The sequence below is a fragment of the Apus apus genome, chromosome 25 (assembly GCF_020740795.1).
Source record: "Apus apus isolate bApuApu2 chromosome 25, bApuApu2.pri.cur, whole genome shotgun sequence".
NCBI lineage: Eukaryota > Metazoa > Chordata > Aves > Apodiformes > Apodidae > Apus > Apus apus.
Genome location: NC_067306.1, coordinates 3,815,943 through 3,953,920, shown reverse-complemented (window position 1 = coordinate 3,953,920; position 137,978 = coordinate 3,815,943). Strand labels below are relative to the sequence as shown.

Genomic DNA, 137,978 nt, shown 5'->3' with positions numbered 1-137,978 from the left:
CTGGGAATCTACCAGGATGAGGAATTGTGTGCAGGTGCCTTAAGCCCACTGCAGAAGCCCAGTAACCCCACAGGGACACTTTGTGTGGTTTGGCATGTGTGCTCACCAACTGCTTCACTCTGCAGACCTTCTTCTGGTGGTCCACACGACCTGGAAATGTAGATTTAGACCTTATGGTCAGGGAAGAGGTAGAGCATGACTAGAGGATCAGTAAGACAATGAGAAGTTGGGCTCTTGCTCCAAAGGGACATGTGGAAAGCCTTCCCTCTTTTAATGGGCTTCTGAGCAAGCTCCATCTGTCTCAGCAGGTGCCCAGCTCTGCTTTCTGGGGCATTACATTGCTCCTCCACCTCACGTATACATGACCCTACTGTGGTTGACTCTTCTCCTTTCCTCTGGAAGACTCCACAGCCCAAAAGGAACAAAGACCCCCAGGCCCCACTCCTGGATTTGGCCTCTAAGGACACGTGGCAAGTCAGTGGCTACGTGGGATGCAGAACCTTGTTTCCCCTCTGGAAACAGCAGGAGCCCTCAGCACAAACACCAGCTCCCACAGCCCCTAGAAGGCAGGTAGGGACAGCTGAGAGGATTTGACCAGCTCCTTCATTGAGGGCATCACTGCAGGTCAGAGTTAAGGTGATTTTTGATACTTCCTTTGGATTAGCAGCTTTTTCGGTGCCTTGCTTCATTGCTAACCCTGGAAGGTTTCTTCCATCATCTCTCAGTTGTCTCTCACTGGGGTGGGTTGGCAAGAGGGCCCAAACACCAGCTGAAAGCAGGACCTGGATGGGAGTTCTGGGAGAGCATCTGAGCTGTCCTCTGAGAGCACAGCAACCTGGAGGTGCAGATACACCCAAGGACAACTCCTCAGTGTGTGCAGAGCTGGGTCATCCTGGGTTATTTGCAGCTCACCTGCTGTGCTGAGCTGGGTGTGCTCCCACCCTGGGAGCAGCCTGCACTCAGGTGCAAAGAGCTCCATGGCCACAGCACTCCCTCCACGGCCACAGCACTCCCTCCATGGCCACAGCACTCCCTCCAGCAGCAGGGACCAAAAACCCCTTCCCCTTTACTGTGTGAAACTACTTCTGCATCTGCCAGCAGGTCAGCCAGTCCTGGGTGCTGAGAACACTGCCCGGGTACAGTCACAAACTGTAAAAATCAGAGCCCTGCCTGTTCCACCATCTCACTGACACCAGTGGGACACTTCCAAGCTTTGCATCCCAAATTCTGCCCCTGCTGCCATGTTGGCTTCATGGTAGAGATAACAGGTCAGTGGAAGCAACTAGTGACAGGGCTGAACTAGTCCTGCTCTGCAGCAGGTTCAGTCCACCCTGGGGGAACCTTCAGGAAGGTGCTGAGCAAATATTAATTAGAAAATATATTCTAATCTTATTCCTCCTTCTGGAAAAGGCAGAGAGCTCTTCTTCCAGATCTACACTCAAGTTGATCAGATCATCAGCTGCTCCAGTATCCACAATTACTTTCCCACTACAGAAGTGGACCCAGCAGGAATATTGTTGGTGCAACAAAAACTCAAATGATTTCCATCTCACTCCCACAGACAGAGCTGTAATTCCATCACAGAACAAAAGCCAGGAGGCCTCCTCCTCTCACATAATTGAGTTTTGACAGCTCATCAGGATCAGAAGAGCTGGAGATTCTAACTCCAGGCTGAAATCCTGCTTTGCAAGAGGCACTTGGTGCATCTTCATGAATCTTTGCCTCAGTATTGTGAGATATTTCACCCAAACCTGAAAATATGCAGCTCCTGATGAATCTATGTGCTGGTGGTAACTGATAACTGTGAAAAACCTGTGGTAGTTTCTGCTTGATATCTCTAATTAGAGTTCAATTGGAAGGTGAGATGATTATCTCTGGAACTAGGATTGAAATACCTGAACTACAGTGGAGAAAGGAAATGAAGACAACACCAAATTCTTTTGAAACAAGTTCTTTTGCTCCTGAATATTCGCCAGTTTTCAAAAAAAACCTACAGAAACCTCAAGGACTCTAACAATCTAACACTTGAAAAAAAAAGGCTGTTGTGTAGAAAAAAAGAGAGAAAAGCATGCTTTTTGTGGGGTTGGACTCATTTCTTATCTGTCTGGGTTCTTTTCTTCCCTCAGCAAAGCGTGAACCAAGAAATGACCAGTTTATTTCACAGGATAGCTCAGGAAAAAAAGAAGGAAGAACATGCTTTTCCTGGTACAAAACTCTACCAGAAGCTGCAAGCTTGGGCTCCAAAACACAAACAGACCAACACATTTTGGAACATGCACACTTTGGCACAACCCACACAGCCCTTCCCCTGCCCCATGGTCCAAGACCTGCTCCATGTCATGCATTTTTCTTTCCCTTTACTTTGTTTTTCTTTTCTTTTTGCAGTTATTTGCCTTTTTTTTTCCCCTTTTCTTCTTTTTTTTTCCTTCTTCTTCTTTCTTTTTTCTTTTTAGCCCTAAATCCCAGGTAGCAGTATCCAAGGTAACAGCAGAAGAGAGTCCAGATCTGCACATTATCAATGTTTCTGCAAGTTTCATGCAAAACTTAAGCCATTTCTGCATGCAACACGATGCTGGTCATTGATGGTGCTTGGTAGAGCTCTGGGGAGGTTTCCCCGTTCACCACAACAGAGTTTGTTGACTGGGAAACTCAGCTCTGTTTTCTCATGGACACAGACACATTAAAAGAACCTTCCCCCCCTTTCTACTCCCCCTCCAGCTGCCCCAAACACACGGGAATCTCCATCTCAGCACCAACTCCAGAGAGTTCACTTGCCTACAAATGGGCTTCAGTAAAGTCCCATGATCGCAGCTCCCACATCCTTAGAAGGTCTTCGGTCCTTCACCAGGAAATTAATCATGCTCTCCGACTTGATGAGCAAGTTGCAGCCCAAAAAGAAGACACCAAACATGACAGTCAAGGAGAGGACACAGAGGACAGCGATCTGCACCACCCGGGTGATGTAAAGGCTCCTCTCATCGGGCTCCAGGACGGAGGAGCCGCCGTCGGTCGCCAGCACCGAGCTGGTCCCGTTGCAGCAGGTCATGAGCATCCCCAAGCCCTGGGTCCTGTTGGGGTAAGCTCCCTGCTCCAGGAGAGTCTGGTTAAAAAAGGAGCCGTTCATGGTCTACCCCAAAGCTCTGGGAAAAGCAAGGAGAACGTTTGCTGTCCCCCTTGCCCACCCGTGAAGTGCCAGGGCTCAGTGCCACGGGGTGGGCTCTGAGTCACCTCCTGCTTCTCTTCTCCTCACAACGACTTGGATGGAGGAGAAACTTCCTCGAGGCTGCGAGCAGGTGGGAGGCCAAGTGGGGATGGTTCACTCCCGTATCCCTCCGGGCACGGGCAGCCTTAGCATAAGCCCCCAGAGCAGCAAAAAGAGAGAGAGAGGAAAGGCGAAGGGGTCGAGGAGGAGAGGAGGGCAGGCGAGGACATCCCCATCCTCCTGCCCTCCGGCTGCCCCGGGGCACAGGGGTCGGTGCTGCCCCTTCCCGGGGGGTTCTCCCGCAGGAGGGAGAGCTGGTTCCTGCCGGCTGGGAGCTCCACAAATGCAAGTTCCAAGCTAAAGTCTTCACCGTGTTCAAAGGGGAAAAGAAGGAAAAAAAAAAAAAAATCCAAACCAGCAACTCCACCCCCTTGCAGCCTCCCCCCCCCAGGACCGCCTTCCTCCCCCTTCACGTTCACCCAGGCTTCCCACCCCTTCCCCAGCCTGTGTAGCCCCCTCTGCCCCACCACGGGGACCCACACCCACCCCCCTGCCACCCCCGGATGGTCCCTAAGGCCCTGCGGAGCAGCACCTGAACTCACCCTTCCTCTCAGCCCCCCCCAGCCCGCTCCTGAAACCAGCCCAGGTGGGCGCTGGAGCAGTGGCAGGTCCCTGTCCCGCCCCCTCAGGCTCCTTGGTCCCCAGGTCACTGCTGCTCTCCCCGGTCCGCCTTGCTGTTCTGTGCCACCCACTCCTGAGAGCAGCGCTGGCCCAATCCAGCCCCGTCCACCCCCAGCTCTGCTCAGTGATGCTTGTCCTGTGCCTCCGGATCAGAGCTAGATCCACCCCCTCTCTGATTCCGTCTCTTCCCCGGGCTGGGTGTTCCCCCCCCCCTCCCCAGCACCTTTCCCTCCCTCTTCTCCCCCTCCAGCCCCTTTAGCCCCTTGCAGGGGGAGCACCTCGGTGCTGCACCCTGCTCCCTGCTCCACACCCTCTTCCCTGCCCTGTTCCCAGCTCCAGTTCCTACAGCAGCATCCCTGCTGCTCCCAGCGCTGGAGCATCACAGACCCTCTCCCTCAGGCCCCTCAGCCCCAACCCCGGCAATCCCAGGGGAATTTTCATCATCCCTCCCCCTTCCTTGTCTGCCTGAGCTCCCGCGGTGAAAACAGGATTCGGGGGCGTCCGGGTGTGTCTGGATTAATCCCAACCCTACCTGTCCCAGGATCTGGAACAGCCCAACATGCCTGGAAACGTGTCTGGATGGCACAGAACAGCAGGTTACCCCCAAGCCACCATGTGGGGATTTCTGGTCCTGATTTATCTGTGTACATCTTGGCTCGCCTGCTTTGCCCAGCCCCCAGCAGGGAATTTTAATAAACCTAAATGAGAATTGATCACTTGCAGCTCCAGGCAGGAGCGTGGGGCTGGCTGAGGGTGGGGAGGCTTGGGAGTCAGTGTCAATTCTTTTTCCTTTCAGGCAGCTGGGACCTGTGTCCCTGTTCTGCTGCTGTGCCTTTAGAGGCTCAAGAAACTGGTTGGTTTGGGTTTTAACTTGTTGCTTTTTCCTCCTTGTTTTGCAGATGGCTGCCCGGTCTGGGAGGGCAGTTGGCAGCAGGAGCGCTGGCAGGAGGGATGGATGCAGAAAGCCCCGATGGAACAAGAGCGTCTGTTCGTGTTTAACCTGAGGACCAGGAAAAAAAAAATCCCCATGGGAACCAGAGCAACCCCGGTGCCCCAGCCCGAGTGGGAGCTCCTCTCCCCGGCTCGCTCCCAGACTGAAGGAGTTTCTGCTCCCTCTGGTGGCTCCAGCTCCAGCCTCTCCTCTCCCCCCCAACACGAGCAGGGATGTGGGCAGCTCCAGCCGTCGCTCCCGGGTCCCAACCTGCCCTGGTGGGGCAGCCAGAGCCCTGGGGCCACTCGGGTCTCAGACACGCCTGCCTGCTCCTTGTCTGAGGTTTCAACACCCAGAGCATCTCGGCATCTGCTGCACAGTGCCTGGAGTTAACAGCACAGCCACGTTCTCAAGACAAGCAGCACCTTCTTGCAGTCAGCAGGGAAACTGAGTCCAAATGTGCTTCCTTTTTTACCATCACTAGGTTAAAACTGGAAGAGGGGAGATTGAGGTGAGACATGAGGAGGAAATTCTTTGCTGTGAGGGTGGTGAGAGCCTGGCCCAGGTTGCCCAGGGAAGCTGTGGCTGCCCCATCCCTGGCAGTGTTGAAGGGCAGGTTGGATGGGGCTTGGAGCAGCCTGGGCTGGTGGGAGGTGTCCCTGCCCATGCAGGGGGTTGGATCTAGATGCTCTTGAAGGTCCCTTCCAACCCAAACCATTCTATGATTCCACGATTTTGTGAGTTTTTTCCTTCTTCTTCAGAGTTTTTGCACCATGCTGGAAACAAGGGCTGGAGTTTCCCAGCTGATGCTGGGCAGGGCGTTTCAGGACACCCAGGGCTGTGTGTCCGTTTGGAGCCTGCAGCCCTTGCTGGCTTGGGCAACCAAAACTTGGCAGGATGAGTCCCTTGGCAAGGAGGACCCGTGAGATCGAGGGCAGGTCGGGTCTGGGGTGTGCAGAGCACCCTGGGGCTCTCACCTTTCTCTCTGCAGAAACTCAGACAAATTCATCTTCCCTTCCACGAAGCATCAGACGTGCTCACAGGGGGACACTGCCCCACACAGGGACAGGCTGTGGGTGTCCCACCCAGGACAGGGAAAGGCCACACAGGCAGCATTTCCAGGCAGGACACGAGGAGGAAAAGCAGGAATTTGGATGCCATAAAAACAGCTAATGGGCTCTGCATGGAGAGATGGCTCCAGAATCTGGAGAAGGGTGAGACCTAGCCCCCCCCAAAAGGAGTTCTGGGGGTTGTATTGATGTCCCAGCCGAGGTGCAGCCCTTTTTTGACACTGTCGGAGGGTCGATGGGCTTCTGGTCCCCTTTCCCAAATCCTCATTAAGAAGTGCTGGGGAGGGACTTCGGATCCCAGGTGGAAAACACTTCCCGGCTGAGCGGAGCCCTCGCAGCCATGGGAGGGCAGCAGGACCTCGCGGGGATGGTGGGGCTGAGCAGGGATGGAAAGGGGCACCCACACTTGTTCTTTTAAAGCCAGGGAAAGTCCTCGGTTCCTGAAGGCAGAGTCCCCATCTCCGCCTCACCTTTCGTTGAGACCCACATGGCTCTGGGGCAGGTATCCCTCTCTCTCCCGGCGAGGGGCTGTGGGTCTTGTACAGCACCTTGCACATCACCCTGCAGCTTCTGGCACCTCCAGGCTGCGGGTGCAGCTCTCAGCACCCCCTCGGGCTTGTTTTCCACTGCCTGGCGTTTCTGCCTGTTGGACCATCCTGAGCCAGGGTTGTGTCATTCCTGTCCCCAACCCCTGTCACCTGGTGGGAGGGAGCAGCCCAGGGCTCCAGGGAAACAGCCCTCCTCTTCCTTTTGTCCCCAGCCTGTACTGAATGCCTCAGTTTCCCCATCTCCAAGAAGGACCTTGGCAATGCAGGGGACCCAGAGGTTTATTGAACCCCCTCAGGAGGCACCCACAGGCAGCTCCAGCATTTCAGCAGGGACAATTCCTGTGCAGATCCAACTCCGTGTACTTGCCCAGTACAGCAGCAATTTCTGGGGACACAAAGGGGACAAAAACAATACAAGTGAGAAGAATATCAGGTCCAGATGACCTGGCCCAAAGCTGAACTTCCCTCCCTTTGTGATACCCAGGGTTAGACCCAAACTGCTGGTTTCACCAGGTCCAACTCTCGACTTGGTCTCCCCCAGCTCCGTTGCATCAGACATTCCCGTTTGCACCAGCACCCTGGGGAGCTCAGAACCCCCACTTTCACGTCATGTATTTGCTGCAATCCCCTTTAAATCCTGCCGCTCAGAAACAGCTCAGAGCGGGCTGAAGCCTTCCAAGCAAGAGTTAATAAAAACCAGGGAGCGAGCGAGATTTTGTAAGGAATTAAACCCCGGCGAAAGAGCCTATGGGAAAGAGCCTTTTAGCAGCCCCGGGGCTGTGGGTCACTGTGCTCACTGCCAGGGTTTATTAGGTCCTTGTCTGGGCTGCGAGAGGGAAAAAGCCCCCGAGGAGCTGCAGGCAGAGCCGGGGGGGGACACTCCCTGAGTCCAACCCGCTGACGAGCCAGCGCGGTTTCCTCCGGCCGGCCCCGCTCGTGTCATACACCCAGACTCATGATTCATCTCCTGGACTGCTCAGAACCTCCGGCCGGCCCAGAGCTCCTCTCCATCGCTCACGGCGGGGCCGGTCCCAGCAGCTCCCCAGGCTCGGGGCTCGGGGGAGAAGATGGGAACCCTCGGCTTGGCTCTCGGGATCCTCACGCTCTGCTCTGCTGCTGCCTGGGGTAGGTTTCCCCCCCCGTAGCATCGTCCCTTGCTTAAAGGCGGGTCACCGGGGATCGCTGCCTGGTATTTCCGAAAATCCCAGGACTTTCTGCCTTCCCAGGGTCTGCGATTCCCCGGGAAAACCGCTGGGAGGGGGGAGCTGATCCCACACACAAAGCACAGCTCAGGCTGCTGAGGGTTTCTCCAAGATGTGGTGGGGTCAGGACACGGGTTGGGGCGTGATCCTCACCGGGTGCGGCAAGTTCTTATTTCCTACCTACGCTGTGTTTGGCTCCGGGGACTGGTTTGTAATGGAAGGACTGGGGTGTGACTTCTGGGCTCCGTCCTTCAGAAACAGAAAACACTCTGGGGGGAATTTTCAGGGCAGGTTGTCACTTTATCCGTGTCATTTTCAGGGCACAGAGTGTGTTTCTGTCATCATTACCATCCTGTGCTATATTTTTTTTTTTCTTTCTCATGCTCTTTCGGTGCTTTTCTGTAAAAAAAAAAAACAACACCCTTTGATTTCTGGCATCAGGTGATTTCAGGACAAATAGAATTTGTGTTTTTTTAAAAAATTCCAGTGTCTGAAACATGGAGAAACAGCCCAGAAAAGTGTTCTCTCCTCCCCAGGTGCGTTTCCCGGGCTCAAAGTAAAATCCAGCAACCGCAAAATGGTTCCGTGTTTTCAGCTCCTGGTTTATAAATCGGTCCCATTGTTTTTCGAGGTCAGGGAGTTTGGGGCAACATTGTTCTGTCTAAAGAATCCCAGACTTTGGTGAATTCCCAGGAACAGCCTGAGGCTCCAATCTGCTGCGGGAGAGACCTGGCGTTAGGGCAGGATACGGGATAATCCCTGGAAGAGTTTGGAGTTGATAGAGATGCAGTTTTGGGGCTGTGCAGGTATTTTTTTCTGGTCCTGTGAGTTGCTGCTTGTACATTTTGGGACATCCCTTCTCAGGGAAGATACTGTCAGACAGGAAAAGACACAGAGAAGACAAACCCCAGGACGGGTTGGGCAGGAGAGGAGCCAAAAAAAAAAAGCCCAAATCCTTATCACTGAGTCAAGCAGAAAGGCCAGAGATGATGTACGAGTGGTTTGTGTCTTTCTCAAGTTTTCTAAAATATCTCCATCAGGTTTCCTCTCTGCACATTCTTGCTCAAATTGGCAGAGGGGGAACAAACAAAAGCTTGTGGCTGGTTCCCACAGCACAGCGAGGAGGTTGCTTGGAGGGCAGATGAGGGGCTGAGTAATTTTCTCCAGCCAGGGAAGGGTGATGCTGAGCCCCAGGCATCTGGGGTTGTTCGAGAGCCTGGGTTTCAGGGGCTGGGGTTGTGTTCTTTTTTTCAAGCCCGAGTCTTTAGGATCAGATCGTTGTATGAGATCAGCTGCTTTCCTAGGAAGAAAATGCAGCTCTTGTGCTTCGGTTTATTAGTTTTTATGGCTGGAAAAACAAACCCCCAAGAAGGAAAAGGGGAAAAAAAAAACAAAACTAAAAGGGGTGGGCGGGGGAAGAAAACCAACCAACCAAACCTAAAGAAACTTAAAAACCGCAGAATTCATGAGTTTAGGCTGTGCTGGGATCTTCTTAATCTGCTGAGAGCCAGGCAGTGTCCTAAGCCCGGGAAGGGTCACAGCCTGAAAGGCTCCAACATCACCCCCAGGTCCCCCCTTCCCAACTCCCTCCCCCCCAACACCCCGCCCCGGGTCGTGGAAACGCCGAACTAGGGACATTTGGCCGCAGGGAAGGGTGAGGCTGCTGCTCAGGGCAGGAGAAGTTGGGAGGGTGATAACTGCCCTCAGCTAAGCACCGCAGGCTGCCCTGGGGATTTCAGCCCCTTTCCAGGGGAAAGAGACCGTCCTGCTCCATCCAGCCCCAAGTTTAATGCAGCAAAGGTTCCGTACGGTGCTGGAGGTCAGGGAAGGGTCCCTCGTCCCTGGGGAGTCCTGCTACACCAAGACATGTCCCCCAAGGACAGTGCCCTGACTTCCAGCACCGTGCGGAGCCTTTCTTTGCTGCCCCAGAGCTCAGGTTTCATGGCCAACTGGAGGCAACCAGGGGCTCTGCCAGCAGACAGGAGCTTGGAAATCCTCCACATGGTGTTTCCGTGCAGCCGGGTCTCGCTGAGACCAGGGTCAACACGGCAGAGGGGAAACTGAGGCAGGGAGTGGCTGAGGGACTTGGCTCAAGTCACAGGGGAAACCTGTTTGTGTTAGGATTTGGACCAGTGCATCTCACATCCCGGATACTGGTGTGAGCCCTGAGTCCCGTTCCCTGGCTGGGAGTGTGGCTGGAGCACCCGTGGGTGGCAGGGACCCTTGTCAGCCCTGCACATCCCCAGCAAGTGGGTGCTGGGGCAGTGCTGGGTCACTAAACCATCCTACAAGAAGCTAAAACCCATCCCGAGGGAGCAAAGCCTGCACCAGTCTCAAACTGGAGTCTGGGCCAGGAGTGTTGCTGGTGACACTGGGTGCTGTAGCCCTGCCCCAGCTGGGACTGGGCTCGGGAGCAGGACACGGCACCCCCAGGCAGGGACATGAGAGCAGAGAGCACTGGCAGTGCTGGCACGGGGCAGGTGACAGCCTGGCACTGCTGTCCCCAGCCCTGGCTGAGGGGCCGTTGTCCTGCTCTGGTCTCAAAGCCTTGGTGCTCCTCAGGGACCTGCTGTTTGGGCACGTGGCCCAGGGGTTGGCAGCTCTGGGAGTTTAATCCCAAGCAGCTTGAGCTGGCAGGGCCATCCCAGGCCCCCAGGGCTGCCAGGCTGATGCCTCCTCCCCTGCTGTCCTGCAGGGCTGAGCTGCTGCCTCTGCCCCCGCCGTGGCTCCAGCTGCACAGCCCCAAGCCAAGGCACGTGTCCCAGGGCTGGGCTGCAGCCACCACCTTGGCAAGGCCGAGGGATTTCACACGGACACTGCAGGGGCAGGGGGGAGAAGCAGGAGCCAGCACTGGCAGTGCTGCTGCTTTCTGAGAGCCCTTTGCCTCCCCCCTGCCAAGCCCCGTCCACCCCCAGGTCCAGGATTGCTGCTCACACGTTGCTACGTGTCCTTGGGGCAGGAAGCACCAGGGATCAACCTGTGGCTCTTTTTGGGTGAAGCTCAATTTAAAATCTTCCCCATCCTCACCTGCTGCGGATGGTGTTTGGAGAGAGCTCTGGGAGCAGAAGCCACCCCAAAGCTGGTGCTCAGCTTGTAGATTTGTCCCCCTGCACAGGCCGAGCAGGGAGGGTGGGTGGCAGAGGTCTGGTGGGGCCATGGTGACCTGGGGCACGTCCCCAAGCACCTGCTGGCCTTTGGGACAGCCCGAGTGGGTCCAGCTCAGCCTGGGACACCAGCTTGAACAGACATGCACACCCACGACATGGGGCACAGACACACACACCTGTGCACACTCACACTCCCAGCCCATGTGCCAGCAGGCACGAGCACATGGTGCCATCGCTGTGGTCCTGCCCAGGGACCCGATGACACCCCTCCTCAGTTTCCTCTTTCTGCTTTGTGTTGCAGAAGAACGTTGCTCTGCCTGTGGCTGCTGGGAAGAGCCCTGGGCAGGGACAAGGGGGACACGGGGCAAAGGGGACATCCCAGCGCCTGCTGCTCCATCTCAGCATCCCCTGGGCTGCCCAGGCTGCAGGCACCTGGCTGCAGTCTGCCTCAGGGAATGCTAAAACTCTGCCCCAGGAGGGAGGAAGAGCTGAGGGTGACACCACCGTGCCACGTCCCCAGCTGCTCACCCCGTTGTGGCCCCAGGGAGCTGCAGGGTGCTGGTGCTGCCTCTGCTGAGGAGCCTCCCGGTCACTGCTGCTGCCCTGGGGCCCCTGCAGGCATCTGGGGGCTCCTTAAATGCCCCACAAAGACCTGCTGGCCTCTGACCTTCACGACTGGTGCCAGTGTGTGTCTCCCAAAGTCCCCACTTCCACCCACAGAGCCCAACCTTTGCCCGGGGCATTGGTGCAAACCCTCACCCACACGTTCCCGGCCTCGTGTCCTTTCCCTCCCCTCCTTTCCCTGGGTTTGAACCCAAGCCAAGACCAGCTGCTGGGTTTAGCACCTACACAAGAAGGCACCAACCACCCTGGGGTGGGGGGAAGAGGCAGCAGTTCCCCAGCTGCTGGCAGGGCTGTGGGTCCCACTCTGCACCCCTGGGGATTCACCCCTTTCCCTTCCCTGCTCCCCCCAAATGTCTGCAGGGAAGCACAAGGGGAGATGTGTCCCCCTGCCAGCAGTGGGGGCTTCACTCCAACCCACGTGTGACCTTGCAGGGATGGAGGGGATCCTTTAAGGAGCTGGCAGGTGGGAAATGATGCTCAGCACCGGCAGGATGAAGCCCAGCTGGTACTGAGCTGGGGAGGTGGTTATAAAAGGGGCCAGGAGGCAGCAGCTGGGGTTTGGGGATGGAAAAGGGGGTGAAGCAGAGCCCTGGTGGGATGGGAATCTGCAGCTGAGCACTGAGACTTCAGCACACGTGTGGATTTGGGGCTCTGCAGCTTGTGACCACTCTCTGCTCTGCTGTTTCAGGGGGTAACATCTGCACCACCCGTGGGGTGAGCTCCTGCAAGCAGTGCCTGGCTGTCAGCCCCCTCTGTGCCTGGTGCTCCTCAGAGGTAAGAGCTGGGGGGGTCCAAGCAGGGCTGAAGCACCTCCCCAAGCAAGAGAGGGGACATGTAGGAAGGGACAAACCTTTGGGCTGTGGGCTGGTCCCTGTGTTAGAGCCACAAACTTGGTCTCCGTGTGTTCCCACTGTGTCTAAACACATTTCTTGGTGGCTTCTGGCTCTGACCACAGCTCCAGGCTCACATCGTGGGCTCAGGCTGCCTGTTCCTCCTTGCCCTGCTCCAGAAATCTGCCCCTTGTCTGGGTGTGCTGGGGAGAGACATGACTGGGAAATGCTGCTGCTTCCACTGGGAATTCATTTGCTCTCTCAAAAATGTGTACATTGGAAAACTCGGTTTCTTTTTGGTTTGATTCTTGGAAACTCTTTGTAAAGCTCTGGCTAAAGGAGCTTAATTGCTGGAAGGGCTGGGAAGGGAAAGGAGCCTGGGGGGAGGAAGAAAAAAGTGCTGATTAGGCATTAGGATTTGGGTTTAAAAGCCCTTTTTTTTGTTGTTTCATTGGAATAAGCAGGAAGAGAAGGTACCTGGGTTGGGGTTACTGAGCAAAAGAGGGTGTGAGAGCTGAGCTGTGGCTCCAAAATCCCCCTGTTTGGGTGGGTGAGAGCCCAGAAGATCTGCCAAAGATCTCCCTCCAAAAATGCTGCCCGGGGGGTTAGTCCAGCAGGGAGGTCAGAGAAGGGAATTTCCCAACGAGATGGGAAGGGAGCCCTGGGGCAGAGGGGGAGGGAACCTCCTCCAGGGCTTTCCTTGCTCTTGGCTTCTCCATCCGTGAGATCCCACCTCCTCCAGCTGCTGCTTGTGGTGCCCACCGGGATAAAAAAAAAAACCCAATCCAAGCTGGAAGCCGCTGGTTCCTGTGCCTGCGTGGCCTGATGCTTTGGGGTCAGCGTGTACCTGGAGGAGATGCCTCCTGGTGCTGAGCCCGTTGGATCCCGCCAGGATCTGGCTTTTTTTGGGGGGGGGGTGGTGGAGAAAGCTGCTCCCGCAGGGAACGGCTGGAGCCGGGGGCAGCATGAGGGGCTCCCCTCTCCAAGGGGGAACGGTTGGCTCAGCTCGCTCCTTCCCAGCCGCCTTCCTGGGCTGCGATAGGGTTGGGATTTCTTATTTCCTCCCGCCCCCCAAACACCAACATCAGCAAAGGTTTCCAAACAAGGCAACGTTCTCAGGGCAGCGGGGGACCCGGCCCCCCCAGCAGCCCCTGGAGAGCCGGGCTGGGCGAGCTCTGCTCCAACATCTGGACCCCATTGCCTTCATTTAGCTAATGAGGGGGCTTTTTTTCTGTGGCTTTGCTTAATTTCCCTGGGGTGGGGGAGGTCCCTGATGCCGCCGCACCCCCTCCCCCCCCCCCTTTTTTTTTTTTTAAAGGGACAGAGCCCTTCCTCGAGCTCCTGCTCCTGCTTTTTCCCTTCCCAAGGAGCCAGGGTTATCAGTCATCCCTGCTCCATCCTGCAAGGAAGGATTTCCTTGTGGTTTCGTGTGATCACTGACCCCACTGAGCGCTGACGTGGAGGAGGATTGAGTTTTATTTAGTTTGGGGTTTATTTAAGGTTTAGTTTTGAGTTTAATTTAGTTTTTGAGGAAAACGTGACCAGTCTTACCAACAAACAGACACGTTCATCCACTCATCTGTTCCTTTTGGAAGAGTCAGCCAAGCCTTAGCTCTTAAGTCATGGCTCTAAAATCACTTTGGAGCACCCTGGGCTGGTGGGAGGTGTCCCTGCCCATGCAGGGGGTTGGATCTAGGTGATCTTTAAGGTCCCTTCCCACCCAACCCCTTCTGTGATTCTTGTGGCAGATCCTCCAGGATCTCACCCACCCAAAATGTGACCTGCTTTGGTTCCCTTGGAGGAAAAGTGAAGACAAGGCAGAGCTAGCAGCTGATTTAGAGAAGCTGCTGGGAAGTTCTAGGTTAATCTGTGGAGGCATCTGTGCTTTGGGTCATCCCAGGAGCTCTCCGGGAGAGAAGCTGGTGGTGTATGTGGTTGTTTGTGAGACAAAACAGATGCCCTGGGGATGTGTGACTTCCCACAGTCTCCTGCCCAGCAGTGAGGGAGCTGGGGGTTGGAGCTGGCTCTGCCATCACCCAGCATGACCCTGTCCTTGCTTCCAGGGTTTGGAGGCAGAGGGTAAACTCCTCAGGTTTCCCATCCCAGAGGGAGCTGGAGAAGATGCTGAGCCAAACCCACCCTCCCCGCAGAGGGACAGAGGTGGCCAAGGGGAGGTGGGGCTGGGGAGTGGCTGGTAGAGGAGGTGGGACCACGTGTAACCCCCTCCTCCCAGCATCTCCACGCTGAGGAGCTGATGGCATCAGGGCTGGGCTGTGGGGAAGGGGGTTTCTGGGTGTGTGCCCACGGGTGAGGTCCCTGTGCTTGTCACTAGCACCTCTGGGACACTACCTGGGGTCTGTCCAACTCCCTGAGCCTGCAAGTCCACAGGGACTGGCAGGGGGGGAACAGACTGGGGGGCTGTTGGACCTCGTGGCCAAATGCCCCATTGGTGCCCCCCAGGAACATTTTTCCTTGGCCTTTTGCAGTAGTTTTGTTGCTTGGGAGGGTGCTGAGCACCCTGAGTCAGTCGTGGTGTTCAGGGCTCCAGGGAAAGGGGAACAACGTGGTCCTGGGGTTAAATAGCTTCTCCATAGGAGTCTTGATGTAGGTGTGAAGCTGGTAGCCCTGTGAGGTGCTACATGGTCTTTGAGGTGCTGGGAGCTCCTCAGGACCTCCAGGTACCACCCAAGAGCCCAGCACCACAGTGAAAACCCTGCCTGCCCAGCCTGCTTTTCCCCCACGTGCCTTTCCAGTCACTTACTTGTCACTTCTCTATGATTCTGTGATTTCCCCACCTGGGATGGGAAGGTACATGATGATGGATCAGCCCTGGAGTGACCCAGGCACATCTGGGGTGAGTGAGTGAGTGCAAGGAGCTAATTTAGGAGATGACTTGACATCTCCACCCCCTGCAGGCTGTCTGGGCAGGGTCAGGGTGGGAGGCCATGGGGGAGGAACACGCCTGCTGATGTATTTTCTGGCTGTCACTTGGCCACCATTTCCAGAGGGCTGCAGGCCAACCAGAGACCTCCTGACACTGTCTGTGTTTTATTGCTTGCGTAAAACACACCAACTCATTCCTGGGTTTGGCCAGACTGAGCCCAGGGGAGATGATATCCTGGGTGGGGAACATCTCCAGTGCTGGGAGGCTGTGGTGCTGGGATCCAGCTTCCCAGGAGCAGGGAAGAAGTTGAATCAGCCCCACCAGGATTTGTGTCACCCCTTCCCCTTTGCTGCAGGGAAAGGCTGTGCTGGTCATCTGCTGCTGACTTTGAATGCAGGAAGATTTGGGCTGTGGGAGGGAGATGGAGAAACCCTTTGGAGAGGAGGGTGGTTGCTGCCTGGCTGGGAACGTGCAGCAGGAGATCTTGGCAGTGTTGGACTGGGAAAGAAATTCTTTCCATATTTATCTTCGTGAGAAAGTGGAGCCCTGGGAGCCCTCCTGAACGTGTGTGATAAGGACAAGGAGCTTTCTAGGAAAGGAGGGATGGGGCTGGAGCCCCACCATGACTCCACACTTTGTGCTTCCTGCCCCTGATGGGTCCTTGGCAGCTTCTGCAGCCCCCGGGGCCTTTTTGCTCCTTCACTCCTTTTTTGGTTCTCCTTTCCCTGCCCAGCTCCATCTGGCAGGAAGCTGGAGGGCTGGAGATAAGGCTGCTCCCTTCTCCAGCAGGAACCCAGCACCTCCCCACACGAGGGGCTCACCCACTGCAGGGCTGCTCCCTGCTGGCAGGGAGACTCCTGAGGGCACGTGCCAAGAAACTGGGGGGGTGGGGGGGAGGCAGCTCCACTTTTGCCAGAGTTGAGAAGATGATTTTAAAAGTCTCAGACTCTGCCCCTCACCCCCAGCTGCCCTGGTCACATCCTGCCTTGTCCTCATCAAGTCATCCCACAGAGACAGGCTTCCCTTTGAGCTCTGCCAACCCCAAACCTGAGGGTCCAGCTGCTTGGGGTCAGGAGGGGTTTGGCAGGGACAGGGGCTCTGTGGGGAGAGGAGCCCTCTCTCCTCCTGGCAGTCATAGAATCCCAGGCTGGTTTGGGTTGGAAGGGACCTCCAAGATCATCCAGTCCCACCCCCTGCATGGGCAGGGACACCTCCCACCAGCCCAGGCTGCTCCAAGCCCCATCCAACCTGCCCTTCAACACTGCCAGGGATGGGGCAGCCACAGCTTCCCTGGGCAGCCTGGGCCAGGCTCTCACCACCTTCACAGGGAAGAATTTCCTCCTCATGTCTCACCTCAATCTCCCCTCTTCCAGTTTTCATCCATCCCCCTCATCCCATCCCTCCCTGCCCTTGTCCCAAGCCCCTCCCCAGCTTTCCTGGAGCCCCTTCAGGCACTGGAAGGTGCTCTCAGGTCTCCCTGGAGTCTTCTCTTCCCCAGGCTGAACACCCCAATTCTCCCAGCCTGGTCCCAGAGCAGAGCTGCTCCAGCCCTTGGATCCCATTCCCAGGGGAACTGGCCCCTGACTTTATCCCTTTCTGGTAGGACTGGGCACAGTCGTTCCCTCGCTGCGACCTTCATGCCAACCTCCTGCAGAAGGGCTGTGGGCAGGACAAGATTGAGTTCCCCACCAGCACCGTGACTATCCAGCAGGACCAGCCCCTCAGCAACAAGGGCTCAGGAGGCTCCAGCACCACCCAGATGAGGCCCCAGAGAATAGAGCTGAACCTGAGGCCGGGTAAGAGCCCCCAGGTGCTGTGGGGAGGGTAAACACTGGGAGTGACCCAAAGGGCTCAAGCCATGAGTGGGTCATCACTTGTCCTGGCTGGCCAAGGCTGACTCGTGTCCTTTTCCAGGCCTGGAGTGCACCAAACCATCCAGGAACATCCCTGAAAGGGATTCCTTCAGTGCAGTCTCTTGGCTCCATCCTGTGGTCCCCCAAGGGGCAGGATGGGATGTGATTTCAATCCCTCACGGGCTTATTTCAAGCTGTTGAGAGCTCAGCCTGTGCTCCGAATGCTCTGGTGGCAGCTGGATCATGTCTGAGGAGCTGTGGAGGAGCTGGCAGGGTTGGGCTCCCAACAGGTCCTCATTCCAGCTGGGCAGGCTGGAGCCAATTCACTGTTGTGGTCATTTGCCAGCATAGGGGAGCTTCAAGCAACGCCAGGCAGGAGGCAAAGCTAACAAACCTCACTGGCCAAGGTCACCAAACCAGTCTGGGGGAGGTGGAGGGACTGGTGCTCTCACCATGCTCTGCCCCATGCCTGGCCCACCCTGGCCACCCACTCAGGGATGGTGACTCCAAGCTCAGCAGGAACAATTTTGGTTCCTGGGGCACATTGAAGCCCTGGGGCCGGGTATGGGAAGGTGATAGCACGTGGGGTGCTGTGCAGATCCCTGGGCCTGGCCAAGAGGAGACCTGACCCATCTGCAGGATGGCAGCCTGAAGTGTCTCCACGCAATGGGGACATGGAGCTGCTAAGTGGCCCTTGCTCAGTTTAGGTGTTTCTGGCCTGAGGCAGGTGGGTGTGGAGGCAGCTGCTCTGGAGAGGAACAGGGTGCAGTGCCATGTGTCCATGGAAGCAGCAGAAGAAAACCCCAGCTTGATATCATCTCTGCCAACCAAGGGAGGCTTGGCACAAGCCACCTGCCACGATGAATCAAGGATGATCAATGAACTCATGAATCAAGACCAAATGCTGAAGGACACAAGCAGGACAGGTCACAGCCCATGTCCCACTAGCTCAGAGTCCTCATGGTTTTAGCTCAACAAGGAGCAGCAGATGCTCTCTGAGCCAAACTGTGACCACTGACTACTTGGTGGTGCCCCAGCAGCTGGAGGGAGGATGGAGCTCTTGGGGCTCTTGTAGCTTTTGAAACTTCCTCCACTCTGAAAGTCAGAAAGTGTCGTGCAGATCTAGGAGGCAATCTGAGCAAAATAACAACTGAAGCTCAGCTCAAGCTTTTTCTTTCCCCCTCCACCTCTGAGGTGTCCTGAGAAGGTTGCAGCTGTGCCCCAGCTTCTGTTTCAAAGAAGTTTCTTCAAAGAACAGGAAGAAAAAGAACCTTTGTCCCTTTATAAAAGGCAGAAAGAAAAGGTCAACTTGAAGTGTTCTCTTTTGGTTTTTTTCTGAGTTCAAATATCATCGAAACTGGCCTCTTCCCCAGGAGGTCCTTGCTAAGGAGGTTTTTGTTTCAATGGAAAATGTTTCACCAGAAATCTCCCAGAAGATGCTGGGAGGAGCCAGGAAGAGAGGGAAGGAACAGGGATGGGGGGGCCCTGGGAGATGTTTGGAGCCCTTGGGAGCTTGGAGAAGCCTGAAGCAGCTTTGCAGCCCCTGGTAACCCCTGTAGGACCTGCTGCCCACACACTGGGTGTTCTGCTCGCTCCATCCAGCATGTGTTGGTCGTGCAGGACAGCTTGGGAGGGTCAGCTCTGGGCAGGAGAACCTGCTCATGTCCTGGTAATGACGGGTTTGGAGAACAGGAGCCATGGTTGCCACCTGCAAGGGGTGCACAGCAGTTCTGCCATGCCTAAGGGCTTTGCTCCTTTGTGTCTGTTTAACTCCCAGCAGCTTTAAACCATCTCCTTGGGTTCCTGCTGACCCCACAGGTTGAGTTTCTCCCTGGTCCCACCAGGAGCCCCCTTTGCTCCTCCCAGGAGAGGAGGGTCTCTCACTCCCCTGCCCTGTCACCCTGCAGATGACTCCCAGATCTTTCACATCCAAGTGCGTCAAGTGGAAGACTACCCCGTGGACATCTACTACCTGATGGACCTGTCCAACTCCATGAAGGATGATCTGAGGAACATCCAGCACCTGGGCACCAGGCTGGCCAGCGAGATGCGCAAGCTGACCAGCAACCTGCGCATCGGCTTCGGGGCCTTTGTGGACAAGCCCATCTCCCCCTACATGTACATCTCTCCTCCAGAAGCCCTCAAGAACCCTTGCTATGAGTAAGTCCCAGCCTGGGGGGGTCCTGTGAGGGCCAGAAGTTAATGGGACCTCACTGGGCCATGGCTGGAAATCCATGGCAATGGGTTTCAGCGGAGTCGAGGGGCTGATTTTGGACCTTGCTGAGCTGCACGTTCTGCTGGCACAGGGAGGAGGAGCAGGTCAAGGTTTTGAAGTATCAGTTGTCACTGAAAACCTCTTAAGGAACCAATTTTCCACCATTTTTTTGGGGGGGATGTTGAGGTTCAAAGAAAGTGACCCCTAAAAATCCCAGCGGGATGGACTCTGGGAGCTGACCTGAGCCCAGCATCTCTGCAGCACCTCCTGCCGTGTCCTTGGGCTCCTGGGGGGTTGGGACACAGAATCACCAAGGCTGGAAAAGACCCTTAAGATCATCAAGTCCAACCTATGACCTGACACCACCACATCAGCCAGACCATGGCACTAAGTGCCACCTCCAGGGATGGTGCCTCCACCCCTTCCCTGGGCAGCCCATCCCAATGTCTGATCTCCCTCTCCATGAGGAAGTGCTTCCTGATGTCCAACCTAAACCTCCCCTGGAGCAGCTTCAGGCCAGGCCCTTTTGTCTCATTGTTAATTGCCTGGGTAAAGAGCCCAGCCCCACCTGAGCACAACACCTCTTCGGGGAGTTGAAGGGAGTGAGAAGGTTCCCCCCTGAGTCTCCTCCAGCCCAAACAACCCCAGCTCCCTCAGCCCATCCCTATAAGATCGTCCCCCCAGCACATCCCAGATAGGACCACGGGATGGGGGTGGGAGCTGAAGAGCCCTGTGAGCCTGGTGCCCTCCCTGCTCTCCTCCTGCAGGACTGGGGAAACCTGCCTGCCCATGTTTGGCTACAAGCACGTCCTGGCGCTGACGGACGAGGTGACGCGCTTCAACGAGGAGGTGCAGAAACAAAGTGTGTCCCGGAACCGCGACGCGCCCGAGGGCGGCTTTGATGCCATCATCCAGGCCACCGTGTGCCACGTGAGGGGCCAGAGGGCCTGGCTGGGGTTGGGAGAGGGTCGTGGAGGCTGGGTCCTGGGATGGGGTGGGCAGAGAACACCCAGCCCCAGCAGGGCAGGACTGTAAGCTCTACGGAGCTCAGGTTTGGAGCGGGGGGAACATCTGACATGGACATCTCTAGGCCAATAGCCAAGGTCCTGGAAGGAGAGAGGAGCAGAGCTGGTGCTTGGGGACTGAGGATGGTCCCATGCCAGCCCAGAAGGGACATCTTCTCCTGTGCCTGCACCTTGGTTTTGCTGGAGATGGGAGAGGTTGCATCCCTCAGTCATTAGCCACCTTGATTAACACTCCAGCAAATTAAAACCTATCTTGGGCTACAAGCAGCCCATGCCCACCTGCCAGGTGCCATGTCCCACCACCCCACCCCTCCCCAACACCTCCCTGGGAAAGCCATGGCCCTCAGCTCCCTCTGCAGTGGCAGGCTGGTCCCTCTGGCCAGGCAGGGCTGGCAGTAAAGGCAGCAATGGGGTGGTGGCACCTGGGGCTGCCCTCAGAGCAGGTTGCCACGTTCCTATGAGCTCCCTGTCACTGCAGGAGAAAATTGGATGGAGGAACGATGCTTCCCACCTGCTGGTCTTCACCACGGATGCCAAGACCCACATTGCCCTGGATGGCAGGCTGGCTGGCATCGTGCAGCCCAATGATGCCCAGTGCCACATTGATGAGGACAATTTCTACTCCGCCTCCACCACGCTGGTAAATCCTGACCCATGTGTGGGGCTGTGGAGCCCAGAGCTCCTGTTCAGGGTTCCCATGGGATGGGAAAGGTGGTCCAGCCCTGGCTGGAGGGCATGATGGGGTTGGGGGTACATGTTGCTAGGGTACAGCCTCTCCTCTTCCCCAGGACTATCCCTCTTTGGGCCTGATGACTGAGAAGCTCTCACAGAAGAACATCAACTTGATCTTTGCTGTGACAGATACAGTTGTTGGGCTCTACCAGGTAACAGTTGCTGTGAAAAGCCACTTTCCTGGGGGCTTGGTGGGTCCTGAGGAGCATCCTTTGCAGCTGGCCATGGGTGGCCAGGCATAGCTTCATGGCCTCCTGTCCTATCAAAGCTCCCAGATGTTTGGACAGGGTTTGGCACACTCACCCATCATAGACTATGCTTTTGGTATTTCTCCAGAACTACAGTGAGCTGATCCCAGGCACGACTGTGGGCACCTTGTCTGCAGACTCCAGCAATGTCCTGCAGCTCATCGTGGACTCCTACGGGGTGAGTGTGCAGCCTGCTGGCCCCACAGCAGCACTTCCCCTCCCAACACAGCCACTGCTTCACGCTGCAAGCAGCTCCTCTGGCAGCTCCCCCAGCCCTGAGCATCCTCCTCCCTGGACCAGCTGCCAACACCTGCCTCCACCCAGTGTGCAGGGACCCCGGGGAGAGGGAGATCACTGGGGCCACCACCTGCCCCATCCCATCCTTGAGGGCATTTCCCCACAGGGAGCCACGTAGCTGAGCCCTGAGGAAGACTCAGGGCACTTGGCTCCTTTCCCCTGAAGGTGGGAGCATGGCTGCGATGGTCACGCAAGGGGAGGACCTCCCTGGGACTGAGCCTTGGCCAGCCTGTGCTGTCTTCTTCATGGCTCCTCTCTCCTCTCGCAGAAAATCCGCTCCAAGGTGGAGCTGGAGGTGCGTGACCTCCCCGAAGAGCTGTCCCTGGCCTTCAATGCCACCTGCCTCAACGACGAGGTCATCCCTGGGCTCAAGTCTTGTGTGGGGCTCAAGATCGGGGACACGGTGAGGATCCTGGTCCTGGGCTTGGCTGTTCTGCCCCTTCAGCAGTGATGCCAGCTCAGCTGATGCTCTCCACCAAGCACCATCTGCTTGTCCCACCCCCTCCCTGTAATCTCTGCAGGGAAGAGAGGGGTCCAGCTGGGTGGAAGATGCTCTTTTTGAGTCTGGATGCAACCTCTGGGGTCCTCTAGGTCACATTTAGCCTGGCAGGCAGGTGCCCTGACAGTGCTGGGACAGCTTTGGAAAGCCCAGAGAGACCTGGTGGGTCAAACTCTGGGCTCCTTAAGCTTGAGCATGGACTGGAGGAGGTACCCCAGGTACCCCAAACCCCCAACCTCAAGTTGGTACCCCAAGTACCACCCCAGCCTCACTCCTCCACCCTTCCCAGGTGAGCTTCAGCGTGGAGGCCAAGGTGAGGGGCTGCCCCCAGGAGAGGCAGAAATCCTTCACCATCAAACCCGTGGGCTTCAAGGACAGCCTGACCGTGGTGGTGAACTTCGACTGCGACTGCTCCTGCCAGAGCCAAGCCCAGGCCAACAGCTCGTCCTGCAGCCAGGGCCGAGGGACGCTGGAGTGCGGCGTGTGCCGCTGCCACCCGGGCCGCCTGGGCCAGCACTGCGAGTGCTCGGAGGAGGAGTTTAGCCCCTCGCAGCAGGACAACTGCAGCCCCCGGCCCGGCCAGCCCCCCTGCAGCCAGCGCGGGGACTGTCTCTGCGGGCAGTGCGTGTGTCACAGCAGCGACTTCGGGAAGGTGAGCGGCAAGTTCTGCGAGTGCGACGATTTCTCCTGCGTCCGCTTCAAGGGTCGGATGTGCTCGGGTGAGTGCTGGGCATGGGGAGGGGCAGCTGAGGGTCCTGCTGCCCCAGCTCCGGGCTGGGACACCAGCTGCTACAAGGGGGGGAGAAGAGAAGGCTCCAGGGAGACCTTAGAGCAGCTTCCAGTGCCTGAAGGGGCTCCAGGAAAGCTGGGGAGGGGCTTGGGACAAGGGCAGGAGGGATGGGATGAGGGGGATGGATGAAAACTGGAAGAGGGAGATTGAGGTGAGACATGAGGAGGAAATTCTTCCCTGTGAGGGGGGTGAGACCCTGGCCCAGGTTGCCCAGGGAAGCTGTGGCTGCCCCATCCCTGGCAGTGTTGAAGGGCAGGTTGGATGGGGCTTGGAGCAGCCTGGGCTGGTGGGAGGTGTCCCTGCCCATGCAGGGGAGTTGGATCTAGATGATCTTTAAGGTCCCTCCCAACCCAAACCTCTCTATGATTCTGTGATGATTCTACTTTGAGTTTGTCCCATGTGTTGTCCCCACCTCTGGCTTGCTCAGCTGTGGCTCTCCCTGGACCTGAGGTGATCCCTGAAGTGATGCTGGGGCAATTATTTCCTTTCAGGCAGCTGGTATTGCCTGCTCTGCCCAGGAGTGTGATGGGCTCTGAGGGTTTAGAGCAGACCCCAGCCCCTGCTTAGGCTCAGGAGTCCTGTTGGGGTGGCTGGTGGGCATCCAGGGAAGCAGATCTGGAGGGTCCAGGGCCAGGAACTGGGTTGGACCCAGCTTGAATTGCAGCCCCTGACACATCAGAGGTATTGCTCTGCAGAAGAGAAACCCTGGGGTGGAGGGAGAGGTGTGGGGAGGGGTAATTCTCATCCCCCACCCAGCTCTTGAAGACTTGGCAAGATCACTGGAGAAGAAAATCCTCCCCCCTTGCTGGCCTTACAGCATCTTCCCTCCTGAATATTCATCTTTTCCATGTGCTACCAGACCCCTCTTCTCCAGCCCCAGCTGCTCTCAGCACTGGGGAGAGAGGACCAGGGCAGGAGCCCCTCTCTCCAAAACACCCATCAGTTCCATGGGACCTGATGGCCCAAGGGCCTCTTGCCCATCAGAAAACTCCATCTAGGGTGTCTGCCACCCACATCTACTCTGAGTGCTGGAGGGCTGAATAAACCCTGATGCTCTGGCCCATCTCCTGGTTTTTCAGGGGATGTGGAGAGGTGGTAGTGCCTGAGATTGGGGTGTGGAGCTGGCACGTCCCCTCCAGGAGCAGATCATCCCAAAAGTGATTCAGGTGGAGGAGGGGTATGAAAGAGTGGGAGCCACTCCCATGCTATCCCCAGCTTCCCTCCATGAGCCCAGGTGAGGTGGCTGCTGACACAGTGTCAAAAAAGCCACCTCTTTCCTGCTGTGAGCCCCAAAATCCCAAGAAGAACATCAATAGCCAAAGCTGATCCCACTCTGCAGGAGCCCAGAGTGGGTGAGATGAAACCTGCTGGCCAGATGACCTTCAGTCCCTGCTCCCTGACATCCTAAATAGAGTTTTTGGGAACCCCTCTCCCCCAGCCCAGTTTCATGGCTCCTGGCAGCACCAGTCTGCTGGTAACAGAGGTGTCATGGCTGGGGCTTTCCACCACCCTGAACTGCTGGTGCCCTCAGTGTCCCCAGGAGCTGGGTGTCCCTGTTCCCTCTGCCTGTTAGCACAAGGGCTGCCAGGGCAGGAGAAGGGCAATGATGAAACTTTGCCCCCAGCCTGGGCAAGAGTTGTTGATTAACCCACCCTGTCTGGTCCCGTTGGCATCGGTCCCGTCCCATTGAGCCACTTCTCCCTGTCTGCTCCCAGGCCTTGTCACCATTTTCCTGTGACTCAGCCCCCCCAGTTCCTCATGAACTGGTTACACGTTGATTTCTCACGTTGGTGCCTCCAGGCTGTGGGGAGGACAGTGCCTGGGCTGATTCCCACCAGGAGCAGCATTCCCCAGGTGCTCCAGGCTCGGGATGGGTCGGCACGTGCTGGCTCTGAGGAGCTTCCACCACTCACTGTGTCTTGTCTTGGAGCTTGAAATCAAACCACAATCCAAATAGCTCTGGGCTCTGGCAGGCTCTGAGCACATCTGTCTTGTCTGTCTGATTCAACTGGTCTAGGTGAGCACGTTGGGCTTTTCCCAGCAGCCAGCTTCCCCTGCCTGGTCCAGGGCTGGGAAACAAGTGGGATTTGGGGGGGGGGGGTGACCAAATGTCTTGACTCAATCTGGAATTAGAAGCCAAAGTCAAAGCTTGACTAGCTCAGAGTTGGCTCTGAGCATCTCCAGCTGCTGCTGCCAGCCTGCCCGAGCTGGGGCAGCTCAGCCTCAGATTTGGCAGATTTCTCCTGTTTGGGTGGAATAAGAGGAGTGCTGGGGACATGGCAAAGGCTGAGGTCTGGTGTGAGCTGCTGGGTCCCAACCCAAGGACAGCAGAACGAGCTTGTCCTGGGGGGCTGCTCTGCCTTGCTGTGCCCACAGAGGCGGAGCTGCTCCTCTGGGTACCTGGTTATCCCGTGTGGCTGATCCCTAGCGGGATCTGTGGGGACACCTGAGGGTCCTGATGCCCTCTGGCTTGTCCCCAGGCCATGGGCGGTGCAGCTGTGGGGACTGTCTGTGTGACTCAGACTGGACAGGTGACAACTGCAACTGCACCACCAGAACAGATGCCTGCCTGGCCAGCAACGGGCTGGTGTGCAGCGGGCACGGCTCCTGCCTCTGCGGCCGCTGCGACTGCACCCAGCCCGGAGCCTACGGGGACACCTGCGAGAAGTGTCCCACCTGCCAGGACGCCTGCACCATCAAAAAGTGAGAGACACAGCTGGGATGGCTGCTATCCCACTGGGGAGCCGGTGGGGAGCTGGGATGGGCTGTATCCCACTGGCAAACTGGTGGGGAGCTGGGATGGGTGGTATCCCACTGGGGAACTGGTGGGGAGCTGGGATGGGTGGTATCCCACTGGTGAACTGGTGGGGAGCTGGGATGGGTGGTATCCCACTGGGGAACTGGTGGGAAGCTGGGATGGGTGGTATCCCACTGGCGAACTGGTGGGGAGCTGGGATGGGTGGTATCCCACTGGGGAACTGGTGGGGAGCTGGGATGGGTGGTATCCCACTGGGGAACTGGTGGGGAGCTGGGATGGGTTGCATCCCACTGGTGAACTGTTGGGGAGCTGGGATGGGTGGTATCCCACTGGGGAACTGGTGGGAAGCTGGGATGGGTGGTATCCCACTGGGGAACTGGTGGGGAGCTGGGATGGGTGGTATCCCACTGGGGAACTGGTGGGGAGCTGGGATGGGTGGTATCCCACTGGGGAACTGGTGGGGAGCTGGGATGGGTGGTATCCCACTGGGGAACTGGTGGGGAGCTGGGATGGGTTGCATCCCACTAGGAAACTGGTGGGGAGCTGGGCTGGGTCTTATCCCACTGGGGAGCCAGCAGAGGGCTGGGATGCTTTGTATCCCATTAGGGAGCTAGCAGAGGGCTGGGATGGGTCTTATCCCGTCAGGAAGCCCAGCAGAGAGCTGGGATGGATCATATCCCACGGGGGAGCTGGGATGGGTCACATCCCAGCAGGGAACCGGCAGCAGGACTTCTCACCAGCTGCAGCCCCTTTGGGTTGGGATTGCAGCAATTTCCCCAGCCCGGGGCTGCAAGGGATGACAATCCCCCGGGGAAGAGCGTGGAGGGGCTTTCCAGAACCTCCCTCCTCTTCCTCAGGGAGTGCGTGGAGTGCAAGAAGTTCGAGCGGGGGGCGCTGGTGAAGCAACAAACCTGCAGCCGCGTGTGCCGCGACGAGATCGAGACGGTGCAGGAGCTGGGTGAGAGGAGACTCAAACCCCTGCCCCCCGGCCTGGAGACCCAGGGGGCTGGGTACCCCACCCGCTGCCCCTCTGCTGGGCATCCCCCCCCCCAGCACGGGGGGCTCTGAGCCTCTGTTCCTGGCAGGTGACCGGGGCAAGGACGCCGTGAACTGCACCTACAAGGACGAGAACGACTGCGTGGTGAGGTTCCAGTACCACGAGGACTCCAGCGGCAAGTCCATCCTCTATGTCATCGAGGAGCCAGGTAGGACCCTGCTGCCCCAGGCGGGGGCTGGGCAGGGTGCTGAGTGCTGCCGCGCTGGGTTTCCCTGCTGAACAGGGGGATTTTCTGCTGAACAGGGGGATTTTGTGCCCTTTTTGTAGCTCCCTCCACTGCCAGGCTCGGGGGGGGGCAGGTTGGGGAGGGGCTGGGAGGGGTTACAGAGCTGCTTTGTTCCCTGCTCTGTGCCACCCAGCTCTGACTTCCCGCCCGTCTCACATTTCCCCACCACTCTGCTCCTGTTGTTTCACCCTCTCGCTTGAGCCAAGGACAGGAGTGGGGGGGACTCAACCTTCCCACCCCCCTGATCCTGCTCCCAACCCCACAGATGGGCTTTTTCTGGAGAAGCAGCCAGGAGCTGCTCCTGTTTGCAACACCCCCCCCAACCCCAGCTATGCTACAGCTGCTCCTCAGGGCTGGGACACAGCAGTTCCCCCCCCCACAGAGAATCCTGGAGGAGCCCCCCAGGATCTCCTGCAACCTTGAGGTCTAAGGGGGGGCCTCTGAGCTGAGCCAGGGGCTGTGTGGGCACAGGCTCTTCCAAAGCAGGGCCATGAAGGCAGCTGCCAGCTCCCCTCACAGCTGCCTGCCATCAGCAGGGCTGCAGCCCACCCTCTGCACCCCTGCACCCCAAGGGATGAGGCAGGAGAAGGGGGAGAGGGGGACGTGGGCTGCAGGGCCCCAGGCAGTGTGTGTGTGGGAGCAGGGTGGGTGCTGGGCTTCACACCTCATCTCACCACCCTGGTTTGCTAGCCCAGGGTTGATACACAGCAGGAGAGTGAGGATGGTGTGGGGCACCAGGCAGGCTGGTGGTTTGGGGGTGAACTTCCACCAGCCCAAGGAGCTGGTCCCTGGTGTCAATCCCCTACCATGCACGGGACCTGTGATGCCCCTAACCTGGACTACTTCAGGCTTGGGTGTAGAAAGGACCTCAAGGATCTCAGGATATGTGCCCTATGGATGGGATCCTCCTTTACAGAGCCTGCTCTGCTCAAGGGTGGAGGCTCCTACTCCCAAAAAGGGGAGGATGAAGCTCTCCTGAGACCAGAGGAGCTCCATGTGCCAATGACCAAGCAGCCCCAGAGCTCTGGGGATGCTGAGCCCTCTCCCCAGCCGTGCCTTCCTCCCTCCCACAGACTGCCCAAAGGGGCCAGACGTCCTGGTGGTCCTGCTCTCGGTGACAGGTGCCATCCTGCTGATTGGCCTGGCTGCCCTGCTCATCTGGAAGCTCCTCATCACCATCCACGACCGACGGGAGTTCGCCCGCTTCGAGGAGGAGAAGGCCAGGGCCAAGTGGGACATGGTGAGGGACAGTGGGTGGGGGGAGGAGGGTGTTGTCAGGAGTCCCTGAATCCCACAGCCCCTGGATTGGGTGGATCCAGAGCCCAGTGCTCCCAGCACAAGAGCCCAGTTGCTGTCTCTGGTCCCAGGGCACGGTCCTTAGGGACCAGCTTGCCCCATTCCTCTGGGAAGCATGGCACAGTGTCACTGGCAGGACTTCAGGTGACCCTGCCAGCCTGGACACTGTGGTTCCAGGGGCAGTGTACATGCCATAGCAGATGTCCCAGCTGCTTTTCCCACCTCCAGCATATCCTGAGCACTTGGCACCAGCGTGACCCCCTTACTCACTGCCCACACCAGCGTTTCCATCTCGTGAGTGAGGTGGAAGGTCCCTCCTGCCATGGGATGCTGGAAGGGCTGAGGCATCCGGAGCACAAGGGAGGGGGCTGGGATGGCACAGGAGGGGAGGGGTGGGGTGGAACTGGGTGGATCTTCCAGGAGGCCTCTCTGCTCCTGAGCTTTCCCCTCCTTTGCAGCAGCTTGTCCCTGCTCCCCCCTTATGGGGAGTCACTAAACTGCAAAGCCCTGAGGGGAGACACGGATCCACCACTCAGCGGTGCCTCAGTTTCCCTGGCTGTACAGTAGAAGAAATGCTGCTGCCAAAGCACAAAGTGATGATGCTCTTTTTTCCCTTCTTCTTCTTCTTCCAGGGCAACAACCCTCTATATAAAGAGGCCACATCAACCTTCACCAACATCACGTACCGCGGGAACATGTGAGGACGCTGCACCCAGCGCCGGCTGTGGGACCAGCCACGGATCTCTGGGACCTTCTGGAGCCTGGTTTACAGACAAGCTTGTGTGTGTCTGTGTGTGTGAGCGTGTCTGTGTGTAATTTAACAACCCCTCGACTGCCTCCCAAGCCCTGTTGTCTGTCACCCCCACTGTAACTGCAGGGATGTGCTTTCCACGACAAACCTCTGGTCCTTACCTCGGCGGGTCACCTGGCAGGAGCTGGTGGCCCCTCCATACACTGAACATGTAGAAATGAGGCTGTCTCTGCCTGGAGAGTCTGTGAACTGTTAGGTGCTCATTGGGCCAAGAGGATTTGGGGAGCTTGCTGCTCTGACAAGCTGTGCTCTCCTCCGTGGTCTCTGCTGGTGAAGCTCTGCCCACCCGGATGGTCCCCTTGTGCACTGGACAGATGTGGTGTCCCAGGGGACAGGAGCCATCGTGGGGGTTGAGGACACCACTTGAGCAGCCCAACAGCCCCCCCCCCCCCCCCTCCTTCTTGTAGCCACACGTTTCTGGTGCTGCTGTGGCCCAGGATGGTGAAAAACAACCACCCCAGCATCACCGTCCCCTCCACCTGTGCTCAGTTTGCTCCACCAGTCAACTCCACGTAGCATTGGCTGTGCTGGTCCCAGCTGCAGCCTGGCTCAGCCCCGGGGGTGGTGCTGAGCTCCCTGTGACCTCCCCACCCTGTCCCCACGCTGCCAAGCCCAGGGATGTGCAGGCAGCAGCCTGGGGAGGGTGGTGATGCCTGTTATCCCTTCAGCCTGGTCACCTCTCTCCCTTTCCTGTGCCTTTTGGGCTGTGTAATTGCACCACACTCGGTTTTCTGTGTAGCTCAGGGTTCCAGAAGAGCAGGCAGGGTTCAGGCCACATCCTGCTGCCTGGGGCTGCCTATCACTTGTGGTTTATCCTGTGGGGAGAACAAAGGAATGTCCCAGTAGCAGAGTCGGGCTGTGACAGTGCTGCTGCCTGCTGGCACCAAAAAGCAGCAGAGACCTTGTGCCTGGTGTGGGGCTGGGCCCGAGGCCCCCAGCAGCAGGTTGGCTGAGCTGGTGGTGGCTTTATGTCCCTGTTCCCTGGCTGGGATGTCCCCAGGAGCTTGGGGACAGGGGCTGGTGCTGGGGTGGGAGCTGGGGCTGAGCCCCAGAGCAGGGGCTGGGTGGGCAGCAGCAGCAATAATTCACACCATGGAAATAACAAGAAATAAAATTTCAAACCTCAAATTACTAAAGGGGTCAGTGTCCATGCCAGTGGTTTGTGCCCAGGATTCCTGCTCCGTGAGCAGCCCCTGGGATCCCATGGGATTTGGGGGGCTGGGAGGGGTTGAGGGATGGGGAGCCAGTGCAATTAGGGCTGTGGGTGCCCCCTCCCCACCCCCACCATGGGGGTCTCTGCTGTTCTTGGTGCCCTCCTGGGGTGGGTGACGCCTGGGGGCACAGGGCAGGGTGCAGGCTGGTGGCCCTGCCAGCCACCTCGCTTCACTGCAAGTGGGGGGGGGGGGAAATGCCAGCAGACCCCCCATCCTGCCCCACGGGGCCCTGCGAGCCCTCCGGGCTGTTGGAGAAGCCCCCGGAGGAGGGGGAGCTGGGCTAGGACCCTCCATGGGGGCAGCTGGGCAGGGGGTGAAGGCGCTAAACCTGGGAGCAGGGTCCTACCTGTGCCCACCCCCCCCCCCCAGCTCCGAGCACCCAGCCCGGGCACCCGCAGGGCTGCGGGGACACCCAGTGGCCACCCTTAAAGCAGCATTTCGGGATGACAGAAAGTGCCGGGGAATAAAAAAAAACAAAACAAAAACAAACCCTATTTGCCCGGTTCTCCCAGCCCCCCGTTCCCGGAGCCACGGGGTGTCCCCGGGGCAGCACCCGGTGCCCCCAGCTGGGGAGGGCGGGGGTCGGGGTGGGTGTTGAGAGCACCCAAAAGGGCTTTGGGGTCGGGATCAGCCGGGTTCAGCCCCAGGAGGAGCATTTCGGCTGCAGGGTTGGCAGAGAGGAAAGCAAAGGGGTGCCCGGGGCAGAGCCTGGCTGTGAGGAGGAGGAGGAGGAGGAGGGGGAAGGAGGAGGAGCCCCCCCCCCGAGTGGCTGGGGAGGGAGCTGAGGGCGCGGGGGGTTCGGGGGATCCAGCTGCTCCCACCCTGCAGCCGCGCTCGGCTTGGGCAGCTGCTCCTGCCGCAGCTCCTGCTGCCACAGGGCAGGGCTGGCAGCCCAGGGCTCACGGCAGCCATTCCAAACCCCCCCGGGGAACCCCCCACCCCACCCCCGGGAACCCGCCCCACGCTCCCGGGGAGCCCAGGGGTCCTTCCCCTGGGACGCATCCAGCCCGCGCTGGGGCTGGTCCTGCCCGGGGCTGTGGGCAGGGCACAGGGACCCACCAGCAGCCACCGCTGCCCTCAAGCCGTGGATGTTGCTCTGGGCCTTGGAGATCCCGCCCTGGATCCCACTGGATCCTGTCCCAGCTTGCTGGAGGTGAGGAGCTGAGGCTGGGAACGGCAGCTGGGACAGAGGGATGGGTGCTGGGCAGGGTCACCCCACACGTGTCCATCTCTTCCCTTGGTAGGAAGAGCATGTCCAGGCTGTGCTGGGATCTGTACAGCGAGGAGGGAGAAGAGCAGGATGTGCTGGAGCTGGAAGGTAACCCTGCTCCTCCCCAGCCCCTTTGCTCCTCTGAAATCCTCTGCCCCACCTCGGTGGTTGCAGCCAGCTGGAGAAGCCAGAGGGATGTCCCGTGTGTGGTGGGGGCCAAAGGGCTCCTCATCCCACTGAGCTGTGGGGTGAGCAAGACCCCTGGTCAGCCCAGGTCACTGCCCCGTGGTGCCAGTGGGCTCAGGGGCTGGTGGGCTCAGGCTCAGGGGTTTGTGGGATCAGGCTCAGGGGCTGGTGGGATCAGACTCAGGGGCTGGTGGGCTCAGGCTCAGGGGCTGGTGGGCTCAGGCTCGGGGTTGGTGGGATCAGGCTCAGGGGTTGGTGAGATCAGGCTCAGGGGCTGGTGGGCTCAGGCTCAGGGGCTGGTGGGCTCAGGCTCAGGGGTTGGTGGGCTCAGACTCATGACCAGCAGGAGCTGCTGAGAGTCTGGAGCGTGGGGTTGTTTTTCTCCCCAACAAATCAGGCTGTGCTGACTGGGGGAAAGGAGTGTGAGCAGCCGGGGGTCCCTGCTGGGGCAGGAGATGCAGGTGGTGGTTGTTCCCAGCTCCCCGGGAGAAGCCATTTCGGAGTGTTGGTAACTCCAGCCCTGCTGAACCTGCACCCCTGGGGCTGCTGGTGCTGGGCACCGCTAGATGGGGGTGTCCCTGCACGCTCCTCAGCGCTGCTCACCTCGCTGGGCTGATTTCTGCTCCTCCCCCGCTGCAGACCGGGATCCCCAAAGGAAATTTCCCCCCTGGAAGTTTCCAGAGAGTGAGGACGCCCCGCAGCCCACCCCACAGACAGGGTCCTGCAGCAGCACTTGGAGCCGGGGACGTTTTGAGTGCTCTGCTCTGGAGCCAGGCTGGGAGAGTTGGGGTGTTCAGCCTGGAGAAGAGAAGGCTCCAGGGAGACCTGAGAGCACCTTCCAGTGCCTGAAGGGGCTCCAGGAAAGCTGGGGAGGGGCTTGGGACAAGGGCAGGGAGGGATGGGATGAGGGGGATGGATGAAAACTGGGAGAGGAAGATTGAGGTGAGACATGAGGAGGAAATTCTTTGCTGTGAGGGTGGTGAGAGCCTGGAACAGGTTGCCCAGGGAAGCTGTGGCTGCCCCATCCCTGGCAGTGTTGAAGGGCAGGTTGGATGGGGCTTGGAGCAGCCTGGGCTGGTGGGAGGTGTCCCTGCCCATGCAGGGGGTGGGACTGGATGGTCTCTAAGGTCCCTTCCCACCCAAACCTCCCTGATCCCGGGGCCCCGCGTGCAGCGATGTCCGGACGCCACCGAGAGCGGGGAAACGCTGCACAGCGGCGGCCGGGCCCTCCCCTCCGCCCCGCGGTGTGAAATGCCGAAGAAAAGCCCCAAAAAAAGGCGATTTTAAAGCCACTTCCCAGCGATTTTCCAGCCGCTTTCGCAGCCGCCGCTCCCGGCCCCGCCCCCCCCCACGTGACCGCCCGGCCCCACGTGACCGCCCCGCCGCGGTTCTCTCTCCGGTCCGCGCCCCGGGCGGGCGCTTCCGGTTCCGCCCAGCCCGTCATGGCGGCGCCCGGGCGGCCGTTCGGCGGGCGGCTCCTCAGCGACCCCGCCCGCCTCTTCCAGCACAACGCCTGGTGAGGCCGGGCCCTGCCTCCTCCTCCTCCCTCCCCCTCCCTCCTCCTCCTCCCTCCCCCTCCCTCCTCGCCCCGCCGGTGCCCGCTCCGCGCCCCCCCGGGGCCTCCCGCGGGGCTTTTATTTGGGGGGGGTGGGGGGGGGGGTTTGGCCGAGCTGGGCTCGTCCCCGCCGGTCACCTGTGGCTGAAGGGTTCTCTCAGGGGGCTCCGGGTGGCCGCGGGGGGAGCCCCGCGCTGCCCAGGGCCCGGCTCCGTTCCCCCCGCGCTGCCCCCGGGGCCCGTGAAGCGCCCACCCGGGAGAGGGGGGGGTGGGAGGCTGGGAGGGCCCTGCCCTGTGGGGCTGGTGCTCGGGGGTGTTTGCCCCCGGGGGGTCCTGGGCCTTCTCCAGCTGCTCCCGAAGCCGTTGGGCTTCCTCAGGCTCCCTTGGTGTTTCAGGAGAGTGTGGTTCGCCTTGTAGCAGTCGTTTGGGTTGCTGTGGTGAACAAACTGGCCTGAGCGACTTGAATTCGTTCTTCCCCATCTGTGTCCGTGAGGGGAACTAATGGGGAAACTGGGCAGAGATGGTGTCACCCCCTGGTGCCCCAGGGTGTGAGCTGGGGCAGGTGGTCGCTTGGAGCAGGAGGGCTTGGGTTGGAAAAAGCTGCTGTTTATTTCAAGGTAAGTCAAGCAGCCAGATTCTCAGCTTTGCTGGGAACTGTTGTTGCAGTAAATGTCCCCAGTGTTGGTCTCAGGCTGCTCTGCCCTGGTGAGAACTGTGCCTGTTGAACTTGTGATCAAGTCCTATGTGCATGTATCAGCTTGTCATTCCTTTTGGGAGCACATCAAAGGTCTCTAACAGGAGCATTTTCCTCGACAGCATTTTCCTCCAAACACTTGTAATCATCTGGGTTTTCTCAGACATTGAAGTCTTTGTTTTGTGAATTAATATTACCAGAACGATCCCTCCTGAGGCCAGAGCTGTGCTGCTTGCTCCTTGTATTCTGCCTTTCACTCCCTTGTTTTAATGAAAAAAAGGCCAAGTCAATCACTTTAATGACTACACAACTACCTGTGCACCTTTAAGTTATTAATACTTCATGCTTGAAAGCTTCCTGCATGTTTTTCTCATCATTGGATTTAATATTAACAGAAGCCTTCACCTTCCAAGTGACCCTACTGCCTTTTTTTTTGGTTTTAATTTGAGAAAGCAAATGTAATTTTCCAGGCCAGCTGAATCAGAGGGTCTGTGTTGATGAACCTGCTTGAGTGAGAGCCCAGAAACACCTGCCTGTGCCATCACCTGAGCAGGAACAAGGGCTTCTCCCTGCCTGGGGGTGGGATGGCAGCTCCTCCAGGAGGCCTCTTGGTGCTGAGCACCCTCGTGGCTGCTGCAGGAAGGACTAATTTCCTTCCAACTTGGCTGAGCATCCAACAGGGAACAGGAGAAGGGGACAGAGTTGGTGGCTGTTGTGCTGCTGCTGAGCTAGAAGCAGAGATGGTGACAAAGCTCAGCAGCTTGCAGGGCTGCCTGGCCCTTGCTTTTCTCTCTGCTTGCCCTGCTGGGCTCAGCTGAGGAGCTCATCTTCTTTTTCACAACAGGGATCACGTGGAATGGTCAGAAGAGCAGGAAGCCAGTGCCAGGAGTAAAGTTGAAGACAACAGTTCCCAGCTGCTGCCACCAGACAAACAAGGTACTTTGGGGGTGTCCTCCCATGGGAACTCTTGCCTTGTGCCTGCAAAGTGTGGCCAGAGCTACTTGTGCTCAGCATTTATCCCTCCTTTCTCCCCTCTCCTGAATCATTCAATATCCATTAGCTGGTTGTTGATAAAGAGAAATGGAGGAATCTCTCTGTTCTTCATTTACTTCTCTCTGAATTTTCCACCTTCTCCAGAGGCTCATCCTACTGGAACAGGAATGGTCTGAGCTGGGAGGAGTCATCTTGGGTTGAGCTGCTTTGTTCGTGTCATGAGAGAGCTGGGGGTGTTCAGCCTGGAGAAGAGAAGGCTCCAGGGAGACCTTAGAGCACCTTCCAGTGCCTGAAGGGGCTCCAGGAAAGCTGGGGAGGGGCTTGGGACAAGGGCAGGGAGGGATGGGATGAGGGGGATGGATGAAAACTGGAAGAGGGAGATTGAGGTGAGACATGAAGGAGGAAATTCTTTGCTGTGAGGGTGGTGAGAGCCTGGCCCAGGTTGCCCAGGGAAGCTGTGGCTGCCCCATCCCTGGCAGTGTTGAAGGGCAGGTTGGATGGGGCTTGGAGCAGCCTGGGCTGGTGGGAGGTGTCCCTGCCCATGCAGGGGGTGGGACTGGATGATCTTTAAGGTCCTTTCCAACCCAAACCAGTCTGACATTCTATGATTTTGCACAACCAAAATGCAGAGCTTGCCTGGATCTGAATCAAGCTCCACAGCCAAATGACACAGTTGAAGCTGTTCTGAGCTGGTTAAAAATGGATCTTTCCTCCACACCAGTTGGATACCATCCCCTAGATGATGGTGAAATGGCTCCTGCTCTTTGGGGTGATAAGAGACTTGTTTGATGATGATCTTGTCATGCCCTGCTGAGCTCTAGGAAGGATCTGCTCCTTTTGTTCAGATGAAATTGAGTGTGTCATCTGTAAGGCAACACTGAACACTACTGGAGCTATTGAGACACTTCCCTTAGAGCTTCCAGTTGTGCTCACAATAGGAAATTCAATTATCCCAAAGAGCAACCCTCCTAATTTCTTGGATTCCCAGAAGTATCCAGCAGTTTCTATTGTCATGCCCATTGTGTCGAGTTGGTTTTCAAATCTGGTTAACATTAAAGGATGCTGCCTGTCATGCTTTGAGGACCTATATGCAACTAGGAAATTGTGGAGCAATTTGCTGCTGGAGCAGTTTGTCAGGTCTTCCTGATGGATTTCCCAGCCTGAACAATGGAGCCCAGTCAAATTTTGATGGTTCCTATTCAGTGGGAAGCGTGTGGAGACAATGGGATGGCTGAAACATAGGGAAGCCAGCCCAGCCAAATGTGCCTGAAGGGTCTAGTATTTTGAGAATCAGTCCTGTCCAAGGAGGAGAACAAAGACAGGCTGTTGGTCATGATGGCTGGATTATTCTGTGGACTTCTTGGGGCTGTCAGAATTTGTTCTGAAGAAGGAGAGAAGTTCTGTGGGATAATGTCGAAGATGTTTTTCTTGGCTGGGAGCAAAGAAGAGTTGCTTGGGTTCTTTTTGAGGCTCCATAATTAGCCCCCATGCAATTCAGGGGGGTTCTCTGGGGGTCTCTTTTTATTTCTCAACAGTTTCTTTTTTTCTTTGCCCTTCTTCTGCAGTGGGAAAGGGTGAGTATGGGCTTGGCTGTGGGGGTGTCCTGAGCAAGATAAGCAGAGAAATTGAGAGTCCTGCTCAAAAATAAACCTCTGGAGGAATCTGGCTTGAATGCTGGTGTCTCCCTGAGCTAATACTACAAACAGGACCTTGAAGCAAGTACTAGGTGAACTTTTCTGGCAGAGGTTGTCCAGGAAAACAGACTGAAAAATGTAATGTGGTCATTTTTTTTCTTGCTTTAAATCTCTTTCTTGCATGAATTTGTCAGCCAGCCCTTGATTTCTTGCAGTTCTATGGTTACTGAATCTTTATTCCAGTGCTTGGAAAACACTAGGTGAGCTTTAAATAAAGCTTCCACTTGTGTGGGTTGGAGTGTAACAGCTATTCAGGAGCATCCAACAGGATTTCACAGGAATTGAACACAGGAAAAACACAATATCTTGTTCAGCTTTCTACCGTGGCAAAAATGGGGGGAACCCAAGGTGGCTGGGCTGGAATTTTACCCCCCAGCACCTCAGGTGAGCATCCCAGTACAGTCAGGCTGTCATGGGACTGTTAGGGAACAGCAGGAATCAGGACTTGATGTTCTTGTGAGGTGAAAGAGCATCTCCAGCCCCTTGCAAACCCTGCTAGAACATGGAAGAAGTGACAGCTGAGATAGGAGAGCACCAGGGTATGAATCAGTAACACTTCCTCCTCTGACACGAGCAGCCATGGAGTTAGTTCTCTTGTGCAAATAATCAACTGCTCTGGCCCTGCTGACTTTCAGCTGTGATCACGGGCACAAATTTGCTGCTCCAGTCTGGTATCACACATAATTTCTTTCAGCTTGGGGTTTAAGGACAAGGCTGCTTCAAAGGAGAAAACCCTTGTAGTTGAGGTAAAGAGGTTTTTTTTATATATAGCTCTTTGTGCTTCAGAGATAGATCCTCCTAAAAATAGAGAGATGACTGACTTCTCATCCTTTGTTAGGGACAGTTTTGGGGCTGTTTGGCTGAGGCTCTGCATTTTTCCAGGTGTGCCTGGTTCATTTTCCTCTCTCCCTTCAGGTATCTTCTAAACACTCAAATGCTTTTCAGAAAGGCTAATAAATAGACTGCAGTTCAGATAATATTCATCTCCAATTTTAAGATGCCTGCTTTTCTTTTTTAATTAACCCTGCTCTTAGTAGAGGTTGAAGAGAGGTTTATCCACTCTCTTATACACTCATGATCATTAATTGTGGGAGAGTCATTTGCACCCAGTAATGCAGTGATTGCTGTGCAAAGGAGGAGCTGGATGTGACTGAATTTGGGATCTCTGGCCATGGATGTTGATGCCTCCAGGTGATGACAAGCACATCATTACCTCTTCTTTCCCAGGACAGGGAACTCATCACATGGATGAGAATTCAGGAAGCCAGCGAGATTCCTAACTTCCCATGGAAAAAAATAGTTCCCCATGAACTGTATTTAAGCTGAAATCTGTGAAGGTGTTTGGAAATAACTCTGAGGGTGAATCCAGTTTCCTGAGGTCGTGGCTTTATACCAGTTCTTCCAGCTCCCATCTTGCTACTGGGATGTATCCTGCTGTGAAAATCCCAGTGCTGCTAAAGTGAATGTTTATCATCCTTTGTCCACCTGATCTCTCCACTATTACTTCAGTGACACTGATTCATTCTGTTGATATTCCCCTCTTCTGTTTTAATTTCCCAAATGTGTGATGCTCTTTAAGATGCACAGAACTATGGAAAACAAGAACTCCAGCAACATTTGTGTAAAACATGGAATGTTGCACAGATGCTGGCTGAGCTTTCTGCCAGGCCTGCCTGCTGGCCTCGTGTTTCTGTTGCTCCACCTGAAAAAAAGATAAAAACAGGGGTAGCCTGTTGGACAGGAGCTCTTCAGCTCCAGGGAGCTGTCACACAGTTCCTTAGAGGTTGTAAGTGCTTGACACTTTGTGTCAGGAGGCTCCAAAAGGATTGTTCCAGTGAAGTGAACAAGTCAGTGTTAGAGATGGAAGTAAAACCTGGATTTCTTCATTCCAGTCTCCTTCAATCTGTTGCCAACTGCCTTGAACTCCTACCAGGAGTCAGTTTTCTCTTCTACCTCTTTTCCCTTTTTCAGTCCTGACAAAGAGGCTGTGAGGAGGCAGGCTGAGTGTTTCTGGGGGATGACACAAGGGGATTTTCCAGCCCTACCCTTCCCCAAGCAGGTCCCTGGAGGGGTTTGTGCAGTGATCCCTCCCTGAACTGTCTGAGACCTTCTCCCGTGGCTGCTGGTGACCTTTGTCTTTGTGTTCACAGAGGAATATGAGGTGAATGCTAAGAGGTACTGGGATGACTTTTATAAAATCCATGAAAATGGCTTCTTCAAGGACAGGCACTGGCTGTTCACTGAATTTCCTGAGCTGGCTCCAAACAGCAACCTGGGGCAAAATGGGAATTCTGTGCGTGAATTTAGGAACAAAGAAGGATCCAACGATGGAGGGCTTGGAAGCTGTGAAAATGGACACTGCTCGTTGGAAAGCAGGGCAGAGAATGAGTTAAACCTGGTGAAGAGCACAGCTGAGATGTGCACAGAGGAGCTGGTTCCACAGCAGTGCAGGGAGCTGAAGGAAAGGGATGGAGATTACCCGGGATCGTCAGCATCTTACCGGATATTGGAGGTAATGGCTGTGAAACTGTCACACACCAACCAGTCCCTTGTACCAGTGTTAGTGTGACTGGGGCATAAAAATATGTCTCACTGGCAAACAGCAAGTGAATGGGATGGTTGCCTGAAGTCAGTGAAATGCAGGAGGGCAGCTTGGAGCTGGGGTCAGTCTGTTGGGATTCTTTTGGTCCAGACTGTGAACTGGCAGAGCACAAGGACCATGAGAAGTTTCTGTGTTTAAAAAGACAAACTGTTACTATCAGTTGTTGAAACAAGCATTTCAAAGTCATCTTTTGAAGAGGCTGAGCCTTGTCTGCAGAAGGCTTTCCCTTGTCATTTTTGTTTTGCATGTTTTGGTGTTTCTTGTTTGCCTCGGGAGGTGTGAAACACAACCATGAAACAGACGCTGTTTGATTTTATTCCTGGTGGCCCATGGAATAACAGGGAATCTCAGGCTGATCCAGAGTTTGTCCCAGAAAAGGCTGTAGGGTTTGTAAATATTAGACTTCTGACCTTTAGCTCTGCCAACTCTAGTTTGCTCACTGTGGATATCACTGATTTTGTGAAATGCTTCATGTTCTGTTGAAGTTCTGCCCTTCCAGGGAGAGTCAAGATGAACTGTCCTTTGGGTTATTTTTCTCTTACTTAATCTGAGGCTTCAAGACTTCCTCAGACTTGGATGTTCTTGGGTCGTTGTGGCTTTCCTGCCTCACCTGAGCACTTTCAGTATGATCTGTGTGGCTTTCCTGCCTCACCTGAGCACTTCCAGTAAGATCTGTCACTTGGAGCCACCAGTGGTGTTTTTTGCTGGGTCTGTTTCAATGCTACAGATCCTTTAAACCCCCAGAGGCACATTCCTAAAGCACGTTGTGTGAGCTATCTTCAGGTGGGAACAAGCAGAAGGAATAATAAGGCAGGATCATAGTTGTGACTTGAGGAAGAGCCATCTAGTGAAGGGAACTCTGAAACAGCAGGGTGTGATTATAGTGAAGCAAACTTCTTGCTCTGGTGGAAGTGAAGGCAACTGTTCCAAGGCCAGTGACTCACACTGGTTGTTACACTTGGGATTCCAGCCACAACAGTTTTCAAAAGAGTAACAATATATATAGGATTTCTTGGAGAACTGGCTTGGAGGTTTCCCAGAAATGCTTATATAGAAGCCTGCCCCTCAGAGCTGAACATAATCACATCTTGCAGTGAGATTTGCAGGTGGTCACTGCTGGGCTCAGTTGTCACTCCTGAGCTGCTCTTTGTTCTGTGGCTGTAGAAGGAGGATCTGAAATCAGGTGCCTGGGATGTGCTGCAGAAGTGACTTTCACTAAGTGTTATGTGCTGTGTCTGTGCAGGTTGGCTGTGGTGCTGGAAATACAGTCTTCCCAATCTTACAAACCAACAAGTAAGTAGTTTTCAGTCAGTTTTTACCTGCATGATGTACCAGCCTCTGGAAAACAGTTGGGAAAGGGCTGCCTGTGTTTTTAGTTTAGGGCATCTCAGAGCAAGGCCAGATGCACATGGTACCTTTGGTGCCTGCGACTTCAGATGATTGTGTTTTGAGGTTGGAAATCTTTGGTCTTAGAATGCAACCATCAGAAGATGATGTGGGTGTTTACATGTCTCATCCTGAAAGCATTTTCATGCAGGCCTTACTTAGTGTCTCTGCTTTTCCAGGAGGGAAAGTGAGGAGTCAGTTCCTGTGAGATAACTGAGGCAGAAAGGAGCAACACGCTCAACCAGACTTTGCATGATTGACAGAGAAAGACTAAAGCCCAGGATTTCTGGCTCTGTGTCTCTGAGACACTTCTTAATTCCTGTGGAGCACCTTGATAGAAATGGTGATGGTTTCTTTTATCTATTTCAGTGACCCAGGCCTTTTTGTTTATTGCTGTGATTTTTCTACAACCGCCGTGGATCTTGTCCAGGTAAACACCATGAGGACTTGGGAAGGTAGGAAGCACCTGGTGCCAATTGAACATTCACCCCAAGTATGTCACAGCTGCCACCAGCAGCCTAGCTGGGTTGGCAGCTCACTTTTTTTAGCTAGCCCTGATGCTGCCCCTTGTTCTGGTATATTAGGAGAATGAGCCATCAAAAATTGTAGGAATAGGGGAGGTTGGAGTTCTCAAAATGTCACTCAGGCAGCAGGCAAGTCAGCCAGGTTTGCTTTCCCCTGTGGCTGGCAGAGCTTTGCTAAATCCAGTGCTCTTTCAGCTGAGTAACTGCTAAACCTTGAAAACATTCAGGATATTTTTTAACAGGAACTGGAGCTGGTTTTGGTTTGTGTGTGTGTGTGTGTGTTGCTGCAGTTCTGGGAAGGTGGGCTGATTGTTTCTGCACAGGCAGCTGAGGAGGGATGCTGCTGTCTGGGGAGCAGGAGGCTGGGATTTAGTCAAAGGACTAACACTGCCAACAAGTTTCAGGTCAGAACTGAAATGGGAATATAGGAAATATCAAATGTAACCAGCCACGATGAGATGGGGAGCCCAGCAGCAGAGGCCAAGTTGCCACTTGTCAGAGGTCACAGGGCAGTCTGCAGCAGCAGCTGGAGAAAAACACACCATTTCTTGCAGAAGTCTAAATGGGATTTCTAAAAATGTAACTTCAGGCAGCCAGGATTCATCATGTCCAGATAAAACTGAGACCAGGGGCTGCTGCTAATGCTCTGATTTCTCTCCCCTCCACTACAGACCAATGCAGAGTATGATCCCTCTCGTTGCTTTGTGTTTGTCCATGACCTGTGCAACGACCAGAGTCCTTTCCCAATGCCAGCCCAGAGTCTTGACGTGGTCATTCTTATCTTTGTCCTCTCAGCTATTCTCCCAGAGAAGTAAGTTTCAATAATTCCTTCTGCTCACAGAAGATAATGCCTATAGAGCTGCAGGTCCCCTCAGATCAAGGAAAATTCACGTTTGTCTGGTCCAGTTTTCCATTCAGCCAGTGACAGTTGCAGGTACTTTCTGTTCAACCTGTGGCACAGGGTGGGTGTGACTTGGAAGTGGCAAGGGATGGTGTCTTGCTGCCATCACAGTCACTCCCCTGCTCTGAACCTCAGCCACACTCAGCACCCCTTTGTGGAAAACATGCTGCTGGATTGGAAGGCTCAAGAGCAAGATGAATTTCTCAGGGGAGGTGAAGGAAGGGAGGGGACAGGTCCAGAACACAGATGTGATCTTGGTGTGAACTACACTGGTCTCTTTTTTTTGGTTCCCTTTGGTTTTATTTCACAGCATTTTCCTTCAAGTTCACTTCTTAGTTGTTTTACAGGAACCAGCTGAGACACTTTTGTAATTAATAAGAGAGAGCAGCTCATCCCTGCTGTGTGACAGGCTAAGTTATCACTGTAGGAAGCAAAGCAGAATCAGGGAGTGTCAGAAACAAAGAGGCCAAATAAAACCAACCCACCCATGTCTGAAAGTCCTGCTATTTGGGGGCTCTTTGAGTGACACTGAAGCATCTGTAAAACTTTATACCTTCCTTTTGAAAAGCAGGCTAAGGAATTTTGCAGAATGTTGACTGCTTTTTGGTCTCCTCCTCAGGATGCAAGGCATTGTGGACAGACTGAGTTGCCTCCTGAAGCCAGGAGGGATGATTTTGTTACGGGATTACGGCCGATATGATCTGGCCCAGCTCAGGTTTAAGAAAGGTATTTGATTTTGGAGCCTGGGGAACCTTGCCAGATCACTCCCAGCTGATGCTTCTCTGGAGCAGTGTCTGCCCTGCTGGGGAGGCAGCTTGTGTGTACTGGGAGCAGTGCCTCTTGGGGGATGGCAGTTGTTGATTTTTTTAAATCATAGCTGGTAACTGTTGAAATTCCTCTTGTCCTCAGGTCAATGTCTCTCTGATAACTTCTATGTGAGAGGTGATGGCACCAGAGTCTACTTCTTCACACAAGGTAGGAGGCTAGAAGACGTCCCCCTGACTCCCCTCACCTCTTTTTGTTCATGTGCCCTCAAGTTTTGCCACTAGCTCTTTCCAGCCTGTCTTTCTGGGAGCGGTGTGAAATGTTGAGTGTGTCCCAATTGCATGAGGACCTGGAGCATCTTTACTAGACCAGGCTGCTCAAAGCCTTGGCTTTATGTTGAGGTTTAGATTGGATTTTAGGAAGAATTTCTTCCCCAAAGGGTTGACAAGCTGCCTAGGGCAGTGGTGGAGTCCTCATCTGTGGAGGGATTTCCAAGCCATGTAGATGTGGTGCTGAGGGACATGGGTTAGTGGTGGCCTTGGCAGGGCTGGATTAACAGTTGGACTGGGTGATCTTCAAGGTCTTTTCCAACCTATATGATTCTATGATTGGTGAATTCCTTATAAAATCCTTTTAGAGAAAGAGTGTGTTGGCTAGACTGGAAGGGTGGGATTGGAGGAGCTCTCCTTGAATCTTATTGCCTGCAGCAGATGCAGTGAGATGGACACCACTTGAAGGAATTTCTCTTCACTTTACTGCTCTCCCATGAGGAAATGGGAAGGGTGTGGTTCAGCCTAGAGCTGAGGCAGCCTCTCCAGTTCTGCTGCTGCTTGGTGTTCCCCCTGGGTTGTGTTCTCCTGCTTGTCACCAGTTGCACCATCAGCCACCACGGGCCCCTCTGCACGGGCACTTTTGCAGCAGTGCCACAACTGCAACCAGCTGGTCCCTTCCCCACTACACAAGCCTTGTTTGTCACAACAAAATGAATGTTTCAGGCGTGTTTGGCAAACGCTTCAGGATGGGAAACATCTGATAAAAGGGCACAAGCTGGGACCTGTTAGCCCTTTTCTGCAGAAACTCCACACAAATCACAGGCTCTCCCAGGCTGCAGCTGAACAAGCTCCCTGCTGCTCAGCAGGACTGACTCTGGCTTTGCCCAGGGCCAGAGTGCTGCAGCTCTGTGGTACTTATTTGCTTGGTCAGAAGTACCTGCCAGTCCAAGTGTTGCAGCCTCCAGGGCTCTTGGTGCTTTGATTGGGCCCCAACAGGGTGTGGTTCCTTCAGGATTTTTTTCCCCAAACTTGACCTTAATGAATCCCATTCCCCTCCAGCCTATACAGCACAAATCTCATTGCCACCATTTGAAAGCCTGGGTCTGATCCCATTCTTTGCTCTTGCAGACTCTGAAATTCCTCTGGAGAGAGAGGAAGGGAGGAGGGATGGATCTGTCCCTACTCGCCAGAAGATGCTCCTTTAATTGGTTACTAGAGGCAATACCCATGTCTGAAGCTGCAGCTGTTTTCTCTTTGTTGAGTCTCTAATTCTAGTTGTCCTCCAAGGAATTCCTTCCTCCCTTGGTAGAAGGTGAACTCCAGGGAAACTAGAGAAACTGTGATCTCAGTCCCCCCACAATGCAGTAGTTACATCCCTTTGGATCTTTATGTTTCCCTGCCAGAGGGAGATGGTGAATTCCCTCCAGCCCAGCTTTGAACATCATTTGTAATAATGGAATGGTTTGGGTTGGAAGGGACCTTAAAGATCATCTAGATCCAGCCCCCTGCATGGGCAGGGACACCTCCCACCAGCCCAGGCTGCTCCAAGCCCCATCCAACCTGCCCTTCAACACTGCCAGGGATGGGGCAGCCACAGCTTCCCTGGGCAACCTGGGCCAGGCTCTCACCCCCCTCACAGGGAAGAATTTCCTCCTCATGTCTCACCTCAATCTCCCTCTCCCAGTTTTCATCCATCCCCCTCATCCCATCCCTCCCTGCCCTTGTCCCAAGCCCCTCCCCAGCTTTCCTGGAGCCCCTTCAGGCACTGGAAGGGCCACTATACCCTGAGTGTGAGCAGGGCTCAGTTAAATGAAAGCTCTGTCATCCTCAGTCTCCTTCTCATTGCTTCCAGATGAACTGGATGATCTCTTCACAAGAGCTGGGCTGCAGAAGATCCAGAATCTGGTAGATCGGCGCCTGCAGGTGAACCGGGGGAAGCAGGTGACCATGTACAGGGTGTGGATCCAGTGCAAGTACCGCAAGCCCGAGGCCCCGCAGCTCTGAGGAGGGGAAAAGGGCACGTGCTTTGGATGCCGGGTCCTCCTCCCAGCCCCGTGCACTGTCTCCTCCTGCTGGGGAGACTGCATTCCTGTCCTACGGAGCTCAGCCCACACAGGACCTCCCTCAGTGCCTTTTACAGTGCCTAGCACCGTTTCAGGAGGGTTTTGTGAAGGACAAATGTTCTGAGACCAAGCAGTAATTTAGGTGACTTGCTCATGGGCTGAGTTTTTTAAATTTTGTATGGTTTTAAGATAAGAAATGGCTGTGCTGTCTTCCAGCAGCTGAGCAAGCTGAGTAGTGAGTATACTCTGGATTTCCACATGAAACAGGAGAGCTTCAGCCTTCCCTCTGTGGTGTACACTTGTCTTGGGAACAGAAACCAAGCAACTGATAAATCTGTTCTTCTTTGCAACTGGTCACTAGGCCTAACATGGATCCCTTCACCAGCTTATCCCCTGCAGCTGCCTTCTGCTCATTCAGGTTTGTGCAAATCCACAAGTTAAAATACATTGCTCAAGGATGTGACTGGAGAACGTGCTGGTTTCCCTCGGCCAGCTCCTCCATGGATGCCTCATGTGGAGATACCCTGTGGAGAAAGCAGATGCTGCTGCCTCACCCTCACTGGCCACAAGAGTGTTCATCTAAGGAGCTAGCACACTATAGCCCAGGTGCTCTCAATTCATATTGAACAGGGTTCAAGCTGTCAAAGATTTGGGGTTGATGCCAGTTTTGGGGGCACCTCCAGAGTGCAGAGAATCCCACGCAGCTGGTGGGGTCAGAGTTTACAAAGAGTTACCTGCTTTATCTGCTTGGAAAGTGAGAACTGTCCCTGCTGGCTGCAGCTCCCAAGCTGCACTGCCCTGCCTGTCCTGTGCTAACCCCCAGTTCAACAAGACACCTGGTTTTGGTAAGAAATCTAAAGAATCTCTGCCACTTCTGTTTAATTTCTGAGAGGGAGCCAACACTGCAGCTTTCTGAAGGTATTTCCCCACCTTTGACAGCAAATATCTTATCTCATCTTGATTTCTTTTCTTATTTTCAGGGTGTGGTGCAACAGGTATTGGAATAAATGTTGTGGTCATGCTTTTTAGTGCTGGTTTGGTTCATCTAAATCAGGCTGCCACAGAAACTCACATGCTGCTGTGGGTCTGATTGGAAGGAGTTGGGCCACTGTTGGGTACCTACAGGTTTTTTTCCTCTGCTGTTATGAGGCTTACTAGTGGCTGCTCTCATCTCTCAAGAAGGGAAAGCCTTGCCTAGTATCTTGTCTCATGGAACAACAAGGTCTGTTTTATGTGCAGTGCTGGATGAAGAGCAGGTCCTGCTGCACCAAGCATGTCTATTTTGTTAACTAGACACTTAGTTGCCTAAGAATAACTGTCAGAGAGAGACATGTAGGTTATGAAATAACTGCAGTCTTGAAACAGGGGAGAAAGGGTAAAAAGATGAGGAAACATCAGTGCTGCCTGTGGAGAGTTTGAAGGAGTCCTGGGGAGTCAAACCAGGAGCACCCTGGTTTGTGACATGAGGGAAGGGGCTGGAGCAACACTCTGCTGGGCTTGTTGCAGCATGATCCCTTCCTGACTTCCACATCTGTGTCACCCCACGGGTATGTCTGCTGTCCAGAGGCTTCTGGGGCAGGATGTTTCAGCCCTTCTTCTGGAAGGGTGACCCAGCAAATCCATTCACACCTCAAAGGCTGCAGTGCTGGGATGGGAATGGAAATGCACCATTGCTTTTTCTATTTATCCTGCTCTTCCAGATAATGTTGTAAGGGGATCACACAACTGGGAAGAGAAGTCATAGAATCATGGAATGGTTTGGGTTGGAAGGGACCTTATGGATCATCTAGATCCAGCCCCTGCATGGGCAGGGACACCTCCCAGCAGCCCAGGCTGCTCCAAGCCCCATCCAACCTGCCCTTCAACACTGCCAGGGATGGGGCAGCCACAGCTTCCCTGGGCAACCTGGGCCAGGCTCTCACCAACCTCACAGGGAAGAATTTCCTCCTCATGTCTCACTTCAATCTTCCCTTTGTGGTACTGTATTTTCTAAAGGGCTAAGAGACTTCCCAGCACCTGCCCAGGACACAGGAGGTGAGGTGTCTTTCTGAGCATGTTTGACTCCTGCCAGGCACAATCCTGACTCAGCCCAGGAGCTGTGCAGCTGCTGGGATGTTTTCATGCTAAGCCTGCAAAGTCTGGTTCCCTGGTTAGGTTGGCACCTCGGGCAAGGTCTAGGCAAAACACAGCTCAAGGCCTCTGGGAGCTGCACAAGCTCATGTCTCCTCATCTTACCCAGTCCGAGTCAGGCTTAGCAAAAGAAGTCCTGGGAGTGCTCAGCATGACTCGTGTAACCAGCTCCAGTGAAAAGACCTCCCATGTGTTGCTGGTGCCTTAGGCAATTCCCTTGGGGTCCTTTGCCTCTTGGTCCCTGAAGGGAGACCTCCTCCTGGGGTAGCTTTATCTCCCTGCAAGAAAAATTACTGACTGGGGTAAACAAGCAGCATAATTAGTGTGAATTAAAGTCATTTGAAAAAGGCCTTATTAATCATCCAAAAGCTTGTAAGCAGTGCAGGAAAATATGTTTTTAATTACAAACATGATTTATTTCAAGTTGATGGGCTCCCCTTTAAATTTCAACTCCTGAATGGGAGAAAATGAAGGCTAGTGATTTATTTGTTTCTCCTTTCAAGGCTACATCCCAATTGCCTGCCTGGTTTTGACTTGGGCTTCATGCAGAAACTTCCAGCCCTGTGAGCCTGCAGCCACTGAAGTGGCTCTTTGCCTTTCTCACTGCTCCTTATTCTGCTGGGGTGTTTCAGCAGTCACACCACGAGCCATGCTGGGCAGACATGCTTTTGTTTCCAGTCCTGTTGGTGATGTTCAGAGAGCAACAAGTTAATGGCCTTGAACTGAGCCAGGCCTCCTACAGACAGAGACTGTCTGAGCTTCCTTCCTTCATCCCTGCCTGCTCCTCTTCCCTCTGGAGCTGCTGCTCTCCTGTGACTCCTGGCCTTGCCTCCCACACAGCTCTGCTCAGCTGCCTTGGTCCTGACTTGCAGAAGCTTCTGCCATTCCCAGCTCAGTCCTGCTGAGCAGGCTGGGTTGCACAGTGGCTTTCCAGCACGTTCAGAGGAAATCTCTGAGCTCCCCTTTGCCATATTGAAAAGCCAGGTGAAATTTTCTTGTCCTTTTTAGCAGTGTAACATTAGCTTTAAAGCCATTCCTAACCTATCTGCTCTGGTTTTGTTCCCAGCATTCCAGTCCTGTGGTCTGTGGCTTCCAGGCAATGCCAACGTAGCTTGTTGAGCCTCCCAAGCAGAAGAGATGATTTCATAGCTCTGCCCCTCTGGAGCCAGACATTGTTACACTTTGGAAAGTCTGGGCCTGGCTTTTGCCAGAGGATGGTGGATTTCCTTGGAGGTTCGTGGGTTGTTTTGGCTGGAAGGGAGCTTTATCATCACCTATTCTGACCCTCTGCATAACCCTTTCACCTAGGGCTTATGGCACCAAGCCTGTGACTTGGGCAGAGCCACAACTAGGCCTTCAGAAGGGCTTTTGACCCAGCCAGGATGTTCCAGCCCTCCCATCATCTCCGTGGCCTCCTTTGGACCCTCTCTAGGAGCTCCATGTCCTTCCTGTGTTGGAGGCTCCAGAATTGGACCCAGTTCTCCAGGTGGGGTCTCAGCAGAGTGGAGTAGAGGGGGACAATTCCCTCCCTGGCCCTGCTGGTCACTCTGCTGGTGACACAGCCCAGGACACAGGTGGTTTCTGGGCTCTAGCCCATGGTGCCAGCTCCTGTTGAGCTTCTTCTCCACCATCACCCCCAAGTCCTTTTCCCCTGGACTATTTTTGATCCATTCTCCACCCAACAATTTAGAGAGAGAATTGGCTGAGGCTACTATTTCTAGCACGAGGTGCAGTGCTGGGTTCCCCTCATCTGGGGAGCACCACCTGGGCAGGTACACTCTGCTGCAGCCTTTAATTACACACCCATGTGGTATTTTTTTTTTTTTCCACGTTCAGTGCCAAGGGTGGATGTGAAGAGGTCAACCAAGGTTGCATGGAAAACTAAATCTGGCTTTTCTTCAACTTCAAGTGACTCCTTCCCTACTGAGACAAGCCTTGTGATGAAGGCTGGTGTGTATTTACAGACACACAGAGGCTGAACATACAGAAAACCTGTGTGCAGTGACTCTGGCTTCACAATAGGATGTTGATTTCGTTTTTCCTCTTGCACAAATCTCAGAGCACTTTGTTTAATTGAGGTTTTCCAAAGCCCTGTCAGATAGGGGGTTATTATGCCCATTTTATGCAGGAGGAAGAGAAGCAGGGGGCAGATCCTGCCGAGGGTGAAACTCTCTTGTGTTGCAGGAAGCAGGGGAAGGATTTTCTGGCACAGAAAAGAGAATCACCTTGTTTCAGGTGTGTGCAGAAGGAAGAACCATGGGGTTTTTGCCAGTGCCACGTGCTTGGGGGACATTGGGCACGGGCACAGTGGTGTTCATTTCCTACCTGGGAGTTTTGGTTCCCCTTGACAGGTCCATGATCCCCCAGGCTGCATCCTTGGGCAGGCAGGACATGGTTCCCTGGGACCAGGGCACCACTTTGAGGCTGTGCTTGGCTTGCATGGCTGGAAGCTGATGGAGCTGGATGCTTTCCTACTGGGTTTGGGTATCAAAGCCTCCCTAATGGGATACCTGAAGGTGTAGACAGAGGGAGGGGCAGGAACAACTTCCAAGATAAACTCCATTGTGTGGGAGGGCCGAGGCTCTCTGGAAGGCCTCAGGAAGGAGTCATGTTATCTTGGAGTAGCTGAGATACCAACTTTCTGCCAGCCTAGTGAAAATGAGGAGACCCTTTTGTTGTTCCAAGCCAGGGAAGGGCTGCGCTGGGAGTCCTGACCTTGCTGGCTGCTGAACCCACACCAGGGTAAGACGTGTTGGATGCCCCTTCACTTCCAACTCATCCCTCCTTAGGTACGAGGGGATCTGCTCCTCAGACAAGGGTTGGCCTTTTGTGGATGTGATGCCTAGAGATGAGATCATCCCCCAGTGCTAAAACCTTAAGAAACCTCTCGAGCACTGAACCATTTTGTTGTTTTGTGTCTGTGGGTTGGTTTTGTTGTCTCATTTGCTGTAAAATGTTGGGATTTGAGATCCCATTTTAAAGGCTCAAGCTATTTGATGCTCTTCTCAGGTCTCCAGCTCCTGGAGTCCTGCTACCACAGAGGAGTCTCAGCTTTCTTCTTGATGTACGTGTTACATTATGTCAATGATGTCATTTCTAGACCTCATGGCAGTACAGAAATGCTAGGGGGAAATGTAGTTGGATCATTTTTACAAGCCTGGGAAGCAGAAAGTCACCAAAAACATATTCAAAAGATCAGGAGCTTGACTTAGCGTGCTTTAGCTTTTCAAAATTCGAGACAAAAATAACTTGTTAGATGCCATGTTAAAATATCTATAAAATCTTACCAAATTTTGGTCAAATCTGACATGGTTTGACAGTGTAGCTGTGGTGCAGAAGCTGGGAGGAAGGGGTTTGTGAGCTGGCAGGGCCCTTGGCCACAAGGTCTGTCTTCCCAAAGCTCCCCCAAAAGATTCTGAAGGGGCCCCCTGAAACCACAAGTGAGAAGAGAAACCCCAACCATTTTAGCAAGTGCTGAGGAAGAGGGGCAAGTCACAAGAGGAGGATGGTGCAACCTCAGCTGAGAGGGTTGGTTATCAGAAGTCAGCACCCGCTGCTCCAGCCTGACTCAGCAGAGCCCAGCCCTTCAGCCATGGGTCCTACATCAGGGGTGGCTGTTAGAAACCATTCATGCCTGCTGGAATGTCTTCCAGGAAGCTGTTACCAAGGTGGGCATCAGGTCCTGCCAGGGGAAGGAGGAGCCAGGTCGTTGATCTGCCTGATTTTGGTGCTGATGACAGCAAGGAGAGCACCGTTGGGGAATTACAACCCTGTGGTCTCCTCTGGTATCCCTGTGGGAAGAAGATGGTGATGTGATCCCTGGCGATGTGCTGAAGAGGAGGAGAAGCCTCAGCACCAGAAAAGTGACAGCAAAGCCACCCCCAAAACACAAAGGTGGGGGGAAGAGTGCCCGGGATTCAGTGTTGCAGCACCTGATCCCTGCCTGGTGCTCTGGAAGGGGGGGCTGCTCCCCTGGAGGCACCTCTGGGGGTGGTGGTTGAGGTCCAGGGCAGCAGAGGGGAAGATGGTCCCTTCATGGGGTGCAGCCCCTGCCAGATCTTCTCCTCCCTCCACCCCAAGTCCAACCAAAACTGAACTTTATACCTCCCTGACCCACGGGAACTGCAAATGGTCCTAATTAGTGCTCCCTTGAATGGCTGGGATTCCCTTGAGCAGCTGATGGAACATTTACTCCTCCATTATTTTTTTCCCTTGAAAAACCAAACAAACATACAACGAGCACAAAAAAAAACCCCAACAAACCCAACCGAACCCGCACCACGCGCACCCTAAACGCGATTTACTCCTTTCTTTTACGAATTCCTGCCGCTGGTTGTGCTGAAAATGTGGCTCAGGCAGCGGGAGCTGAACCTGGAGTGGCTCTTGGACCCCCAACAACCCCAGCCGAAAGCAGAGGAAGGAGCCTGCGGAACCGGCGGCGCTGCCAGGGCCGGTTGCGACGCCGAGGGAGCAAAACACGCCGGGCGCGAAGTCGGAGCAATGATCCCGTTTTGAACTAACACAACTTCCCCCCCACCAGCCCCTCCGCGCCCGGCCCGGCTGCCGGGATCCAGCTCGGCATTCCCTGCCAGTGCCCCTCGATATTCCCTGCCCCATGTCCCTCGGCATTCCCTGCCCCATGTCCCTCGGCATTCCCTGCCAGCGCCCCTCGGCATTCCCTGCTAGTGCCCCTCGGCATTCCCAGCCCCACGTCCCTCGGCATTCCCTGCCAATGTTCCTCGGCATTCCCAGCCCCATGTCCCCCCCATTCTCAGCCCGATATCCCTCACATTCCCAGCCCCATGTCCCTCGCCATTCCCAGCCCGATATCCCCCACATTCCCAGCCCCATGTCCCTCGCCATTCCCAGCCCCATGTCCCCCCCATTCCCAGCCCGATATCCCCCACATTCCCAGCCCCATGTCCCCCCCATTCCCAGCCCGATATCCCCCACACTCCCAGCCCGATATCCCCCCCATTCTCAGCCCGATATCCCCCCCATTCCCAGCCCGATATCCCCCACATTCCCAGCCCGATATCCCCCCCATTCCCAGCCCCTCGGGCCGGCGCACCCCTGCGAGGGGAAGCCCGGCTCCCGGCTCCAGCCCGCGCCTGCCTCCCCCCGGCCGGGCCCGGCCACTTCCTTGCCCAACAAACCTCTTCAAACCCCTCGCTCCCCGTTTTCTCCTTCCCCCCGCGTTTGTTTTCCAGGGAAGCTGCTTCACCCCAAGGCCGGGCGGGTTGCAGAGGGGTCCCCATGATGAGGGGGGTGGGCAGGGACGGTGATGGGGGGGGGGGGGTCGGGGGGTCAGGGTGTCCTTGCCCCCCCATATCCCTTCGGGGGGTGAGGGTGGTTTTGGGGAGCAAAGCGGCTCCTGCCCGTGGGAGATGGAGACTGGAAAGGGAAGGATGTGGGGGTGCATAGACACCGCCCCCAAACCTTTCTGACCTGCCCCAGACATCTTGACCCCATGGTCCTTCCTCACCTTGTGCCCCCCCAAACCTGCCCTGACCCCCCAAACCTTTCTGACCCCCCTCCCCAGGCATCCTGACCCCATGGACCATCATCACCTTCTGCCCCCCCAAACCTCACCTGCCCCCCCCAACCTTTCTGACCCCCCCCTGGGCATCCTGACCCCATGGTCCTTCCTCACCTTGTGCCCCCCCAGACCTGCCCTGCCCCCCAAAACCTTTCTGACCCGCCCCAGACATCCTGACCCCATGGTCCTTCCTCACCTTGTGCCCCCCCAGACCTGCCCTGCCCCCCCAAGCCCTTGTGACCCCCCCGGGCATCCTGACCCCACGGTCCATCCTCACCTTCTGCCCCCCCAAACCTGCCCTGAGTCTCCCCAAATGTCCACACATCAAGGCTGCATCTCATCACACCTCATGCTCTGCCCCCCCCAAACCTTTCTGACCCCCCTCCCCAGGCATCCTGACCCCATGGACCATCCTCACCTTCTGCCCCCCCAAACCTGCCCTATCCCCCCAAACCTTTCTGACCCCCCTCCCCAGGCATCCTGACCCCATGGTCCATCATCACCTTCTGCACCCCCAAACCCCACCTGCCCCCCCAAACCTTTCTGACCCCCCTCCCCAGGCATCCTGACCCCATGGACCTTCCTCACCTTCTGCCCCCCCAAACCTGCCCTATCCCCCCAAACCTGCCCTGACCCCCCCTGGGCATGCTGACCCCATGGTCCATCATCACCTTCTGCACCCCCAAACCCCACCTGCTCCCCCCAACCTTTCTGACCCCCCCCGGGCATCCTGACCCCATGGTCCTTCCTCACCTTGTGCCCCCCCAGACCTGCCCTGCCCCCCCAAACCTTTCTGACCCCCCCTGGGCATCCTGACCCCATGGACCATCCTCACCTTCTGCCCCCCCAAACCTTCCTGACCCCCCAAGCCCTTGTGACCCCCCCGGGCATCCTGACCCCACGCTCCTTCCTCACCTTCTGCCCCCCCAGCCCCTATTGACCCCCCATGTACCTGCCCCCCCCCCACCTCCAGCCCCTCCCTCCGCCCCATCCCAGGCCCCGCCCCTTTCCCCAGACCCCGCCCCTTTCTGACCCCCCCCCCCCCTTTCCTGACCTGCCCTCCCCGCCCCTCCTCCCCCCCCCCGCCCCCCCCCCCCGCCCTTTCTCTCCCCGCCGTGCAAATCTCGCGAGACTCGGCGCGTTTTCACTAGTGTGTGTGCACCAATCGATCCGGGCCGGGCCGGGCCCAGCGCCGCGGGGAGGGGGCGAGCACCGGGCCCCGCACCGGCCCCGCCACCTGCCCGCGCCCCGCCAGGCCCCGCCGCCCCCCTCCGCTTCCCCCCTCCTACCCCCACCTGCCCGGCCCTTCCCTCGGGCCTTTGTCCTCCGCGCGCCCCGGCCGGGCGAGGTTTCTTAGGCGAGCCCGGGGATCCGCGGCCTAGCCCTCCTCCTTTCCCTCCCTTCCACACCCGCCCCGGCTCCCTCCCCGCCCCGCAGCCGGCGAGGGGCGAATCCCCCCCCCCCCCAAAACCTCCCCCCCCAACCTCCGCCGCCGCCCTCCCCTCCGCCCTTCTCCCCCGCCTGGAGCCCGGTGCCCGCAGCGGCGGCGGCTCTTGGCTCACGAGAGGCCGCGGAGCCGCCCCTGGCCTCCCCCTCCCGCCCGTGCCGCCGCCGCCGCCGCCGCAGCAGGTTCCCTCCCTCCCTCCTCCTCCTCCTCCTCCTCCTCCTCCTGCTCCTCCTGCCCCCGGCGGCGGCGGGATCCGAGCGGTGTCCGGGGAGCGCTCGGCCCGGGCAGGAGGGGAGAGGAGCGGCCCGGGGCGGCGGCAGGAGCAGCAGCGCCAGGTGAGAGAGCGGCGGGGGAACCGCGGGGACCCCCCCCCCCAGACACACACACACCCCCCCCCACCTTGTGCCTCCCTCCCGAGCGGCGGGGCCCGAGGCCGCCCTGGGGGGCAGCGGGGCCGGGGGGGCAGCCGGGCGGCCCCCCCCCCTTCTTCCACCCCGGGAGGAGAGCGCTGGGGCTGTTAAACCCTTCCCCGGGCGCTGGGGCGGCGGGGCCGGGCCGGGGTCACGGCGGAAGGGCCCGCGGCCTGTGCCCCGAGGCGGCGGGAGCGAGGCCTGGGCCTCGGGTGTTCGCCCGGCCGGGGCGCCGCGCAGGCCCCGCGGGCTCGCAGAGCAGGCCCGGCCCGGCGTGGAAGGGAGGGGAGGGGGGTAAGAACGGGGAGAAGGGATCGCGGAACCCCCCCCCCGCCCCCAGACCGGCTAGGGGAGGTGAAAGGGGGTGGGTACGGCCTGTGAATCCCCGGGCTGGGAGTTGAGGCGGTGCTGCCCGGGGTGCCGGGGAAGGAGGAGGAGGAGGAGGAGGAGGCAGGCCGAGGCGGTGCAGCAGCGGGGGCAAGGCTGCTCACTCACCGGCCGGGTTTGAAACGCTTGCTTCTGTTTCCCGAGTAAGGGAGAGAGGTGTTGGGGGGAAAAAACAAACCCAAAATCACCCTGTCAAGGAGTCAGGGAGGGTGGGGAGGGAATGGCATCCCCAGCTGGGAGGGATGGAGGGGGGCCCGGGGCAGTCCCCAAGCCCCGGGGGGGAGCTCGGCCCTGCGGAGGGGGTGGATATAAAGGCTCGGGAACTTGTGGCAGTCCCTTTTCCTGGACCCACATCCCGGTGTTGGGGATGCAGTTCCCTCCCGGATGGCCCCTGGAATGGAGGAGAGACCTGAGAGTGTTTTAACACCTTCGCCTTCACGGCTCGTCTGTCATTTTCCTCCGTGCACAGATTTCCTGTTTTGAAAACTAGGCTGATAGCTTTGTTGGGATTTTAAAGCCCAGAGAAGAAAGAGGTTTCTCTGATAGCTGCAGTTAGTATCCCGTTCGTTTTTAAGCCTGGTGACTGATCTGGGAGAGCAGTTGTAAATGCCCCCAGATGGATTCACTTTGCCCCCTGTGACTTAGATCTGCAGCGTTTGGAGGAAATGGCAGGGACAAAATGGACAGTTCATAACAGGAACAATTGTACCCTGCCTATTCTAGAGGGCACTTGCTGCCCTTCAAGAACTTTCCTCATCACATATGCTCTTTATACAGCAAATCTTTATCTTCAGTCTCTCTCTTTCCCCCCTCCCCCCCCCCACCTTAGTCCAGAAAATGAAACTGGAACAGACATTTCTGGAAATGAACTTGATTGGTGCAGTTGGGAAGATGTGATTCACAGTTATAATGAACGTTGAAATTTGTCCCATTTTTTTTTTTTTTTTCACAGTTCAGGATTCAAACGGTGTATTTCCTGATTATTATTTTTTTTTAACCTGTTTACACAACTGTACTTTTTGTTGTGTTTTTTTTTTAACCCTTCAAATAAGAACATCTGTTATGTTGGGTTGCCAGGAAGTACATCCAGGGTATAGAACCTCAGATATTTCTCTTACACCAGAGTTATCTGATGCTTTACTCAACAGAGCAAAAGGTTTAAACAAGCATCATTTTCTTCTTACAATCCTTGGGAGAACCAAAACTGTTGTCAGTGAAATCTGCAGTTTGGGGAGATACAGTATTTCCAAGATTGGCCAAAAATAAATGATGGGGTAAAGAATGTTGCTGCTTTTTTTTTGTGTTGTTTGTTTTTCCCCTCCTGGTGATGCAGCACAGATGAAAAGCTCTGAAGCTTTTAGTCATAACACTCTGGTCCCATGTTTTCATTTTAATAAAGCATCCAGTGGGAGAATGTGACATAATTGGTTTCTTGGATTTAGAGCTCTTGAAATGGCTGGTACAACAGATAGAAGAGGAAACTTTCCAGCAGGGTTATGGCTTAAATGCAGTCATCTGGTGGCAAAGTCATGTTATCACTGCATGGGAATCTTGCATTTCTCTTGGCAATAAAATGGTTTCTACGTGGTTCTGCTGCAGAACAGGCACTTTTGAGGCCTGTTGGTGGCATGGAATGTTAAATCTCCCCCTGCATTGCATAATCTGAGTGTTGTTCTCCCATAGCAGCAGAAATGATGGAAGAATTGCATAGCCTGGACCCACGAAGGCAGGAGCTACTGGAGGCCAGGTTCACTGGAGTTGGGGTTGCTAAGGTGAGTGTGAGTACCTCTGGTACAACAGGCATGACTGGTGATCCATCCTTGTGCTGCACTCTGTGTTTTGATTTCTCCATTGATGGTTTTGCATTGCTAGTGTTTTGTATCACTCCTCGTGTCTTGACTGCTCATTTGCTTTTGAAGTATGTTTAAGAGGAATGAAAATGGGATCTCTATCAGCAGCTGTTCTGCTGCTCAGAAGGTCTTGGGTTCTAATTAAGATCTTGGAAGTTGCTCCATCTTAAGGCAGCTTCTGCACCTTAAAATCACCCACGACAGCTTTGTCTTTGCAAGGGGAAATCTCATCCGTTTCTTCCTTTCTCCGAGCATGCATTGGAGAACTAAATTTGGCCACTTGTTAGATACAGTTTCAAGCTCACTGTGTTTGATACAACATGTAACCAGCCTTAATATATTCAGGAATTTGGTCGTTTCTTGTGGGTGTAACCTGCTAAAATTGTCTACTCGGTGCCACAGAACACACACACAAAGTTATTTGCAGGTGAGCTCTCTTGTATCTGTGATCCACAACCTGCTAGTAAAATCCCATCTTTGTCCTCACACACAACTTAATAACTGTCCAGTAGCTGCTTTTCAGGAGAGAGGCACCTACATAACAACATTGTGTGGTTGCTTGATACACTAGCATTAAACTCTTTAGTTCTCCAGATGTTGTTGGTAGTGTTAATAGATGGTGTCTCTGAGCAATGAAATGGTGGCAGAACTCATCTTAAACTAGGTCAGTGATAAGGAGTTTACTTTTGAAGAAGATAGGGAGTTTTGGGCAACATCGGGGTAGATGGTAAAACAACACATCATTGCTATATCACTTTCAGAAACCTCTTAGAATTATTTAGGGAGGAAGCTCTGCACATGCCATATTTCTGAGAAGAATTCAAAGTGATGCAGAACTTGAAAATGGGCTTTGAGTTCATACTGTTCCTTCTGATCTGTACTTCAATCAGGACTCAAACAAGGTTAAGTCCTGGAAGGGAAGTTGAGTAAGTAAAACGTTGAGCTGAGAGGCAGTGTAGTAAGGAAGGTTAGTTGTTGTTGTTAAGAGGTAAGAATTTCAGTTACTGAAGTAAGAGTGGTTGTTTTTTTTTTTATCTTTTCCCCCACTCTTAAGACTTTTTTAAATCTTAAGGCTTTAGCACAATGTATTTACAATCTTGAAAGCCTTGTTTTATGCAACATCACAACTTTAAATGTGCTTTTTCATCTCTTTCTTACCTCTTCTCCCCACGTGTGTCACTGCAACATTTACCAGTAGAGATAAAGCAAAACAACTTTCTAGAACAGCAAAGACTTAGAAGTGTAGGCACTGCTGTTGCTTTAAAACAGTGCCAGCATCCTCAGTGCTCACAAGGAATGTTGGGAACTATTCCTTTTAAAGGAATAACCTTTAAAAGATACTGGGAAGCATGTCTTAATTGTGTTTTTAATATGTTTGTAGCAGAAAGCACATGCCCTTTCGCTGCAGGGTGGGTGTTGAAAACTCATGTTTTGTTTCCAAAGCATATCCAAGCACAAAAAAAAAAAAGCCTCATTTTTTGGAGGCTTCACTTTCAGAAGAGCTGTTCTGTCACTTGAGTTTCACTTTTACTTGTTGTTGTGCAGTGTAGTGTTTTACTTTGTGCTAGTCAGTAAACTGTTCAGTGCCTTACACTTCTTTCAGACATTATCTATTGATTGACTTGCATACTTGCTAATTTGCAGTAGATCAGCCAACCATTGATATGAATTAGCATGACTCTACTATGTTGCAGCAAACCTTGGTTGCAATATTAATCTCAGCTACTACATTCCCCCCCAGGTTGGTGCTTCAAATTCCCTCCCTACCCCCCCAAGCCTCCGTCCGTCATGCTCCGCACTGGCATTGGTAGGTCACTGTCTTCAAGGGAATATATTGGGAAAGCTGGGATACAATTTGTCTGATTCAATTGAGAATTTTTTAGCTCTCTCCAATGAAATGTGGAAGGAAGGCTCCTTAGGGTAGGTTAGTGCCATCTAGTGGGACGGGGACTGGCACATCCTCCTGGGATAGAAGGTATTCAGTTGCTGATTATTGCATAAAAGGAAGAAATGTCAGCTCAGATTCTCTCCTATTGGGTGAAGGCAGCAGGCCTTGTAACTGAGCTTCCTGCCTTCCACTGGGTGTATCTCTTGGTGTGTTTGATTAGGTTTCCTTCATGTTTAGAAATCCAGGGTACATTTTGGACCTGTGTAAAACTAATGCACTAGTTTGCATCTGTAATACAACTGCAGCTTCAAAGCCCACCACCCTGCATGTCTGCAAGAACAACTGTACATGTTTCTGAGAGTGGATAAGACTACTCTGATCTAGAATAAATGTTTCAGCTTGAAACTAGAAAAAAGCTTCTAGCCATCAGAGTCATGGGATTCTGGAAGAGCTTTCCAGTAACAGTAGTACAGGACAGAAATCCTGAACTGTTTGGGAAACAGCTGTGTGCTGTCACCTCCTGTGGTAGCTGAAGGCACAACCCAATGACCGAGGTCATTTGCAGTCCCAAATGCCTCCAAATTCTGTTGCAAGTCTGTGATGAATTATCTCACTTAGTAGCTGGAGAATATAATTCTCTAGAAGCTTGGAGTTAATACGTGGAATCAAATCTATGAGCAAGGAATGTTTCTAGGCAACTGTTAAACTCTTGTGGTTCATCCAGGTCACTAGATAGCTTCAAAAAGTCAGTGATGCTTTAGGTGTCTTTTCTTGCCATATGGTAAAGTGTCATTCTTCCATAAACTTGCAAAGCAAGCTCTTGAATTAACACACAACTATCTGACACCTATGAGAATTCCTGCTTATTTAGTTCCCATTTATGTTTACTTATTAGGGGAAGTGTAAGTATTTCACTCAGGGCATTATTCTGACTGGCCAGCTCAGACATTTCCTTTGGCTCAGTAGGTACTGAAAGCAAAATGCAGTTTGTCTCTCTAGCCTACACTGTTTAATTTGGTCTGTTCTCACCTTCTGCCTCCCTTCTCCCTGTCTGGGTGCTGGCTTTAAGATGTCAGGTGAGTTAACTCTGAAGGATTTGTGTCAATTCCACAGACTTTTACCAGATAGGAGTTGGTGTAGGTAATTGTGGTGGTTGAATCTCTGTTTGCACATGGTTTCCCTCAGGCTTAACCAGGGTGGATCATCACAGCAGCACGTGTATTCTCTACACACTTGGTCTTTAAAAGATTTTAAAAGTTGTGTGTGCCAGTTTATTACACCTAACTAAAAAGGCTGAAGTATTTCTAGAGAGAGAAACCCTCTCTGTCGTGCTGTCATGATCTTGCAGATCCAGATGACTGTGCTAGAGTTGAAGTCTTGGGGGCAGGTAGTGCTGCCTTTCCTCTCTTTTTATAGAATGGTTTGGGTTGGAAGGGACCTTAAAGATCATCAGGTTCCAATCCCCCTGCATGGGCAGAGACACCTCCCACCAGCCCAGGCTGCTCCAAGCCCCATCCAACCTGCCCTTCAGCACTGCCAGGGATGGGGCAGCCACAGCTTCTCCAGGCAACCTGTTCCAGTGTCCCCCCACCCTCATGGTGAGATGCCTCTTTGAGGCAGCATAAAGGTGGAAATTAAAATAACCTAAGGTGTCACTTATGCTGCAGAACATCTGCTTCCAAAAAGAGAATTGCTCATAAAAAAGAACAACTTTTACTTCTATTATTTTGGTTTTTACCCTTTCTCTGACACTCTTAGCAGTTCAGTAGCAATTGTTTGGTCCACTTAGCAGCATTTTTAGCAGCAAAGTTAGCAAATTAAATTAGTGTTTGAGAATAATCATGTCTTTGTTGGAGGGAGGTGGTGCTGCATAGTGATGGTCATTAACAGGTGTCAAATGTGTAACTAGAAGAACTAGTTAGTAAGAGTTTTGAAACTTAGAGTGGAATTTATCAGCTACTACAGAATGCTCCAGGACTTTATGCCAGATACTTGAAAACTGTTTGGATGCTTCCATGTGCACCATGACAAATGTGTTGTGTGGCTACTGGAGCCCAGATAGATTTGTCTGATCTTGTTTCTATTTCTGTCCATGCACTGAGGGTTAGGGTGAGTTGCATCACCCTTCTGTTCAGCTTGCTGTCAAGAAAGTAAAAATAACTATTTTTTTGATCCTGAGGAGGCTCTTGAGCCTTAATGCAAACCAAGAAAATGCTGTTGCAAATCTGCTTGCCCCACTGGAGGTTACCTGTGAACTTCTGATAGCAGATGAGCTTCTCACAGCAGAAAGATCAGGTGATTGGGGGTTTCATTATGGGCTACAATAGTGAGCTTTTCTAAAAGCCCAATTAAGAAGCAGACTTTAATTTTCATAATTACATGAGGCTTGAAACAAGAGTATGTTAATTAAAGCTGTCTTATACTATAGCACTGGGCCAGAGCAACTGTAAAACCATCCAACCATTTCACTTTGGTGTAAACCTTTGTGGAGTCAGCACTAACTTTTTAGTGGAACTAAAGATTGACTTTTTCCCTTTGAAATCTCTTGGTTTGCTACAGAATTCAGAAGAACTCAGATTACCTTGGCTTGAGGTAATGAAGTGTGTCTCTGCCATGGAGTTAGCAAGGGAGTTTTACAGTGCACGTTGCTGTAAGTCCACACTGGAGACTCTGGCTAGGCAGCTTGGGTTCCTAGAGCTGGAGTTGCAGAGCACAAAATGGAGCCTGCCCAACGTATGAGTTGTGGACAGGCCTGAGGGATCATTTTTGGAAGGCTGGAGAGGATGGGGGAACTGCACGAGTCATGTGAGGCAGTAGAGAGGCTTGAAGAGGAGCTAGGTGAGTGCTGTCTGAGTCAGGCTGGCTTTGTTATGGGAGATCCAATGGGAGCTATTATCAGGCCAGGTTGTTTCTATTGAAAATTCAGCCATTGTGCCTTGTTTGTGGCCTTTTCAGGGTTCTTGCAGAGGGAGAAATGACTAACCAGCTTGTGTGAGTGGACAGATTTTAAATTCTTGCCTTGGAGTAGGAGTCTTGAAAGCGCCTGCTCCTGTCGCATCCACTTCTCAACATGGAGGTTTTGTTGTGCATAGGTAGGTCAGGGACTTAGAAGCAGCAGTTGAGAGGTGAATCACAAGGGAAAAGAGCATGCCAGCTTATCTCAGAATGAAATTCCTTGCGGAGGAGGAAGTGTGTGCTGTTCTTGTGCTTGTCATTTGGGTAAACACTATAGAAACTATTAGCTTGTTTCAGATGACCCACGTATTTTGAATTTTTGCTGAGCCCCATCACTGATTCTCTTGACAGGGTACAGTGGATGAGTGGGCTGTAAGTGATATCAGAGAAGTGCTGTATTATCCCCAAGTAGTCTGTGCTAGAAGAGCCAGATGCCACTGCAGATGACTTCTTCAGAAACAAAATTTATAAGCCCTTCCAGTGTAAACTATTGCAAGTTTATTATTCCCCACTGCTACTTGCCCAGCAATATTGTCATGTTAGTTTTCTTTCCCATTGCTTCCTTGTTTTTTTTCCCCAAAAATCAGGTTTGTCCCGTTAATTCCTTTTGTGTCATGACCACTTCTAATGATGTGCCAAATTAGCATTTCTCCAATGTCAGTTGCTGGGTTAAATGTGAACAGCAAGGAGTGATAAAACATAAATTTGAAGGGGTTTTTATACACACTCCCTGACAGTCGAGGGGGAGATGTTTGGTTTCTTGTATCCATTGTCTAAACCTGTTGCTCTAAGCAGTTGATAACATGAGGTTATGTGTGGAACAGGATATCCAGCTGGATGATCAGGAAAACTTGCTTTTTATTTCTCTGGCATAACTGTGTGAGAAGAGGTGCAGCTGAGGACTAGCCACATTCCTAAACATCCAGGCAGTGCATCTTTCTGGCTTCAAGTACAGCACGTTCTAACGAGCAATTTGTGTTTCCATAGTTGGAATACCTGGAAACAAGACTTTTTTGCCAGCTGACATGAACAAGATGCTTCAGCTCCTTGCCTGTCAGACAGGCCTAATGCTTTACTGCAAGGGAAGTGTCAGTGAAAGGCCCTCTAGAAGATCATCAAGAGAGAAGTGGAAATGGGTCAAAACTTGTCTACAAAGAATGAATTCTGCTTTTGTTCACAATATCAGTGCACGTGACAATGGTTAGATACTTACAGACATCCACCAGGCTATTATTTTCTGCTTCCATCACTAAGTAGTTAGTTCCCTTTCACCCTTTCTACTATTGCATTGAGTCACATTTTATGCTTTTTGTCAGTGTAGTTTCTAGAGGAACTTTTAAAGTAAAGGGAAAGGTTTTTTGCTGTTCAAGAATCAGTGGTAAGAACTGATCTTTTGTTGCTGCACAAATGGGTTTGATTCCAACTGCTGGAGCTGTACATTTCCCACATGGAATAGTTGGTACAGGTAGTTGTGGTACTGGAAGCAAGAAAAACTGTGGGTTTTGTTTTAGACATTTGTTTCCAGCTGCTTGCATTCCAGAACTTTACATTCAGATGCAAACTGAGTGGATTTTTTGTACTGGAGAGTATGGTCTTGTATTTCTGAAAGAATTTTAGGGTCATTTCTAACCACAGATGGTTTCACCAGTTTATTTCTCCACGTTACCCTGGAGTACAGGTTATTGGTGAAACATTGGTCCTTCCTGAGCCATTGCCTCACCCTTCCAACCACAGTGTTCCTGAAAAGCTCAAGTGTGGCATTTTGGCAGTAGTTGCTCCTGTCATTTGCTATCCATGTGCAAACTGGAGGCAGGGAGATGTAAGCAAATGTGGCAACAACTTTCATCTTATTCATGTCAGAACCCCAGCCTGTCCATCTGAGACCAGCAAATGCTCATTTGTTGAGGTGCTCCTGCACCTAATAAAGCTATATCACACTTGCACAGAAGGTTGGTGTCATGAAGGTGCTGCTGGGATTTGAGTTCCTGAGAGGAAGCAAAGGATTTTAGAGGACAGCATTTGTGCAGTGTATAAACAAGCTGTTTACATGAGTGAAAAGATTAACTTTCTGCTGCCACTTGCCGTAAGACACTTTTTAATCCATGAGGCCTTCATGTGGATGTAGCTCAGGTTAGTGTTGGCCCTTCTGTTTGGTTGTGTTGGCCAAGGAATAAATTCCTCACGTCACCAAGAGCTGTACCTAGATGATTTGTTGTGGTGGGGTGGGGAGCTTGGTGCTGTGTTTAAAAAGCAACTGCATTTTAAGCTTTTGTGTTGCTGAAGAGATGATGTAAAATATCTTCCTAGTCTTGTGCTGTTTGTGTGGTGAGTTGAAGAAGTCATGGTATGGCTTAAATACCACCTGCAAATTTGCTTTTAAGAGGGAATCTTAAATGTGTAGCTTCTTGAGCTGTTCCAAGTATCATGGTTTGGGGTGTTTTTTCTTTTGTTGAAGGACCTAAGCCTGTCCTTTTAAGAGGAACACATTTGTAATTAACGTGCCCAGTGAAATACAGAAGGTGAACAGAACTTTCACTTCCTGTGGATGCCTGCTTGGAAATTGGGGTTAGTAATGGCCAGGTTGTGTCACAGGTTTAATTTGATGGTGATGTTTGCCTAATAAATGGGCAGGGGAGAGCTGCTACTCTCAAAAGTAGCCTGCTGTGGGATTAATCTTCTCCCCAAGGCTTCTCCCTAACCCCTCTCATAGGTCTTCTGCTCAAGTATATAGTGAGAAGTGGCTTTGCCTTGAGGAAAGGTTGGTTGGTGGGAAGTGGTTACTGCAAAAATTAAATGCTAAAATAGAATGAATCTTTGGGAGAAGATATTCACAAGTTATTAATGGAGAGAGGTGGCTTTACCATGTCATTCTTCCTGTTAATGCATTCCATCAGTAATTGTGAATCTTGTTTTTATATCTTTGTCAAATTTATCTAGATTTCTTAAGTTAGATCTGTGGGAGGATGCTTTTATGTCAGAACACTAGGCTAAAACACAGTGACTTTGCATGATTCACTTTTCTTTCCATTTAAAACTAGTTTTGATACAGAGTTGAGAAAAGTATTTTCAAAAAAGCTTGGATATATAAAAATGCAGATGTGTATCCAATAGAGCCTGCAAAGATGCAGGCAGACTCTTGTGAGTACCTGGATAATACTTTGGGAGATCTATCCAAGCCTCTTGAGTCTGTGCTTTAGCCTGGTCAGCCTTGGGTCTGTAAAATAGCCCAGTGGGAAAGATTGTTTCCTTGGTACCAGTTTTACTGCTGTTACCACAACTTGTTCACTTCTCAGTGTTCAAAAAGCATAAAAATGATGCATTTAAAGTAAAAATCAGTGGTACTGCCAGCATCTGGTTACAGTAATAGCTACCTTGCCAGATGGGAGATGCCTCTGAATTCCTAGTCCAGGGTCAAGCAGATGCTTGCCTGAAGAGCTGAGCTTGGAGCTACTGCTGCTCAACAAATCACAAGTTATGTTTATCAAACATCTTGGACTTGGATGAATACTGCCTTGGCTGTTTTGTGGAGGTGGTTCAGTAATTGATACAGAATTGATAACAATTGATACAGAACTATCAAAGGCTGCATCAGGATACTGAGCAAGGACTGTCCAACAGGCAGCCCAACTCCCATCTTGCTCCAGGCCACACTGAAAGGTGTTTAGTGCCCCAACATGTGCCTGGGGACTCGACCTGCGTTGCTTCTGTATTCACATGACTCGGAGCATCATAGTTAGCCCAGAGATGCAATGTTTGATAGGATTTATCTGCCTTGTATGGAAGTTGTTTCTAACAGTCTTTGCTTATTTTTCACTAGGGTCCATTAAATAGTGAGTCTTCCAACCAGAGCTTGTGCAGCGTGGGTTCTCTGAGTGATAAGGAATTGGAGGTAAGCAAGCACAAATCCTCGTGGTAATCTGGCTTAAGGTGGACATGATTCAACTCAAAACATAGAAGGAATTGTGTGAGAGTGAGTGACAGTGCTCTTTGTTTGGGGTGTGAAAGGGACCAGGGGAAGTATTTAGTCTAAATCTTAACCCTAGAGTCTTCAGACCTGCTGTGAAACGCTCCTTGGGGCTTCCCACCGTGACAGGCGGATTTTACCCGACCCTGAAAACACAGCATTTGTAAAGCTCAGCTTGTGAAATTGTTTTCAACTGCATTGGGATTTGTTTGCTGGTTTTTTGGATACAGTTTAGGCCAAATCAAAAGCCAGAGAGCATGAATGGAACAGCTTGCCTTACCTGTCAGAGATGTGACTTTGCAGAAGCCTGTACAAAGCAGAGCGTTTTATGAATCGCTCTGTGGAAGTGTGGAGAGGTGAACATTGATGCTTTATCCCTTTTTAATCTCACTGCTTTAGGATTAACTATTTCAAAACACTTGCTAAAGCAGCAACATTAATTTGGGAGTTGTATTTTTACTTTAAAATTCCACCTTAATAAAGCGAAATCTCCAATTTCAATTTTCGTTTGCATTTAAATAACTTCACACGTGGTTATCAGGTAAATTGTGGATCATCTTTAGCTCTATGATATGGCAGTGCTGGTGGGAGGTATCTGGTGAAGCTAAGTTTTCCCAGAATGCAGTATTTTTATCTCCATACAAGTAGGTAGTTCATAGTGGAAAACTGAGTATTCCTTATTTGACTTAGCTTTTCTATTGAACTTCTGTGGTGTGAGTTAAATTGACCAAGCTGACCTAATCAAATCTACCATTTCTTGCTATTTCAGTCTGTAATAGATAATGCTGTGTGTGGTTTTTGTTATGTAAGTACTTGAATGGAAAAACAAACTTCAACTGAATCTCATTAATATGCTTACAGCTCCACAGAGCCTGTGGTGTTACAGTCCCACCAACGCTGCTTAGGAGTTGCTCCTCACTCTGCAGTGAGGAGACAATGTCACTGACTTGTGCACATACAGGAGCAAGTCTGTAGATAGTTACCAGAGTTTTCAGTCCCCTCATTCTAAAAAGTACTTTGCAGACACAAATGTGTCTTAACATCCCCTCCATCTTCTTACCAAAACAGCAACTTGGCAGTGACTGGTAACATGGGACTGTAGATGTCCAGCATCCACTGGGGACACAGCCAGGTTTAGGTTCTGGCTGGGTCAGCTTTATCCTTTTTATCCTATTAAAGGAGGTGGATTGATTTCTGTGCTTCCTGTGTGCAAGTCTTTTGACGGAGAGCTTTCAACAGGGTACTTTGGACTTTGGTTTCCAAAGAGCACGGAACTTAGGTTTACCACAAACCTTCTGGCCATGACTTTCCCTCCCCCAGAGTTGTGTTTTCCACACTGTGGTTTTCTTCCTGCCCCCAGGCTACAGTTTAGTGGCTGCAGTGATTGTAAAGCATATAGATTGAATATTATTTGAGACCCCTTGGGATAAGGGATGTTTGTAAACTGACAGTGATGGAAATGACAAGGTATCTTTCTTTCTGGCAACCTCAGTAAGCTGCTTCCTAATGTTTTCAGCAGGTTTGGCCACATCAGTGACCCTGGTGACAGGGAGAGCACAGTGCCAGGGTCTCCTCCTCTCTAGGCTTGCTAATCTTGTACAGAGAGATCAGCCTGACACTGTTGGAGCCTCCAGGCCTCCCCCTGTGCTCTATATTGTGCCTGTGCAGAAATGTATCACTGCCCACTGCCAGGCTGCCACTCAGGTCTCTGGTTGCTCACAGAGATGTCAGATGCAGCCAGCTCTGGACTACAGTGAGAGCAGAGGAGGAGCAAACCAAAGTCCAGGGGAATTGCTGCATCTGTGGCAGTTTTCTTCTGGCTGCCATCTTGGGCAGCTCTGCCTTGTTTTGTGTGAGGTTGCAGCTGAGCACCAGTAGCTCTTGTAGCTATCTGCTAAAGGCTTTGGGGAGAAACATTAGCTGCAGGCAAATGAATTGTCCTGGTAAACTGTGAGTAGCCACTGGACAGCTGAAATCGAAAAAAAAGATGCACCTCATTGCTAAGCATGTTCTCTCCCTTCAGCAGCACATTTATCAGAAGGTAGTAGCTATTTGAGAGCAGTTGTTTCTTTAAGTACCAGCGCTAGAAACATGTACCAGAGAAGTGAAATGGCCACCGAGGACTTGGAGCAGATGATTTGTTTTGGCATTTTCTTTAAATCTTGGAATAACTGCAGAAATGTTAATTTTGAAGTATTGTTTAACAGACTCCTGAGAAAAAGCAGAATGACCAGCGGAATAGAAAAAGGAAAGCAGAAGCATATGAGACCAGTCAAGGTAATTCCCTGTCACCCTGCTGCAGGATTTCTGAAGGGTTGATAATTTGTGCAGGTTTTGCACAGTCAGTGTCCTAGGAAACTAATGGCTCTTCTCAAGGGTGTGTCAGGCAGCTTGTTATAAACTCCTCCATGATGGTGTAGTTCTCTTCTGGGAGCTTTGGTATCCTCACTGGCAGGAAAATACTCATCTTCTGCTTATTTGCACAAACTCTTGCATATTTATGGGACAAACTGCCCAAAGCCTTAACGTGGCTTCTCCTGAGTGTTGTTCCCACATCACTGCATATGCAGCAGCCAGACTCCAAAATACAGGCTGTACTCTCTTCCTTGCTTTTTGAGACCTATGCCTGACTTGGTAGAGTAAGTTCTCCCCATAACAGATAGAGAACAAACTGTGCTCAAGTATAAAGCAGGCAGCACTCTCAGAGTACTAAGAAAAACCCAGCCTATTCAAGTCCAAGTTCAGATTTTCTAGCAAATGGGCATAGGGGCAGATTTCTGTTTCTTTTATTCTTCAACAACAAAGTAACAGCGATTGTGTTGACAGAACTGCTTTGATAATTTTATAATAAGAGAAAAGGGCTAAGTTTTAATGAGCTGGTGTAAGCCACCACTAATTATCTCTCTAACTTAGAGGAATGCTTGTGAGAGATCTAATATGCAGTAATTTACCTGAAGGTGAAAGAGTAAAAGTGCCCTTTGTCCTTATCTTGAAGGAAATTTTGAAGAACCTATGCAACTTTCAGTGACTTAGTGTTTCCTAAGTACTTCAGCAAGTGCAAATGCTGTTTGATTGGATTTGACATGTTTGGAATTGAGAGTTAATTGAATTGTCAACTGTAAACCCTCCCAACAACAGCACAGAGCTGGAAGCCTGGGGCAGTCTTTTGTTGTGCAGAAGCTTTTGTTGTGCCAAGTGTTGCACCTTCCTACTGCAAAAACAGTGTCAAAATACGGGGGTAATTTTTCTGAAATGGCATCAGAACTTCTGTGCTTGAAAATATCAACTTTTCTTTTTTTCCTTTGTTTTCCTCTTTTAGGAAAAGGCACTCCTAGAGGACATAAAATTAGTGATTATTTTGAGGTAAGCATCTTTACATGGTTTGAGAAACCTGCTTGAATTTAAATGATGCAAAATCTGTAGATGGGATTGATGTGATTTCTGTTACGTGACCCATTGTATTAGATAATAGCTGGGAGCCACTGATTGAGGATGTTACCCTGATACTCAAATCTGATTAGGGAGAGGGAATGAGATTTTTGGAAGTTGTTTTTTAACTTAGCATTTCTTGAGCAGCTGATAAAGCAGTTTTTTACAAGAGCAGGCACAAGTGTCCATTGGAAGCTGATTTCCATTGGAACCTGGATCTCAGATGAGGATCTTAGTGTGCAAACATGTTTTGATACAGGTCCAGTGCTGCAAAACCTACCTGCAAAGTCCTGCTGATTTGAGTAGGAAGCTGTTTACAGGGTTCCCTCGTGGGAAAAGCCTGCCTTGGAAGGCTGGCACCACACAGGAGATGGAGACTCCTCCCCAGAACATGGATGGGCATTCTGAAAATCAATATTCTTTTCATTGCAAAGTCTCCAAAGTTTTTCTAGGTCTGCACAACGCAGAGCTCTGGCTTTTTATTTTATTCTTTTATTGTACTGAGTGACTTGGAGTCAGAAATTAAGTGCTTCTTAACACTTTTTTCCTGGGTAAAGTTTTTTTATAAGTGTGGTACACTGGTGCAGGAACACACAGATTTCTGTACCAACTGGATCAGCTGCTGTGACCTGCCCTGTCTGTACCAGGGACAGGCACAGATGTGTCAGCAGAAGTTGTGCATCTCTTACCACTTTTGTGGTGCACAGTTGGGCACATCTCATAGGGAATTATCTTCCTAATTTTATCTTGTAAATGCTTGAGCTACAGCCAGGTGTGCAGGTTTATATCTTTGTGTGTTCAAGTGAGAAGTGGGCTCAGTGCACGGGTGACTCAAGTGCTTCGCTGTTGCTGTTGTTTTTGAAAACAGTGCATGAAATTTTAGGGTTTTCCTCCTTTAAATGAGCCCCTCGAGCTTGTAAGGCTTAACTTTTAAGCTTCGTGTGTTAAATTTGCTTAAATGGAATACTTCTGTAGAGTTGCTGCTGATCAGATCTGTTCCTTTGGCCAGTTTGCTGGGGGGAGCGGCCCAGGAACCAGTCCCGGTAGAAGTGTGCCTCCTGTGGCCAGATCGTCACCGCAGCATTCCCTGTCCAACCCCTTGCCGGTGAGTGTTCTCCCTGGGGACAGAGCTGGTGGCTTTTAGGTTGGTGGCCGTGCTTCAGACAGGTAATAAAAGTTACTGAACAGGAAAGAAGTGTCTGCTGTTGAGTGATTTGGCTTATTCTCTGTTCAGTTCTGTGTCTTAAAATCAGCGGCGGGGTTAGGAGCATAGAATAATGGAATGGTTTGGGTTGGAATGGACATTAAAGATCATCTAGATCCAACCCCTCCATGTTGGCAGGGACACTTCCCACCAGACCAGGCTGCTCTGAGCCCCATCCAACCTGCCCTTCAACACTGCCAGGGATGGGGCAGCCACAGCTTCCCTGGGCAACCTGTTCCAGGGTCTCACCACCCTTACACTCAAGAATTTCTGTCAGCCAAGCTAGAGTCTTGGACCCTGTAACAGTGACTGGTCCAGCTGTAGCTGATACAAGTACCTGAGATTAGAGCATGCAAGATGAGTGTTCCTGGCATGCTGTGTTCTTCCAGGTAGATCACTGCTCTTCATAAAAGATGGAACCAGCACTAACCATCACGTATTCCATTGTAGCTCAGGATCTTCTGCATCCAGCTGGGAGTGTGTTGTGTGTTTGTATAGCACTAGTTCAGTGATCTTCCAGTCTTGATTGGACCCTTTGGGAATGCTGGAACACATACATACCATAATTCTATTGGGAAGGTCTTTTGCTTCTATTTACATGCGTGTGATTTGTAAGGAGCATTAGCAAGCAAAAGCTTGCAAGGAAGTGTGTATACGTGCACATCTGTTGCCTTTTTTGTTACATAATTCCATTCTGCTGTCACAGCATTTCTGCAAGATCTGAACGTGAAGAAATAACCAGTATTTTTAGGCTATTTTAGCACAGAGCAGCTAAAGAGATCTATTTCAACTAGCAAAGCAATATTCAGAGGCTCCAGTGTCCAATCCCTAGTTTTTAACGTGGCCTGGGCCTCTCTTTAAAAATTTTCAGCATTTGTTGAGTGTCACAAAAGTGTGGAGCATTATGGGAAAGGTTAGCATGCCAAAAACCAAATGCAGAGTCTTTGCTGATGACATTATTCTGCAGAGACCTTTGCACAGTCATGAATGTGTACTGAACTAAATCCCAACACGAGTGCTCTGCTCAGAATTCCATGTGTTGCAAGATTTTCAAAGCTTTTGATGCTGCTTTAAGGGAGAAGGTCAGATATGCTTCTAGATTGTTTTTTATGTTTACAAAGAGTTAAAAAAATACATGTTTCATTGAAGAGCCCTTCCTCCTCTTATATTAATTTACTAATACACCTCTTTAAAGAGAAGTTGATGAAAGAAATGCAGACTCTGAATGTTGCAGATGTGTGATGTGTTAGGGACAGTTGTTTATTCCAGCAGATGAGGTGCCCTACAGGTGTTTATAAGTTGATTCTTTAGTTTTCTTCTACACTTGTATGTGTTGAGTAGATAAAGGTTTGAACAGAGTATTTCTCATGAGGTGAAGATTGAAGTTAGTTTCAGCCAGGCCAGTTTGTCTGTCTCCCCTACACAGCTCTGTGTGTTTCTTATTTTCTGTTCTTTACTCTTGCACCTTAACCTGTAATGTTCACTTACTTGTATCAAACTGTGAAGTGCATTTGCAAGATCTGGCCTCTTACAAACTGAGTATCAAGGGTTTGAGCTAAGCCCCCAAAAATGGAGACATGAGTGAAAATTGGAGCAGACTGAGGACCTTACCTTCACAGTATGGTCAGGAGGAGAGCAGTGTTAAAATGTCCTTCACTGTGAGTCAAACGTCCTCCAAACATGTGAGTTAATCTCTACTGTACTGGAATTTTCTGCAATCAGAACTTGTGGAGGAATTGTAATGGCTTCAGGATCTTAGGTCTTGTCTTCAAACCTCTTGAATTGCCTGCCTTCTCCTTTGATCAGAAGAATGATCTGCAGGTCTTCAGACTCTTGCAAGGTCGCTCTCATATACAAGCACTCTTCTGGAAGCACACTCTTGACATTGAGAGTTAGCCAGAAAATATACTTTAGGTTGCAATTTAGATTTTTAAGAAAAACTAAAGCCTGACTTGACTGTTCACTTTCTATGTGGCATCTGCCTGGTCCAGAATTACAGCCTGGAAGGACTTAGATGATTATTACCCAGACTGCCAACTTTTAGCAGTGATGGGCTGGCTTTTAAAGCCGTGGCAATGACAGTCTGAGTGTTGTAATCAATGTAGCTCGGATGATTCTTGTTCTTACTGAACCCAATTCCTGTGTCACAGTTTGAAAACGAGTCTACTGCAGGAGAAAGGAGCTGGCCTTTGAGATGTAATGCATCTCTCCAGGATTTTGGAAACACATTAGCACTTCGCTTATTTTGCAGGAAATTGGCCCCAGCTGTAATGACAGAAATGAGGTTACCGAGGTCCTAGAGTTGGTTGGGTTGTTGACATTTAGCAGTTCTGACTCAGTTTACTTCACCAGAATAATGAGTGTGTTGTGACATCAGCTGGTTTGAGATGAGTCTTTAAAAACCATCAAATAGTCAAATTCTGAAAGCGTTGACCAAAGTCACAACGGACTAAGATTTTTGCATCTACGGCCTATTTTGCCCCACTAGCTCTAAAACACATATATTTGCAAAGGAAGGGGGTGTGTTACCCGACAAGGAATTCTGTCCTGTGTGTTCATTTGTTTTTTTTTTTCCCACTTCATCTCCTTTTTGATGTGTTACCATCAGAACCATCCTCCCAGGAGTCCCGTTTGAGTTCTCAGATCCTCACCGTGCTGCCTGCCCATTCCTCAGCTGCTGCTTCGCTGACAACAGTTTTGGCAGAGCCAAGAGAATGCCTTTTTTTTTTTCTTCTTCTTCTTCTTCTTTTTTTTTTTAATGTAAAAACCAAACAGAAAGAGGTTGATTGTATTTGTTTTGACTGTGTTACAGCGGCGAGGGGAGCAGCCGCTGTACGGGGTAGACGGCGGCAGCGCAAAGGACCCACAGGAGGAACACTCTGCTCTGCCAACCCTGATGTCGGTGATGCTGGCGAAGCAGCGGCTAGAGAATGAGCAGCTGGCACAGAGGGGAGGTGGCCTCTGTTTTACTTTTGTCTCGGTGAGCAGCTCTGGAAAGATTGGAATCCCAAGGGGATGTTTCTAGTCAAGGGATGGGGGAATTTTGAAGGTTTTCTGCTCAAAGACAGTGGTTAAGTGCAGCCTGGTTTATTGATGACCAAGTCTACCATCTTCTGGTAAGTTCATCCTCCTCATGAAGAGTTCTAGGTCCCAGGCTTTGCTTGTTTTGTTTAATGAAATGGACTGAGTTTTAAGTTAACAACTCAAAATCTTATGTAGATCAAAATAATAGCATCTGAGAGACTAATCTGATAGAGGTGAAAAAGCAAAAGAATGAAGTGCAGTCCTGCTGTGAGAAGTGTTTGTTTTGGCCTGGCTTAATCTCAGCTGACATGAATTACACTAGGCTTTTAAAAGCTTTGTCTTTTAGCAGGTTGGACCAGACTTCCTGACAAAAAAACCTGACTCTTGTTTTAATGAACTAAATCTCTAGAGCATTCTTAAACCATGAAAGTATGGTACCCAGGCCAGGCTGCACCTCCCACGTGAAGTGTATCTGCATGGGCCCTGGTGATCATGCTGAGGAGCTTATAACCATACACTAACTTTCTTTTGCAGGCCCAGCAAGGCAGCCCATCTTCTACCGGATCAGGGAACACTGAGCATTCCTGCACTTCCCAAAAACAGATTTCCATCCAGCACAAACAGTCCCAGGTATAGCTCACTAGACCATACATCTCTTGGGATATGAGATTGAAGCTTGATGCAGCTTGTCTTCCTCACCAGAGGATGCTGCTTGTAGTAGGCATAATGTTTCCACTGACAAGAGCCAGTGGTCCCAACTCAGCCTGTAACTGTCGATGAAACAAATAATTCTGAACTTTGTTCCTTATCCTGGAAAGGATGCCTTGCAGTTGCTGCTAATCTGTTTCAGCTTGCCTAATCTGTTAGTGAGGTTTTTCTGGGTCAACACTGTGGGCAGTTCTTCAGCTGTGTGCAAACGTGCTCAGGAGGGGAACACCTTTGCTGTGTCTTAGCTCTGTTGCATCCTCAGTGTTCTTCCTCTCTTTGTAAGTGAAATGTGAAAGAAACCTGAGTATGGTTGTGAGTGCCTCTATTCAGGCTCTGAACTGTGAGTGTGTCCACACTGCAGGCAGTACAAATATCCACAGTCTAGCTGGAAGTTACAAGTTGGGCCTCTGTAGAGTGCACCCATGACATAGTTTATCCATTCAAAGTGGAATGTGAACCTGACAGTGTTTCTCAGCAACTTCACTGACCTGGGATCAAGAAAAGAAGTAGCTCTTTTGGCTGTGCTGCTGTCCTCTCTTATGCCTTTTTGAATTAGTGAGATTCTTCTTGTGGCTCCATGGCAAGACTGACTTGTAGCTGTGTCATCTTCCTCTGTTGTTAATAAGGATGTTCAGCTCTGTCTGCAGTGCACCTTGCTTATTTCTTCTCCAAACCTGCTTTTGATCTTTTTTTTTTTATTTTTCATCTCTGATTTCTCTGTGGCTGAGCCTTCCCTTAAGTGACTTTTAAACAATAAGTTTTGTGTCAATCATTTTGTCACATCAGTCTGTGTCAGAGATGATTTTATTGCTGGGGGAAATTCATTCTCCATTTCCCCAGCAGGTGGTACAAGTTCTTTGTGCATGAAGAACAGCAGTTCTACCTCTGGGGATACTTAACTAGCTTAAGTCTCTGAGCTCTGTGCTGTCACTAGGGTCACATTTGTTGTCTGTTTTGTTAAAATTGTCTGGGAAGATCCCTGTTTCTTCCTAGTGCATGGAGAATTCTTGTGCAGGAATGATGCCATCTCTTGACAACCTGCCATAGATAACTTTCAGATTTCACTCTTTGCTGTCCCAACACCAGTGCTTAAAACAGTGGCCCCACCTGGAGTGAGCAAGATGTTTTTATTCTCTCCTGTGCTTAGCATGCCCTCAGGATCCATCTTTCTTGAAAAGGGTAACACATTATCTGAGTGTGCTTCCTGCCAATGCTCAGCTTCATGGTGTTCTCTAGAGGTCCTGACAGAATCCAGGAAGGTGCTTTACTGCATGATGAGGACATATTTACGTTCTTGGTTTTCCCTTCCAAAGCTGTTTGGAATTGATAGGGTTAAAAAAAAAAGCCTCTTCAATGACTTCCAGTTTGAATCACCTCTGGCAATGCCAAAAGCAAGTCAGTTGAGCACGGTTTTGGTAGCACTTCCAGTCAGTGCTGGGGCCCTGCAGGTGCTCTGAGGCAAGATGAGGAGTGATGAAGTCACATGTAGGAGCACACATCCTCACCCATGACTTCATCTGACACCGTGGCCATGTCTGTGTCTGGCAAAATGACATACCAGTTGTAAAGACTCTTGCAGCTGCTTGGCTGAGGGAGTGCAGCCCAGGTTTTCAACAGCCAGCCTTTCCCTTGCCTGCAGTGACCAAAGCTTTTGTCTCCCATGCTTCCTGCAGGCTGGCAGGAAGTGCAAACCAAGTAAAGGCACAAGTGAGGTGACCTGCCCAGGCCTCCTCATTGTCTTTTGGGATTTAAGCTCATCTTGCTTCATGTGCAGTGCTGGCAGGTGCTCTTTTTGACCTTTTCCATATTGGGCTTCTGTAGAGAAGCACCAGTCTGCCAGATTTCTCTTACTCCATGGTGTTAGCTTCCAGGCAAGCCTGAAATGTGGAGAACAGTTATTTAACAACTGCACAGGTAAGTCTCTGCTAACTCTTCTCAGAACCAGGATAGCTGCTTGCTGGCCAGAAGTGTGAAATCTGTGTGGGCAGCCATGGATGAGATTCCCTTGTGTTGCCTTGGGCTTTGTTGAGGTGTTGTGCTCATGTACATGCTGACTTCTTGCCCTGCTCTTCTCTACCCCTTAATCAGAGTACTGAGTTTGAAATGTGCTGTAGTCTGGAGCAATAAGGATGTCTTTTGTCTTCTGTTCCTGAGTGTAACTCTCACTTCATTGCCGAAGGTGTTTGAGATGTGCTGCACTCCATAAAACTTTTCCAAATAGGTTTCACTCTAGAACTGTAAAGCACCTGTCCCTAGTGGGCACTAATACATCAGTTGGTCAGAAAGAAAGACTTGTGTCTAATATTTCTGCTGTCAGTCTGTTATGATGTTTTAAAATAAAGGCCTGTGTTTTCTGTCAGGACCACCTTAAAACCCACAGGTGCTGCCTTTGTCTAGCAGGTGCTTGTCTGTGCCCATCAAAAATCTCATACATTTGATATTCCAGCTGAGGGGTTGGAATTTGGTGGTTTTTTTCCTTAAGCCTTTTTCCTATACAAGTTATGTTGCACTGCAGGGAAGGACAGTGCATGTCAGACACCACCAAGGAGTGGGCAGAACTGAAGGATAAAAACAGAATTTGCAGGCATGGAGGCTGTTGAAGCCTCTTAAGTGTTACCAGTTTGTGTTGAGCAGCTTTTTGCTAGCTGCCTGAACCTCCTCTGTGGGAGGAACCCACCATGCAATAAACAAAGTGAAGAATGGAAAAATTTCTTCCCCAGACTGGTGGGGTGCAGGGGATCAGTTCCTTCTTCTTAGACCTAACTCTTCAGGTCAGAGACACTCTGTGATGTTACATGCTGGCCATCTGAAATATCTGCCTTTCTTAAATGTGGTTTATGGTGATGTTTCCCTACAGTCTGACCTCACAATGGAAAAAATATCTGCACTAGAAAACAGTAAGAACTCTGACTTGGAGAAGAAGGAGGGGAGGATAGATGACTTATTAAGAGTAAGTATTTAAGTGGAACAACTCTTCTAAAAGCTGCTGTTTAAAGACACCTGGAATGCATGTGCCAGCTAGGCTGAAAAGCAGGATTCTGTATCCCTACCATTTGTAGAACTTGCATTCTCAAGGTAAAACAAATCCAGTCATTCCTTACCTGCAGGATAATTGTCTGGCTTGTAGATCCTCTGTTTGGGCCTGCCTGAATCCACAGGCAGTGTAGCAGTGACTGTGGCTACAGCGTGCAGGGTTATTGTAGCTCAGATGTTTGTGTCCTCAGCAGTGTGTTAGCCTTTCTTTGACCTGTTGCACACTTTTTGTGTATATTGCTAGCTAACCTAACATGTTTCTCTTCAGAATTATCCCCCTCTTCTAAATATTGAGGAGCTGACTCTGCTTTTTGTGTAGTAGTGTGTTCAGTAGACTGGGAGGGTGTATTCTGAAATGCTCATTCATGAGAGTCAGCAACATGTATAGAGATGAGGAGAACATCTTTTGGTCAAACCTAAGGAATAAAGCTTCTCTTAACCCATTCTTCAGGAAAAGAGAAAGACCTTTAGATCAAGGCTCTGGTTTTAATGGACGAGTTGTAGTTGATTTAACTTTGATCAGCTGGAGCAGCATCTCTTCTGAAGTGCTGAGAAGGATTAGAAAACACTTTGAGTGGAGAAGAGTGTGTCTGATCTCAGCACCTAAAAGAGCTCAGACAAGCTCTCAGAGACAGAGGCTCATGTGGCCTTGTGGAAGACAATCCATGAAGCAGGAAATAGAATTTTGTTGGTGGGTTTTGGTTTTTTTTACCATTTGCTGTTTAATCAGAAGCCAGACTATTGGTTGGAAGGGGGATGGTTGCGTTAAACTTTTTATCAGTGCAAATGGCTGCTGTACACTGTGGTGGTGTTAAAAAGAGCAGCTGTTACTGGGAGCAGTCTGTAGAGCAGGGCTGATGCAGAGTCACTCAAACAAGAATTTAATTGAAAGTGCAAAGGGAGTTACTCCATCCTTTTCCTCTGCCAGCATTGTGGCTGGAAGAGGGAGGATAGTCCAAGGATGAGTAAGCTATTTTGAGAGTTGGTAGCTGTGGCAAGGTCTTTAATGTTGTGGGTTTTTTTAATAAAATTATTTATGCTTGTGTTTAATCTCTTTGTTCATTAGTTCCTTACATGTAAACCAGGTGACAGCATTTCCTTGTTCTAGAGGGTTATTAAGGTTTAAGTGGGTTAAAAATCGAAGAGCTTGTGGGATGTTTTGATAACAGGAACCTTCTTTTCTTATCCTGCTGCTTTGCTTTCTTTAATCTGATGCCTCAGGCTAGCTGGAGAAACATCTTCCTAGGTGATGCTTAGTTTGGCTCCTGGTGATTTTAAAGTCCAAGGCTTTTCTTCTCTTTTCACTTTCAGGCCAACTGTGATTTGAGGCGGCAGATAGATGAGCAGCAGAAGATGCTGGAGAAGTACAAGGAGAGGTTGAATAGATGTGTAACAATGAGCAAGAAGCTTCTCATAGAAAAGGTGAGCAGGGCACTTTCCACATCCCTGCAGTCACAGTTCACATCCTTGAAAACTTCTGTCTCCTTTGGAGCAGCACAAGCCTGCTTGTATGGCTGTGGTCATAAAAGACAACTGGAATTCTGTCTTGAATTATTTCTCTGCAAACAGGAATGTGATGCTAAGACTGGTTACTTTTCACAGTCTCAAAGAGTGGTCTCCCTTGCTTAAGTGAGATGGTCTGAGCTCTAAATGCAGCAGGCATTCCTTAATTTTGAAGCTCATACACCTGAAAATCAACATTGTCCAGCCCTGGCAATCCAGAGCAGTATCCCATTGTGCAGGGAAATTGCCAGATATGCTCTGTGACATGGGCAAGTGATTTAGACCTTCCCTTGTTTCACATGGCAAAGTTGGAGATGGTTGCTTTGTGTAAGACTGAAAACAGCACAGTAAAGATAAAGACACTGGGGAAAGTGCCAGGCTGCTGTTTACCAGCATCCAGCCTGCTTCAGTGCTGAAAGATTTCCAGATATCCTGATGGTTAAACAATGTGGGGGTTTGATTGCTCCTTCACCTGTTGGCCCATTGCTTCTATTGTTTGTGGGCACTGGATGGGCAAAACTACCAGGGTGCTGGCCAGTACATGCAGTCTGTTTGAGCTGATTTTGTCACAGAGCTGATTGTTCCTGGCTGAATGGGACTCTCCTTTCTGGGAGGATTTGTAACTCCGGGCTAGGTGTTAAGTAGACCTGGTGCTCAGGTCAGTGGTGTGTAGCTCTCGTGATGAGCTTTGCTGCTTCATCCATAATCCTGACTGACTGAAGCTTTGCTGCTCTCATCTCAGGCTTTGGAAATTTCCTCTCACTTAGCAGAAGCACTCAATGACAGCACCACCAATGTTCAGGTGTCTTGGTGACCTAACTGAGACTGTGTCACTTCTGGGAGTGCTGCAAGTCTAGGACTGAGCTACCTGACAGCTGCATCTTAGTCTTAAGGTGCATTTTCTTCCTTCATCTCCTCTTTGAGTGACTAGAGCCACATGTGGAGCTAAGCTACTGATAAGGGATAGTTTTAATCCTCCTGCTAGACTGATTTCAGCTAATGACAGACTGGATGAGCTGCCCAAGCAGCAGTGGGGAAGGAAAGGTGAGGCTGAAATGTCAGAAAGGAGGCAGTCAAGCAGCTGCCTGTCAGACTGGTGTGAAGCACCAGCAATAACGTGATCGATGCTTTTCTTCTCAGACAAGCAGCACTGAAACAATGGAAGGTGGTAAAGAATTGGTAGTGATTTAAAAACACAGCACAGCTCTTGGCTGCTGATTTATGGCTTGTATTTGAACACGTGTTTTGTTTTGTTTGCAGTCAAAGCAGGAGAAGATGGCATGCAGAGATAAGAGCATGCAGGATCGATTGAGGCTTGGTCACTTCACCACAGTGCGGCACGGGGCATCCTTCACTGAGCAGTGGACAGATGGCTATGCCTTCCAGAACCTCATCAAGTGAGGACAGAGCTCTCTTTACCTTCCAAGACAGAAAAACTAAGCAGTTGTGTGTGGTCTTGCATGTCAAAATGTGAGAATGGTGAGACTGGTGTGTGGAAGGATCAGATAGGAGCTCTGACAATGGGGAATGTTTTTCACATTGAAGTGAGGAATATGTTTACACTTCAACCTGCAGAGGCTTGAAACTGGTATCAAATTGTTGGAGTTCATAGTATCATGGAGTGGTTTGGGTTGGAAGGGACCATAAAGATCATCTAGATCCAACCCCCTGCATGGGCAGGGACACCTCCCACCAGCCCAGGCTGCTCCAAGCCCCATCCAACCTGCCCTTCAACAGTGCCAGGGATGGGGCAGCCACAGCTTCCCTGGGCAACCTGGGCCAGGGTCTCACCACCCTCACAGGGAAGAATTTCTTCCTCTGGGTTGGAAAGCAGCCCTGTAGGATATTCTCAGTGCCCCTGCCTGGCTGTGCACTGCTTAGGGTGGAGGGATGGACCAAAATCTCACATGTATCTTGAGTCAATCGATTTTATTTGCATACTTGCATGTATTAGTCAAGGAAGACTAATTAGTTCCTTTTTTTAAGTAGAAAGTAGAGAAGCTTAAAAGAGAAAATCCATACTATTTAACTTTTTTTTGCCTGCTGGTAACAGTGATCAAAGGGGCTGCAGAAATCTACAAATGAAGATCAGAGACCCTTTTATGCAGGATGTTAATGGAGATATCCAGTAAATTCCCACCTGGGCTAGACCTTTAAGTAGGACTTGGCAAATTAGTTGCATTAGAGAGAGCTGTGTGTGATCTTTTAAAATCACATCTCTTCTCTGTAGTCTGATAGGGAGGTGCAGCTCTTGTTAGGTGCAAATTAAGGACTTGCTGTAAGACATGGAAGCAATACCTCTGGAATATTTACCTGCAGCCTCAGTCTCTTTTAAAAAGTGAATTAAGTATGTAAATGCTTAAGACACTTAGACTTGACATTGCTTTTATCACTCTAAGATGTTCTGAGATAGAAAAACTATCTTAGAGGAGACACTGTTTTCTTAGTGAAATTGGGAATGATGTTGGTTGTGTTTCAGAGAACTAGGGGTAGTTTAACTGTACCCTTGAAGTATAAGAGTACTTTCTCAGACAGTGCCAGACTTCAGGAACAGTTTTAACAGGCAAGTCTGAGATGTAGAACAGAGCCTTCTAGGAAGAAGTGTGTGGAAAGTTAGTGACTTACCATGGATCCCTGGCTTTTCCGTGAGGTGAGCAACTCCTTGGGTTTGGATATCCTCTGCATGAATAAAACCTTTCACTTACTGAAAGGTTTCTGTGGGCCAGGAAAAGAATCCCCTTTTATGCAAAAATATGTTTTAAGAAATCTGACTCACAATATTTGGCACATCCCCACTTTTCTGGACAAAAATATTTTGTTACTAATCTTAAAGCTGATTTGAAATGAATCGTTCCAGTCTGGGGAGAGCAGATCCCAAAGACAACTGAGTACATACCATTAGTTGTTCTGCTTCATCTTTATTTCTGCTTCTTTCCAGGCAACAAGAAAGGATAAATTCCCAGCGGGAAGAAATAGAAAGACAAAGAAAAATGTTAGCAAAAAGGAAGCCCCCTGCCATGGGACAGACCCCCCCAGCAAGCAACGAGCAGAAGCAGCGCAAGAACAAGACCAACGGAGCAGAAAATGAAACGTAGGTTCTGTGGCCTCCTTGGTGGAGTGCAAAGCTGCATGCTTTGGTTGGAGCACAACATATCTCCTGGGAAATGGAATCTTGCCCTTGCCTCTAGGCTTCACTCCATGCACAAATGAGTATTGTGGAATTAGCCTGGCATTCAGCAACATCTGGCTGCAGTTCGAAATAGTTTTCGTTGGAGTAAAACAGGGATCATTGCTGAGTCCAGACTTTGTGAGCTTCACTTTTTTTTGAATGCAGTCATTTTTTCAGTGATCCTGTTGCATCAAGTTGAGAACTGGTGTCTCTTTCTGAAGTGTGGCAACTTCAGAACTGATTTTGGTATCACTATGTGTGTTACACGGTGATTTTTTTTTTTTTTAAGGAACAAAAACTGCAAACATCTTGAAGCCTTTATTTCCATGAACTTTGGGGTGAGGCTTTTCAAACAATTAATTTGGTACACTGAAGAAAAAAGATGCTCCCTAGAGAGACAGTTCATCAAGCATTGACCTGTAAATAGTCCTTTCCAGTCGGGGAAATTGAAAAGTACTTGAAGTGCTGCTCTTTCTTCTTTTACAGAAGATTCACCCCCCCAACTCTTTTGAAGTTACTGATACTCTAAGAGTCGTGATGTTCTTGGAGAGGAAAGCTGTGTCTCACAAGAAATTAAGAACATTATTTTTTTGGAAGTTTTTGTGAGTTGGAAATACGTTAAGTCAGAGTGGCAAGGCCACGGAGATGATGGGAGGGCAGGAGCAGCTCTGCTCTGGAGAGAGGCTGAGAAAGTTGGGGTGTTCAGCCTGGAGAAGAGAAGGCTCCAGGGAGACCTTAGAGCACCTTCCAGTGCCTGAAGGGGCTCCAGGAAAGCTGGGGAGGGACTTGGGACAAGGGCAGGGAGAGATGGGATGAGGGGGAACAGATTAAAACTGGAAGAGGGAGATTGAGGTGAGACATGAGGAGGAAATTCTTTGGTGTGAGGGTGGTGAGAGCCTGGCCCAGGTTGCCCAGGGAAGCTGTGGCTGCCCCATCCCTGGCAGTGTTGAAGGGCAGGTTGGATGGGGCTTGGAGCAGCCTGGGCTGGTGGGAGGTGTCCCTGCCCATGCAGGGGGTTGGATCTAGATGATCTTTAAGGTCCCTTCCAACCTCAACCATTCTATGATTTTCCCCTGCTTTCTACCAGTTTCCTTGACAGTCCTGCTCTCCAAATTTGCATGCAAAGCAAAAGCTCCCACTGCCTTTTGCAGTTGCAGCAGAGGTAGCACATGACTGGGTGAATCATGATGTCCAGGGTCCTCTCAGCTACCAGGGCCCTCAAGCAGGATGCTGATGCTTTCCCTGTTTCTGCAGGGATGATTTTTGGTGTTTCCCCAGCAGACTGGTGCAGCTGTAGGGTGACTTACTCTGCAGACATGACAGCACAGGTCTTGATGTGCCTGGAAATCAGGATAATGTCAGTGATAGCCCTGGAGCTGGTGTGAGCCTGCCTTGATGTCATTTAGCTTTACCTGGCTCTGCTCATGAGCCTTTTTGTGCTACCAGGTCTCTTTCTTTGTGTTACTTGCTATTTTATCATTCTTCACTGATACATTTCAGGGTTTTATCTTTGTGGTTTAGAAGACCTTCTTGTGGCCTTCTTACCAGTGTGTGGATGTGGTTCATGTGAAGTGTTTTAGCTTATGAAAACATTGTTTTTGCAAGTCAGCAGAAGCAACTGTACTGACTTGTTAACCAGTAGTTATCCTGTAAGTGCAGTTGTTGGACCAGTGAGTATCAGGTACAAAATGTCCTGGGTTTTGGAGGGAGTTGTTTTATTTTTTTTCTTGTGGAATTCTTGCAGAGGCTGCCTTTTAGGCAAGTTGAATATAAATGTTTCTGAAAGTTGAATGAGAAGCAGACAGCCAAAATTCTCCATTTATTTATTTATTTATTCCTTCCTCTTTTGTTCATGGCTGTTGCTGTGTCTTAAAAAGGAGAGGAAGGTCCCGTGATGCAAATTGAAGCATGCACTCTCCTCAAACTAGTTTCTAGCCTGTGAATGAGAAAAAGCTTTTCATTCAATCAGGAAGATTAATCTGCTGGGCCTTTTTGAGGTTCGTTAGGGCAGCTTGGCCAACCTTAGAGTCTTCAGCTGCACTAGGAGTAGTGCTTTTCAAGCATGTTTCTGTGAAACAGAGCAGTGTTTGTCTTAGAGCCCCTTCATTTTTGTAACACTGCTGCCAACAGGCAGCTATTTTGGGCAGCATTAGCCTGGTGGTGCTCATTACATCCCTTGCTTAATGAGTAGCCTGTTGGTGTGTAGCTCTGTAGTTCATTTGTGCACAAGAATATGAGCAAAGCTCATTGCTGGTTTGTTCAGTTGTCTTTTTATTCCTTTTACAGCAACACCAACCAAAAACCTGAACTTTTGGGGTGGCCTTTTAGATTAGTTGAATCTGATGAAAAGTCAGAGTGCTGCTGGGGGAGGGTGGGGGTGTAAATTAGCATGTTTTGGTGTGAAAGGAGGCAGCATGTGAACCTTGATGGTGCTGGCTGTGGTTTGTGTGTGTCTGTAGTTTGCCATAAGTGGTTCCTTGTGGTCAAGATCCTTTCAAAGGGAACTTGGCTTGTGAGTTTTACATTATATTTATCAGCTAACAACTACTCTAGTACTTATTTCAATTATGTGGACCCTTGTTATCAACAGTGGGGAGAAGTTGGGGTATCCTGAGCGCTCAGCTCCTCTCAGTTTACTGAACTCAGCTGAGGTTCCACCGCCCTGCACAGACACAGGACTGAAGCCACTTTCAAACTGGTTGTGGTTTTGGTGCTGTGGAGACCTTGTACACTCACCTTTGTACTAAGTACTATGCAGAGCATACCTGCTGCAACAGGAATCCTCCTGGGATATGCTTTGAACTCCATTTAGGTTCAAAAAAGACATTTATGTGCTGTCACAGGCATATCTTGTTTACAAAGTAAACCCATGCAATTGATGTGGGCTTCATAACTTTCTGTTCAGGTGTGATGCTTTTACCATGCTCCCTGTTGGTAGCAGTGAGAAAAATAAGTATAATAATTCATCTTTCTAACCTTAAAGATCTCAGCACATTGTTACCTTTCACGAGTGATGGGATCTGTCATTATTTTGCTGTAAGACTGTGCTTTCCCTCTGCCTCACCTCTGTGGCCACGTGCCCTGCTAGTCCCAGTGTGAAGAGCTGGGTTTAATTATCCAGCTTTTATTACAGACAAAAATACAGAAGGAAATCAGTCAAGTGAACTTCAAATGGAAAAATAAAATACAGCATAACTGTGCTTCAGTGTTGGGTATTTAGATTATGGTTTAGTTTTTGTTGTTAAAAACCAGTCACTGGCGAAAATAGGTATTATGAGGGACTTGGATTTGAAATTAATGTTGTTTATCAAGATTTAAGCTTTTGGCCTCCTGTAGATTGACTATAAGGAAGAAAAAATAGATTGCAGAGTTTACCTAAAAACAATTTCCTGTTGACATACTCCACGTTGTTGTCACTCCCTCTGGTGATGAGGGTTCTGCAGACTGTTCCTTTCACCACATGCACTGAAACCTAAAGCAGTGGGTCTGTCTCTTCTCTGCAGGTTAACATTAGCAGAATACCATGAACAGGAGGAAATCTTCAAACTCCGACTAGGTCATCTTAAAAAGGTAAGAACTAACTGCAGAAAAGGCTTTCAGGGAGGTAGGTTTGATACAGTGTCCTCTGAACACCAGCGTTTCTCTGTAGGGGTCACTACTGTTTGATAATTGAGAGGTTTATGGTGATTGAAGGGGATGGCTGGGATTTTGTAATAATTTTTCCCAAGGCAGTCATATTCAGCAAAGATGTTCTTTTCTTCAGTAAATAGATTTCTCTGTTGTTATGGTAATAATTCCATGCAAGGAGCTCCACTGGTTTGGTGCATCTTCTGTCACTACAACTTGCTCGGTGCTGGGCTCTGTATATGTCTGACATGGGGGAAATATGAAGGAATGGACCAGGGAAGGAAACTGTAAGAACACAACCAAAACTGCAGCCATCCCTGGCTTTCCTATTTCTTTGAGTAACCAGCACTATCAGGAACAATCCAATAAAATCTTTGGAGCTTTTGGAAACTGGTGCCTGCTGTTGAGGTAGTTGTAAAGCACGTTTGTTTTCTAATGCATTGGCTTCAGTAGGAGCTGGACCTGCAAGGGAGGTTATACTTAAATAAGCTGTTATTTAACTTTGAAATGATTGCAATAACATATACATTTTCTGGGACACTTCAACAGATGAAGTTCTCAAGGAAAATAATGGTTGTCTTCTGCCATTTCCTGGTTAGCTGTGATCTCTGCTAAGGCCAAAAAGTTTTCTTTCCCATATGAAAGAAAGAGGAAGTGTGCAGATGCATTCCTGGAGTCCCCTGCTTTTCTCAGGTGGTGCCTGAGCTCTTATTTTCTGTAACCTTGATACACTGATTGAATGGGAGGCCTTATTAATGCTGTTGGAGTCATTTTCAGTGGCAAGGAAAAGTTAATGCCTGCATGGAATCTGCTGGCACTCTGCCCATAGTGTGTGATTGACCTGTGGGCAAAGCTAAGTGATAGGGGCAGGAGGATGCCAGAGGAATGCTTGCTCCACAGCCTCCACATTGCTGCAGGGGATTAGTTGCAGGTCCTGGCATGTGGTGTGCAACCCTGGGACAGAGGAATCCATTTGGAAATGGACCTTAATGGAAAATGAAGTAATGTTCTGGGATCGTGGTATTGTCTGAAGCTGTGCTTATCCTTCTCCACTTTTGGAAACTGGCTCATTCTTTATGCCTAAAAATAGAACAAGTTGAGGAGGGAAGGAGCAGAGTCACAAGACAAATGGACAACTATGTCCCTCGAGTCACATGTGCCAAATAATACTGCTCAAGATGCTCATTTTAATTGAGGTTTGCAACCCTGTCCACAGTGATGTGAATTCTACTGTCGTGTTTGAGGGCACAAGAACTTGCAGCTCCACAAACAGCACATCAGAACTTCCACATGGCACTAAGTGACACTGTTCTACCACTAACAGGACCCAACGTTGGCCTTTCACATTCTCCATTCTTTCCAGATGCTGCCCCATCCAGCATCATGACATCCCTGTTTCTTACTTCTCTGGGCTGTCCTATCCTCTTGAACCAGCAGAGGCTGAGTTCCTGCAGAGCAGCTACCTAGCAATCAGGGAAGGAGCAGGACCAGAGCAGCAAGGCTTCTTAATTACAGAAGATGTTAAAAAGAAGGTGTAAAGCTGTGTCTTGCTCTTGTCTTTGTGTAGGTGTCAGTGAAACTGCCCTGTTTTCATTCCTGCCACCTTCCACCTGACTCTTAGTCGACTGTGACCGTCTCTCTAGTCACCCAGACAAGTGACTTCCCAATAACTACTTCACAAGTGGAATTAGAGTTGTGTTTCTGTCCATGCAGGCAGGCAGGCCAACTGCACCAACTCACACAATGTTGTGTTTTCCTTTTGTTTTCCCTTGTGCAGGAAGAAGCAGAGATCCAGGCAGAGCTGGAACGGCTAGAGAGGGTTAGAAATCTACATATCAGGGAATTGAAAAGGATACACAATGAAGATAATTCACAGTAAGCACATGGGATTCAGGGACAAGAAGGTGTAACAATGTTTTGTTTGTCTCCATAATAGGAAATAATCTCTTTTTTTTTTAAATGGATGTTACAACATTATGTCACTAGACTGGGGGGCAGCACAGTGATAGAACTTGAAGTTCATGTAAGACAAAAGCTTCCAAGTGCTTGGAAGTGCCATTATCAGTGCAAAGTGACCAAACAGTATCAAATCTGTCAGTCATTAACACAGTTTTAACATTTTCCTGTCTGAATAATATATTAAAATGAATGTAATTATTGTTTCTAAGCTCTGTAGTAGTTGTAATTTATTGTCCAGCATTCTTTCTGTCAGTGTTCTTAAACTGTCTCTTTCTCACCAGATTTAAAGACCATCCAACGCTAAATGATAGATATTTGTTGCTACATCTCCTGGGTAGAGGTGGCTTCAGTGAAGTATATAAGGTAAATTTGAAGTGGCAGTCTGTGGTGTAATCTGAGTCTGCAGTGAAATATTGCAGTAAGCAGAATTTTTACACTTGTTTTCTCAATGGTGTGTGTGGTGGTGGAGGGAAGAAGGAGGAGAACAAAGCACATGCTGCATCTGGCTTGCATTAGGCAGCAGCCTGGGGATTTTTTTTTAGGTTCTTCCCCTGTCCTCAGAGGTCAGATTTTGTGCAAATGTGTGTTTCAAGAAAACACAAGTTTCTGCAAGTTTTGTCAGGACAAGGAAGCAAACCACTTGAAGAAACAAGTGCTGCACACAAATACCTTAAGTAGCAAAGTTTTGTTGAGTGTCACAGAGCCAGCCTGAGCCTCACTGTAAATAAGAGAAAATAGCTGCCATATAAAAGGAGCAAAGCCTTCATTTCCTGGGAGTAGAAGGCTTTTTTTTTTTCTTGTGTCTTCATTTTATGCTCTGAAGAAGCAGATTGGAGGGGTGTGTGTAGCCTTGGGACTTCCTTGGAACTGAGGATTACTTGTGTGTCAGCACTCTTGCATGGCCAAGACCTGTGATACTTCTGTGCTTGCTGTTTGACTATTAGGCCTTTCCAGTTCAAAATACTCCCCATTTGTACCCAGTAGTTCTGAATTCATGTTGAATTTGGCTGGAATAAAACTAACTGCCAATGCAAATATTGGAAACTTCAAGGCCAGTTATTATTTTTATGCAATACAACAAACCAGGGGGTCTGAACTGCTCAGGTAGTGGAAAAAAAAGTGTGATCTGCATGCATTCAAGTACCTTGAATTGCTCTTTGGAGGCTTTGCTGACTCAGTAGAAAGCCTTGGCTCCACAGATGAAAGCAAGAGGGTATGAGTGGTTCATACCTGACTGTGCTTGGGAGCTGTACTGTATTATTAGAACAAGGAAATGCTTAGTCCTTCTTCTCCAGAATCTTGGCCAATATATTAAGCATTAGGATGTAAGTGTACAACTTTTGAGATGGACACAGTTTATCATAGAATAATCATAGAATCATGGAATGGTTTGGGTTGGAAGGGACCTTTAAAGTTTCCAAGACCCCTGCATGGGCAGGGACACCCAGAGGGCCAACCTCTTCCTGGGCTGCATCCAAAGAAGTGTGGCCAGCAGACGGAGAGAGGTGATTCTGCCCCTCTACTCTGCCCTGGTGAGACCTCACCTGGAGTACTTGGTCCATCTCTGGAGACCCCAACACCAGAAGGATGTGGACCTGTTGGAGAATGTCCAGAGGAGGCCATGAAAATGATCTGAGCTCTGAGCAATCTGGTCTAGTTGGAGATGTCCCTGCTTATTGTAGGGGGCTTGGACTAGATGACCTTTAGAGGTCCCTTCCAATCCAAGACAATCTATGATTATGCTCCAGGATGGAGAGCTGTGCCACCAATGTGAAACAAAGTCTTGAAAATCCTCTGTATGGTTTGGACTGCTTGAACTGAGTGTAGAAAATGAGTTAGGTGGCCTGGGGGAATGAATCATGGCAGGGTCTTTTCCAGTGTGATTAACTGTCTATATTTTGGTAATTTGGCCTTTCTGAGCCCATTGTAGCTCTGGTGGTAAAATGTCAGAATAAATGCAGCATTAGAGCCTATGGGGAAGGTCAGATCAAAGCATAGAATATTCAATTGTTTTCAGAGTTGCTTGGTTTCATTAGTGAATCTAATTACATCAAAATGTGGGTTTGCTCTCAATATGTTGTAATGCTGATTTCCTGGGTGGGGATATTGGTTTGTTGCAGCTTGTCTGCTTTTGCTGTATTAACTTGAAGTTGTGATTCCTACTGATTTTCAGCTCTTCTCTCTGCAGGCATTTGATTTAACAGAACAAAGATACGTAGCTGTGAAAATACACCAGTTAAATAAAAACTGGAGAGATGAGAAGAAAGAGAACTATCACAAGTAAGCAAGGCTGCAAAGCAGCCAGCCATGTTTCCAAACTCCTCCTGTATTTGATTATCCAGTGCCTGTGAATATATTTTTTTCCCCTGTGTTTTGCCACATTTCAAAAGCCACTCTCTGGCCCAGTAGCTACTTGCAAAAATTCTGGTCAGATCAGAAATGTTTTAAATGTACACACACAGAGTTTTGTGTATGCACAAGGTTTTAAAGCACCAGTAGTGCTCTAGGACAAAAGCTTTGAAGTGGTTTGTCCTCTCTGGCATGTCTAATTTCTCTGCTCTTGTGGGAAACAGTTGTTTGTGCCCATCTTCCAGGTACACACCTGCACTGTGCTCCCCTAAAGCCTTCCCCTTCCCTTTGTTTCCTGGAGTATTTAATGATTTCAGAGCTGTAATGTGTCATGGCCTAGAAGGGAGGCACAGGAAGCCTTTTGGTGTGGCCAGCACTTGGTCCCTAAGGTTATGGATTAGATAAGCTCTGCAGAAAGGCAGCCAAGCCTTCTTGACTGACCTTCAAAGATAAAGCTGTGATCTTAATTCCTTGACAAATCACTGGGACAAACTAAGCTGAATTTGAAGCTTGGAAGTTGAGCTTCATCATGGAATTTTTCTAGAACTTTCTGATTTTTATATTCAGCTATCTTGGATCCCTTAGCAATTTATTCAGAGGTTGTTCTCTCTTGGCAAGCAGTACCCTCAATCAAGATGAGTTGTTTTGTAGTACTGCCAGTGATTGAGATGCACTCAGATTCTGTGGTTCTCAAGGACTGTTCTGCTCGGTTTTCTTAAGCTGTCTGAATAATGTGCATGGGTTGGATTGAAGTTGGACTTCTGTGTGGAATGTCTGGGTTCACTATCAGAACTGAGAATGAAGTCACTTGTATGACTGATGCTCAGACTTTCCTCTTTCCAGACATGCATGTAGAGAGTACAGAATTCACAAAGAACTGGATCACCCTCGAATAGTTAAGCTATATGACTACTTCTCGCTGGATACTGACTCGTAAGTTGTGTTGCTGTTTGGCTTCCTTTGACCCATTCACTAGAAACAAAGTATTAGGTCTCTTCAAACTTTCCAGGAGAGCCCAGAGAATGCCCACACCCGTGTTACATCCTGTGCTGCAGAGGTGTCTGAGGCACTTGAAGTGTTTTATCAGTGTTCTAAGGCTCTAGCTCACCAACCTGTGTGCTGTAGTATGCCAGATGTTGTGCTTTGCCAGTAAATCCTGCTCCTTGTTGGCCTGAGAAAATGTCCCAGCTGATATGGCTTCCTGCTTCTGGATCTCTGTCCAGGTCTGGAGTCCTCAGCACAAGAGGGACATGGACCTGTTGGAATTAGTCCAGAGAAGGGCCACAGAAATGATCCGAGGGCTGGAGCAGCTCTCCTATAAAGGCAGGCTGAGAGAGTTGGGGCTGTTCAGCCTGGAGAAGGCCTCTGGGTAGATCTTAGGGCACCTTCCAGTGCCTGAAGGGGCTCCAGAAAAGCTGGGGAGGGGCTTTTGACAAGTTTGTGTAGCAATAGGATGAGGGGCAATGACCTTAGACTAGAGGAGGGTAGAATCAGATTGGGTACCAGGGAGAAATTCTTTACTATGAGGCTGGGGAAGCACTGGAACAAGTTGCCCAGAGAAGTGGTGGACGCCCCATCCCTGGACACATTCAAGGCTTGACCAGGCTCTGAGCAACTTGATCTAGTTAAAAAGGTCCCTGAGCACTGCAGGGGGGCTGGACTAGATGACCTTTAAAGGTCCCTTCCAACCTCACAAGTTCTGTGATTCTATGATCCAGCACTTCATGGGGGATCTCTGACCTCTGTACTATTGAGGACTGTGTTCCTGGTGCCTTATTTATAGAACAGGATGAATAGGCTGGAGAACTTTAGTTAATTTATTGACCAAATAGGTGAGCCTTACAGATAAGCAATAGCAAAGTATTCTGGCTTCTGTCAGGTGCCTTAATTACAACATCTACTGTTTTGCCTTCAGGTTTTGTACAGTGTTAGAATACTGTGAGGGGAATGATCTGGACTTCTACCTGAAACAACACAAGTTAATGTCGGAGAAAGAGGCACGATCCATTATCATGCAGATTGTGAATGCTTTAAAATACCTAAATGAAATCAAACCTCCCATCATACACTATGACCTTAAACCAGGTATGCTGTGCTGCTAGCTGATGTGCTTAAGGATGCTCATGAGAGGTAATGGGTTTATAACTAAGGTGGGGAAGTTTACTTTGGTCAGACAGCAAAAAGGAGGCAGGGCTGTCTGGGAAAACTTCACTTGCAACAAGCCAAAAAAACCCTCAAATGCACAGAACATGCTGTGAAAAGGGTATTGTCTCCCAGAATTGCAACATAAACTAAGGAAGCAACATTCCAGAAAAAGTAGCCTCCTTGTTCAGAACGAGCCCTTGAACCACCAAGTATCTCTGTTTGGTTTCTTAATGTCCTTCTTCTATTCTGCTGTTGAGCTTCTGTTATTGCTTCATAAAGGTTTCCATAATTACCACTGTTTCATGTTCCCATTCTTCTGGCTTATTCTTTCTGTAATCATCTGCCTGAGAATCTGGTGGCAGAAGCTGACTTGGAAGTGTTTGGTTTTTCATACCACAGGGCAGCTCACAAAGCTGAGGACATAGAGCCAAACTGCTGGCTCTGCCTTTGCATTCAGCAACATCTGCCACAGAGAAAGTCTTCTCCAGATGTTGCTGCAGCTTTCCCTTTGTCATTGGGCAGGGTCACCAGGGGATACATGGAAGTGCTCTCTGGTGGGATGCTGTGGGCTGGCTGCATAGCTTTCTCCTAGTCCAGTAAAATTCAGCCACCTCTTCCAGCAGTTATCCCTGGCTTGTCTCCCTGTGCTGAGGGCACTCCATCAGCATTGTGTAACTGTGTGTGATGTGGTTTGTTGCATCAGCATGAGGAATCCGTGCAGGAGGTGGTGCTGTTGCACTAGCTGTAGTGACCCTGGCTCTTCCCCCAGCTGCTGGTGTTGGAGCTGCAGAGCTCTGCCCACAGTTGTCTAAAGCTCTGATTCATCCCCTGCCATCATGCACGATTCTGCTGCTTTATTGCAGGCTTTGAGGAAAACAGTGATGATCTGACTTCTTGATCCTTGATGGATTTGTAAAAAGGCTCTTGCCTAAGCACTAATTGTCCTTTCTGAGCTTAGAAAGCCACTAGGGAGCACTGCCAGGAAGGAGGGAGTTTCTGGCTTGTTGAGAGGCCAGGGCAAGTCAGGACTTCTGGGCAGACTGAGTCATAACTTCTCTCCTTAATCCTCCTTTTTGACCTGCCCTTCCAAGGGGATCTTTGGGAGGGGTCAAATAGCAGGGGCATCAAGCTGATTTGGCTGCTAGGGCTCTGGATCAGGAGGCTCCAAGTCATGTCAGGCCACTGGGTTATTCAAGGATGGGCAGATCAGTTCCAGCAGTTAGTGGGAACTGAGTTATCTCTGGAGCTGGGGATATTGAGTCCTAAAACATCTACCCCAAGCTGCTGCAGCTCCCTGGGTAGGTTCCTTGTCCCCTCATACAGGATGCCAGAGTTCAATCCAATTTTATTCTTGTGTTGTTTTTTCTTCCTGCTAGATGTGTATCCTAAGGGGCTATTTCTTTTCTCTGTCTAGGTAACATTCTTCTAGTCAATGGTACTGCATGTGGAGAGATAAAAATCACAGATTTTGGACTTTCCAAAATCATGGATGATGACAGCTACAACTCTGTTGATGGCATGGAACTGACATCACAGGGGGCTGGTACTTATTGGTAAGTGTTGCCTGGGGCATTTGCAAGTTACAGATCAAGAACAGATTATAAACAGCTTTGGATCAGTGTCAGCTCTGTATGTACTGCCATTGTGACAGCTTGAGACAGTGGAGGTTTGAGACCCTGGAAACTGCTCTTGTTGTCACACAGCTCCTTTTGAGGCTGGCAGCTTCTTACTTTTCAGTGGGTTAGTGTTTATATGTTTGAAAACCATCTCTTATCCAAAGGGCCTGGTGAAAAGTGGCATATGCTGCTGAGATAGTGAGCTCTGGAGTGGGGCTTGGCTGCTGTTTCACAGACCATAATGGCCCTGCTGAACAGTTTAGGCAAGGAGGAGGGGAATGCCACAGGTATTTGGAAGTTCAGGTACATCAGGGAGATGGAAAGAGCATTCCACTGAAATGAGGGGGGGTGAAAATCCATAGTTAGATTTTACAGGAGATGTAAATCTGACAGGGCTGTCTACAGCCAGAGCTTCCCTTCAGAGTGTCATGTGAAAGACGTTTTCAGCAGTACATTATCCTCTCTTGTCACTGCATCTCCTGTGGCTGAGAGCAGGAACTGCAGAGGGTGCCACCAAGTGTGATTCTTGGTGATGAGGGTGATGAGACCCTGGCCCAGGTTGCCCAGGGAAGCTGTGGCTGCCCCATCCCTGGCAGTGTTGAAGGGCAGGTTGGATGGGGCTTGGAGCAACCGGGGCTGGTGGGAGGTGTCCCTGCCCATGCAGGGGGTTGGAACTAGATGCTCTTTAAGGTCCTTTCCAGCCCAAACCATTCTGTGATGTTACCCAAGCTGCAGACTGTCTCTATGGGCAACAGTTGCACAGGAACATTTGTTAAGACATGCTGTGTTGTAGAGCTCTTCTGTTCCTAAAAATGAAACTAGCTGCAGTTTGAGGCTGAGTGTCTAACTAGGACGTGGCATCTGGGGTTGTATTTCTAGAAATATGTATTTTGGCTGTGTCTTTCTATTGTGGAATTGTTGGCCAAGCTGTTTTAACAACAAGTACCAGTTCTGAAGATAAAAGAAAATGGGATTATTTTATGTGCTCTGGTGAAAAGAAATTGACTGTGCTGACTAGCTCGGACCACGAGTGTCTGGAGAGTCCTTGGATCCCTGTTCCCAGAAGGGGATGATCTTGGACCAATGATGCACAGGAATGAAATTGGGTCCTTCAAGTCCCAAACCAGTCTCTGATCACAGAAGTTTGTTCCTTTCTTTCTAGCAAAGACTATTGAAAGTATTTCTAGATGTTCCTCATAACCTGTTGTCATTTCCTTCTCATCAGGTATTTGCCACCAGAATGTTTTGTGGTTGGGAAAGAACCTCCAAAGATTTCAAATAAAGTTGATGTCTGGTCAGTGGGAGTCATCTTCTATCAGTGTCTCTATGGCAGAAAGGTAAGAAGACATTATTTAACTCTTTTCCTAGTGGTGATTCCCAAACTTTTTGGGAGGCTGCCCTGGCTTCTGCTTCCTTCTCCTCCTCAGGCTTAGAAGGTGCTTCCACCCTGTCTCCTTGCTCCTTTCAGGGCCAGACACCTCTGAGGTTCTTGGCCTGGCTTTGTTCTGTGATGCTTTCAGTGAGCTAGGTCTTTGTCAAGCCTGCTGCTGCTTGATGACTGCAAGTGTTGTAGGAAAAAACAAAGTAGGTACCAAGACCCACTCTAGAACTTCTTAGGCTGGCTTTGGGAAGAGTCTGGGTCAGGAAAAGGTGATTTGTTTCATGACAGCAGAAGAGATGGGTTGGCACAGGAAAAGGATTCCATCAACTCTTGTTTTCAAGAGTCCTTGGTAACCAAGTGTGGTGAAAGCCTGGGCTGACAAACACTGTTTAGTGCTGTCAGGTCAGCAGTGGAACCAGCAGAGTGAAGTGGGTGAAATTCCTGTTGACTTGGGAAGGTGAAGGCCCCCTTGCACATGCTGAAGCTGACTTACAAGGTCTGGAAGCAGGTAGAGGTTCCCCCAGCCTGAGCTGGAGATGCCCCAAACATGTTCCATCTTGGTCCCTTTTGTTTAGTTTAAGTATGGGAGAAATGTCCTACTCATCTGACTGGAACCTGTAGCACTTTCACAACATTCATGGGCTTCTTGCTTGGAAAGATGCTGATGTCAAGTGATGATGAACAGTGATGTGAGGGGTTTTTGAGGCCTGTCATCAACCTTTAACAACTCTCTTCCATTTTTTGGTAGCCCTTTGGTCACAACCAGTCACAACAAGATATTCTGCAGGAGAACACAATTCTGAAAGCTACCGAGGTGCAGTTCCCTCCAAAGCCAGTAGTCACACCAGAAGCAAAGGTAAATCTTCTTGCAGTGAGTTTGATCACCTTGTGTGGGAGGCTCTGGCAGTTCCACCTTGGTTTCCCTAAATCTGCAGGAATGTTCAGTGCTGGCCTCCTGCAGAGTGTTCAGTGGCTTTCCCTGGTTGCTGTCAGGCTGGGGATGGAGCAGAGGGTTCTTCTGCCCCTGCTCTCTGCTGATGACAGATGAGCTGGTGTAGGAGCTGGGCTGGCTGAGGACAATGGGGGAGGAATTTCAGCCCTGGGGTTGTCAGATTGACCTTGCTCCCAAAGAGTTATAGAATCCCAGCCTGGTTTGGGTTGGAGGGACCTTAAAGAGCATCCAGTTCCAAACCCTCCCTGCATGGGCAGGGACACCTCCCACCAGCCCAGGTTGCTCCAAGCCCCATCCAACCTGCCCTTCAACACTGCCAGGGATGGGGCAGCCACAGCTTCCCTGGGCAACCTGGGCCAGGCTCTCACCACCCTCACACCAAAGAATTTCCTCCTCATGTCTCACCTCAATCTCCCTCTTCCAGTTTTAATCCCTTCCCCCTGCTCCCATCCCTCCCTGCCCTTGTCCCAAGCCCCTCCCCAGCTTTCCTGGAGCCCCTTCAGGCCCTGGAAAATGCTCTAAGGTCTCCCTGGAGCCTTCTCTTCTCCAGGCTGAACACCCCCAACTCTCCCAGCCTGGCTCCAGAGCTGCTCCAGCTCTCAGATCATCTTGCTGACCTTCTCTGGATTGCTCCAACAGCTCCTTGGCCTTCCTGTCTTGTCCCTCTCCTAATTCTTCTCTTGCCCTGGGGGTGTCTGCAGGCGTTCATCCGGCGCTGCCTGGCCTACCGCAAGGAGGACCGGATAGATGTCCAGCAGCTGGCTTGTGACCCCTACTTGCTGCCTCACATCCGTAAATCTGTATCCACGAGCAGCCCAGCTGGAGCTGCAATTGCATCCACCTCTGGATCATCCAATAACAGCTCTTCAAACTGAGACAGAGTAATAGGCCAAAAAAAAAAAAACAACAACCAACCAACACAACGAAACTGCTTGAGAAACCGGCAAAAAGACTTTTCAGAAACAGCTTTGGAATAAGAGGAATCCACAAGGGTCTCGAGAAACCTGTACCAGGTGCTTTTTTTTTTCTCTTGCTTTTTTCCATCCATAGAGCATGACAACATCAACTCTCATCAAGAAAAACCTTCAGCATCTAGGCCAAGCCATGTGGATAGGAGGTGGCTTGAGGTTGATCCAGTAAATGACCACAGAAGGGTTGGTTGCTCTGAGCAAGGAGGGGAAACTCAAGGAAATACAAAAACAAACAAACAAAAAGACATGGTTCCATGTACTGTGAACTTCTGAACATGCAGCCTTGGGGAATCCAGGACGCCGTGTGTGCTTCATATGAAGAATGTGGACTTTGGAAAAAAAAGACTGGGCTAGTCCAGTGTTGATATTTAAACATTGTTCTTTTTCTTTTAATAAAGTTTAGGTAACATCTCCTGAAAAGCTCGAAGCACCAAGGTTCAGCTGGGGATGGTATATGACTCTTTGCCCTTTGGAGGGGAAAAAAGTTGATCCTGCCTGTTCATGGCACTAGAGTTAGTGTTTTACCCCTAATTAATTTCAGTTTTTTAAAAATAACAATTTTTTGGAAGAAAACAGTTTTCTGGTCTCAAAGTGAAACCCGTATTAGCAGGTCCCTGGCAGTGGCCATGCTGGGGAGGGTGCAGCTTTCTGCTCCCTTGAGGTGGCCTCTTGGGAGTAACTCACCTTCTCAGGAGGGCAGCAAAGCCCATGGGAGAGTTGATGTGGGTCTGTGATCTGAGTGGGTCACAGCTCAGGCTGTCCCAAGGGATTTCAGCTGCTGCTCCACAGCTCTCCCAACGGTTGCACCTTTTTCATTTCACTGAAGTGCTGTTCTTTTTGGAAACACACCCTGACATGTTCAGGACATGCTCTCTGGTCTCGTGAGCGTGATCTCTGTTGGCTGGTGAAAAGGCAGGCAGGGGAGGGGAAGGAATCAGAGCACAGCTGAGTTGATCACAGGTGTGGTCTGTGCTCTCCCAATACTGCACAGGTCTTGTTCAAGTTATAAAATTCCAAAGCTGGAGACTCTTCTGCTCTTCTCAGTTAGGTGACTTGGCAGCAAAGCTTCCTCTCTCCCTTAACACTTCCCTTTTAAAACTTGCTGACTTTCCTAACTTGCTGCTATCACTGCATCTGATTACAAACCAGAGGGGAATGTTCTAGAAGGGAGCAAGCACCCTAATTATTATTTTTTCTCACTTCTGTAACCTGCCTGGAGGGGCTTTACACCTTCAGCCAGAGTCTGCCTGCTGGGAAATGCAAACCTCTTGTCCCCCCTCTGCCTCCTTTTTCCCCCAACACTGAAGGGAGACTGAAAACACACACAAAAAGCACAGCACTTGAACATGTGGCAGCCAGGTTGGAGTGCTCCTAACACGTGGCAGGAGCTCATAGCCAGGAATATTTAAAGATGCAGTGTTCAAGAGCAAGGTTTGTCATGGGGGGGAGAGCTGAGGGGTGCACAACTGCAGTTCAGGGTGTTGTTTCAAAAACAACTTGCCCTGTGCACACTTCCTGAGCCAATCCCCAGACCACCACAGTGTGGGCTGTTCTCTGTGTGGCACCTCCAGGGTCGTTCCAGCAGCTTGGAGGCTGTTTTGGGGCACTCGGTACCCCAGTGGCCTTCTCATGGCAAGCAGTGTTCTCTGTCAGGCACTTCTGGGGGAGAACTACCACTTGTCTGCCTTACTGTAAGCACTCGTCTGCAATTATTACACTTTAAAACCTGATCAGGAACTTGTGGTTTACTGAGAAATGGACCAGTGAGTCCATGGAAATTGAGCAGTGGACCTGGGAGGGGAGAGCTCAGCTGCTTTGATTTTTATTCCTATTTTTGTAGTGACTCTTGGGCTTTTAATTGGATGTATTCACTTGCAGCTCTGCATTAAGGTGGTCTCTAAACTCTTTAAGTGTTTTAAACAAAGAAAAAAAAAAAATACTGCATCTTTAAATGCTCAGCCCTCATTGCTTTTAGCCCCTTCCATCCCTGCAGCTCTATTCCAGGAGGTAACTGTTCAGCAAGCAGGGCTTGGATGTGTCTGTTCAGCCTCTGTCAGGCAAAGTCAGGGTTGATGCTTCATCCCTTTTGCTGAAACTGATGATTTTGGTGTCTGTCCACATTGGGGAGAATTCTAAAAGGGTTTTTTCTATCCCGGTTCCGTTGTTTCTTGGCCATACAGTGTGTGCTATCTCTGTGGGTGTGATTAGTTTTGTGTCAGATGCATTTATTCCTGCTGTGCAACACCCATCCAGGGGCCTGGGGACAGCCCTGGCCTTTCCTGGGGCTGACAGTGGTGAAGAACCCTGGTAGAATTCTGGCTGCAACACCTTGTTAATATGGGTTTCACTTCCAGTAACAGACCCTATTGCCACACTGTTCATTTACTTCAAGAAAAGTGTATGAAGAATTTGTAACTTAAACCAGGCCAGACTGTTTTGGCTCTACCCAACAGATGAGACATGGATATTAAAATAAGTTTTAAGAAACTGATTTGCTTGGCTCTTCCTGTTCTGCTCTTTGTTGTGTTGGCACGAGCTCTCTTGCAGGGGCTGCGTGGAGGTGACAGGGGACAAGGTGAGGAAGGATGAAGGAAGGTTGAATTTGACAGCTCAGAGCAGGGAGGTCTCTGTGTCAGAGGGGGAAACTGCTGAAAATTACCAAGTCTTGTTTAATTACTGGTGTTGATCTTGGTTTGGAGCATTGAGACAGATCCCAGCTGGGTTTGTCCTCCGTTTCCAGTAGAGCAGGAGCTGCCTTAAGGAGCTGTATATGTTTGGGATATAAAAAAAACATCTTATTTGTGTCTCTTGATGAAAATTTGTGTTGGACTCCCCTGCCATGGCTGGTTGTTGCTGGGAGCTGGTGGCTGCTGCCTGCTGGCTACTCCCCAGCCCAGGGTGCCAGAGCCTCCCCTCTCAGTCATAGAATCATCAGATCATTTTGGTTGGAAAAGGCCTTGAAGATCATTAGATCCAACTGTGAAGGCAGCACTGCCAAGTCCAGTCACCCAGAGTAACCACACTGTGCAGTGACGAGGAGCTCGGCTCCTTTCCTACGGCCCAGCCTTGCCAGCTGCAGAGCCACACAATGGAACATGGAGAACGACCTTGGCAACTGAAGACTCGAGTCTGCTCATATCTGGACTCATCAGCAGGGAGTGCCAGTTCACACGCCCAGCTCCCCTGCAGGGCATCTCCCAACATCTCTGCAGGGCATCCCCACCACGAAGCTGGTGATACCCACCCCCGGAGCTGGAGGAAGAGTCACCAGGGACCAGAGTTCCTCTGCAAACCTGACGTCACCCTCGCTGCACTTGGAGTTACAGTCAGCATTCAGCTGAGGGCGAGTGAAACCAAACACCCCGAGCAGCTCAGCTCCCTCCCTGCTGCTGCAAGTGATTATTTTTCAGCCCCTTCTGCCAGTTTTGATGATGTGACACAGATCTGGGCAGGGGGAGGCGACGGCCTTTCAGCAGTGAAGGCACCAGCATCCTCCAGTGGTGGCCAGGCCTCCAGGCCAGGTACCCACCCCACATGCACGGCCTTCCTGGAGCAGGGATGTACCCAGAAGCAGGGGTGGGAGCAGGGATGTACCCAGGCTTGCATGCTCAGCTTGATGCCAGCAGGAAGGAGCCTTGCAGAGGGGCTGCCTCGCTGGGCACTTCGCCCCCTGCGTTGGGAATCACGCTGTGAAAGGAGCTTCCCTCTGCCAAATGGACCAGCCCTAGTTGATGTTGTGACCTGGCAAACCCTCCACACGAGGTTTGCCACCACTGCCCGTGTCTCCCTGAGATTTGCTGCTGGAGAATGTTCCTTTCTGGGTGCTACACGAGCCTGGCTCAAGCAGCCTTGACTTAAACCTTCCCACTCCCAGCGTGGAGGGGGAGAAGAGATTTGCAGCCCATGGAAGCAGGACCCAGCGGAGTCTTAACTGAATCAGAGGTGCCTTTTCTACCAACTGCCAATGAATCCTTACACCAAGATCCTGAATTTCCACCACTGCACGTGGCTGTGCCCACGGTCTCAACTTCTTTGCCCCAGCATCACCCTGGGGGGCAGCCGGGTGACCCGTGGCTGTCGCCCTGGGTGGGGTTGAGAGGCCAAACAAATACGGGGCTGCTCGGCCTCCCTCCCTCCATGTTCACACCCCAGAACAGAGGCCTTGGCCACAAGGGCACTATTGTCTGTGCTGGGCAGGGAGCAAGAGCTGGGACTGGGGCTGAGACAGCTCTGATTTCATGCACTAACTGCCCAGGGGTTGGGAAGAGCTGCTGGTGCGGGCGGGTGAGGAGCTGCTGCTACACCGGGGGCTCCTCCGGGCTCCTTGGGGCTCCTCTGGATTCCTCAGGGCTCCTCTTGTTTCCCAGCCCTGCATCTTGCCATGGGATGGGTCACTGCAGCCTTTCTTCTCCCTCCATCCTTTGGCTGCAGCTCGGTGTTTCTGTTGCTCCTCATTTCCAAAGGTCAGGTGGCTGCTGGGGCAGGGCAAGGGGGGGCTCAGTGATCCAGCTGATTCAGTAGAGCCTGAAAACAGAGGTTTCGCCACCGCCCGCCCCACCACTGTGGGATGAGCCTCCCCAGCCTGCAGGCAGCCCTGGCCTGGAGCTGCTCTCCCATCTGCTGCTGCTTGGGCTGCCAAGGTGGGGCAGAGGGGTGCGATGATCCAGCTGGAGCTGAAAAGACACAGGGTGGATGGAGCTGGAGCTGCAGGGACAGGGCAGAGGGGTGTAATGCTCCAGCTGCAGCTAAACAGGCACAGGAGGGAGCTCGGGCTGTGGGGATGCTGTGGGGAGCAGCAGGGTGAGCAGCAAGGAGACTTGGCCTCGTCTGCAGGCCAGATCTCCCATCCCTGCTGGAGCAGCCACGGGGAACACAGGCAAGCGGGTTTATAAGGTGCTTGGCTCTGGTTTGCAGTCATGGGAAGAAAAAAACCAGAGCTCTGCTCAGCCCTGTCCTCTCTTGACCGCAGCCGCTGGTGCTGGAGCCACGAGGCCGCGTCTGTGGGACACGGGCTGTCGTGCCTGCAGCCTCCTCGCTCGGGGCCTGGCTCAGCTCTGCCCTGAGATCAGGGCTCAAAACCTGCTTTCTTCAGCATTGGCTCTTCCCAGTATCCTGCTAATCCTGAAAACCCACCCGCTCGCACCCAACCCCGGGAGACCAGCCGGGATCGATGCCCAAACCCCTCCAGGCTGAAGGGACTGAAGGGAGATGGCGAGGGACGGAGCTGGGAGGTGAGGCCGTGGTGGAGGTGGGAACGTGGCTGCTGGACCACGCTGCTCCTGCTGGGAAGGGCCGTGGGACAGGGTGGGATCTCTCAAGTCTCAACCCTGCTTCCAGCAGGAGGAAGATGCCGTTTGGGATGTGCTGTCCTCCAGCTGCCTTCCCTCCCCGCTCCACAACCCAGCTCTGCTCCTTCTGAGTCATGCGGAGAAAGTGTTTTTCGAAAAGGCAGATTTCTTGCTACATGGCTGGAATTCCTCTCTGTCCCTTCCCAGGAGCCCTGGGGAGGAAGGAGAGGCAGCGGGGCTCAGAGGGCAGCGCTGCTCCCCGGGCAGCCCCCAGCCTTGTCTCGCCCCCGCGGCGGAAGGGCAGGGATCTCAGCACTGGCCCTTCCAGGGCTGGGGCGCCCTGAAATTCCTCGTGGCAGCTTTGAGCGAGCACATCTGGTTTTAATAAATCAGTTGCAGCTTGAACTTGCCTGACTCTTAAAGGCTGCAGGAGAGGGAGCAGCGAAGAGCCCCGAGAGCCTCGGCGCAGGGCATCCACAAAGGGAACCCCTCCGGGGTGCTGGGGGTGAGGGGGGGTTGGGGAGGGATTTGGGGGGGTCTGGGGCTGACCAAGCCCCTGGAGGGACCCCAGCAGCTGGCAAAGTCCCTTCTGCTCCTTGCAAGAGCCGAGGGGATGGACAGTTGGGAGGGAGGGAAACAGCCCTTCTTGCTGGCTGGGATCCTCCTGCAGGCAGCTGGGTGTCGAGCAGAGCTGGGGCTGATCTTGGATGTGATTTCCCTGCTCTCAGGCAAGGAACACGGGGAGCAAACTGCAGTGCAGGTGAGCGGGGGTCCCCAACACCCCTCTGCTCCATGAGCCCTGCCACCAGTGCCAAGACCCCCATCCCAGGCTGAACCCCATTCCCTTTGGGAAAACCAAACCCTAGGAGCATCAGCACCACCCAGGGACCCCAGGGCCACGCCCGGGGCCAGGGAGCTGAGCCCCCCCACGGTGTCCCCAGGCTCATCCTTGGAGGGAAGGCTGCAAACACCAAGTGGGGCCGAGTCCCCCACTGTGCGAGCTCCCTGCCGTGCTGGGGGTCGTGCCAAGCCTTCCATCCCAGCGAGGGGGCTGCTGAGCACCCCTCACTGCAGAGCCTGGGGGTGGGCTTGGGTGGGGGAGCCCGGGCTGGGGCCGCCCCCGAGGACGTGGGGAGAGCGACGTGGCTTTCCCTGCTGCCGGCGCGGGGGAGAGAGGAGCCAGAGACGCCAGGACAGCCTCTTCCCTCCTCAGTGACCTCAGCGCCGGCGCTGCCAGGCGGGTGTTGATCTTGGCCAGGCCGGTCCCGTTCGGGGCCAGGAGGAGGCCGGGACGGCGCGGACCAGGGGCTGGAGCTCCCGCCCGAGCGGGGCAGGTGCTGCCGGTCCCGGCTGCGACGGCTGCTGCTCCCCGGGAGCCCCTCAGTCCTGCTGGGGAGCTTCGGGATGGGGGTCACGCTCTTGGGACAGTAAAATCGAGCAGGATGTGCAGCTCCCCCGGGTGGATGTGGCATCCCCGTGTCCTCCCCCGGGCTCTAAAACAGACCGTCTGGACCTGCTGGTCCTCAGAGGTGGTTGATGGGTTGGTGCAGGTCCTTCCTGCAGAGCTTCAAGCCTGGTGCTATGGACACTGCTCTCATGGTCCGTGGGTCCCCAGATCCTGTCCTCTAATGCCACTGGCACAACCACACACCAAATCAGCCCCAAACTCAGTAACTCACAGGGTGCCCTGCTGCCATTGAGCTCCCCAGCTTCAAATCTGGGCTTTTCCTTCCTATCCCAAGTGGTTGGGTCCCACAGCCCGTCAGCATCATTTATTTTCCAACCTGTGGGAAGCTGAGCATCCTCCATTGCCCTGTTTTCTGCCAGTGCTCCCCACCATAGCAAACCTGCAGCCAAAGGTGGGCAAGTGGCACAGATCCACCTCCAGAAATGTAGGAGCAGAACGTCTCCAGAAGCTGTGGGGCAACTTCTTCTTGAGCTGATGTGGTTTCCCCCTGTCCCACTCTGACCATCCCCGTAGGCTCTATTACTTTAGCCAAAATACAGCATTTATTTCACTTTTCCAACTGGGGGACAGATACAGAAGATCCAACTGTGGGAATTGGCCACAGACACTGAATGTCCCAAGACCTGGGTAATGCTGGAGGAGCCCGTTGCTCCCATCCCTCTCCTGGTGCCAGGAGCTCTCGGGGGAGCACGGCCAGCAGTGCAGCCAGATGTCCCTGCACGCGGCTGCGTCCCCTCGTCTGGCAGCAGCTCGTTAGGGCCAGGGAGGTCAGACAGCTTGGAAACCTCCCAGGGGAAGGGAAAAAATGCATTTCCTCCCTATCTGCTCCGACGAGTAGCAACTCAACCAGTACTAATCTGGATTAGGAGGAGAGAAGGTGAGGAGCTTTTGCCTTGTATTGGAGGAATTAATTGTAAGGAAGTGCTAATTCTGTTCTAATCACATGTGGTGTAGGGGCTTCCAAGCCACGGGATGAACCAGGCAGCAGTGATGGTCTGTGGGATCCAAAGCCTTCCAGCTCTACTTGTGTCCCCTCCTTTGGATGGGATTTGCCTCCAGGGAAAGGGAGGTCAGGTTTATCCAGGATGGGTGGAGGGACCCGTTTATGGGACTTCACGGCTCCATCATGTCCAGCTCCTGACACCTCCAAGGAGTGGATTCCAAGGTTTAGGGATGGGAGTGAGGATCTGGGTAATTCCCTCCTCTCCTCCAGGCTGTCACACTCACTCCCCCTGGGCAGCCCCAGGTGCATGTCCAGCCATGGAAGGCGAGCAAGGAGCTGCCTCAATTAAAAAATAATCCCTGGCTTAAAAAAAAAACCCAACCCAACAGCCCAGATGCTGATGTGCTTAATTGGGGCCCCCCAGAGGGTTGGCATCCCCAAAGCCCATCCTGGTACCGCTCTGCAGGTCCTTCCTGCCTTGCTGGGAAACAACCAAGTCATTTATTTTCCCAGGAGAGGCCAAACCCCACGTGGCTGCTGGACACGTGTCCCCTGGGAGCTCTGCCACGGTCTCAGCCCAATTAAAACCATCATCTCACCTGAATTCTGCGCAGCAGAGTCTGAGCAGCGAGGTCAGAAGTGCCTCCTCTGAGAGGCTCAAGGAGGAGATGAGGCTCCCACACCCTCAGGGATGTTCCCACAAAATGAGCCCTGCATCACCCTTCCCACACTGCTGCCACCAGATCTTTGGACTGTGCCACAACTGTTCCCACCTCCCTGCTCAAAGCTTTGCTCCAGAAATGGAGGAGAACCAGCCCCCCATGGACCAGAGAGGGGGATGCCCAGGGAAGCAGCTGCCTCAGCTGCCCAGTGGGGATTTGTTTTTGTGTTGGTTTTTTTTTTCCCTCCCAGGTTTCAAGGATTTGGGGCTTTAATTTGGTTCAAGCAAATTGCCACACTGAATCCCCTCCAGCTGCCTCGGGGTGTCCTGTCACCTCCAGCCAGACCTCCGGGAAGGTGTGAGCAGCTGTGCTGGTTTGGTGCTGATGGTTTGTAGGGTGTGAGTGGTTTTTAGTACCAAAGAAAAACCCTGGAGCAGGAACCTGTGGTGCCCGTGTGGCTCCAGGGGCAGAGGGGACTCTTGGCATGGGAACACCCAGCCCAACAGAGCTGGGAAAATGCTGATTTCCAGCGTTTTCCACAAAGAATGCCTTCTTTTTTTGGGCTGGGCAGCCCTGCCTAGGGGGGGAGGTGTAAAAAACCCGAAGTTTTGGAATGATTGAAAAGTTTTAAGAAGCCTTTTATGTTCAGGTCTTGGATAGGAGTCGGGTACTGTGTGATGCTCTTCATGCTTTGCTCCTCGGCAGAGCACCCAGGAGGCTGGAAAACTGCAGCTCCCACACCTGGAGGGTGGGATGAGGCCACTCCCCAGGCACGGCGGGCGGGAGGTGCAATGAGCTGTGTCCAACCTCAGCAGCTCCCACCCGCAGGTGAGATGGGAGCTGCCCCGCTCTGTGCCCCGGGGGTGGATGGAGGAGGATCCAGCCGCGCTGTGCTTGGGATCAAATCACCCCGCCAGACACCCAGAGGTGCCACCCGAAACGCACGGCAGCGGCTGGCGGCTGCCCTTGGCTCCTCTGGAATTCCAGGCTGAGATCCGGAGCAGGGAAAGGTGCTCGTTCATGACACAGGGAGACCCGACGTGGGGCTGCTGCCCCCACCCACGGCCACTGCCCCCACCCACGGCCACTGCCCCCACCCACGGCCACTGCCCACGCACCCCCCGCTCCGCGGCCTTTGGGGCCCCAGGAAGATGCTGCGCGATCCCTGGGCGGGGGGCTCAGCCCTCCCGGAGGAGACAGGGGGGCGCTACGGCCGGGCTGTGCAGACCCTGCCACCCCTCTGCTTCACCCCCAAACCCCGCCGCCCCCCACCCCCGCTCAGCGGGACGCGGATCCTCCCGCTCCCACCGCCCCCCCTCGGCGGAGCCCCCGCTCCCCCCGCAGCCTCCTGGGGCCGGGCCCACCGGCTGACGCAGTGTCTGGGGCCGGCGCTGCTGCTGGGTTGCTTGGGTTGGTTGTGTTTTGGTTTTGGTGTTTTTTTTTTCATTTAATTTATTTATTTTTTTAACTTTTTTTTTTTTTTTCCCCCTTCCTCCCCTCCCTCTCCCTTTTCACTGTCCCTCCTCCTCCTCCTCCCCTGTCTGTCTGTCTGTCTCTCTCCCTCCCTCCCACCCCGCCCGCCCCCCAGCCCCGGCCAAGCAGCAGCGAGGCCCCGAACGGAGCGGAACGGGGCAGCCCGGGCAGGGAACGGGGCAGCCCGGGCAGGGACCGGGGGCAGCCCGGGCAGGGACCGGGGCAGCCCGGGCATGGGGCCCCTCCTCGCCCCCCTTTGCTGCCTCCTCGGCCTCCAGCTGCTGCTCAGCGCTGCGCACCCAGGTGGGACCGCGCCTCCCCCCTCCAGCCGAACCCCCCACCCCTTTCCCCCTCCTCACCCGTTTTCCGCGTTTTAATCATTATTGGGGGGCGGGGGAGTCCCCCCTTCTCCCCCCCCCCCCCCGACGGGCTCGGCCCCCCCCCGGGGCGCTGCGCTGGGAGGGGGTGGCGGGTTCCCCGTTGGCGGGGGTGGGCGGAGGGGCTGCCCTTTCCATCCCTCCCGGTTTATTTCCTCGCGGGATGTTTTATTTGTATTTATCTCTGTTTGTTTTACTTCATCCTCCTTCGGTCGCTTTTCCTTCCGAGGCGTTTTGTTTCCTCCGGTTTCGCCGCATCGTGGTTTTGGGTTATTTGGTTGTTTTTTTTTTCCCTCCCCGTTCCGACCGCCTTTTTCTCTCTCTCTCTCGCTTTTATTATTTTTAGTTTAACTCCCCGCTCCGTGTCTGGCCACGCAGTGTCTGGCCAGCCCGGCGGAAACGCTTCCGCGGCCACCGAGTGGGGGGGGGGGACCCCGGGGCTGTTCTGGGGGGCTCGGGGGCAACCACCGACCCGCAACGTCCCGCAGCCCCGCTCCGGCCTTTTGTCTCCCCAGGGAGGGCAGTTGGTGGAGGGCAAGGTCGGGAAAGGGCCGAAGTGTTTTGTTGGGAGACCAAAGAAACTTCCATCCTTGATCCCACCCCTCTCTCCCACCGTGTTAAATCCTACAGAAAAGTGCCCCCGCGGGATCGGGGCCCGAGTGGGTATTTCCAGACTTCCTTTTCAATTTCTCTCTCTTTTAAATTTTTAACTTCACAAGGAAGACAACGGCTTGTGGGGTTTGGTTTTGTTGGGTTTTTTTTCAAACCTTCAGGAGGCACCATGTGCCAGATGCTCGAGAGTCCTGGGGACAACCCCTGGAATTGCCATTTGAGACACTTTCTTGCCCCGGGGCAGTTTAGTGCAGAAGCAAGGAACGACTTTTGTGGCTTCCTTGGGTCAGTTTGGCCCTACAGAGGAAATGTGTTTATTTAAAAAGAAAAAGCCGAACTTGCTGCTTTTGCCTGAGCAGTAACAACCAGAAACCCTTGGCCTATTTTATTAGATGCCTTTAGCAAATCCAAAGCAGATTTGGAAAGGGCAGCATGGGAGGGCACTGTTCCCCCCCCTCCTCCCCTCTTGCCTCCTACTTCTCCCCCCAAACCAGCATCTCCCCCAACCAGCTGAGCATCCCAGGGGGCAGAGCTGGGGGTGCTGTGGCCACGGGTGATGGTCCAAGGGATGGGGTCCAGCCTGGGGTTTGGAGACACGTGGCCTGGGAAAGCTGCTGGTTGAGGTGAAGGAGGAGGAGATGGGGAAGGAGAACCCCCCCAATAGGAGACCCTTATCCCTCAGGGTGTTCAGGAGAACTGTGCCAGGATTTGCTGCTGGTTGGACACATCTCAGCTGAACCCTCAGCTTTTCTGCAGCTGAATTCCCGTTAAACCTCCCCGTGAGTTCCCTGAGGGGCATCAGTTCCTGCTTTTGTGGGGTTTAAGGTGTGTGTGGGGGGGGTTTGCTTGATTTCAGCAGGAATTAGCTACTGCTGAGGACCGATTCTGGCCGGTTTGACCTGAAAAATGTCGGTGGGATCCAGGTCTGGCAAGTCCCCCTCGCCCCTGTGAGCCCGAGGACAGAGGCACCTCTGTCCCAGCGCTCCGTGGCAGCCGATGCCGTGAGGAACAAGGAGGCTTTGAGCTGCCTCCAGCCCCTGGAGCTGCGCTGCTCCCGCCGGTCAGGAGGTGCCAACACCCTCAATCCTTCCCCCCCATCCCCATTTTCCCACTTGTCTCCCCAGCATCATCACCAACAAGCAAAGGGGGGGGGGGGGGGGCACCCAAGGAGGTGCCACATCCGAGGTTCTCCATGCCAGGCTGGCTGTGCAGCTCGGGAATGATCCCCGCAGGGATTTTGGGATCAGGGTGGGTTTAGTCCCAAGTGTCCCTGGAGCGAGTGCTCTTGGCTAGGATGTTCTCAGCAGGGACCTGGCGAGCTGGCCCGGCAGACAGCCTGGTTTTCCTGGGGGAGTTGATGCTTCCTCGAGGGCTTGGTGCCAAATCCTGGCCGCCGGGACAGCCGGGAAGCTGGAGCAGGGTTTTTGGCAGGAGGTTCTTGGCTCCTCGGTGGGATGTCACCACTGGCTGCTCCATCTCCGCAGCGTCTCTTGGACACCCGAGCACCCATCTCGGGGAAACGGAGGCAGCAGCTCCCGGTCCCACCGCGGCTGCAGGGGGGACAAGGTGGATGTCACCCCTTGGGGGGGGGGGGGGGGGGGGGCTTCTCCACCCTTTTGGTGGCTTTTGCGGGACCAGGAGCTGCCCCCCTACCCAGCTTCGCGGCGAGGGGAGGGGGTGAAAGGGACCCAGGGAAGAATTTACAGCCTGAAAAGCAAACAGAGCAGCCGGGGCGTGGAGCTCCCTCCCCGTTTCCCTCTTCGCAGTGGAAGCGGCTCCCGAGAAATTCTGACTCGGTTTTCTTTGGATTGTTCGGGAGCAGGAAAGGGGAATGGAGGGGTTGGCTTTGCTGCTGAAAGCAGAGGTGGCTCCGGGCCCGGCGGGGCTCAGGGGGCAGCCGGGGACCCCGCTGGCAGCCCCAGCAGGCGGGTCGGGGCGGGTTTGGCTGCTTGCGCAAGAATTGCAAGAATGAAAAGCAAGAAGAGATTTCCAGCCTTCGGTGCAAAACTGTCTCTTGCCACCCGGGGCAGTTTGGTGGCCCTGGGAGGTTTCCCACATGAAGGTGCTGCCTCGGGACACCTTGCTGGTGTTTTCCAGCATGAGGTCCTGGTGATGGTTAAAGCCACGTTGCAGGTTTCTCTCTTCCACTTGCTTTCTGGCTGGATTTTGCACCTTTCCCTGCAGGGCAGAGACACACTCCTGCCTTCCCTCCTCCTCAAATAATCTCCAGGGAAACTTTTTTGCCCTGAAATGAAAGCAAATGGCTGCTGGGGGGTGGGGGGGGGCATAATTGCTGTCTGCTAAATCATAGAATCGTAAAATCATAAAGGTTGGAAGGGAACTTAAAGATCATCAAGTTCCAACCCCCCCCTACCATGAGCAGGGAACCCTAAAATCATCTTTTCCAGCTGATAAATCTGTAGTGGGAGACTCTGGTGCCTGGGTGGGTGCTTGGAGAAGGGCAGGGAGGGGTCATGCCCCAGGTCCTTCGCTCCTTGCTCGCTTCCATCACGGCCAACACGAGCAGCATCTGCCCTCACAGCCCATCCTGACCCAACCATTTCCTCGAAGCTGGATTTTTTGGGGGTGTTTTTTTTTTTCTTCTTTTTTAAGCAATTGTTAAATTTTTGTTCTTCACGTGCTGCTGAGGAGCAGGATTTTAATTAATTTGAACTGCGCCGAGAGCGCAGAGCGTCGGCATTTTTCTCATTCTTAAGATTGCTCAGAGCCCAGAAGAGACCCACACAGATGCTCTCTTCCTTAAAGGACCCATCTTTAATTAATTAAGGATTAGAAAATGATTAGTGGGTTGACTTGCAGATTCTTGGGAGTATTCTTGGGTGTTTGCAGGGGGCACAGGGACCTCCCTTCCATCCCCATCCCAGTGGGATCTCAATCTTGTGTTGCACCTCGTGCTGACTCAACAGGGATGTCAATGGGATTTTCTGGCATGTTTGCAGGGTGGTGCTGAGACCAGGAATGTGGGGATCGAGCCCTTTCCTCCTCCCTAATCCAGACACAGCCACTTTGGGCTCTGCAGGGAGCAGGCCCATTTATCCTGCTCTTGCCCTTGGGTGCTGGGTGTGAGAGACCCGGGGAGAAAAGCTTCTGTTAAACATCATTTTAATTAAACAAAAAGAAGCTGTGGGACACTGGGAGCTGATCCTTGCTGTGCTTGGTCTTGGGGAAATGGGGAATTCCCCATCCTGTGACACTGCTTGTGGTGTTAATAATTAGGAATCATGGTGGAGAAACAAAGGAGGAAAAATAGCTCGATTTCGCCCCCCCCCCTTTATTTTTTTTTTTTTTGGTTGAGTTATTTTAGTAGTTTTGGAAACTGTGGCAGTTTTTGGCCAACTGTGCTGGAGTCGTGGCTGTGGGGACGTGTCCCACATGTCAGATCATACCTCTGGATGTGGCCATCAGTTTGCTGGCCAGGGGGTCCGTGCTGCTGGTGGGTGATGCTTCAGGGTGAAAAAAAATAGGGGTGCTTGGAGAAGCCAGAGCTATTCCTTCAGGACACAGCCAAGGCTCCCAGGGCCAGAACTTAGTAGCTGGGTGAGAAAATGGATGTGGGACAGGACATGCAGAGGGAGCCTGGCCACCATGTCCTGGTGGCAGTTGGGGGGCCCTTGTCCTTTGCCACTCTGGGTCCATCACACTCCTTCCCTGGCTGGAGCCCCAGGGATGGCTTTGCCTTCCCCTCCAGGCATCCCCAGGGAGCTGGCAAAGCTGGGCTTTCCACCTCTGGCTAGGGTGGAGCCTGGAGAGGGTCAAGTTTGGGGAAAATTGACATCCTTCCACCTGTTGCTGGGTATGGGAGGGTGGGTGCTGGGGCTCCTGGCTCCCTTGTCCCCTGCCATGGCTGGGGGTGGGTCCCTTGAGCAGCCCAGGGGGAAGCACCCCTGTGGAAAAGGGTGAGACCTTTATTTGTCTGCGTTGGATGTGAGGAGAACGGACTTTTTGACGTCTGCAGAGAGGCTGAAGGGAGGTATGTGGAGCCCATCCAGAAGCCTGGTGAGGCAGCAGAGAGGGAGCAGGGTGGTAGGTGGCCTTCACAGCCCCAGCCAAGTAAGGAGCTCGTCTCGTTCAGCTCCCGCCGGATAAACAGCAGCTTCTCCCTGCGCCGCTGGGTGAGCCAAGAAGAGTTTCTCAGCTCCAAGTGCAAGTCTTGCTGCTTCATACCCTCAGCCAGGCCATCAGGAGCTCTGCTTCCTTCCCTGTAACAAGAGATTGCTCCTTATTCCCTGAGGTTTGTTTTTAAAATACAAAACAAAGCAACATCCTCCTCCTTTCATTCTGGCACTTGGCTTGGAGCACCCGGGGCTGCTCTGGGCTGGGTCTGGCCCCAGCTGATCCTTGGGGATGTGCTGGGCTGGGATGAGCCAGTGGGACGTTGGGCAGCATTGCTGGTTGGATGCAAACCTCTAATTTAGGAGCATTGGAGGAGGGTGTTGGTGTCTGCCACCAGTTCTGGAGCAAGCAGGAGCGATGCTGGTGACACCTCCTGAGCCTGGAGCTCATGGCACTCCCTGGGGCTGCTGACACCATCTGCATTGGCTTCCCTGGTTTTGGTTTGTTTTGGTGTTGTGTTTGTTTTTTTAACAAAATCTGGAGTTCCTCTTTCAGGTGTCATGTAGAGTTTATGGGTGACCAAAAGCAGCTCATGGGGAGGTGGGGCAGTGATGCCCTCCCCATGGGCTGGGGCTGCTCTGGTGCCCTGCTCTGCAGTCAGGAGCTGCCACAGGCACAGCTGCTGCTTCTCTTACTACCACTTCCCTTTCCCAGCCCTTGGAAGGTCACACAGGCTCTTTTCTCAGGCCAAAATGTGCTGCTCCTTGTGGCAATGTCCACACTTTTGCTCTTCTCCACACCAAGACCTCAGGGATGGCATCACCCGTGCCTGGACCAGCTGCTGGGGGAGCAGGTGCCAGTGGTGGGAACACTGGGTTTTGCTGGGAGCTTCTTTCCAGGAAGGGGGGATTTCATCCAGTGGAAAATTTCATCCAGTAGTATGGAATTAAAGATGGAGCTGGGGGCTTTTCTGCAGGGCTGGGCTGCAGCCCTGGGGTCCTGTGCTCCCAAGCATCACTGGAGGGTGAGTTTTGAGGCTGGGTCTCCCCCCATCCTGGTGTTTCCCTCCCCTCCTGCAGGGCTGCACAAGCTGAGCCCCATGGAAGCTCACTCTGTAGGGTGAAACCCTCCTGTGTTCAACACTTTATGGTCCTTTTTCTGATGGGTTTTTTTTATTCCAGGGGGTTTTGCTTCTCCCCCTGAGCCTGGTGCGTCCTTGTGTTCATTGTGGGTGAACCTCCACTTCCCATGGGTTTTCTTCCATTGGTGCCGGGGGGTTTCAGAGCCTTTCCTCACCCTCAGGCAACAATAATGGGCTGAAAAGCCAGTGTTTTGGGGCAGGTGGTTTGGGGGGGTTGTGCCCTGTTTCCCAGCAGCTGAGAGCACATGAAACCAGGAGGTTCAGGCTGAAAGGAGGTTTCTTGATGCACCGTGTGAGTGAACGGTGAGTTTCTGGAAGCAGGATGGGTAAAACCTTTGCTTGGGCTCCTAAATCCGAGGGATTTGGTTTGTCAGCAGGGTGGCTGTCCTGGCACAAGGGTCTGCAGCCCCTCAGGAGCTCCTGGCTGTTGCAGCCCCAGCAGAGCCTGCCCTGCTGCCGTGGCACCACGCTGCTCTTTGAGTGTTTCCAAGTGTGAGAAGGAACTTCCTCACTGAAGGGGTGATTGAACAGTGGAACAGGCTGCCCAGGGAGGTGGTTGAATGACCATCCCTGGAGGTGTTTAGAGGATGTGTAGATGTGGTGCTGAGGGACATAGTTTGCTCGAGTTGGGTTAATGGTTGGACGTGATGATCTTAAAGGCCTTTTCCAACCAGAACAGTTCAGTGATTCTGTGATTTGCTGCCATTGCCAGATGGTTTGGAGCAAACCACATCCATGGCCATATCTGCAGGACAGAAGCCCCTGAGGAGGGGATTGTCCCTGCTGCTCTGGGTGTGCTCAGCCTCCCTCACTAGGGGACTTGGAGCTGTGCCTTTCGTGTTTGCTCAGATTTGCTCCCTGCACTTGTTGCTGGTGATGGGAGGGTGATCAGTCAACGGGGCAGGGGTGCTCTGGGTGCCACGGTGTGGGTGGCAGGGCTGGGACATGCTCGGGGCAGGGTGGTGCCAAGGACACCATCCATGCTGTGCCTCAGTGCTTTCTACAATTGTCACCACCTCTGTCCCCTGGGGCCTCCCTGTCCCCGTTGCCTCTCTCAGCTGGTGCTGCCCACGTCCCTCAAAATTGCAGGTTCTGGAGCTTTCCTTAGTCTCTGTGGGGTGGGGAAGCTGTTGTGGGAAGGGTTGAGCTGAGATCCCTCCAGACTTTCTGCTGGCTGAAACCTTGCTGGTTGTTTGTTGTTTTTTTTTAAAATGAGAAACAAGAATCTGGAGCCAGGCATGGGGGCTAAACCCCCCCCTGAGGGCTGCCCCAAAGGGTCTCAGCTTCTCCATCTCAGCTGATTTCTCCCACTGTGCTGGAGCACGAGCATCCCGGGTATTTCCCACTGGGAGAGGAGTGTTGCAGTGGGCAGAGCTGGTGTCTCACCCACAGCCCCAGCTCCCCACCATCACCCTGCCCCACAGCACTGGATGGTTTCTGTGCTCATACCAGTAAGCCAGAGGCAGCATCCAGGTGTCTCCATGAGTGGGACAAGACCACGTCCTTGGGGAATGCTGGGGATTTCACTTTGCTTTCATGGTTCCTCTGCAGAGGAGGAGGAGCATCCTGGCTTGTGTCAGCACTGGTGTGGCCAGCAGGACCAGAGCAGGGCTTGACCCCCTGTGCTGGCACTGGTGGGGCCAGACCTGGAATGCTGGGGTCAGTTCTGGGCCCCTGGGGACAAGAAGGACATGGAGGGGCTGGAGCGTGTCCAGGGAAGGGCAAGGGAGCTGGGGAAGGGGCTGGAGCACAAGGGTGAGGAGGAGCAGCTGAGGGAGCTGGGGGTGTCCAGCCTGGAGACAAGGAGGTGAGGGGAGACCTCCTGGCTCTGCAGCTGCCTGAGAGGAGGTTGGAGCCAGGGGGGTCGGGCTCTGCTCCCCAGGAACAAGCGACAGGAGCAGAGGAACCGGCCTCAAGTTGTGCCAGGGGAGGTTGAATATTAGAAGAAACTTCTTCACTGAAAGGTTTATTAAACAGTGGCCCAGGCTGCCCAGGGGGGTGGTTGAATCACCATCCCTGGAGGTGTTCAGAAGCCGTGTAGATGTGGTGCTGAGGGACATGGTTTAAGCACTGGACTTGGTAGAGTTGGGTCAGTGGTTGGTAGAGTTGGGTGGTGGTTGGACTTGATCTCAAAGGTCTTTTCCAAGCAGAACGATTCTGTGAGTCTGTGTCATTCTGAGGAGGACATGATGGAGCAGAGCTGCTCTGAACTGGCCTTGCTTGAAAGATGGAGGATGCAGGAGGGAGAGGCAGAGGGTGTGCAGGCAGCTCCTCTTGGAGACGGGGAGCAGGATCTGCTGGTGTTGGCCATGGTTGGGTTCCCATAGCCAGAGGGCAGTTGGGAAGCTCTGCCACTGGGATTTTGAGTCCATAGGTGGGTGCAAAAACCCCAGAAGCATCTCTGAAGGGAGTCACCTGGAGCTGTGCCATGGCTGTGGAGAGCACTGAGGGGCCTGGAATGGCCAGGGACATTCCCTGCTGGTATGTTCCTCTGCAGCTGCCTCCCACAAGGGTTGGGTTTGCTTTCCAGGATACCAGGCTGGGAGAAGGGATTCGTGGATACAAACTGGCCCCATCCTGCCCAGCTCCACATCCATCCCAGTTGTTGGCAGCTGGGTGGGAGCAGGGAGAGGTCACTCAGGCTTGTGGGTTTGGTGCTGAGCGCTGGTGGAGCTGGAGCTGGTGCTCAGCCACACGGTGCCTGCAGCCTGGTTTGGAGGTTTCTCTGCAAGTGGCTGTTGGGAAGAGCCTGGATTTGGCAGAAGCAGAAGGGGGAGCATGAAAAAAGACCTCTGGTCCCCTGGGGAGCTGTGTCCTCTGGAGGTGTTGAAGCCCATCGGGCTTGGCTGTGCTGGTGGGGCTGAAAGTTCCTTTCAGTGCAGCAGGGGCTGGACCAAGTGGTGCTGCCAACGTTGTGGACACCAATGGGGGCCACGTCAGCCCCAAATTCCCTGTGGGTAGGTGAAAGAAAAGCATCTTTTGGGTGAATCTCCACATGTGCCTTTGCTGATGTGTGTTGAGCTCATGTTGGTCTTTCCCCCCAGCTCCAGCCTTGCCAGGAGCAGCTCCAGCCTTGCCAGGAGCAGCTCCCTGCCTTTGGTGCTCAGGGTTTGTGCAAGGGGAGAGGGTGGAAGTGCTGGGGAGGTGGGAGGACTGAGCTGGTGCTCAAGTTTTCCTGAGCCCAAGGCTCAGCAGGGACCCAGGGGGACACATCTTGTCCCCTCCTCTGCCTGCTGTGGGCAAAGGTGCCACGGGCTGAGCTGCGGGGGCAGCTCAAAAGCCTCAGCCTGTAATTTCCTACCTCCAGCTCTTCTCTTTTTAGAATAAAATGGTATTTTGTGCTTTTCCATCCCCGGAGCTGCACCCTCCAGTCTGACCAGCTTCCTCTGAGCACTGGCTGCCATCAAGCTTCACCCTTGCTTGGTGCCCACAGCCCTGGTGTGGTGCTGAGCACCCTGACACCAGCTCCTGGGGGTGGCTCCTGAGGTTTTTCCAGCCCTATTAATTTTTCCTTGCCAATCTGGGTGAGCAGATGAGCAGAGAAAGGTTGTCCCCCTGCTGACCCCTGCTGCCATGGTGGTGTTTATGGTAGAGCAGCTTCTTCTATTCCCAGCACCAAAGTGCTGGTGTTTGGCAGTACAGCCTGTGACCAAGGGGAGGCCTCATCCTGCCCAAGCACTGGTACTTGAGTCCATCAGGTCATGGCACTGCTGCTGCATCACCCCAGAAGTGCTTAAAGACCCCCCCATGTCCATGGTGTGGGGAGTGGGTTGCACCAGCCCTGGCTGTGGGTGGGAAGGGGGGAGTGGTGGGCTGGGTGACCCCATGGATGGTGCTGGTGTGGTGAGATGGGTCTTTGGTGGGGGGGGGTGAGGTGGTCTCCTGGTGTCCAGGTCAGGATCAAGCCAGCTCCCATTGGGGAAACACCACCACCAGTTGAAGGGACCTGAGCTTCAGGCAGCCAGAATCAGCCCCAGCTGAGTTTTCACTTATTTTCTCATTTGCCAGAATTTGAAAAATATTTTCCGAGAAATCGAAGGTTTCTTTTTCCAGTCACTGCTGGTTCCTGTTGCACGTGCACAGAGTCTGCTCCCTGGACACCATCACGTGGGCTTCCCTGGTGTTTGTTGGAGGTCATCACTGATGTCTCCTCAGCTGGGGAACGGGCCTTTACCTCCTCTTATTTTCTGGAGCTGGGTCGATGCTGAAGCTCTGAAATGAGATGGGGATGAAATGTGGTGGGAGGGATTGTCCTTCTTCCTCCATTTCTCTTTTCCTTTCAGTCAGGGAAGTTGACCGAGCTGAGATGTTTGTTGCCTGGATGTGCTGGAGGTGCCTGCAACAACATGGCTGGGGCAGGGGGAGGTTGCAGGGGAATAGGAAATGAAAACCTTTTCAGTCCGAAAAAATTTGTAGAATGGCAAGAAACCAAAGCAAACCAAAGCTAAATATAGCGGGGCCTGTGAGGTCGCTCTGACTTCTGGTGGGGAAAAAAATAAAGGTCACTTTTAAAAGAAAAACATCCCCAGAAAAGGAGTTGGGTTGATGGGCAGGTTTTTGTTGGGGCCTTGGGGCAAGAAGCGGCTGCACGGAGCCCCGGGGGGGCTTTTTGGCTTAGAAAGGTGCACTGGAAGAAATAAAGCATCTCCTAGAAATGACACCTCAGCTGGAGCAACGTGTCCCAGGTGGGCTTACTGGTTCACCCAGGTTTTGAGATGGTTGGATGTGCTGGGGTGGCCCCTGGGGGTCAGGGATGGCCCTGGGGACGCAGGGTTGGGCTGTGGTGGGAGCTGGGGCTGCGTGTCCAGCTGGGGCTGAGATCAGCCCTTCTCCCCTGCTGCTGGCAGTGATTCCCTCACTCTCTTCCCACCTCCCAGTGCCTGGGCTGGGATTTTGGAGGGACCTGATGTGACATTTCAGGAAAACTTCCCAACCATGACCTTTCCTACTGGCCGGGGTGGTGCCTGTGGGAGGGGCAGCGTTTCCCCACCCGTGCAGTGGGAGACCTGCCCTGAAGTTCTTGTTTGCTCCACAGGTTTGGTTCTGTTGTGTTGTTGGTTTTGATTTGATTTGATTTAGCAGGCCCCCAAATACACATAAAAATGATGGATGTGCTCTCTCTTTTGGTGTTGTTCTCTGCCCAGAGCAGGTGGCTGGTGCTGGAGCTCTTGGCGTGGGCTCCTCGGGGTGCTGCAGTGGGTGCTGCCTGTGGAGCTCTGGTGGGAAGGGCTCTGGGGATGCTGTGGGAGCAGATGAGCACCAGCTCAGGTGCTTGAAAGATACTCGCTGGTGCTTTGTGGGGATGCCAGGAGGCTTCAGGCTGCCCAGGGAAGCTGTGGCTGCCCCATCCCTGGCAGTGTTGAAGGGCAGGTTGGATGGGGCTTGGAGCAGCCTGGGCTGGTGGGAGGTGTCCCTGCCCATGCAGGGGGTTGGGACTAGGTGGACTGGGCAACCCGTTCCAGGGTCTCACCACTCTCACATTAAAGAATTTCCTCCTCATGTCTCACCTCAATCTCCCTCTTCCAGTTTTCATCCATCCCCCTCATCCCATCCCTCCCTGCCCTTGTCCCAAGCCCCTCCCCAGCTTTCCTGGAGCCCCTTCAGGCCCTGGAAGGTGCTCTGAGGTCTCCCTGGAGCCTTCTCTTCTCCAGGCTGAACACCCCAACTCTCCCAGCCTGTCTCCAGAGCAGAGCTGCTCCAGCCCTGGGATCATCTCCATGGCCTTCTCTGGACTCTTTCCAGGAGCTCCATGTCCTTCTTGTATTGGGGGGGCTCTAACAATGATTTAACCTTTCCCCTCCCTGTTTTTTTCCCCCAGACTCCAAAGTCTTCCTGATCTACAACACGGGGGCACAGGGCTGCCTGGAGACAAAGGACTCACTGGTGAGACTGGCCAAGAGCTGCAACACCAGTGCCCTGGCCCAGCAGTGGAAATGGGTCTCTCGCAACCGCCTCTTCAACGTGGGGTCCCTGCAGTGCCTGGGGGTGTCGTGGCACGGGCCCAACACCACGGCAGGGCTGCACCCCTTGGCCACCTACGAGTGTGACCGGGAGTCCATCAACATGCGCTGGAGCTGCCGGGGCCTCGGGGAGCAGCTCTCCCAACATCTCGGTGCCCGCCCGGGAAATTCCTCCCTGGAGCGGGGGGACCAGGCGCGGGGCGCGCAGTGGAGGACGTACGGCACCGAGGAGGACCTGTGCTCCGTGCCCTACTCTGGTGAGGCCTGGCTGGGTGTCAGTGTTCTCCCCTTCACCCAAAACAGCCCCAAAATGTGAGCGGAGCCCAGGGTGCTGCAGCCGTTGGGTCCTGCCCAGGGAGCTGGGCTGCAAATCCAGGCAGGATGGCGGTGAGGTGCCTCCCAGCACCCCTCTAGCCCCCGTGCCTGGTCAATTCACACCCCAAACCTCACTCTGGGCCCCCCCCCTGTAGATGCAGCTTCAACCAAAGGGCTCCTCTTTCTCTGCAGAGATTTACACCATCCAGGGCAACTCGCACGGGAAGCCCTGCACCATCCCCTTCAAGTACGACAACCAGTGGTTTCACGAGTGCACCAGCACGGGGCGGGAGGACGGCCACCTCTGGTGTGCCACCACCCAGGACTATGGCAAGGACGAGCGATGGGGCTTCTGCCCCATCAAGAGTAAGTGTTGGGGGTCATGTCTCACGGGGAAAAGCAGAGACCCCGTGTCCATCCCTCCTGCCTCATCCTTCCTCCTGTGAGCAGCCTGTGGTGCCAGAGCGGCCCCACCGCTTCTCGTGATCTGTCTTTTGGGGGTGGTTAGGGGTTTTTGGAGCTGTGGATAGGGATGGATTGGGTGCTCACACTGCTGGTCCCCACAGGCAATGACTGTGAGACCTTCTGGGACAAGGACCACCTCACCAACAGCTGCTACCAGTTCAACTTCCAGTCGACGCTGTCGTGGCGGGAGGCCTGGAATAGCTGTGAGCAGCAAGGGGCCAACCTGCTCAGCATCACTGAGATCCATGAGCAGACCTACATCAACGGTGAGATGGTGGCACCACCCCTGTCCTCCTCACCTGGGGTAGAGCTGGTGGCCCCGTGGCTGTCACTCATGCCAGGTTGCTCTGCCTGTCCTGGGTGGTTATTTTGGGGATGGTGACAGGCTGGGGTAGAGTTGGGATTGGGGGGACTGACCCTGCCCCTCTGGCTGTGTCGGTCCCAGGGCTGCTGACAGGGTACAGCTCCACACTCTGGATTGGGCTCAACGACCTGGACATCAATGGAGGCTGGCAGTGGTCAGACAACTCGCCCCTCAAGTACCTCAACTGGGAGAGTGGTGAGCTGGGGGGCTTATGGTGGTGATGGGGGGGAGCTGGGGAACAGTCTGTGGCCAGTGGAGGTGGCTCCATGGCAGAAGTGGTGGCCTGGGCAGCCATGGGGTGTCCCCTTGGTGCTGGGAGATGGAGAGCCCTGGGTCAGAGCAGCCTGGGACAGCTGTGGAGCTGGAGAGGGGACACAGAGTGATGGAGGGGAATTGTTCCTCAGCAAACCCTCAGCAGCCCTGTGGATAACTCGGGTTGAGCACCCTTGTTTGGAGGGTTGTTGCGTCCTAGCTTAATGCTGGAGTGCAGCTGAAGAGTTGTCCCCAGCCACAGCACCCATCTCTAACCCTGGGGTGTTCAGGGGGCAGAAGGACCCACGGGGAGGGCTGCTCTGCTCATGCCCAGTGCCATCACCCAAAGGCACTCGTGGGAACATCTCAGGAGGAGGTCTGGGGTCAGGTAAGAACAGTTCAGGTCTGGTACCACGTCCCCCAGAGCTGCCATCCAGTATCTGTAGGAAAAATACTGATTCTCCAGCCCCTTGTGCATTGAGACACAACAAACAATCCTGGGCACCCGGGGTCACCTCTTCATCATGCAAAGTAACAAAGCGAAGAGGTCTCCACTGGTGCTGGAGCAGGGGGAGCTGCACTCTGCTGGCACAAGCCCTTCTGTGGTCCCCTCCCTGCCCGGGCAGCCTTGGTGGCTTTCCTTTGGCCTCACCAGTGAGTCTCCCCACCCCTCACCCCACTTTCCAGACCAGCCAGACAACCCCAGCGAGGAGAACTGCGGGGTGATCCGCACCGAGTCGTCCGGGGGGTGGCAGAACCGCGACTGCGGCATCGCCCTCCCCTACGTCTGCAAGAAGAAGCCCAACGCCACAGCAGACCCCTTCCTGACGGGTGAGCTGGGGGGGGAACTGGAGCTGGAACCCTGGCTGGGTGTGCTCCCATCCCAGCGTGGCCAGGAGATGATGTCCGAGTGCCAGAGCAGCACTTGGAGATGCTGATGGTGTTCCCAGGTTGCTGGGGTGCTGTGGTTGAGTTCCCAGGGGGTGCCTGGGTTTGGAAAAAAGCTTCCCCAGGGGGCACCTCCCAAGAAGAGCTTGGTGAACTTACAGGTTGGGCAGTAGGGGAGGAGTCCAGAGGAGCCTGTGGTCCCCAGGGGACAGGGTGCTCTCTGCTCTGCCAGCACTCCTCTGCAAACAGAAGGGATTTTGTGTTGTCCCTGCACCTTGCCATCACCTGCTGCATCTTGGCCATAGCTTTCCCACAGCCACTTGGGTTTCATCTCCTAAACACCCTGTGGGACTCTGGTCCTTTCCCTGCCAAGGAGAGGGTTGGAGAGCAGGACAGGAGCTCTCAGGCTGCCTTGTGTCCTGCCAGACTCGTGGTCAGAGGTGAAGGTGGACTGTGAGCCCAGCTGGCAGCCCTTCCAGTCCAACTGCTACCGCCTGGTGGGAGAGAAGAAGAGCTGGCAGGAGGCAAAGAAGACCTGCCTGAGAAGTGGGGGGGACCTGGTCAGCATCCACACCCTCTCCGAGCTGGAGTTCGTCACCAAGCAGATCAAGCAAGGTAAGGGGGAGCCCACTGTGCCCCCAACACCCTTCCTGTCTGATTTTGGGATCTGTGGGAAGGTCACATCTGTGTGACAGAAGCTGCAAAGTTGAATTGACTCCTGGCTGTGAAGGGGGTGGGAGGTGATGTGTTGCTTGGAGGAGCTGGTGCTCCAGGTGCATCCTCCATCCAGCAAATGGAAAAGCTGTTCCCAGGAGCCTGTGGTGCTGGGGAGGAAAATGCACAGCTGCAGCTGGGAATGGCACGAGTCCCAGCTGGTTGATGTAGAAAAAGATGAGAAAACAAATCCTGCTGGCCTTGCTGGAGGAGACTGCACCTCTCACTGCTAAATCTGCCCAGGACATGGGTGTCCCCCCAGCAGGTCAAGGGAAGGGGCAAGTCCTGCCTGCAGCATCCCAGGCTTCTCTTTCCCATCCCAGCTTCACCCAGATACTATTGTCTGGGTTGAAGTTTCCTAGGTTGGGATGTGCCAGAGCTGGGATGGTACTTGGGAAGTTTCAGCCCAAACCATCACGTGGTGGTACAGGGGACCTGTGCCACCATCCTCCAGACCCTGCCTGTGCCACCCCTTGTTAGCATCACCCTGGGGTGGGTTTTGCTGTTCCCACACACGTGCAGCCCCTCGGGCTGGCAGTGAAACCCACCATGGGGGATGCTGGGGAACCCAGACTCCAGCAGGAACCAGGGAAGGGCTGAAGGGAGTTCTTGCCAAGGGAGGCAGGATTTGGAGGAGGGTGGAGGAAGGAGAGGGACATACCCCAGACAGAGATGGGATGGGAGGGAATGGTTGGAAATGACTGGACCTGAGCCTGCAGGTCTGGACTTTTACCATTCTGCTGCTGCCAGCACCTCTCTGTGAGAACTGCTGCCAAATGTCCCTGTGTTTACACCTCTGGGGGTCCATCCTTGCAGGCAGGAGCTGCCCTCTCCTGCACTCTCTTGCCTCTCCTGCCTGCTGGCATGGCTGGGGTTAGAGGCTGAGCTTTGTGGTGGAGTTGGGGCAGGTGCTCTGCAGAACCACAGTCCCATCACAGGAGCTGGTGCCATGGGGGGCTGTTTCTGCAAGGTTTCAGCCAGGCAGAGGGAGTTTCAGCCCCAACCCTCCTGTCTTGGCAGACGTGGAGGAGCTCTGGATTGGCCTAAATGACCTCAAGCTGCAGATGAACTTTGAGTGGTCGGATGGGACGCCCGTGAGGTTCACCTACTGGCATCCCTTTGAGCCCAACAACTTCCGTGACAGCCTGGAAGACTGTGTGACCATCTGGGGACCGGTGAGAGCCCGGGGTGGGGGGGTTCATCCTGCACCTCAGCACTGCAGTGTCCTCCTGGCCAGGGCAGCAGTACCTGGGGGGGCAGCTCCAGCTGGGGTTGAATGTGTCTCACCCCCACTGTTGGGGTGGGAGGGATCTAGCATGGCATCCTTAGGGATCTGCTGTAGGGAAGGGAAGTTGGTGGACCCACCGTGGGGGTGGATGATCTGGGGAGTTTCCAGCTGTTGGCTGGGCTCAATCCTGCTCTTCTCCACTTTATGCAGGAAGGGAGGTGGAATGACAGCCCCTGCAACCAGACCCTGCCATCCATCTGCAAAAAGCCTGGTCGGGTGAGCCAGGAGAAGGAGGAGGATGACCATGGGTGCCGAAAGGTGAGGGAGACCTGGGGCAGGTGGTGGCTCTGGCTGCTCCACAGCTCTGCCTGATCCTCTGGGTTTTGGGGTCGCAGGGGACTTCTCCCCAAAACCATTTCACGGGGCCCTGATGAGCAGCACCCAGAGCTGTGGGTCTGTGTCCAGGGGCCGCTGGCACAACGGAGCATCCCGGGCCAAAACACGTGTCTCCATCATCCAGGATCCTCTCCCTGGGGCTACTTTGGTTGCCAGCAGGGATGTTCATCCTTTTTCCCCTTCCCTCACCCCGTGCCAACACCTCAGCAGCAAAGCTGCTCTCTGCAGGAGCCTGGCAGGACAGAGGCAGCTGCTGATGCCAAGCAGTGTCTCTGGGAGTTCTGGGGACATGGCCACCAAGCTGGACTGTGCTCTGCCTCAGTTTCCCCAGTTGTTGAGCAGGACTGGGGCCACCCCATTCCCACGCTTGCTGGGAAGTCACTTTTTGTGCCTTTTTGCAGTCCTGGAGCAGTGAGCCTGGCATCAGCCCCAGCTCTTGAACGTCTCCCGGCGCTTCAGAGCCAGGCAGCGCGCTCGGACTAGCAAACAGCCCCTCTGGACCAGCTCCCAGGGGTGCTGCCGGGCTCCTCCCGGGCCTTTCCATGCCAATGTGCCACCACCACCCATCCTGCCTGTCCCTGCAGCAATCCTGAGGTCTTACAGGGTGTCCCCAAGCAGATTTAATTCCCTCCTCCCTCTCCAGCCACAGGCTGGCCCTGGGTGCCAGATGCACCCTCTGGGAGAAAAACTGGGAGTGAGAAATGAACCAAGGAAAGGCCTTTTCCCATCCTTCCTTCCCCTCCTCATCCTCAATGGGCCTGTGTGCCACTTGGATGATGGAGACTGATGGAGAAGAGGTGGCATCTCAGAGGATCAGCCTTGGTCTGCTCCAGCCACCATGCAGGACAATTTTTTTTTGGTGATTTTTCACTTTTTCTTCCCCTTTCCAACCTCCCTTTATGTTTGAAACAGCCTTAAGGAAAGTGATGGGGGATGGAGGTTTGGGAAAGGCAGAGTCAGAGAGGGATGAGGGGACACACTGGGAGCAGGAGCTGGAGGCAGCAGTTGGAGTTGATGGTCCCATCCTGGCCCCTTTTTGTATCAGAGGGGCTTGCTGTGCTGCTCAGTGCACAGCAGAGCACCCATGTGGTTTTAGTACTGCAGAGGCCCAGAGCTAGTTGGGGACCCCTCTGGGGCCCATCAGATCCCTCTGGAGACACTGGGGACCCATGCTGGGCCCCTTTCCCAGCTGCTGCTGGTGTCTGTGCTGTTCCCACTGGGACCCAGCTGGTGGGTCCTCACCCGGATTTACTAATTTTGGGGAAAGGCTGCAGGGAAGAATGGGATTTGAGATCGTTTTCCTCTCAGTCTCCCAAAGATGCTCTCTTGCTTCCCTCCCTCCCATGCTGGTGATGCTGCACATGGCAGGTGTCCCCTGCTGTCCTTCCAATGCCCTGGGGGACCCACCAGTTAAACCCCAGTGATGATTCCCACCGTGCTGGGAGGGTCTCTGAGCTGGGGGCTATTCCCCTCCTGCCTGAGCCCCTTCCCCTTCCCATCCTGGCTTCCTCTTCCATCCCCAGCCCCCACATCCCTCCCTGCCCCACAGCTACCAGCCCCTGGCCCTGCCCTGGCAGCAAACAGGCACTATTGTGTCTCCAGCCCCGGAGAGGCTCCAACATCAACAAGGCAGGGGATTAAAGCAGCCTGTGGTGGGACTGGCTCTGGATTCGGCCCCGCGGCGCACAGAGGAGGATTGTGTTCCCTTCCCCGCGCCCCGGCCGGGCTGGACGTTGGCAGGAAGAGCCGTTTCCCTGGCTTTGAAGCTGCCTGGGTGTTTGTTTTCCTTGCAGCCACGTCCCCTGGGGCCGGGGGCTGCTTGGAGCTCAGAGCTCAGCGGGGTCAAGCTGGGGGTGGCCGGGGGCAGGAGACCTCCCAGGAGGAAAGCGGAGGTGGTGGCGAGGGACGTGGGATGTTGCCCTCATCCCTGTCCTTCCAGGCTGGGGTGAGTGGTGGTGGATGTCCCCTGTCACCCACCTGCAGGGCTGGAAGTGGCACAGTCCCTCTTGCTTCTGGCTGGGCGAGGACCGTGTCCCCTACAGCGACGCTCGCAAGACGTGCTCCGATTACAGCTCCACGCTGGTCACCATCACCAACAGGTCAGCTGGTTGGGGTTTTGCCCCAAAACCAAGTCGTCGTCGTCCCCCACCTCATGGGGCCACATGACCCGACAGCCTGGGTCTGGGGGCACGTCTGGTGTCTCAGCTCACAGGATCTGTCACCTCCTCTCCAGGTTCGAGCAGGCGTATGTCAGCAGCCTCATCTACGGCTGGGATGGGGAGTATTTCTGGACAGCCCTGCAGGACATCAACGAGACCGGTGCCTTCCGGTGGCTGAGCGGGGACGAGGTCACCTACACCCACTGGAACCGCGACCAGCCCGGTAAAGGGGGTGGCCGTGGGTGGGATGGGGTTGTCCCCAGGTGGGACGGGGATGTCCCCACCGGGTGTGGTGGGTGCTGGCTCTGCCACCTGGCACAGTCCCACCCCTAAGGCTGGCATCCTTCCCCCCTCCTGTGAGTGCTCCAGGTTACAACAAGGGTGGCTGCGTGGCCCTGGCCACCGGCAGCTCCATGGGGCTGTGGGAGGTGAAGAACTGCAGCACCTTCAAGGCCAAGTACATCTGCCGGCAGAACCTGGGCACCCCGGTCAACCCCGAGCTGCCCGGCCCCTACCCCACACCCAGCCTCTCTGCCACCTGTCCCATGGGATGGAGCACTGACTCCAAGCTCCGACACTGCTACAAGGTGAGGGGAGCTGGGGGGGGGGCTTGTCTTGGCCATTGTGGGGGTGCACGTGCTTCCCCCTTGGCACGGGGGGGTGCGGAGGAGCATGGTTTGGTGCTCGCAAAGCAAACCCAGGCCCCACGAGCCTGTTTTTTGGGCTGGGTGGTGGGATGCTGGCGCCTGCAGGGTGGGTGCTCTGCTCCTCTCCTGGTGCTCAACCCCCTTCGCTGCTGGTTCCCCCCCCCACCAGGTGTTCAACTTCGAGAAACTGCAAGAGAAGAAGACGTGGATCGCGGCGCAGGCATTTTGCCGGGAGCTGGGGGCCCAGCTGCTCAGCCTGGGCAGCTACGAGGAGGAGCACTTTGTGGCCAACACCCTGAACAAGATTTTTGGGTGAGGGGGTTGGCCACACCAGTGCGTGTCCTGCTTTACAAGCACACGTGGCACAAGCTCACACCTGTCCTCCTGCTCTGGACACGTGGATGGGGCATGGATGTGGCTCTGCAAGTGTGAACATGTGTACAGAAAGTGTGACATTTGGTGCAGCTGCACCAAAGAGGGGACAAGGGAGAAGTGCAGGAAATTCAGTGTAATTTGGGAATGGAGCTTGGGTTTAAAACTGCTTCAGCCCTGAAGTGGTGGGCCTGTTGCCCAAGCTCCTGCCTTTGGGTGTTGTGGGGACAGCAGGCTTTGAGAACCAACAAAAAAAGGCCAGATTATAAATACATATTTGTGTATATAGTGAAGAAATTCTTCACTATGGGGGGTGGTGAGACCCTGGCCCAGGCTGCCCAGGGAAGCTGTGGCTGCCCCATCCCTGGCAGTGTTGAAGGGCAGGTTGGATGGGGCTTGGAGCAACCTGGGCTGGTGGGAGGTGTCCCTGCCCATGCAGGGGGTTGGATCTAGATGACTTTTAGGGTCCCTTCCAACCAAAACGAGTCTGGGATTCATTCTGTACAAGTGTCAGTCCCTCCAGTTTGGAAGGGAAGTCTGTTCTCACCTTTCCCCCTGGTCCCCACAGGGAGTCAGAGCCGGAGCTCCACGAGCAGCACTGGTTCTGGATCGGCCTGAACCGGCGGGACCCTGGCGGGGACCGGAGCTGGAGGTGGAGCGACGGGCTGGGGGTGAGTCTGGGGGGACTGGGGCAGTACCGATCCCCTTGGCATTTGGGGTGCAGGGGGGCCAACCCAGCACTGGTGGAAATGCCGAACACAGCCCGTCTCTCTCGACCCCCTAGTTTTTCTACCACAACTTTGACCGCAGTAACTACGATGACGACGCCATCCGGACGTGCGCGGTGCTGGACCTGGCCTCCCTGCAGTGGATGCCCATGCAGTGCGAAGCCCAGCTGGACTGGATCTGCAAACTGCCCAAAGGTGCCCACTCAAGTACCCCCAGACCCTTCAGCTTCAAATAACCGGGCTGTGGGCTGGTGGAGCAGGTGCAGGGTCACCTTCTGTCACCTCCCTTCCAAAGGTGGTCCCGTTGTGGGGGTCTGAGTCCCAGTTCAGGGGCTGGGAGAGGCGCTTGGGGAATTTGGGAGGGCATCTCACCCTTAGAGCCCACCAGCAGTTTGCAGGCAAGGACCAGCACGAGCACCCCAGCCCTGCATCCCACCTGATGGCCTCTCCTTGCCCTTTCTCCAGGTGCTGATGTGAAGGAGCCAGAGATCACAACACAAGGTGCGTTGGCCACGGCCGTGTGTCCATCAAGTGCAGGCTGTCCTCCCTGGGTGTCTGCCCCTTGGGACATCCCTCAGTGTTAGCCAGAGAGAGATGGGCCCTGTGTAGGGTTGTGGGATGGAGGGGAGACCAGTCCTCCCACTGCCCCTTCCTGCAGGAGAGGGGTGAAAGCAAAGCAGCCCAACCCATGGGGGACCAAGGGGCAGGGCAGCTGGTGCTGGTGGCTGCGGCAGATGGTGGCACGAGCCACAGCATGACACCGGTCCCTGCCTGCAGGCAGCAAAGACTGGGTGAAGTACCAGGAGGCTGAGTACAGGTTCTCTGAGGATCACTTGACGTGGGTGCAGGCCCAGCGCATCTGCGGCTGGGTCCAGGCGGAGCTGGCGTCGGTGCACAGCGAGGCCGAGCTGCGATTCCTGGGCCAGAACCTGAAGAAGGTACCAGGGGGACGGGGACATCCCTGGGCACCAACGGGCTCTGCTGCCTCCCCAGGTTCCATCCTTTGCTGGGGTGACACTGGGTTGAAGGGCAGGTTGGATGGGGCTTGGAGCAACCTGGGCTGGTGGGAGGTGTCCCTGCCCATGCAGGGGGGTTGGATCTAAATCATCTTTCAGGAACCTCCAACCCAAAAAAAGTCTGGGATTCTATGATTGTCTGGTGGGTCTCGTGTGGTGGTGGCAGGTCCTGGTGGCCAGGTGTGGGTTTGGGGCTCAGCAAGGTGATGCTCTTTGCCACAGTGCAAGCCACAGGGTGGCTGCCTGGTCCCTATGCCTGGGATGGCCGTGGCTGTCCCCAAGGACACCCAGTCCCTGCAGGGCACTGATGTGTCCCCTCTGGGCGTGCAGTTCTCCAGGGGCCAGGAGCAGCACTGGTGGATCGGGCTGCACACCTACGAGAATGACGGGAGGTTCAAGTAAGTTGGAGAGCAAGCCACTGTGTCCCTCTGTGTCCCTGTGCCACCATCCCCAGCCTGCAGAGCACCACAGCTCAGCACCTCCATCACAGGGGGCCCACCCTGGGGGTGCTGGGATGGACAATCCTCACCCAAGTGAGGGCTGGGGGGCCTGGGGGGCACGCTCCCAGTTAGGGCATTCACCTGGTCCCGTTCTGACTGACACCAAGTCACTGCTGGGCCTCGAGCTCCCACGGGTGCCTTTCCCAGGTGGTCTGATGGGTCCCTCCTCAACTTCATCTCCTGGGCACCAGGCAAGCCCCGGCCCATCAACAAGGACAAGAAATGTGTGTACATGACAGCCAGCAGAGGTGAGGGGCTGAACCCAGCCATGGGCAGGGGCAGCTCTGAAGGGGCTGGGGGCTGCAACCCTACCCCAGAGTGGTGGGGGGGGTGGGGGTCATGGCTGGCCTGTCCCTCCCCACAGAGGACTGGGGGGACCAGAAGTGCCTGACGGCGCTGCCCTACATCTGCAAGAGGAGCAACGGGACCACCCCAAAGCCTTCGCTCCCACCCCTGCCCGCTCCGGCCAAGGGGGGCTGCCCCCGAGGCTGGGTGCCCTTCCTCAGCAAGGTAGGGAGGGGACAGAGAGGGGACGGCCACCTCCTGGCCCCCCCAGCCATGCAGGGAGAGGTGGGGGTCTGAGAAACGGTGGGGTGAAGCACGTGCACGTGCTGTGGGGGAAATGCTGGGGGCTGCGTGCACAGGGGCAGGGGAGGGTGGGGGAGGGTGCAAGAGCTGGTGGGGGCTGATGGGGTTAGGGGTGCAAGAGGTGGTGAGGGTTGATGGGGTTAGGGGTGCAAGAGGTGGTGGGGGCTGACAGGGCTGAGGGTGCAAAGCAGGGAAGGGCTGTTGGGGCAGAGTGGGGCTGCAGAGGGTGAGTGAGTGAGGCGGGTGCAGGGCTGGGGCACAACTGCACCCCCTGGGCCATCCTGTGCCCCCACCTGGGCAGTGTTTCAGCTTCAACGGCCACGACAAAGCCGAGATAGTGAAGTGGCCGGAGGCGAAGCAGGCGTGTGAGAGCCAGGGCGCCGTCCTGGCCACCATCGCCAGCCCCCTGGAGCAGGGTAGGTGTGTGCCCCCCTACCCCCACACTGCCCACCCACTCGCCAGGGACCTGCCTGGGGTGGTCTTCAGTGCCTCATCCCTTGTAGCCTTCATCACATCCATGCTGCCCAACATCTCCTTCGACCTCTGGATCGGCCTCCGTGAAACCCAGCGGGAGTTCCAGTGGGTGGGGGGGCGAGTCGCTGCGGCACGTGAGCTGGGCACCCGGGGAGCCCTCGGGGGGCAGCACCCCCAGCCCCCGTGACAGGCCGGTGAGCTGGACCCCCCCCCCCCAGCATCCCCCCTCTCCAGGGAAGGGCTCAGCCCCCACGTCCCACCATGAGGGTGGGAGGTTTTAGGGTGCTGGGGTGGCTTTCTGAAGGCAGAGCAGCATCTTATCCCTGCAGGGTGGGGGTCCCCTGGGGGGGGGGGTGTCTCTGGGGTGGGGATCCCTGGGGTGTGGGGGTGTCCCTGGGGGTTGGGGGACAATGTGAAAGGCATGGCTGACCTTGTGGCTTGGCTGTGCAGACCAACTGCGTGGTGGTGTGGCACGGCTCCCCCCCCCACTTCACTGGGCGCTGGGACGACCGGAGCTGCCTGGAGGAGAAGCACGGCTACATCTGCCAGAGGAGCATAGGTAGGGGGGGACAGGGGGGACAGCCCCAGCCTCTGTGTGCTGGGGACCTGTCACCACCACCACCCTAGTGCCCCATGCTTTGGTGAGGCTATGAGGGTGGGAGCTTGGGGCGATGGGCTCAGCTTGGAGGGAGCTGGAGGAGCTCAAGGTGATGGGCTTGGCTGGGTGTCCCTGATCCCAGCTCTTTGTGGGGCAACCCCAAATCTTGTGCACAGCAGCCTGGCTTGGCATGTCCACTAGGGACGTGCATCCTGATGGACAGCCTCAAGGTGGAGATGGGGCCAGGGTGTCACTGCTTGTCACCTCTGGGGATGTGGACTCTCAGCTCTCCCCAGTTGCACCAAGATGTCCCCAGATGCACGTGCCCCATGTACGGTGTTGCCAGGGACACCCTGGCTTGAGAGGGGAAGGATGGATGAAAGGGTGACCCCCCCCAGCCTGCAGGACTGTCCTCTGTGCCCTCTGACCATGTCTCTTTGCTCCCCCAGACCCGTCCCTGAGCCCCGCGCGGACGCTGTTCCCCCCCTCTCCCACCGGCACCCTCTTTTACCACAACAGCACTTACCGCATCCTGCAGAAACCCCTCAGGTGGCACGAGGCACTGCTGCTCTGTGAGACCCTCAACGCCACCCTGGTCACCATCCTGGACCCCTACAGCCAGGCGTTCCTCACCCAGGCTGTCAGCAGCCTGAGGGCTCCACTCTGGATCGGGTTGGCCAACAACCAGGTGAGGGAAGGGGGCAGGCAGCTGGAGTGAGGGGGTCTCCAGGGGGTTATGGAAACCCCTCATCTTCTCCTCCTCCCCTTGCTTCTGCAGGGTGGCCGGAGCTACTCGTGGCTGACTGAGGAGAACCTCTTCTACACCAACTGGCAGGATGGGGAGCCCCGGCAGGCCACTGGCTGCTCCTACATGGATGTGGATGGGAGCTGGCGCGTGGCCGGCTGTGACACCAAGCTGCAGGGGGGCATCTGCCAGCTCAGAGCAGGTGCTGGCTGGGGGGGACATGGGGGGTTCAGCACTGGATGGACTGGGTGGGCAGAGACCAAGAGTTGGAGATGGCATCCCACCGGGAGCCTCCTGCAGCTCTGTGAACATCCCTGCAGATCTGGGTGCCTCCATGTGCTGTGGGACCCCAACCTAGGGTGTCCCCCCACCCACCCATAATTCACTGTGTGCTCCCCAGGTGCCCCCCGCACGCACAAGTGGAGCTACAGTGGCAGCTGCCCCAAATCACTGGAGGACTCATCCTGGATCCCCTTCCGGGACCACTGCTACACCTTCCACATGGAGATCACCCTGGGGCAGAAGGAGGCCATGAGGAGGTGCCAGAAAGGTATGGGGTGGCTGTGGTGGTGAAAGAGGGTGACAAAGCTTTGGACATGGAAGAGGGAGGGGTCCCTAGGATGCCCGGGAGTGCCTGAATGGGTCCCCTCTCCCTGCACCCACGTCCAGCCTTGGTCAGCCATCTTCTCCTTGCTGTTACACGTTGGCATTTGTGGGTGGTTCCTCAGCTTGGTCCTCTTGGGCTCTCTGCTCCTGAGCTCTTCCCTGACTCTCTTTCCTCCGCAGTTGGTGGCACAGTGTTGTCCATCCAGGACGAGATGGAGAACATCTTTGTGTGGGAGCATCTCCAGGCGTATGAGGGCCCGTCCAAGGGTGCCTGGCTGGGCATGACCTTCAATCCCAAAGGTACAAAGGGAGGAGTGAGGTTTTAGATATTCCCCCAGGCACTACCATGAGTTGCCACCAGGTCTGAGGTGAGCAGAGGAAGCCCTTGGTGGTGGCACCAGTGTGTGGGACTTATGGCGTGGTCTGACCAGGAGTCCCAGTGCCTCAGGCTGTTCTGGACATGCTATGTGTCCTCCTCTGTCTTGGTGGGATGAGGCTGGTGAATTTGAAGCCCAGAGTCTCCTCCAAGGCACTGGAGCCTGCAGGTTCAGGAACATGCCTTGCAGCCCCTTGTCCTCCTCATCACCTCATCACACTGGGGCAAAGATGGGGTGTCCCCTTCAGCCTCCCCAGACCTAATTCTTCCATTTCCCAGGTGGCACCTTGGTTTGGCACGACAACACAGCCGTCAACTACTCCAACTGGGGCCAGCACGACACGGGGCCCAGCATGCTCAGCCAGAACAGCTGCTACTGGATCCAGAGCAGCAATGGCCTGTGGCACCTGGGCTCCTGCACCAATGTCACCATGGGGGTCATCTGTAAGATCCCCCGAGGTAGGGACCTGAGGCCCTGTGGAGTGAGCTGGGGGTCCGGGCAGGGTCCCACAGGACATGGCAGCACTGGCCACGTGTGTTGGACAGTTCTGGTGTAGGGGCCAGTGCTGGGGTCTGCAGGTCGCCGAGGGGGGCTCAGTGGTCCATGCTTTGGTGGCTGGGTCAGCACCTCCAAGCAGGATGAAGCAATTGGGGTGGTGGTGGGGCAGATAGGACCCCCGTAGCTGTGTGTTGCCCAGTATCTGTGTGGTGGGGCACTGGGAGCAGGGGAGGACAAGGGGCTGGTGGGGCTGGCACTGGGAAGGGGGAGGGTGCTGTGGTCATGCACTCACCTCTCTGTGTTGCTGTTGCAGTGGAGGAGAGCAGCTTCTCCAGGGCAGGTGAGTGGTCCTGTCAGCCTGGGCACAGCCCTGGGGAGTCCTGCTGCAGCCCAGCTTGGATGAATAACCAGAGAAATGGTGTTTGTGGGTGGGAAATCCCATTTCCAGGTGGCTTTGGCCCTGGGTTAGGACTCCCCAGTAGCAGTAGCTATCCCTCTGTGGAGAAGCATGTCCAGCCAGCCCCTTGCTGGGCTCTCCTGCCCTTGCCCACACTGACCAGCCAGGCTGGGGGGTGGACACTGCATCCAAAGATCCATCCCAGGCAGCTGCAAGATGTTCACGCACATCAGGAATGACCCAGAGAAACTGCCCAATCCCAGGAGCAATTCCATGGGCAGGATGTCCCTAAAACACCAAAGCAGACTCCAGTCCTATCCCTGCCCCAGAGCCACCATCCAGCTAGAGACCCACCAGCCAAAGCTCCTCTTGTGGGATGAGATGGTGGGAGATGGCAGGCTGCTGGCCTCCAGTCCTGGGGTCAGCTTTGGGATCCTACTGCAAGAAAAACACCCAGGTGCTGGAGCAAGTCCAGAGAAGGGCAATGGAGCTGGGAAGGGTCTGGAACACAAGTCTGACAAGTGGTTGAAAGAACTGGGGGTGTTCAGCCCAGAGACAAGGAGGCTGAGGTGAGACCACCTCCCTCTGCAGCTCCTGAGAGGAGGTTGGAGTGAGTGGGGGGGGGGTCAGTTGCTTCTCCCTAGGAACAAGCAACAGGACAGGAAGAAATGGTCTCATTTTAGATTGGATATTAGAAGAAACTTCTTCACTGAAGGGATTATTCAACACTGGCCCAGGCTGCCCAGGGAGGTGGCCAAGTCAGCATCCCTGGAGGTGTCTGGAAGACACGTAGATGTGGGGCTGAGCTTTAGCGCTGGGCTCGGCTGGGGTTGGGTGGTGGTTGGACTCGGTGGCCTTCAAGGCCGTTTCCGAGCAGAACAGGGGTGTGACTGGGGGGTTCTGTGCCTCCTTCCCCGCAGCCCTGCCCGAGAACACGACGGCCCTGGCGGTGGTGGTGGTGTCGGCGCTGGCGCTGGGTGCCCTGCTGGCCGTCGCCGTCTACCTGTACAAGCGGCGGGGCAGCGCGGAGAGAGGGGCTTTCGAGAGCGCCCGCTACAGCAGAACCACCTCCAACCCCAGCGGATCCGCCGAGAAGAACATCCTGGTGTCGGACATGGAGATGAACGAGCAGCAAGACTAACGGCAGGGGAGGGGGAGGGGGGGACGCTGGGGAAGGGGCAGCCGGGGAGGGGGGAGGACGGGGAGCATCGCTGGCCCCGCGGCACACGGGGCAGGGAGGGGGGCTGGGGTCGGGGGCAGGGCCGGGTGAGTGGTGGGAGCTGGGGACCCTCCTGCCCCTCTGGTCCTTGTTGTCACCTCCGGGCTTGTCCCCGGGCTGTTGGGGTTCGCCTGCAGCAGTCGGGGAGGCAGTTTCAGGGCTAAAAAAAAAGAAAAAAAAAGAAAAAGAAAAAAAAAAAGAAAACAAACGAACCAACTGGAGAGGAGATTTGCCTCCCCCCCGGTTCAGGAGTTTTGTGGTTGGTGCGAACGGGCTCCCAGACGCCTTCCCCTTGGGAGAGGGATGGAGCGGGTGCTCGGGGCCCCGCCACGGGCTCGTGTTCCCCCAGGAACTGGTGTCCGAGAAGACAATCCTCCTGGGCAAGAGGTCTCTAAAGCCGATCTACCTCCCCTCTGCACCCAGCGGCAAGGACCCTGCCAGCCCCAACCCCCCTGTGCTGCTCCTCTCCCCCTCCTCGGCCTCGCCCCCCACCCCCGGCAGAAGCAGCGGAGCCCCCGGTGCCGCGTGGACCCCCCGGGCACCAGCCATGGGACCCCCCCTCTCCTCCTTGGCACATCCCCCGGGCTGCATCCAGCCCTGGCCAGGCTGGGGCCGCTCCCCCCGGGCTGGCAGCCGGAGCCCACCCCCCCTTTCTGTTACTTTGGGGGGTGGGTGTGTGTCCCTAGATAACTGCACGGGACAGCACCGGACCGCACCGCTGGCCGGCCCATCCCGGCGGGAGCATCCTCAGCAGCCCAGGCTCTGCAGGAGGAGCTGGGTGCTGCGGTACGAGGGGTTCCCAGAGAGCTGGGACCACCCTCAGCCCCCTCGCCGGGCAGGGCTGGGGTCACTTGCCCCTGGTTGCCTCTGGGCCAGCAGGACAGGGCTGTCGGGTGGGGAGCCTTTTGGAAGCTTTGGTGGTTCCTTGGAAAGTTTGGTGATTGTTTGTTTCGGTTTGTGGTTGGGCTGTTGTTGTTGTTGGTTGTTTTTTTTTTGTTTTGTTTTGTTTTTAAGGAAACGAGAGGTTTTTGGTTTGGTTTTTGTTGTCGTTTTATTTTTTTGCTATGCTGTATTGAGTGCGTGCTGAATATATTCGTTCCTTCACACAGCTGGCTGGGGTGTTTGTGGTTGCCTGTTCTACATGTAGGGTGTAGAGGAGGAGGAGGAGGAGGAGGAGGAGGAGGAAGACCCTGCCTGGCTTTGGGGCTGTGCAGGAAGGAGCAGGGATGCCCAAGGCTGAGCCTGCCTCCCCCAGCAGCACCCTGGGGTCTTGGGGTCAGGATGGAGGATGCCTGGAGACAGCACAAGGCATTCAGGCCCCAAGTGGGGTTCCCTGCTGGGAATGGGACCCAAAGAGCCCCTCACACCTCTGGGGTGGGGTGGCACAGCACCTGCAGAGATGGTGCATTTAGCCACCCCTGCCTCTGAGGCTCGAGCTGGGTTTGTTTTTTTTTTCCATTGTGATGACAACAGGAACGAGCTAATTTTTGCTACTCTCTCCTTTTTGACACTTGTGTGGATTTTTAAATCTGTTAATTTCACTTAAGCTGGACATTAAGTGTTTAAGAAACTGTCAGGGGGTGGGATGGGGGAACAAGGGGTCTTTGGGGTTTTGTTTACTTTTTGGCAATGTCCAAGAGCTGCCACAAACATTTCAGGGCGAGCAAGAATCTGGAGCTCACGGAGCTGCCCCAGCTCCATTTCTCTCTCTTGGTTTTCTCTGCATTTCTTTCCTGAGGTCCTTTCTGGTTTGGAGCTGTTGGTTTTATCCACAGGCCTGTGGTTTTGCTCCTCATCCCCAGCTGATGTTGATGTACCAAGCAGCAAGCCTGGAGTGTGCTGGCATCCCTGCTGGAAGGATGCTTGGAAGAGCAGGAGGGATGCTTGGAATAGCAGGAGGGGATGCTGAGCTGGAAGTTGTGCTGCTGGTGGGGATGGAGGTGCTGGGTTAACTCCTCCTGGGTGAAAAGAGCTGTTAGGAAGTCCTAACAAATAAAGGTTGAGGTTAGGATTGGTGGGAAGGAGTGAGTGAAGAGCAGCAGTGAGGTTGAGGAGTGCAGCCAGGCAGAGCTGGGGCTCGTTTGGAGAAGGACATGAAATCCTGGGCAAGGTGGGCAAAGGGAAGCCCAGGGACACAAGTGGGATGGTGGGGAGTTACTGGTGCTGGAGAAAATCCCATGCCATGGAAAGGCCTGGAGTGCTGGGGGTTAGAAAGGAGCTCCCAGAGCTGTGCAGGAGGCCTGGCTGTTCACCCAGCCCCACCTGGGAACACCTTGTTCAAGAGATTTCCTTTCTTTTTGTTCTCTTTGTTTAATTTTGTTCCCTTTCCTCCTTCTTTACTCTCAAGAAAACAAATCTGTACAATCTAGGGGAGATGTATGAGAAGAGTTCTGTCAGCAGCCATCAGGATTATGGGAAAAACACATATATGGTTACGTGGTATCTCCTATCACCAGTAGAACAATGTGAAGAATTGCTTACAAGGACCCTGTCAATTAATTTTATATATATATATATATATATAAAATATATATATATAGTTTTTCATTTTTTTACTCTCTGTGGTTTGTAAGATTCTTTTAGAGGCTTGGAAATAAAATTTCCTTCCCCCACCTATTTTCTTCCTCTTTTTCCTCCCCTCCCCTCCCTTTTATTTGGGAAGAACAAAACTTGGTCTTTCCCTGTGTCCCTGCCAAGCAGCAAACAAAGCTGGAATTGCACCTGCTGTCTCCAGTGGAGGGGGCTTAAAGGTTGCCCAGGTGAGGGGGGTGTGGTGTTAATTCCTGGCATTGCTCTGTTTCATGCCCTGTGGGTCTGGTGGCTCTTCTTCTCCAGCTGTTGTTCAGAAGAGGTGGCTGAAGGGAGAAGATGAAAGAGAACAGGTGAGACATTAGGGTGAAATTCTTCACTATGAGGGTGGTGAGAGCCTGGCCCAGGTTGCCCAGGGAAGCTGTGGCTGCCACATCCCTGGCAGTGTTGAAGGGCAGGTTGGATGGGGCTTGGAGCAGCCTGGGCTGGTGGGAGGTGTCCCTGCCCGTGCAGGGGGTTGGAACCTGATGATCATTAAGGTCCCTTCCAACCTAAACCAGTCTTGGATTCAATGAACATTTCCTTGTGGATGCCTCCTGAGCTGAAAGAAGATGTCAGGTTGTGTGAGGTCCTTGGGATGCACTGAAATTTCTGTTTCCCACCAAGGGTTGGGGGAAGGGGCTGAGACCCATCTGAACCTGCACCCTGCCCTTGCTCCTACCAGAGTGAGGAGCAGTAGGTGCCACCACCAAAGCACCAGACACCCTGGCAGGGTTGCAGTGTTCCTGGGCACTGCTGCTGGAGGGGGGGTGTGGGGGTGAGCTGCTCCAGCAGGACATGGGGGGCAAGGGGATCACCGGGGGGGCAGCTGCTGGGAGCTGTTCTGCACCCAAAGCTTCCCCTGCTCCCTCCACCTTGGCTCATCTGCTACTTCCTCACCTCCCTCCCTCTTCAGGCTTCCCCCACCTTTTTGGTATCCAGGGACTGCCTGCACCCACTGCTCCCCTCCCAGGGACAGATCTGGGGCCCTCCCCACCCCCCACCACCCTGCTGGCCTTGGGGAGATGAGATCCCAACCAGCTTTCCCTCAGGATTACCAGGGCTGTTCATTTCTGCCTTTCCTTTGGAGGAGAGCAGGAGCTGGGAGCAGAAAGTCTAGGGATGCCTTGGAAGGAGCAGATGGTTTTAGGAAGGTAGCAGATGATTTTAGGATGATATAAGGAAGAAATTCTTCACTCTAAGGGTGGTGAGGACCCCCAGGGCAGTTGTTGATGCCCCATCCCTGGAGGTTTTTAAGGCCAAGTTGGATGAGGTTTTGTG

At 53.1% G+C, this 137,978-nt stretch overlaps 5 protein-coding genes across 9 annotated transcripts; 4 read left to right on the top strand and 1 right to left on the bottom strand.

Moving 5' to 3' along the window:
* Positions 1–2,512: 2,512 nt before the first annotated feature.
* On the bottom strand, positions 2,513–3,558 carry RPRML (reprimo like). The gene has a single exon (XM_051640495.1). It carries the CDS (start codon positions 3,122–3,124, stop codon positions 2,789–2,791), a length of 336 nt encoding a protein of 111 aa, XP_051496455.1. The 5' UTR covers positions 3,125–3,558; the 3' UTR covers positions 2,513–2,788.
* Positions 3,559–7,212: 3,654 nt separating this feature from the next.
* ITGB3 (integrin subunit beta 3) lies at positions 7,213–30,000 on the top strand. The gene is made up of 15 exons (XM_051640359.1): positions 7,213–7,557; positions 12,054–12,139; positions 16,683–16,875; positions 18,840–19,092; positions 19,915–20,077; positions 20,651–20,812; positions 20,961–21,056; positions 21,241–21,330; positions 21,718–21,852; positions 22,238–22,667; positions 25,219–25,441; positions 26,354–26,454; positions 26,582–26,701; positions 27,853–28,019; positions 28,708–30,000. Exons 1-15 carry the CDS (start codon positions 7,500–7,502, stop codon positions 28,774–28,776), a joined length of 2,346 nt encoding a protein of 781 aa, XP_051496319.1. The 5' UTR covers positions 7,213–7,499; the 3' UTR covers positions 28,777–30,000.
* A 2,927-nt stretch (positions 30,001–32,927) lies between these two features.
* Positions 32,928–45,973, top strand: METTL2A (methyltransferase 2A, methylcytidine). The gene is made up of 9 exons (XM_051640419.1): positions 32,928–33,012; positions 34,590–34,681; positions 38,583–38,944; positions 40,278–40,327; positions 40,790–40,850; positions 41,616–41,755; positions 42,465–42,571; positions 42,755–42,820; positions 44,735–45,973. Exons 1-9 carry the CDS (start codon positions 32,939–32,941, stop codon positions 44,884–44,886), a joined length of 1,104 nt encoding a protein of 367 aa, XP_051496379.1. The 5' UTR covers positions 32,928–32,938; the 3' UTR covers positions 44,887–45,973.
* A 7,823-nt stretch (positions 45,974–53,796) lies between these two features.
* On the top strand, positions 53,797–99,072 carry TLK2 (tousled like kinase 2). Of its 5 annotated transcripts, none has more exons than XM_051640361.1 (23): positions 53,797–54,396; positions 56,545–56,630; positions 58,450–58,515; positions 65,369–65,440; positions 67,723–67,792; positions 68,835–68,878; positions 69,954–70,049; positions 72,961–73,128; positions 73,707–73,802; positions 76,738–76,830; positions 78,225–78,335; positions 79,677–79,813; positions 81,355–81,507; positions 85,089–85,155; positions 86,990–87,087; positions 87,453–87,534; positions 89,360–89,451; positions 90,364–90,453; positions 91,436–91,605; positions 93,080–93,218; positions 94,507–94,618; positions 95,411–95,518; positions 96,316–99,072. In XM_051640361.1, the coding sequence occupies exons 2-23, from the start codon at positions 56,550–56,552 to the stop codon at positions 96,487–96,489; spliced, it is 2,319 nt and encodes a 772-aa protein (XP_051496321.1). In that variant the 5' UTR covers positions 53,797–54,396; positions 56,545–56,549; the 3' UTR covers positions 96,490–99,072. The 5 variants fall into 5 exon arrangements, with proteins under 5 accessions (XP_051496321.1, XP_051496320.1, XP_051496322.1 ...); XM_051640360.1 differs by having other exon boundaries at positions 56,542–56,630; XM_051640362.1 differs by lacking the exon at positions 58,450–58,515 and having other exon boundaries at positions 53,798–54,396; positions 56,542–56,630.
* A 7,486-nt stretch (positions 99,073–106,558) lies between these two features.
* MRC2 (mannose receptor C type 2) lies at positions 106,559–134,052 on the top strand. The gene is given in 31 exon segments (XM_051640287.1): positions 106,559–106,722; positions 118,442–118,840; positions 119,091–119,264; positions 119,465–119,629; positions 119,809–119,922; positions 120,667–120,810; positions 121,294–121,482; positions 122,602–122,756; positions 123,020–123,127; positions 125,189–125,304; positions 125,439–125,587; positions 125,734–125,951; positions 126,181–126,323; positions 126,952–127,054; positions 127,168–127,306; positions 127,577–127,612; positions 127,889–128,049; positions 128,458–128,525; positions 128,775–128,875; positions 128,992–129,137; positions 129,517–129,631; positions 129,719–129,801; positions 129,803–129,883; positions 130,140–130,248; positions 130,737–130,975; positions 131,066–131,234; positions 131,433–131,582; positions 131,819–131,938; positions 132,294–132,473; positions 132,827–132,853; positions 133,831–134,052. Coding segments are annotated over 31 exon segments (4,392 nt in total). The 5' UTR covers positions 106,559–106,652; the 3' UTR covers position 134,052.
* The last annotated feature ends 3,926 nt before the right edge of the window (positions 134,053–137,978 follow it).

Bases quoted from the DNA above. Each gene is read 5' to 3' on its own strand.
- RPRML (XM_051640495.1), bottom strand. From the start codon at position 3,124: ATGAACGGCTCCTTTTTTAACCAGACTCTCCTGGAGCAGGGAGCTTAC.
- ITGB3 (XM_051640359.1), top strand. From the start codon at position 7,500: ATGGGAACCCTCGGCTTGGCTCTCGGGATCCTCACGCTCTGCTCTGCT. The intron at 22,668-25,218 runs GTGAGTGCTGGG...GCTTGTCCCCAG, and splicing joins CAAGGGTCGGATGTGCTCGG to GCCATGGGCGGTGCAGCTGT. The intron at 25,442-26,353 runs GTGAGAGACACA...CCTCTTCCTCAG, and splicing joins GACGCCTGCACCATCAAAAA to GGAGTGCGTGGAGTGCAAGA.
- METTL2A (XM_051640419.1), top strand. From the start codon at position 32,939: ATGGCGGCGCCCGGGCGGCCGTTCGGCGGGCGGCTCCTCAGCGACCCC. The intron at 34,682-38,582 runs GTACTTTGGGGG...TTGTGTTCACAG, and splicing joins GCTGCCACCAGACAAACAAG to AGGAATATGAGGTGAATGCT. The intron at 40,851-41,615 runs GTAAACACCATG...CCTCCACTACAG, and splicing joins CCGCCGTGGATCTTGTCCAG to ACCAATGCAGAGTATGATCC.
- TLK2 (XM_051640361.1), top strand. From the start codon at position 56,550: ATGATGGAAGAATTGCATAGCCTGGACCCACGAAGGCAGGAGCTACTG. The intron at 65,441-67,722 runs GTAAGCAAGCAC...ATTGTTTAACAG, and splicing joins TGAGTGATAAGGAATTGGAG to ACTCCTGAGAAAAAGCAGAA. The intron at 91,606-93,079 runs GTATGCTGTGCT...TTCTCTGTCTAG, and splicing joins ACACTATGACCTTAAACCAG to GTAACATTCTTCTAGTCAAT.